Source organism: Phodopus roborovskii, unplaced genomic scaffold (genome assembly GCF_943737965.1).
Source record: "Phodopus roborovskii unplaced genomic scaffold, PHOROB, whole genome shotgun sequence".
Lineage (NCBI taxonomy): Eukaryota > Metazoa > Chordata > Mammalia > Rodentia > Cricetidae > Phodopus > Phodopus roborovskii.
Window position 1 is genome coordinate 5,607,534 of NW_026126415.1, and position 144,179 is coordinate 5,751,712.

The window sequence follows — 144,179 nt, forward strand, 5'->3', positions numbered from 1 at the left end:
TTTACAAGCGTCTTTCCAAGGGACTTGGAGGTGGAGGGTAGAGCCAAACAAAACACCAGCCGCCAGCCGCCAGCCGCCCCCCAAACAAGTGGCTTTCGGGAGGCTTCACATCAACAGGCACCACCAAAAGGAGAAAGGAAGAAGAAGAAGGAGAAGAAGAAAACAACTGGGCAGCTGCCTCCAGCCCTGACAACTCCAAAGAGAACTTTTTAAGTGGCCAGCAGGCTGGGACTCTGCAGAGAGGGACCAGAAGGTGCCAACCGCAGAGGGACGCAGATGTCTTCCCGCACCCCCACCCCACCCACTTTGGGTTTTGTTCATCGTGCTGTCATCTGTTTTTCAGACCTCTTTTGCATCTAACATGGTGAAGAAAGGAGTGAAGAAGAGAACAAAGTAACCCGTGGGGTGGGGTGGGGTGGGGGGGAGCGGAGCGGAGCGGAGCGCTGGTGACCCACACCACTAGTTCCTACTGCCGCGGCCACCCACGTCCACTGTTCACCCGGAGACTGGAGAGACACAGGCAGCGGATCTGAAAACGGAGCGAGGACAGGCAGCCGGCCCTTCCGAGGAGTTATGGATGTTGGTGCATTCGCTTCTGGCCAGATCCGTACCCGGAGGGAGCTAACCAGTAGCCACCACCTCCAGCTGTCTCTTTGCCTCGCACCAGGTCTTACCCTTCCAGTATGTTCCTTCTGATGAGACAATTTCCAGCGCCCAGAGTTTCAGTACAATGTGGAAATGGGTACTGACACATTGTGCCTCAGCCTTTCCCCACCTGCCGAGCTGCTGCTGCTGCTTCTTGTTGCTCTTCTTGGTGTCTTCAGTTCCTGTCACCTGCCAAGCTCCTGGTCAGGACATGGTGTCACCGGAGGCCACCAACTCCTCTTCCTCCTCCTCCTTGTCCTCTCCTTCCAGTGCAGGGAGGCATGTGCGGAGCTACAATCACCTCCAAGGAGATGTCCGCTGGAGAAAGCTGTTCTCCTTCACCAAGTACTTTCTCAAGATTGAGAAGAATGGAAAGGTCAGCGGTACCAAGAAGGAAAACTGTCCGTACAGTAAGTAACAAATGCGTGCTCCCCCACCCCACGCGAGGAGGGGGGGCAGAATCTGTTCCAGATGTGGCCAGCTAAATATTTATGTCCCCAACCCCTGTAAAATGATGAAGTGGAATACTTTCACACTAAATCAGCCCCCCCCCCCTCTCCCGGGTATACATTGTGCCACGGGATCCCCTCCACCATACAAGCTTTCTCTGCATCCCTTGCCTCCCTATTCTAGACCTCTCTAGTTTGTCACTCACAGGACCACTCCCGGTGCCCTAGAGTTGTTGCTGCTAGGAGAAGTCCCATTCTGCCTCCAATACCTTCCCCCCCATCTCATCCAAAGGTCTCCTTTCCCTCCCTTCTGGAAATGGCTCAAGTAAACACATTTTGTTTCCTTTTGCTGGCAATCTGAAGAGTTTTGGGACAGGCTCCTAAAGCTGAAAATAATTATCCACTGTCAATTATAGGGGCTTTATGGGACCTTTAAGGATGAAGACTCACTTCCACGGTCTCCTGGCCCCCCATCCTTTGCTCCACCACTTCTAGATAGAAGCCAAAAGAGTTTTTTTTTTTTTTTTCCCCTAGTTTTGGATATTTTTTTTTCTCTCCTTTTGGGTCCCTTGTTTTGGTTTGAGTGATTGCAGTCCATGAAGTTAGCTTCTCGGGAAGCACCACTGCTATTTTGTCTGTTGCCTGCCTTCTCTCTTGGTAACATGATGCCCATTGTCAATAGCATATGCACTGCTTTGTGGTGTCTTGTACTGTTTCTTCTGAAACCTCTCATATTGCAGAGGCATAGTACTACAGCATTGTAAACATCTGGGACTGGATTCACACAGACCTCACACAAATTTCATTGTCATTCTTTTATTTTCAAAGTAAAAGCCTAAGTCTGTTTCCAAGACTGTATCCCATAGGGCGAGGTTTGTCTCCCCAGCACACATTCTGCAGGGGATCCCTGGAGCTCTTTCTTTCCTCTTCACCGGTCTTTCTTTCCATAGGTCTGTCTTGCATGTGTTTGTGTATGGGGGGGGGCAGGAGGGGTGGATAAGGGGAGGAAAAATGAGGAGGAAAGGGGTGGACACCACCTCTCATCTTGAACCAACCCAAGCAAGCCAGATTATTCTGTTGACTTCCCTTCCTGGTTACTTTCAAGTGCTGAGACTTCTTCATCCTCCATTGATTGTTATTTGAAGGGATTCCTAGGGCTATGTAATGGCACACTGAAGACAGCAGACAATGACATTTAAGGTCTTTAATGACTACTTGGCTTTATCTATTTGGTAAATTCCAAGTCACCTTTGAATGGGGAACATTTTGTGTTAGTTCTTTGGGAATTCCAAGCATACACTGGCCAGCATGATGAAACATGAGTCACACATTTCAGATTTTTTTTTGTTTTGTTTTGTTTTTTGACTCATAGTGTCTCAGGTACTGATGAAAATGACAACTGACCAGAATTCAGCATTTTATTTTTCAATAAAGAATACTTCAATTAAGACTTAGTTTTCTTCTTGGAGGATTTGCAAAATCCAACATTAACTTTTATTCATCTTCAGTTGCTTTCAACCTAGTTGCTCATTAAAATCAGCACTATGTTATAAGCAATTTCATTGCAGAAGCATTTGAGCTAATTGATGCTAGGTTAAGTATTGGAAATATTAAATACCTTATTACATATGCAAATATATTTATTTTGGTGCTTAAAAAGTAGCTGAAATAGTATCTTTAATGATCATATCTTTTCCTTGAAAGTCTCTTGCCATTTGAGTACTATACATATTGTACTATTGATAGCCTTTATGGTTTGCAGATCTTCATTTAATATTTTTGCCTACTTCTAAAACAAAACCCATCAGTGGTGGCCAGTTAAAGGAAGAACCTGCCTCCATACTGAGCTACAGTGTTTCCTCTTTTTAAATTCTCATAGGCTGAATGTCTTTAGTTCATAGAGAAAACATGAAGAAATTGAATCAAATATCTGAGTTTTAAACTTGAGCTTACTTTCCTTTTAACGTTTTGATAATAACTCAATCTTGCTGTTACTGTTGTGTTTTCTTTTTAAATGTGGTGTAATGATCAACCTGTGGATATTTTAGTTTATGATACTCAGATGACTTTTTCGTAAAATAATGATCCCTGTGCCATGAACCACTTAGGAAAATGACTCCCAGGGAACACATTGAGTTTTATTTTTACAATATGAACTATCCCAAATGAGAAAATTATGCAACTTTTATTACATAAACAAGTACAGCAAATTTCCATTCTAACATTAAAAAATAGACATTATCTCTTTTGTGTAATTAAATACGGTAATTATTAATAGTCATTTTTGAAATTAAAAGCTAAACGTATAATATAAGAAGACAGCCTTAATGGTTTAAAGGGGGGGAGGGTGGTTATATTGCTAAATATTGTCAAACCATAACTAATTTAAGCTTTCCAAGAACACGTGTATCAAAACATAGCAAGTGAAAAGTACAGTTTGAAAAGGCCTTAATTTCACATGGAGCCTAGTAATCAGAACACAGCTAACATTTCCAGCTGGACTTATTCACCTGAAATACATAGTATCATTTAGATCTTGCTTAAATGTTGCATAATTGCACTTAAGAAACATTTGCCACACCATAGGGTAGCCAGCCAGTCAGCATACCAAATAGTAGCCTGTTAAACATTAGGATATCTAACCTCTAAACAGTTTCAGTTCCTTGTCCAAAAGCCACATTTTGGGACTATTTTCCTAAACAAGATATTAGTTAGTTCCAGTACACGAGGATGTTCTGTTGAGATTTGATTATTTGAAGATTAATTTTCTTTGTTACCTTTGACCCTGGTATTATTGCTTCTAGAATACCATTACAGCTTACCTAAGGGGTTATATGTTTGTGATGCCTTGGGTAATTAAACAGCTGTTTCTCTGGCTCATTGCCAGCAAAATGCTAACAAAAGGGAAGAAAGGAACTCACTCATAAGTATTGCAAAATGTTTTTTTGTTTTGTTTTGTTTTGTGTTTTTAAACTTCATCCTCCAAAGCTAACACCTTGTTTTGAATAGATCTGAAAGTTCCACATGTGTTAAAGAAACTCTTCTTAACTTGAGTGATTACTAAAGCCCTTTTTCTTTAGAAGGGGGGTGGGGTGGGGTGGGGAAGGGGTGTGTGTTTTCTTTGCTCTTTGCTATTATATGGGGGTAGAATAAAGAGAGTAGGGGTGAATTATGTTTCTCCAGCTAGAAGACTAAGGAAGCTTGAATAATTGAGACTAGCTATGGTATATCTGTCACTAGATATGTGCAGGCTCATTTAGGTTTTGTTTTATCATGCCTTACATCTAGAGCTTTGCCCTTGAAACATTACCACTCAGCTTTGGTTCTGACCTCCTAGAAAGGCTGGATACAGCTGTTAGGTCCCCTTGCAAATGGGACTACTTGACTTATTTCTGGACATGAGTAAAACAGCTGTGAGCTTCTCCTGTGGTTGTCACTTGAAGAAAAGAAGAATCTATTGAAAGCAAAATGCATCACCAAACTACAGACAACTAAATAGATGTTCTCAATACAGGCTCCCAGAGCTTATGGGCTTTTCTAAGAAAAGCACATGAGAGACAAGAAATATATATTGCACGAAATTCCTCTCTTTAAATATGTGTCCCACTTGATACTCATAATAGTCACATGGGTTTGATAACTCTATATACGTTTTAAAGTATGGAAATTAAGGTTGGAGGAAGTAAAGTTTCCAATCACTCAACTGGAAACTGACAAAGGATTATCTGGGTATCTCTCCTTGTAGGCTACAGCTCTCTGCTAATCAGATCACGAATACCAGTTCATTAGACCAAGCCACTCCCAACCTCCTAAAAATGAATCTAAAACTCATGTTGCCTTTTGCTGTGAACACTAATAGGTTTCAATCTTAATCAGGAGATAAGTAAAATGACTGTGGGAAGAAAACAAAAAATGTCAGAGATAATGACTGCAGGTGGCCACATGGTACCAGACAATGTCAGTGTATCATCCAGGTCAGGCCTCTCTCTTGATATTCTGTTTGGGAATATAATTGCTCATGGACACACACAAAGTACACATGCATCAATCTCACTTATGTGAACAGGGGTTGTTAGGAATACATGACTATTTAAGAAAATCCATGAATGTCATTATATATAGTAATTGTTTACAGCTGAGGGCCAAATGCTTAATTGTTCCCACGTGCAATAAAATAATTTGATTGTAAATACCTGTGGGGAGCTTAGGCTGTTGCAGGAACTTCTAGCACGTGACTCTACAAAAAGTGACATTATGGAGACCTTAAAGCCAGAGATAGAAATGCTGTAAAATGAATGGGTGAATCAAAGAAGGTATTCGGCACAAAAATAATAGATTGTAATGCTAGACTTAGCACTAAGGGTTTGCATCATTATTTTAACCAGGAATTCAGTTTATTATTGAAGGAAAGTTTTAAAAATTTGTCGAGGAAAGAAGTACAGCATTGCCTCACAATAAATACTCAAAAGTTTTCTGGAGTGTGGTGAGACTCCTATGGGCAATTTATGGCTTCTGCTGGTGTCTTATTTACAATTGAGTTTCTTTCTAGAATTTGCTTGCAAAATTTATAACCAGAAGCATTTAATCATCAGGCTTGAGGATTTACGAAGGTGGAAAGCACTGTATTTAGTGTTTACGTGACACTGTCCTATTACCTTTACTATGTGGACCCTCCACTTTGATGGCTTTATCATAAATCCATTAAAATGCACAATTTGAGAGTTTCCTCTTCATAAACCTGATTTATAACCACCTCCTAGAAGAACACAACAAACCAGTTGGCTGGAATGGCATGCTGGTATTGGAGGAGGAGAATTCAGGCACCAAACTCTAGGTACTGGGAATGTCAGTAACCTGGTGCCTGAAGGTTCAGTCCATTCTTTAAAAGCACGCATCCCCAGAATGATGTCTAAACATATAATTTTTGAAAAAGGAGGTTCCTATGAAACCAAAGTCTATTGCAGATTTTCTTCTACACTGTCACTAACGGCTTATAACATAAACTCTTATTCTAGTGTGTTTCCTTAGAAATTAAATAGCTTGCAATGAACATGAATAGATACTTTAAATTCCTACACAATTGCTTTAATGTTCAGAGGCAAGCCCCATTTATTATCCAAATGTCTACCTTCCCACAAACCAAAATGCTGGGGAAAGGGTTGACAGCTCATTTAGAATAGAACTAATGTTGCTCACAATTATGAGCTGCCTATGGATATCTTTCTACACCTTTTCCAAGCCTTAATGTCCATATGCTTATCAAAAATTATAGTGCAAATGATATTTATTATCCCCCCAAAAGGAAGAGAATACATGCATAGTCAAAATGATTTTAATCCGTTTTAACATTAATTCTCTGAACTTTGCAATGAATAGTTGTACAGATGACAGCTTTACTATGACTGTTCCCAACATTTGTCAACATTAATAGTTGATGTTTGCTTAATATAAGTAAGTAAAATATTAGCATTTCCCTTGAAGAAGTTAAAAAACCTCTTGCCTTTTTACAGTGAAATGGAATATAGATCCCTGCTTGTGCAATATTCATACAGCTTTCTAACAGTTTAGAGATACAACAATCTTCATTTTGTCTCAAGTCCTTTATACAAATGTATCTTAACCTTACAAGGTATATCACAACTACTTAAGACCTATTTACCTAGAAACTATTTACCGCTTGACAATTTTTTAAACTTTTTTTTTTTTTTTTAGATTTAAGATGTTGACTTTCTAATATCAGCATATGTCCGTCCCCCAAGGTTACTTTTACCTGTAACAGTCAGTAGGCACAACAAAGAAAGATATAAATATGTGACTTCCAAGTTAGAAGAAAGACATTTGGGTGAATCTTAGGATCTACCAGTTGTGTTGGATACTGAATTGATGAATACAAACTTTTGATATTTCATAGGATTACTTTTTAAAAGTGAGACCTTAATTTTAACATTTTTTTTTTTTTATTAATAGGAGCATTCACAATACCTACCAGGTCACCCACAAAATAATGGCTGTCAAGGCTTCTTGCCTTTAAATCAGGCCACTAGTGTTCTTTCTTTGAACATTGTGTTCTAATTGGAACAATAAATCAAAGAAGACACTCAGAGTAGATTCCCATGTAAGGTGGATAACTGGACAGTGACTTTTTACTGCTTCTAACACGTGCATCCAATTACCATTTGATAGATTCATAGTGCTGGTGGTACAGCATTACCTCATTGCATAGTTCACCTAATAATTCTTCAGCCTAAAATCTGTCTACCTTTACCTATACCTAACCTGTCAGTATGTGTATTACCGATAATGAGAAACTTTCAGATGTTTGGCATGCTTCTTGCAATGAATGCTGTGATGAATATGTCAGTTCATTACTGGACTAAGCCTAATAGAAGAGGATGTCTTGATTCAGTTGACATGCCCTAAACTTTAAGTCATTAAATTAACTAGGCAAACCTAATAATTCCACTATAACTCTAACTTAATTCTGAAGTTTGTATTATCTAAAAGACAAAGTACTTGTTTTTAAACCTGTTACCATTCCTCAGATAAATTATTGTTCTCTTTCAGTTTCCTTTAGAATGTTCACTGTCTTGATAAGCATAATGTTGTTTTCATAATTTTTCTTAAGGTCTCACTCTTGTGTTGGGAATAACTTGACATCTATAGTATTTCAACTAAACCCAAGGCTCATTTACCTTCTAGACATTCTGCTTTGAGGCACCCTATTACAATTCTATTTTAAAAACACTATGAACCCTACTTGGTTTATCAACTCCCCTATTATTTTCTCTTCTGTTTTTGTTTGCTTTTAACTTATTTTTTCCATGTGTTTAAACCTACTGTATGTTTCTGAAGCCAAATAAATTATCACTTAGCACTTCAGGGCTAGAAGTACAGACAGACAGTTTGGGACAGTAGATAGCTTATATTGAACTCACAAGAACTTCATCAGTTTAAATTGGACACACTCTACCAGGAGCCTCATTCTATTGAATCACTAGTTAATTCTCCTGTATCCCAGCCTCCCAGGCCAATTTTTCTAAGCTCTGCTTATACTGAAGAGGGCAAAGCCCTAGAAGGACATCGTTCTCTATTTGATTTCCAGCTCAGACTCTGTACCCATACCCATTTCTGTAGTTTTGTTTTAGGGTTCTTTTAACTTTGTTTGCACTCTTCCAGTGCAAACAAAGTTCCATTCTCTAGGTAATTTGCCATTTTTCCTGCCTTTATTTCTTTCCCAAATCTTGTATAAGAGAAAGCAAAGGTAATATAGGAATAAATGTTTTTTTTCCTTTATGTTGTAGGTTCAGAGGTATTTGATAATCCCTACTTTCAGAATGTCACAAAGATTATCATACTCCTTTCTATAGCCTTGGTAAATGTATATGGCTTTTAAAAAACAAAATCCATGCCTTTGTTAATTCTGGTTATTGGGAAGGGGAACACACACACACTTGTACTTCTGCTTAACCAAATACGGACACGTAGATCTCTATTAGCAATATTTTAAGGCACAAACACTCTCTAGCAACATGTACATCTATTCATATTCTTCTTCCAAGAAAGCACCTTTGGTGACAACCTGCTAAATTAGAGTCATTTGCTTTATAAGGAGAATCTGGCTATTTATTTTTATTAAATTTATCTGTTACTAGAACAATGACTGAATGTTGAGCTTCTTTTTCCAAATGTTTCCAAATTTGGAGTTACCTACTTACCAATAGAATTAAAAACAAAAGAGTTAATAATCTATAAACTGGCAAATGTGGCAGTACATGACCATTTTACGTCTAAAGGCAGGTACTTTTGTAACACTATTAATAACAATACTTGTTAGACTTCCTGAGCACTTTCAGACTGTCTCTCTGGAAGGGTATGATTGCATAGGTGTGGAGGGAGCGATGAAGATGACAATCAGATTACAATACAAAAGCCCGATAAACAAAAATACAGGAGAGCTTTATATTTATAAAGCAAACATCCAAACAGCCACAATGCCAGTGTAAAATGTGTAATGGAAATTCTAGGAGATGGAAAAAATAGAGGTCCTAGAGCATGGAGATACATTTAGAAGGGAGTAGGGCATTTTGCTGAGTGATGGAGCCAAGAGTTTTAAATCCCAGATAGAGTTCAGACAAATGAGTAGCATTGAACTGCAAAAGCGCTGACCTGACAAGAAACTATAACCCAACTCCTGGCATCCAACTGGATGCTAAATGAACTGAAATGAGAACCTGCGACCTAAGAGGAATCCCACAGAGGCCATCAATAGTCTGTGTATCAGCAGAGAGAAAGCTTAGTCCTAAGTCTCGCTAAAGAAACTATGCCTTAACGATAGAACGAGGAAAGCATGGCCTTTGATTAAATATGGGTGTAGCGCGAAGGTGGACTTAGAAATCACAGGTTTGGGTGCAAATCACAAGAGTGTGTAGCTTTGTGTATAGTACCATCAGTAAAATAAGAATATTGTCCTTTCCCCCTACCTTATAAAGATGAAAAAAAACAAACAAAAATACCAATTTTTAACTCCATAGAAATATGAACTAATTATTTTGTGTCAGATACTTTGTCAAGTACCGGAAAGATTCCATATTTGAGAACATCGTAGAGAAACGTTTCTACTGTCATTGGAGCTGACACTGTACTACTGACAGAGTCAAGTAGACAACTAAATCAAAACACTAAGAATGCTAGAGTGAGAGCTAGTCTTCTGATCCTCATGGCTAGGGAAGGACCTGGAAAGGTTGGAGTAATGGACATGCAGGAAGCTCAAAGAAGGTAAACTGAGGCTGGGGTTGACCAAAGGTCATAGAAATGGGAGTTGATACATAGACAAAGCTTAATATTATGTGGTATATATTAAGTCTTCATCAAGCAGGTAGAGGTTTTTTTTTTTAATGAACATGATACTTCCACCTTTTTCAAGGAAAACAACTAATCATTATTTGTTAAAATGGAAATTAACCACACTAACATTGGAGAAAGATGCTTTGAAGCACCAAAGGAATTTCCTGAAATTTAACTGGAATTGTGATGTTCGTAGTATGATTAAAGAAAGGGCAGAGGCTTTTTCAAAAGACTGTTAACAGGTACTTTAATATAAAAGGATGGCTTAGGAGGAGAACTAAGAATACCGAATAGATGGCAATAAATGTCTTCAAGGACTGAAGCTATAGCAGATTTTACAAAAGAAGAAAAGCCATTGGCACAAAACAGGTAGCATGGGGCAATGAAGAAATAAGATGAAAGGTAGGAAGAAAAAAAAAAAAAGAAACAATGTCTTCCGAAATTACATATTTTAAGCCACATTGTATGTCATTGTGATCTGGTTTTGTGTAGGATTATCACAGATATTGTGCTCTGGCTTTCATTTGTTGCCCGTTGACTTTAACCTTTTGGGCTCCTCCCTTCCAAGTTTTCATTCTGGAGACAAGAGGTCATCACAGGAACCTGAAAGATGATAGAACACAATTTATACTCAGGGCTGAGAAGCAGTGAAGGATTACAAGGGTAGCAAATGCCAGTTCAAAGAGAGAGAGATGACGATGACGTCAGATCACAGTAAGAAGAGACTCTAGATGGACACGACAGAAGAACAGACAAGAGTAGACTCTCCTAAAGGTTGACACCGGAGAGTGAACATTCACAACCGAAAATAAGGTATTCAGGAAGCTGCATAGCAACAGAGTGCAATGGTACACAGGCTAGTTGGCATGGAAATCATTAGAACTTGCAACACACAAGAAGCCAGTGTGAAATATCCCTACATTTTAGGGTCTCCATTTTTTGGGTTTTGTTTGCTTGGTTTTTTTGTTTGTTTTGTTTTTTTGGTTTTTGTTGTTGTTGTTGTTGTTTTGTTTTATTTTTTGTCAAAATATCACCTGAATATGGTTTTCGTTTAAAGCTGACTCTCTTCATGTTTAACCTCATCCTTAGTTAATTTTAGGTTTATTTGATTTACAAGGGTGTCTTGCTTGCATGTAAGTATGTTGCCTGGTGTCTAAAGAGATCAGAAGAAGGTGTAGGATTTCTTGAAGCTAGAGTTATGGTGAGCCACCATGTGGGTGCTAGGAACTGAACCCAGGTCCACTGCAAGATCAACAAGTACTGTTAATCATTAAGACATCTCTCCAGGTCCTGCCCCCAGCCCCATTTACTTTATGAAGTAAGAAAAACACAGAAAGAAAATTTTGAAGAAAAAAAAACAAGCATCATACAGGATTATAAATGGCACAATGGAAATATAGTTAGTAGCAAAAAAAAAATCTAGCTAGATTTAAAAAGAAAAATAAAAAATCTCAACAATTTTTTTTTTAAAGTGGGGACACGAAGCAGATCCTGATATGTCAGGTGGTCGTTAGCTTAAAGTTTGAAATAGACCAGCTTTAAAAGTTCTTAATCTGTGGAACACTGGGAAGGGATTGAATGTTTAGGAGCAGATTCCACAGTAGAACAACTGGGATCTCACTCTGCCTGGCCAGGTTGTGCCTTTGCTCTCCCAAATTGTCTTAGACTTGGTAGATAGAGGCAACCAGAAAAAAGAAACAGAGTAGGCTGCAAATGAAATGTTTCAGTGTTTTTAAACAAACACAGAGACAGGCTATGATAGATATTTAGTGACATCATCCAGCAATGAACCTGTGTGCTCTGGAGTAAGACTTTTGGGTAAAGAATCTGAGTCCTGAAATTTCACAGCAGTGTGATCTTGGCCAAGTTACTACCCAGGATTTTATTTCTGCGTCTATGCGAAATATGTTACTAATAATCTACCTCATTATTGATACGAAGGTGTGTTCATAGATTTACAAAGGTGGCTGAAAATATATACTGTAAATATAGGACCCTGCACCCAGCTCAGAGGGGTTAGCTTTCATCAGTAGCTGAGGAGCTGACTGACTTGTATTCTTACTATCAACCCATTGTCCAGAAAGATCCCTGGATTATGTAATATTTTTAAAATAGGTGTAATATTGATATTACACTATCTAACTTCATTTTATAGTTTACAAAACATGTTAATGTTTTTCTCGGCTGATCATCAAAGTAGTAATAATAATGTAAGATAGTCTTTGTTATCCTGTACTACTGGATGAGAAAATTAAGCCTGAAAGTTATGTCCAGCATGAAGATACATGAGTTAGCATGAGTCAGTATCAAACTTCATCTGGTTTTGGGTAGAGTAGTCTACCTGAAAAAAATGATGGTTTTCCTGAAATAGTGTCAATATTTACCTTTCCTTCTGAACTACTTATCAACAGTACCTTATTCTATTTTAAACTATCTTATTACAAAGCCCTTGTCATCTTTGTCAGTTTTGGGCTATGGAAAGTGCGCCTCCTCAAAAGCCAGCTGTCTAATAGACATTTTGATTCCTTTCCAGTGTCATTTCATGTAGAATGCTCACACTTCTCCCCACTCATCCCTAGTCTTACATATTTCTATGCCCCATTACGGACATCTCAGGTTGATTTTGCTCCTTAAGATCCCACTCTCTTTGTTCACACTTTAAAATATTATGAGATGTCCCTGGAATGACGTCCTTTCTCTCATTACCAACTCTCCTTCCCGATTTCAGCCAGATGCCATCTCTAGGATGGCTTTCTGACCACTCTGATGCCTACAAAAACCTATTCCATGTGTCGTAATACAATTTTCCATCTGATTATTCACTGCTCACTTGTAGTTTCATTCAGATTGAGAAAGCTGTTATGGGTGCACAACTATGGCTCACTGACTCTTGATATAAGATCTTAATTCAGTACCTGGCACATATAATCAGTTTTCTTCACATTTATTATTAAACAAATTAATCATTCTAACTTTATAGCCTTGGTCAAGGCATTGAGACATTTCTGGGGTCAATCACATGTTATGGAAAGCATGATTAATATTCTTTGGACTTTGTAATTTACAAAGAAGGGGTTGATGTGAACAATCTCATGCACTTCCATTCAGCTCTTGTTTTCCAATTCTGAGAAATAGGAAAATACATTAGAAGGATCATTGTTAGCTATTTGACTCTGAAACACTTAAGTTCATTCAATCCTCTGGATAAAAATTGTGGTAGCATGAAATTAATCATTTTTCATATTTCTTCACTTTCATAAGATCTTTCGATTATGTTTTATGGATGTCAATAACGGATTTCCTCCCCTTTAAAATTCTCGCTGCTGATGAGAGTTGTTTCTGATTTCAAGTTATTTATTTTTACTCTTGGATAATATAGTGGCTATTAAGAAATGAGAGAATCTTAGTAATTCCTTTGGAGGAGAAGAACAATGTACTGTGAACAGTGGAAGTAAAGGGATGTGGCATGTAGTCTTGGTTGTGTCAAAACATTTACTGTGAGATCTGACACAGGTCATTTACGTTATCTTGGCCTCAGAGACTTATCTATAAAACGAGTGCCACCCAATTGAGCTAAATCATCATTAAACTGTTTTAGTTTGGTACTCTCATGGATCTCAGAAACATGCCTGTACTAGAAAATAATAGATTTTAAACATGTGAAATGATAGTCATTGGTGGACATCAGATCCAAATCCTTAAGTTCTATGGACAAAACTCTAGTGTAAAGTTGCAAGGTATTTTTTTTTTTTTTTTTTTTGCAGAATTTTTACAAAAGATGGGATATTACCTCTCTTGAGCCATGTGGACCCTATATGCTGTCACTAATGGGGAAGAGCAGAGGTCCCTGTAGTTGGTCCAGGGGAAGAGCAAATGCCCTTCTAGAAGCCACAAAAGAGCTTGATTCCTCTGACCCCTTGCTGTAGATCCCCTAAAACTTATGCTGATACCAAGATATCTGTTCTTCAGGGCAGTGAAATAATACATTTATGCTAAAACCACTATCTCTGTAGTCTTTTGTTGCAGAAACCGTAAGTTTTTGACATGCAAATTGGACACTAGGCATAAAACGTAAGAATTTTCAGACATGTATTTTGAAATGCCTGTATTTTTCTGAAAGAGGTGGTTAATAGAAACATGGGCATTAGAGGTATTCTTGTTGGAATGTGGAAGACAGGGACACAGTAAAGCCCAAGTCACCTAGGAATACCCATCCCTCAAACAACTCTCATTGTTGGTGAGAATAGTAGCTACAGTTGCTCCTGGGGACAGTCCGAAAGAAACAATGAGGGATGTGTTTTTGGAAACTGGTGGACAGGTGATTGTTGAGCGTGGGAGGCTCGATTTGTAAGTGGTAAACTTGATTATCCAGGAACATCTCCATGGCTAATGTTGAAGGACAGCCTGCTTTCTTGTTGCTATAATAAAATTCACTTGAGAAAGGGGATAAAGTGAAGAGAGGCCTCTAAGTAGAGAAAGCATTTGATGACTTGTAAAATATTTTAAACTAGGTGACTCACTTTTAGAAAGAGCAGGCCCAAGGAGCTGTTGAACAACCTTAGGGTATTCTTAGAGGTGACATGTGTGCCATTTCAATAGTCGATAGGGATAGTAATGAGACTGACCAAGTTATGTTAATGAGGATTCCCCATGATGCATGTGAAAGGCCCACACTGGTTTTGAGAATGTCAGATCACCACTTTGGAAGAAGATGGGAGAAAAATAGGCAAGATGAAATAAGACTGTCAAATGTCTCACAAATTCTATGGACCAGAAGGGGCACAAACTGAATAAAACTTTTCACATGCTATCTTAAAAACAAAAGGAAAGGTCACTGTGATCACAGTCTTTTGTACAAACTCAGCTCTCTGAGTACACAGGCAAAATCCTCTAACCATGGGGTGAGGAGATGGGCCTGCAAGTCAATGAGAATTTATTTCAAAACTGAAATAGATAGGTAGGTAGATAGATAGATAGATAGATAGATAGATAGATAGATAGAGAGATAGAGAGATTGTTCTGCTGGGTCTGAAATTGCTTGGGACTGTGAATGAAGGACCCCTTTCCTCCCTACATTGTCCTCTTTGGGAAATTGCACTGTTCCATGCCCATTTTACCAATGCATTTGAAAATGAATTACTTATATTCTGGTTTTATAGAAACACTGGTAGAGAATAAATTTGTCATGGGATGGATCATGCTACTTAAAGTATGAAGCTAGAGATATGTGAACTACTAGCACTTGTAGATATATTATAATTGTATAATTGATGGAAACTCTGGAGGGACTCTGAGGGGTTATTATCTCATCCACATGGAATACATGTACATTTTGAAGGGAACAGAGTCTTCAACAGGTTAGATGATGGGCACCCAGGTAAGAGGTGTAGTCTCTGGTAGGGTGAATGATATATATATATATATATATATATATATATATATATATATAGTAAAGTTTTGCTGACATGATTAAAAATATTAAGATGATGTTATTAAGATTATCCAGGTAGACCCCAAGTGGCATCAGAAATAACCGTAGGAGAGAAGAAAGCTAAATGTAGGTTCTATGATGACAATTAGGGTAGTCACTAATCTGATTAAAGGATAAAGTCTTTTCAGACACCCTCTCCACTATTGTTAGGAGTCTTAGCTGGGGTCATCCTTGTGGATTCCTGAGAGTTTCTGATGGAAGCAGATGCAGTGTCTCACAGCCAAGCACTGGGTTCAGCTCCTGGAGTTCAGTTCCTCTTAGAGAGGGAGGAAGGGTCATATGAACAAGGGCGTTTAAGACCATGATGGGAAAAACCACAGAGACAGCTGGTGGGAGCTCAAGGACTATGGACTGACAGCTGGGGAATCTGCATGGGACTGAACTAGACCCTCTGAATGTGGGTGACAGTTATGTGACTTGATCTGCTGTGGGGGCTGCTGGCAATGCCACCTATCATCCCAGGTGGATGAACTGGCTCTTTGGAGCCCACTCCCTTTGGTGGGATACCTTGCTCAGCCTTGATACCAGGGGGGCGGGGCTTGGTCCTGCCTCAACTTGGTATGCCAGACTTTGTTGACTCCCCCAAGGGAAGCTTTACTTCCTCTGAGAAGTGGATCGGAGTGGGAAGGGGGAGGTAGAGGGCGGAAGAAGGGGAGGGAAGGAGAGCTGGGGTTGGTATGTAAAATGAAAATTAATTTTTTTTTAAACAAAAAAAAATTTACAAAATTTTAAAAAAAGCAAGAATCGAAGGAGATTAGATAGATATACACATGTAAGGGGGAAATGCAGAGAGTTGAAGATTGTGCACTGTTGTTGGCTTTGAGTAATACAGCAGAGGTACCAGGAGGGAAAAGTAATTGCGGGTTCAGAAGCTGCAAAAGGCATTGAATAGAATCTCCTCTGGAGGGCTTGGAGCAGGAGTATAGCCTGCCAACACCTTTATTTCAGCCCAGGGAACCTGATACTCTGATACTGTATATACAATCCCCAAAATGTGAGATAACAAATTGCTGTTTTAAGCTACCAAGTGAATGGCAACTTGTTACAGTCTACTATGGCAGCCTTATATGGACCAAATTAAGAACAAACAAATAAAGAAAGCTGTATCTTATGGTAGATAGCACTAAGCCTGGGGTCAGATACACATGCATTACAATAGTTCATCTACTTCTTAAATGGATGAGTGAATGCCTGGATGTTTCTGCTTCTTCAGCACTTCTGTAAGGATTCAATGGAATAATAAATGTAAAAATACCTGGAAAATCACAGGGCTCGGAGTGGGGCCTCAGACCCGCCTACATATAAATGCATAAGTTTACATGCTTTTAAGGTATTCCTTAAAATACTGTTTTTGTGTTTGTTTGTCTTTTCATGCTCTTGGGGCCTTCATGTTACTACAATTTTAAAAAGCTTTGCTCGTTCAGTGAAGAGAACTCGCCTACCCAGGTGGTCTGCTTTTGCTGCAATGTAAACTAAGGTTGGCTGGGTTGAAGGGTTTCCCAGATCAGTTCTCTTGAGATGCTTGCTAACTCCACAGAAACCCTTACTATAGGAAAAGCCCCCTTTGTAACTGAAGGATGTAGGCAGAATAGTCTGTCCCACTGACAGCCTGCCAGCTCCCAAATAACCATGTGCATGCTTCTTATTAATTATAAAAGACCAGCCAATAGCTCAGGCTTGTTTTTAGCTATCTCTTATAACTTAAATTAACCCATTTCTATTCATTTGCTTCCTGCCCCGTGGCTTTATTACCTTTCCCCTGTGCTGCCCGCTCCCACCGCTTGCTACATGTCTGGCCCGCAATTTTCCGTGTCTCTCTCTCCCTTCTTCTTCCCAGAGTCCTCTCCGCCCCGCAAATCTTGCCTAGCTATTGGCCGTTCAGATTTTTATTAAAACGATTCGAATGAGAAATCTTCAGCGTGTACAAAAAGATTATATGGTGACAGGAGGTGAAAGAACAAATTATAGAAGTAGGTAAGTAATGGCCTAGTGGTTAAGAACCCTTGTTCCTCTGCTAAATGAGCTGGGTTCAACTTCCAGCACCATCTACAATGCCAGTTCCAGAGAACTTATGGTTTCCTGTGTACCAGGTATACACAGGTACAACACTTTTTCACATAAAATAAAAAAAAAAATGTTTTAAAGTAGGAAACTAATGCAATTAAAATACCAGTAAGTACTACTTTTTAAAAGAAGGTTCTCAATTTTATATATATAAAAAAAGAACAAATACATAGTTACTTCCACTAGTCAAAATGCATAAAACTCCAAGTGATGGATGACATTCAACCCTGCCCTGTCCCAAGGTGCTTTCATAATACTACAGTTCTTCTGAAACTTATCAGATACGTTCATAGTTTCAAAACTCTAGGGTCTAGGAAATCAGCATGGTTCAACAACATTCCTTCTTAAAGGGGTTAGTTTTTCTCATTACAGTGGAAGCTGTAGAACTTACAGACAGAAGATCATAGTTTTGTTATGCAGCCTTAAGACAGCAGGGCTTTCACCAAACTGCAGCTGACTGTTTTGCCTCTTTAACACTCCTTATTAAGTAGCGTTTCCTATAGGAATTTGAGGAAAGAGACGATGGTAGAGAGAGTTGGAAGGGTGGCTACAATTACAAATAACACTGTGGTACAAAAGAAAAAAAAAAAATCAGGTAAGAGATGCAACCCTGAATTACTTTTAACACAGCATTTCAGTTTTATGCTCTGAAACCAGTCATGCAGCATGAGGCAGTTCAAGTCTCTAGGACATTTTCTAAGTTTTCTCAGCAGTAAAATGGTTACAAGAGTCACTTGGGTAGTTTCATTTAGATCTAGTCCTTACTCATCACTATTAAAATGTGCATAAGATTCCTTCTGATAAGCATTTAACAGAAGAGTGTTGAAGCAGGAGAGGGAAGCCAGGTTGGAACTACATTATAATAATAATGGGTAATAATTGGCATTTCTCCAACTTATGTTCATAGAGTAGATCACATAACCAGAATGAATTAGTGGGAATATTCAAGTGCAATTTATGAATCTTAATCCCAAAATAATGTATGGGTGGGGTGGAGGACAGAACAGATTCACACACAGTAATCTACCTGGTTTGTGATCAACAGGTTCTCCTGATTGCGTTTTGCCAATCAACCTTTAAGAAAGGTAATACCAGGAGTGTGGCTAAGTTGTTTTGAGTTTAGGGTAACTCGAAAAATTGGCAGGAAAATCTTCATGCACACTTCCCATATTGGCCCACTTTCCATTTTTACGTATATTCTGGAGAGAAAGTGCCAGTATGTTCTATAAAAGGGAAGCAATTCCTAACGTAAGTTAAAACAGATGCTGGCGTTCCGCGGCTCCTAGCTTACTGAAGGAGGTTTTCTGATAGAGCTGAGATTAGGTCCATTTCCAGTTCACTCCAGTCTGAGTGCCTGCTTGTGTGCTAGAGCTCGAGCAGGGAGAAGAAAACTCGATCCTCCTCTTTGTGAACTGTCTGTGTACTTGCCATGTCAGTGCGCTCTGCCACGGATATTTATTAGTGAAAACTGGAGATGCTGCCGCAGATGACACAGTGTAAACAGACTTTAGAGGTTTGGGGCTTTTCCCTACTTGGACTTTGAAGCCACAGGAATTTCTGTGCATGTGCCTCTGACCCTGAAATGTCTTCCAGCACCTTAGCTCTCCAAGCGACCGCTTGAAACTGAAGTACAACTTCCAAAGCTACAAGTATTTAAGGAGGAGTACCAGGAGGAAGCTATGGCTTCTCCGTGTGCTATCTTTGAAACTTAGTCTTTCCTTAGCCTTGTAGACTGTTTGGAGAATGCCTCTGAGCTGTGCGGAAATTCTTCCTTTCATTGTGAGAATTTAAGTTAACTTCCTGTATACAACTTCTTCCTCAAATAAATAGGATTGGCACTGTGGTGTAAAAAAAAAAAAAAAAAAATTACTCTGTCCATCTGTCCATCTGGGGTGTTTCATGAGCATACAAATGAGAGCTTCACTTGTAATGTATATGACACTTCTTTATAATGACAGAGTCGGCCTCATACAAGACTAAATAAGATCCTATGTTCCTCATGGAAATACTTTGGCAAAGCCACAAAGAATATGAATTCAAGAATGCTAATAAAGAATTAACAATAGGCAGCACCCCTCAGCTTCATCTTTTTATTTTCCTTTGCATATTTACAAACATTTTTTTCTCTGTCTATAGGCTGTAAAGTAATTTAATAAGGATAATTAGAATTTATTCAGCTGAGCAATATAGCTACTGACATCGACCATAATTCATTAGTTGGGTTTTTCACAAAACCCATAGAGTCTTTTTTTTTTTTTTTTAATAGCTCCTTGAATCATCTTATAAGACACTTGGCCAATAACACTGGGACTATAGACACATATTACCAAGCTGAACATATATAGTGTTAGTGATCAAACCTAGGGCTTGCTGTTTGTTAGACAAGTATTCTACCAGTTGAACTACAGTGATAGTGATAGTGATATTTTGCCTTGAAGAGATGGCTCAACATATAAAAGCTGTTGGCACTAAAGCCCTAGGATTTCAGTTCTAAAGGAGAAAATCTACCTCTAAAAGTTGTCTTCTGTTTTCTGACCTCCACAGGTATATACACACTCACATAAGCATGCACGATAATACTAAGGTTAATTAAGTTAAATCTTTATTTAAAGGGGCAGCCGGTGAGATGGCTCATTGAGTAAAAGCAGAAGAGTACCTAGTGTGGTCTTAGAATGCAGCACATGAGAAAAAGATAGCGTTTGACAGAGCTTGTTGGAGGGTTGTTTTTGTTTTTAATTGGGAAAGCGAATGGGAAAAGAAGGGAGGGAAGAGGGGAGACTGGCTTCTGGGGACAGAAGCAGCAGAGGAGAGAGAGAGAGAGAGAGAGAGAGAGAGAGAGAGAGAGAGAGAGAGAGAGAGAGAGAGAAACAGTGATAGAAGCAGAGATGGAGAAAAAGAAAGATGGGAGGCGGGCAGGGCCCTTTTAAAAGGGAATGTAGAGAATGTGCACAGGTGGTGCTCTTAGTGGCTGCAGCTGAGGGTGTATCCTGTCAGAACCCCAGGGGCAGGCCAGCACAGATGTCTGAATGCTAACATTACCAACTCCACAATGCTGTCCTCTGACCTACATGCCTGTTCTGTGGCAATATGTCCCTCCCATCATTTGCACACCTGCACACACACAGTAATAGTAATAAGTAATAATAAACAAATATTTTATGAGACGGGGTTTCACTGTGTATCTCTGGCAGTCCTAGAACCCCTTCTGTAGACCAGGCTGACCTCAAACTAACAGAGATCTGCCTGCCTTTACCCCACGCCCACCCCTGCCCCCCTCGGGTGATGGGGAAAATATTGACTTTTTAATAAAGTGGAATAAGATAGACCTTGGAATAAATTACTAAATTCTTATTTTGTAGTCAAAACAAATGAAGAACTCAGCATTATACCTGTTTCACTTAGATTGGACAGACAATTGTGGCTTCCCTATGGCTGTCATGGAACAACGTGCAAGCTCTAATCCCTACTTCAGTTTTAATCAACACATGGATTCTTCATGTGTCATTTTAACCTTTTGTTTCATCTTTGTGGATATTTGTAGTATCAATTTGTCAAGCAGGTCAGTTTTGAGAACATGTTAGGTAGTACTGAATAGATGCAAACTGCCTGAAGGATTTTGAGTATTGATATCTATCTCCCAATTTTAAATATTCCTTCAGCTGTTTATAGACTTGGATAAAATAGTAATAATAGGTATTGGTATCTGATTCTTAGTTCCACGTATTTCACATTTGTACTCATTTAATTTTTTTCTTATTAACAAATGGTGTAGATATCAGGAAATCCCATTTTATAGATGGGAACATTCGTGATCACTGGTTAACGTCACTGAAGTTTTATAGTTAATCAGTGGAGGCCCTAGGATTTGAGCCTATTTAGTATGGTTCTTGTCCCTATGCACTCAATCTTAAATAGAATACAACTAGTATATTTTATACACTTTATCCATATATCAACCAAGTGTTCTATAGTACATCCATAAATTAAACACTATAGCTAATGGAACTTAGGCTGTACTCAATTTTCTTGATTAAATTTTTCCTACATAGAGACCCCAGAATATTTCTTCTTATTGTCTATTTATTTTTACCTGATGGTGTAAATTTTTTTTTCCTGTATCAGTCCTTTCAGCTTGTCCTTTCAGTTTGCTTTATTTAGTCATATATGAGGGAAATACTTATTTGGTATTTTCAATTTAAGAAATTTTTATCTTGATGACAGACTACCTGAAGACATATTCTTTTAAAGCAAATTTTTATGGTCAGGAATAGTGACACACACTTTTAATCAGCACTTGAGAGATAGAGGCAGACTGGTCTCTGTGTCTGGGGCCAGCCTTGTCAACAGTGAGTTCCAGCACAACAGCCAGAACTGCACAGTGATACCTAGTGTCAGAAAAAGAAAGAAGGAAGGAAGGAAGGAAGGAAGGAAAGGAAGGAAGGAAAAAAGAAAGAGAGAGAATGGAATCCTATCCTTTTGGTATTGCTCAATTGCTCATAGTCTCCCTCTAAGTTAAGTCTCCTACAGTTCTTAGTTCAATACACCAACCATTCTTCTTATATTAAAAAGTATTTATTCTTAGTTAATCCCCAAATCTACACATAACCATTTCTAAATCCAAAGGATAATTGAAAAATTATCAGAACACTGGATCAAATAAGAGATTTATTTCCCTATTTTAGGAAATGGATTTTCTAATGAATTTCAACCAAACCCAAAAACAGCTTTTGGCATACTTCATGATAATGATAGATTTGCTTTTTGCTTTTGAAGGAGAATTGATATTCACAAATCATATGTCACAAGCCACTAAAAGTGTCAGAATCCCACAGCGGGCCCTTGGTGGCTTGTTAATCTCCCCTGTTTAAAGGAAACAGACTAATTCACTTACATATAATGAAAGCCATGCCTGTTCAGCCCAGCCCCTTAAAAAGCAATAGCCCATGGAATACTGCCTTCTCTCTTCACCTCTTCCTTCCTGGCTCTGACAATTAAACATGGAATTAAGGCACAATGATCTCCTTAATGTTCTCATGCCTGAGTCCTTTCAGATGTCACATGTCAAAAGGAAAAAAAAAAAAAAAAAAAAAAAAAAAAGAATGTTTCATGCTTTTCTGGCATCAAAAGTGAATGGAAAGGTACCCTGCCCACCTTTCACCATTGTTCTTCACAAAGCATAAAAGATAAGCCAGGATGTTAAATACCGGGGCCAGATGGATGTATATATAACCTTCTGCCCTCATTATTCTAATTGGTTTCCATCAGAGAGAGGGTGGGCAAAATAAAATTCCACAAAATTAATGCAAAGCTGAGATAGTAAACTTAGCATAGCTAAAATCCAGGACTTTAAAAACCGTAATGATAAGAAGTTACAAGAGATTAAATGATAATATACATAATCCTAAAGGAGGAAGGGAAAAGACTTATATTTATTGTTGGCAGTCAGATATTATCTAACTTACATGTATTGTTCCCAGGTTGTATTATTTTTAATGATTCTCATATTTATATTTATTTTTATACTTCAAAAAGACACACCAAATGTCCTAACACTTGTAGTTGGATCTCTGCTTTCAACTTTGTGGGTTTTTTTTTTTCCTTTTTAGTAGCATAAGCTAATTTTGACAACTACATATAGTTGAGTTAGATCACTCTTGCAAGTGTCTTAATGACAAAAGGAGAAACCTGGGACTGAAATAAAAACAGATTTGTGCTTTCAATGTATGTCATCTTCAAAGCTTAGAGTCATAAGAATGAATATCTGCAGTTAGGACATTTAGGAGGGAAATTTTTTCATTGCAAGCATACTGTATATGTTAGTCATGGCTCAGAGTGGAGTAGGAATTTTATGGAGTAAGAAGGGGGAGGTGCAAGAAGGTTTTGAATTTCCTTCCAAATGTATTTTTTAAATAACATTATAGAATCAGAATCTATGAAAAGGGGAACAATAAAATAGAAAGATTTTTGTCGTTGTTTTCATCAAATGATCTGAGAATGGGGTTGACTATCTGGAATGAGGTATGAAGAGACCCGGAGAGACATTGGTTAAAGAACTCTTGAATGTAGCAATGTCTGGAATCCTACAAGTTACTCTGTAAAGCGTGTTGACAACTAATTTTGGAGTGAAAAGTGAGGATGGGGGTTCTTTGCTATGGAAGAAGATTTCAGAGGTCACTTAGGTCATACTAGTTGCTTTGAAAATCATACCCATCATTCTAGACATCTCCCTCCCACCCCTAACAATGATAATCTCAATGGGAGACTCTACATGTTCGTTAATAGCCAGGTCTAGTATTTGGTTAAATATCTGGATGTACATAGATACGCATTAATGAATACATTCATTATGCATACATACTGAATTACCTGTTTTCACTTTCCAGCATGCATGTCCACTGGGGTAAATAAGGCAGTTCATACCAGATTACACACACATACACATGCATATGATGAGTCTCAGTAAGAAATTATGCTTTTTAAATGTGAGTTGAGGACACAGGGATGATGACTCAATTTGTAAAGTACTCAAAGAGCTTGTCCACCACAAGGATGTAGACTGGACCTGAGTTCAGATTTCCAGGATTCATATTAAGAAGCATAGGTGTGGAGTGGGCAGAGTGGGACAGGCAGATCTCCTGAGGTCACTGGCCACCCATTCCAGAAGAATTGGTGAGCTCCAGGTTCAGGGACAGACACTATCTCAAAATTTAAAGTGGAGAGTAATCAATGAGGACTACCAAAGTCGATCAATGTCAATCTTTGCAACACATACACACCTTTGCACAACCACAGACACACACATGAACATATATGCATTAAATTATATATAAATGTATACACACACACACACACACACACATATATATATGATTTTGAAAGTCCCTTAGCCACCAAGCCTCAGTCTGTAGTTAGGATCTGAATCCAGAAGTCTCATTATACTTCCTGGACTTATAACTTTCTGAAATCCGTTTTGAAAATTCATGATGTACATTAAATATAAAAATCTCCTCAATATTTATTTTATTTCCTGGGGGGGTTAATATGGTAATTCATGTGAAATCACAAATTGTGACAAGTGCTTGGTTGAAAGAACTCACAGAAATCTTAGAGCAGTCAAGCATCATGTGAATACTCCAATTTATGTTTTTTACATTGCTATTGCCTCCAAGAATGTCCATCAGCTGAGTCTTGCTGATTCCCTGATGAAAAGATCATATTTTTTTATGAAGCTTTAAACTTTCCATTTCATTACTTTAGATTGTCAAAAATGTTCAGGTGTCAGTCACAGATAGTCATTAAGTGAGTATCACTTAAGGTTCACCTATTCCTTAACTGCAAATTTTCTCTTAAAGGGTTGTTTTCTGAAAGTTGAAAACTGTGTTCATAGTGCATTAAATAATGGAAGTTTAGAAGTCTCATGTAAGGAGACATTTTACATTGACATATAATTAAGGTCAATTAGATTCTTCTGCTGTTTATCCCAAGGTAAACTACAAATAAAAATAATGACATGATGCACAAAAGGACTTTGGGAGCACATTCCCCATGGAGGGATACTCCCCTAACCTAGAGGCAGGAGGGAAGACCTAGTCCCTACTCCAAATGACTTGCCAGATTTTTATGATCCCTCCTGGAAGGCATAACCCTCCCTGTGGAGTGTGTGGGGGAGGAGGGGTATGGGATGGAAGAGTGGAAAAAAAAATAATGACATGGGTTATTGGAAAAGACACAGTGCCTCTCATTCAGAAGCATGCTCATCATTCAGAAAATACACACTAAGTGCTGACTATTCTCCATCCATTGTGAAGTAGTTTAGGACCATAAGATGAGTAGTTGTTATCTCTTACTTGCTGCTCACAACCTGGAAGCAGAGAAGCAAATGTATTCATTCACACAAAACAGTGATTGTCAGAATAGATAAGCCACTAACAAAGAAAACTAAAATGTAACCCTAACAAGGTCAAACTATTTGGGTTAAAACCCCTCTGAGATGAATGACACCAGCTCAAGTTTCTCCAAGCAGCACTTCTCATAATCAGAAAATAAAGGATATAAAGGCTATCTTCAAGGCATTAGGGAGATGTGAATACAGAATAGTGGCACATATTATTGCAGAAATAACTAAAACAATTTGTCATGGTAGGGCAACATAAGAAATCTAAATTTGTTATTATTTAACAGATAATATCTACTTATGCTTATGAGATATCTGTATATAATACACTGGCAAAGTACATCTATGAACGTTATACACTATGAGGAATGTAAGTTCTGTCAAATGAGGGAAATGTAAAGAGATACTATGTGCCCCATGCTAGATTGTAGGAGATGTCTATATGCCCTAATGAAATCAATCAAGATTGTTATATGTTGAGGAATGGTATTTCCAAGTTTCAGGAAAATTAAAGCTTACTTAAGCTAGTTGGCGAGTACAGCAATTAGCAGAACAATGGTCCCAAGCTAGGTCTACTTTAATCTAATCATTATAGAATATGAGTTTGGTATGGCTTCTTAGAGTTCATGGTCTCTTCAAAAGACCTTCAGAGTTGAAGCAGAAATACAAAAGGTGGTGGATGTTGTTTGGAAAAAATACTTAAGGCCGTCTTTCCATGAAAAGTAGCAATGGGGGAGAGGTAAGAGTGGTTTTATGTAGGTATATGTTTAAGAGGCTTCACAAATGCAGACAAAAGGGAAAAGCAATGGTATCTAGGTGCTATGAAAATTGTGACTATAAAAGTGCTGAGCAGACAAAAAAATCCCAAGGCAACCTATACACAACATCAAATACAGATTTATTAAGTGTGATGTGATAATGAGTTTGTAAGGCACAAGGGGTCTGTAGAAGTCCAACGTGTCTAAGTCTTGCCAGACTATGCAAGGCAGATTTCTCTCGCCTCCCTGGCTCAGCTCCTAAATAGAGCTTTTATCTGGAGAGATAATTCCAGATGTTCTGACCCCTTCCAAATTCTTATTTGATGATCAGTCATCTGGAGTGGAGCTCTTACTCCTCACTGAGTTTTCGGAGTGACACACCAAGGCTTCCTCTCCTAATTAACACAGTGGGCCATCCCATGTGCCTGCCTAGTAGTTCTTACAGATCGAAATGTCAGATTTTCAACTCTGTGACATTGCCCCTGGGGAAGACAAGAGGACCCCTTAAGTGGCCTTCACATGCCTCTGCAGAGAAGGCTCCCATGAGTGTCTGAAAAATCTCAGCTGTTACTTCTCCAACTTAATTTTTTTTTTTATCACAGAGAGCAATAAACGAGCAACTAAGAACACTCAGGGAGCTTCTGTGGAATAGCAGAAGCTGCTTTCAGCAGAACTAGCAAACCCTCTGATTGTCACTATTCCAGTCAAGATGTCAACGCTGAAGAATGATTTTGACATAGAGTTGCTTCTGCAAGCTACTCTTTTCATTAAAAATTTATTATTGTTTCTAAGGATCCAGAGGCACTTTTAATATAGATATTTCTGAATACTTTTCACTTGTATTCTATACAGAGTCAAAGAGATAATTAAAATAACATTCCCTCACAAAGTTAAAAGTTTAAGTTAGGAAATATGAGGAAACCATCCATGGTTTTAGTCACCATAGGTCTTCTTAAAATATTCAAATCTTAAAATGTCATTGTTGCAGAATATATTATTGACAACATAATGATATTACTATTGTTGACTATAATTCAGTTGTCGATTGTATTGCTAAAATCGTCTTGCTTCTGTTAATAGGGGAATAATAATGGCTTTCGGCATATTATACAAATACATTGATTACCTTTGTCATAAGGTAAAGAAATGGGGGCCTGTGTGGTATAGTGCCTGAATCCCAATTCTTAATTTAGGATGATGAGGTAAGTGCTTACTGAGTTGCAGTCCAATTTAACCTACATAGAAAGACTTCAAATTCTTACAACCTCGTAATTTAGAATCTAAGGAAGTTAATATAATGGGATTTATAAATACCTATAATTTCTGAGTGCAAATGGAAGATTCAGTACAATTGTATAATACAGTTTTGGTTTGGTAAAAACACAAGAGATTATTTTTCAAGGAAGCACACATTTTAGAGTTGGACCAAAGGGAATTCAAAGCAATACCTTGTACTAATTTGGAATGTAGTTTGTATGTGGATTAAGCACTGGAAGCATGTGACTGAGGGAATAATGGGACCAGGGAAAATTGTGTTTGAGGTAGTTAGTGAACTCACATTTTGATAGACCTACAGAAAGCTATCATAAGACCTCAAACACAGGAAAAATAGGAGAGTTCAGCTGGCACATTGTCTTGCTCTTTAACTTTTCTTGGTGGAATAGATTTTAAACAATTAAATACTACCTGTTCTATTTAAATATGGCTGCTATAGGATTAGATCTCATTTGGCTGTCAAAATTATTCAAATGAATCTTGGCAAAAGTCAAGCATGAAGTCATGATATATCACAATGCACCAACGTATTAAAGGGATACTGGTTAATTAGCCAATTTGTTTTGTAATTTTTTTTTCAGGGTTGTACTGTGATGACTGCATTCATGTGAAGGGGAACTCTAAGGCTCATAAAAGAATATAGGTCTTCAATGAAAGGGTTTCAGTCATGGAAAAGGGGTATTTTCTAAGCAATCATGGTGATGGACCTACATCACATTTTTTTTTTTAGTAGAGAATTTAATATCTGAACTAAATTGTACCAACCACATAGCCAGCACAAAGCTACCTATCAGGGAAGGTAAGGAACTGTTAAAGGATGTTTCTTGTGCAAATGATTTGCAAATGCTATTGTATGTGTCCCTACAAGAAACCAGCGGAGGCAAGAGATGTCATCATCACCACTTTGTAATCAAAAAAATCTTACAACCTTAAGATGCTCCATCAGTTTGCTGAAGGCTCCAAACTAATAGATTTAAGCCATTAGCCCAGTCTCTTTGAAAAATCCAACACATAATGCTGTGTGTCTAATTCAGTCTGTGGAATTGACCTGAAAATGATGTATGTATCCCAGGTAAGTCTCAGGTAACATGGATGGTTTTATGATACACTAATTTCCCCTTGAAAAACTTCACAACATTAAATGGCTTGTAGAGAAATTAGCAACTGTATTTTTGGTGAGATATATATCACATCATTATTTGCCTAAGCATTATTTTTTGCTGTATCCAGTCCATGTGTATCAGCATTATTATTTCTTTTTTCTTACTAAACTCTTGTATACAAAAACTGAGGGTTCAGAGCATGCCTAAGAGCAGGAAGAAAGGTTTCAACCCTTCATTATCACATTCAGCCTGCTACAAAGGTTCTAAGTACAAAAGTCTTGTTAGGGGCATCTCAGAGGGACATAAGATTGTATATGATCTACTGTTGAAAGGCTTGAGACTTTGTATCCATGAGGGATTGAACATGCGTGTGTATGTGTGTGTGTGTGTGTGTGTGTGTGTGTGTGTGTGTACTGCATCATATGGAGACACAAACACAACATAGAAACAGAGCTGGTCTTAGATATTATTATACTGTGATTTTTACTTTGGGAGGCTAATCCTATTAATTATATAATTTCCATTTTTTTCTTGGCTTTTAAACTAGATATCTCAATTTAAGATATAACATACTGACTGTTAGTGTTGTCATGGGTAGAGCATGTACCATTAAAACTGATGTGTGGAGATAATACACACCACATGGTTCCTTACTGTCTATATGTCTGGATTTAATCACAGATTCTTCATGAAATGTCGCAATCCTAGGGTGAGTTAGCTGTTAGATTCTTCTGGGTTTGAACTGGCCTGAATATTATAGGTGAAACTGCATTATGAGGCTACTAAGGTTAATTATGTCTGAAAGTTTCCAGTACAATCTACATCAGTTGACACTCTGTGCATACTACATAAACAGTCTGGAGGGAGACCTTTATTAGCAGAGCAAGAAAGCAGCTAGCTGTCTGTACTCTATAATATCCTTTTGTTTTTCTGAAGCTCTGACTCAGTCACTGTTTTATTTATCGTATAGTTAAGTGCATGCATATAACAGCAAATAATTAATAGCAAATTAGATCAAATCTTCAATTTAAAAAATCTAAATGTAGGAATAGTTCTTAGTTGGAGTTGATATGTGCCAGTATAGCCGCCCCCCCCCCATTGCACCTCAAGGAAAGCATGGTATCATATGCTCCAAATTTCAAAGTACATGCTATAATTTTGGAGAACAGCCTAATCTGCAAAAAGAGCATGAAGAAATTATCCAATAAGCTTAAATTAAAGACCTAGTCTCTTGAATGCCCATTAGACTTTCTGCCATGTAAAATCTCCCTTATTCTCAACAAACCATAATCTCCTTTTCTGTAGTACCCTTTCTGTTTTTAAACAATTAAAGCAAAAGATTGAAGCTAGATAATCTAGGATGGTCTGGGAAGACCTTTCTTTCCATCAAGACTCCCAATCTGATGTCACTAATTCTAGGCCTGGCTTTCTTCATGGGAGTTCTGTTTCAGTCTTCAATGTGGTCCATGTTTGAGAGTTAGGAAGATACAATTCTTGCAGTATCCTATGACTTTCAGGGATAAAACACTTAGGAAGATTTTAGGATCCCAATACTCTTGCAATAAGGTACTTAACTAACCATACAGAAAAATCTATATTCATTGAAATGTTGAAGAAAAGACAACAAAAATTTTTGGCCTAAATTGTTATATTTGTTACAAAGGGAGAACACAAGGGTTCTAGAGCTGATGATTAATTTTCATCCCACTTGTAAGCATTCAGGCATCACGCCGGCCAGCCCCTGTCACCTGGCAGAATGCACTCAGGCAGTGCTCTGGTCAGCCCAGGGTTCCATGAGTACTAGTCTGTAGGCAGGTGTAAAGGACCCCTTTAAAAGACAGACCCCGGTCCACTTACTCTTTCTTCTGTTCCCAGTGTCTCTATGTCTCTTTATCTTCCCCCTCACTCCCCTTTCTAATAAACTTCTCACTCAAGCTCTGTCTGCTTGGCGAGTTATTCACACACACACACACACACACACACACACACACACACACACTCACTCACATACCCGTCACACTCCCTGCCATGGAACCTGGTATCATCTCGCCTGGCGGTCCCCCATGTGGGAGCCCTCCCCTCCTCCAGCTTTATCTTATAATTAAAACAAAAGAACAACACCACTTATATAAGTCACTGACTATCATATACCTGCTACATCACAATAAAATGGAAATACAGGTAGAATCCTGCTCAGGGTTCCTATAGTGACTGGATAAGGGGCACCTGGCAAGTAAAAAAAAACAACGTCCCAACTGGAAATTCACAGGTCCACCCAATTCTCCGCTAACGGCGTCACAGTCCGTCCATATGTGCAAAACAAGTTTTGTATCTGCAAAGTAATAAAATAAAAATGCAAACTGACAAGAGACAATTTGCCTTGATCCCAAACTAGAAAGATGTGGGATTTGCACAATTCCCTGAACTTGGAGGGTTCAAGTCTCCTCAGCTGTAAAATGAGATTGGAGATTACTTGAATGGAGTCTTTTGGGTACGGCATCCAATTCCTTTAACTTTAGAGTTTTGTTGTGGCTATAGCAAAATAGCTTGTCCTGATTCCAGAATTTTTTTTTTTTTTTTTTTTCAATCCCTGGAAACTTAAGGTAGTGTCAGGGACCTAAACATCATCTGTTACCTACAGAGGCATATAATATATTTTCTGTGGAACAATCTCTCTTTACTAACAGTTTTGGCATTTGAAACAGGAAGAAATGAAACATTCGATTTTTTTTCTTTTTAGAGCAGAATATATTGGGAGGAAAAGGGATACAAGGTCACCCGGTTAGACTGAAGTATATAATTCTTTTCTCTCTCACCTCATTCCTGCTCCTCCAAAATGGCAGTTGGGTAATACTACATTGGTTTGATAAGGGTTCCCTGCCCCTCCCAACAACTAAAACCATCCTAGACACCTTTTCATGGACACTCCTCCATTAAAGCGTCAGAGAACTTTAGAACTGCTTTTAAAAATAGCAGATAAATGGATGGCTTTCTTGAGTAACACTCTTCATAGGAAATGTCTCACTGCTGGAAACAGTTGATAGTGCAGGATAATATGATCCTTGCCCTGACTACAGACATGGAGTCTTTCCTACCTCCAGAAACATAGGGACGAATCTGAGCCATAGATATTAGAAAGGAACAGAAACAAAGTCCGCTGCATTTGGCTGCCAGTACAGAGCTCATTTTGTTTACATTATTACTCTCCAAAGCAGACAAGATGAGATTGTCATTATCCAAATGTTGTCCAGGGTTTTCCAAGTTAGTTCCCGAGCTAGAGTAACAGATTGCCAAAAAGCATGTTTACGACATCAAATTCATTGTGTAATAAAGTGTTAGGTAGATCAGCTAATAAAATTACTTATTTTGGACTTCAATCTAAGTTGAGTTTAGGTTTAATTCACCATCAGGGACAAAGAGAGTTGATGTTATGATAAACTGAAACATACCCAACATCTTGTTGTTAATAAGGAGTATGCTCTTTTATCTAGACTTTGCCCATGGGAACCACTCTTTCAGTGGAAGAAGTTGGCCAATATTAACTGTGTTGCTAATGGCATTCTAATTGATCTTGATTCCTAAATTTGTTAAAGCATAGTTGGCAAAGAATACCTTGTATTGTCCCTTTTGGCTGACTGTAGACTCATGAGATGGGATGGAGTTGGTTAACATTTAGGAATGAAACCGATGTCAAATCCTTCTACTCCCATCATTGATTTCCCAGGGGAAACTTTTAGCAATTTCGCCTCTCTCCTTTTCCTGACATGGGGAGTTTTCCGATCAGCGTTCTATTGTTCAAGCAACAATGAATTAAGTCTCCTGGGAAAGGCAGTGATGCGCTTCAAATATTTGGACCAAAGAACCACTTAAGATAATTTATCTCACTTTATGCTACTTATCAAACACAGAATAGGAAAAGTGAATCATGATGCTTGAAGTATAAATAATGCATCTTAGCCTCAAAATAGCTAGCAGCCTCACAGCTGAACTTTCTATTCTGTGATTTACTTTATCGTCATGATTTAGTTTTCCAAAAGCAATGTGTAAAGTGTGAGCCATTCATTCTGGTTTTTTTTTTTTTTTTTTTTTTTTTGATTCTATACCTTTTGTACACTAATACCTGATTTTCGGCCTGTGCTTTACATTAACAAATCTCTGGTGGTTGATTGTTCATTCTTGGTCTTCTTACTTAACACTATCACACTAAAAATAAATTGCATAGGCATATATGTATAATGAATGAATATACGTCCTCTCTAATGTTCCCTTTTGGTGGTTCTGGCTATCATTTATCATGTCTACAAAAAGCACATTATGCCATAAAAAGGAAGATAGTGTGCTTGGATTTCACACATCCTCTGTAGTGTTTGATGGGACCACATTTCTCAGAAGGTTTCTGTATGATGGAGGTTTTACACATTCTGTGTAATGGGCAGGGTATAATGGCCTTGATCAGTGAATTGTTTGGTGATTTCCTACTCAGTTTTCCTAACTGTAGATGCAAATAAAATAAATATGCTTTTATGTCCTCTTCCTCATCGATGCAGTTTAGATCACAGTTCAAAGTCTATGGACACATCATTTAGAGACTGGCTTTATGCAAGGAGAGTGAAAATGACTGATTTGCACAGGCCTGAACTTAACACCAACACCGCTCCGTCAGCTAGGAAGCCTAATGAGTTGAAAAGAAACTGGTGTTAGAATGGTAGTGAATCATGCATGCTAATAAAACCAACATCCCACCAAAGTAGCATCTGGGAGTGAGGTTTTAAGGAGAAGGCAGGAATGTGCACTAATTATCGGATTGTTAATATGTTGCATATGTTTTGGAGAGGAGATAGTGTGACTCAAGTCAGGCAGTAGCTAAACTGGTAGCCCTGGGTTTTATCCATCACAGATTTAGTATTAAAACTCCAGCCACATTACATCTTTTCTAATGGACCAGATTCCCACACATGACCTGCCACTTCAGCCTGACATCCCACTACATTCAGAGACTTTTAACATGTATGGGAGGCCTGATGACTGTGTGACATTTTCTCTCATAGGGTTGAAATTTTAACATCTGTAAAGATAACATTTGTAACTGTTCTGTAGCATACATATATATTTGAGAGTTCCAAGATCTTCATATGCAACTAATTTACTGTTATTTTTCTATTTCTTGAAGTTATAATAAAGTAACACCATCTTCCCTTTCCATCTCTTACGCCTTGTCGTGTATATGCTCTCCTTACTTCCTTTCAAATTCGTGGCCTCTATTTCATTACATTGTTGTCACGGGCACGTATGTATACACACATACATTTCTAAATATAACCTGTTCACTCAGTGTAATATTGCCCATTTTTGCAGGGCTGACCACTTGGTATTGGATAACCAGTTATTGTGTTTTTTTTTTTTTTTTTTTTTTTTTGCTAAGGAAGGCTGTTTCTCCACCTCTCAGCATTTCTTAGTTGTCTGTAGTTTTTCTCCCGTAGGGTCGAGTCCTCACAAGCCTCTCTCTACATTAGTGTTCCTGTTCAGGTCTTGTTTAGGAAGCCATATGAGTAATGAGGGTAGCTTCCGTGATATTTCTGCAAGAACTAATCTCAAAGCAAACTCCCTGTTCCTTTGGCTCTTACAGTCTTTGAACTTCCTATTCTCAAACGACACTTGAACCTTAGGTGGAGGGACTGTCTTGTACGTGTATCAGTTGGGACTGGGCTCTACATCAACTCTACATGCATTTAAATATAAGAGTTAATTATTTGTCTTAAGAATACATCAAAACTTTCCTTTGTTATGTAGTAGCTGAGGTCCCTGAACTCCTACTTGCTCAGGTCAGCTGTTTTGTGGATTTTCTACAACATGATCTTGACCCTTTGCTCATCACTCTTCCATCTCTACAACTTGATTCCAGGAGTTTGGCTCAAAGTTTAGCTGTGGGTGTCTGCTTTTGCTTCCATCAGCTACTGAATGAAGGCTCTAGGATGGCATTTAAGGTAGTCATCAATGTCGTTATAGGAGAAGGAGAAGGGTATTTAAGGTAGCCTCTCCACTATTGCTTAGATTCTTAATTGGGGTCATCCCTGTGGATTCCTGGGAAACTCAACCAAAAGTTATTAAAGATCACATTCTAAAACACAAAACAAATACAAACTGTAGTGCCATGAATTATATGGGAAAGAAATCAATAATGAACCACAGTAACTTGATGAGGTTATTGTTAACATCAACTAATTTTTTTTCATGAAATTAGAGCTGAAATAGAAATATCATTTCTAAACATTCCTAAATTAAATTTTATAGATGAATTACATAATCTATATAACTAAAGAGCATATATTGTATATTTACCCATAAGTTGTATGCTTGCCAGTTTCATGATTATGTACATACCTATAAGCATTATTTTCTTATTAATAATTTTAGTTCATGTCCATTATGAAAATGTGTAAGACAAAATAGGTTCTACTACTGAGATATCTGGTTTTATAGTTTGCTGAATCTCTCTCCCCCCGTATTTATGATTATATAATTAATAGTTTTTATTCCCACATATTAATTGCACAAAATGAAGAATTCATAATAAAATTTTATTCAAATATATGATGTATTTTGACCATATTAAAACCTCACACCCAATCTAGCTCCCCCATTCCATGCATCTGATAGTCTCCTTGCTCTTCCCAAATAGTCTCTTACCTGACTTCATGCCATATGTATATTATAGATATGATATATGTGTATGTGTGTGTGAGAGAGAGGGAGAGAGAGAGAAGGAGAGAAAGAATATATGCAATATTGTCTATTTGTATTTCTGGGTTTGACTTATTTTACTCAGTGCAATAATCTTATTTCCTCCACTTTTCTCCAAGTGACATAATTTTGTCCTTTTGTGGCTGAAAAAATATTGCCGATTCCATCACTAGCTATCATGACAGTAAACATGGATGAGCAGGATCTGTGTAGTGTGTTGACTTTTGGCCAGTACATAACTTACCTGGCCATTAATGTATACCATAGATTTATACTTAGGGGATTAATTTATCAATGGTTTAAATATTCACAGTAAAAGACTAAGGAGGGAAAGAACAATGGGTAGAACCAAAGTATCGTGGGGGGAAAAACACACAGCTTTTCATTCTTTCTTTCTTCCTTCCTCTCTCCTTCCCTCCTTCTCTCTCTCTCTCCTTCCTGTCATCCCTACTCACAGATGCTTGTCTAAGTCAGCTTCATATACAACTATCTTGAATGAGTTTGTGGGAAACTCTGCAGAAAATCAGCCCTGCTTCACAAGGCAACTGACACATTGCCTAACGAATGACTTAAACATGAAAACTGGGAATGAGGTTTAACTGGAGAGGATAAGATGACTAACACCCTGCCAGTACCTTTCCTGCACAAAATTACCAGATTTTCATCCGTTAGTACCTTTCCTTTAATAGGTGTTCTATTCCAAGATTTCTGTTAAAAGCAAACTTTTTTTTAAAATACTAAATAGACATGTGCAAAACATCACATGGAACATCTATACACTAAGATTCCCATGATGTTTACTTAAAGTTCAGCTTTAACTGGGTAGTCCACGTTTTGTTCACTGAACCCAGCAACTTGCTTCTGAGAAGAGATAATGAAAAGGGTCACAAGTTTCATCTTATCTGCGATGGGAGTGGTACAAAATTGCGCTGAACTTTTGCTGCAGCTCCAAGGGTTGAGTGAGTACAAATATGCACAATTAGTGTCAGGATGGTTATGAAGTCCAGATCCCAAGTCAAGTGCCCTTTCTTCTGTCCCTGGTTCTGCTTCCATTTATGGCAAGACGATTCCATTAGTAAGTTTTATTAGCGTTAACGTTGTTTAATACTTATAGATTATTTTATTCTATTATTGTCAGTGGTTTCAAAATGCATTTTTAATAATTCACCGCTGGCCCTCCTTGAAATGCGCAGCTCTTTCAAAAGAAATGTTGCCTTGACACTATTACCCACTTCATCTATAGTATAGCTGGAAGGCATACAGAGTCTTTGTGGGGCTTCTTTGGACCAGTTTCTTCTTTGTCGAAAATTTTCATTCAAACATTTCCTATTTATATTTATGCCAAATTATGACATTCTCAAGAAAACCATTACACTGCAGAATGATTTTCTGGAGTGACCATACGTTCGCCTTCTAAATTAAGTAAAAACATATCATCTTCCAAACATAAAATTATATTATCAAAACAAAAGTATTTTTCCTATATTACACATACTACAAAAACAAGAGAATGAGTCATACTGGTTCAGTCCTGAAATCTCCGTCTTTAAAAGGCCGAGGCAAGAGGATTGCTAAGAATTCCAGGCCAGCCTGGACTATGAAATGAAATGAGTAGTAGGCAAGCCTGCGCTACAATGTGAGATTCTATCTCAAAAGAATAAAAGAATTATTTTTCTATGATAACAATACAAACCTTGAGACAGAGTTACCAGGCGACAATCGCTACTACAGTAAACCACTGCTATATGAATGTGAGCTGTGTTTAATGAAAAGCTACCCATTCAGGATCTACCATGTTCTATATCCAGAACCTTTGCTCTGGGCTAGCATGTTGAAAGATGCTACAATCTCTCTATCAGATTTAATTTATTCATATAACAATCAGTATATGACCATGGCATGATAAATTTCTACGTACAAACACACAAATGATTCTTCTCAAGATACTGAAGTCTTGGCAAGAAAGAATACCATGTAAAGCAGACTTCTAAGTTTCTTTGTGAAGGATGAATATAACTTGCTCAAACATAAAAGGGAAAATTGTTAGTGCCATCCTACACAAGAATTGAGAGTTGATCTAGCGAAACCACCCAATGCATTGAGCTTTTTTGTTTTCAATATGCTATTTACTTATTTTGTGTGCAAGGATCACAGAGAAGTAACTCAGGTCATCAGAATCGCGGACTTGCATACCGAGCCCTCTCACGTATACCATACAGAAGTAAAAGCGGTCTTTCAAAAGTAGGTAAATAAATGTAAAGCGAATATGAATGATTTTCAAATTACTTTTAAAAAATGGAAGATGCTAATGAACTAGTTCTATGCTATTCAAAAGTGGTAGCCACTAGTCATATGTAACTATTAAATTTTAATTAATTAAATTAATGAAGAAGCTTAATAAAACTATCCACTTCCCTCAGTGTAACTAGATACAATTTAAGTGTTTAAAGGTCACTTATTAGATACCATTACTCATCAAAAATGTGTATGAGTGTAAGAAGTTTGAGGTAGAGTTACTGGAAAGTATTATTGATATCAGTTTCCATATATGAGGGAATAGTGTTTCCATTGAGATCTGGATGATGGAATAAAGAAAGCCTGAGCTGGTTACCTTTTCAGCTTGACACAAACTAGAGTCACCTGGGAAAAAAAGAACTTCAGTTAAAGAATTGCCTTTGGCTTTTTGGGTATTTTCTAGATTAATTCTGATGTGTCAGGTAGCCCTGGGCTGTACAAGGATGCAAGCTGAGCAAGCCATGGAAAACGTGCTAGCCAGCAAGCAGCATTCAGTCCTCCATAATCTCTGCTTGGGTTCCTGCCTCCAGTTTCTTGCCTTGGCTTCAATCAGTGATGGACCTTTACAGGATGGAAGTGTAAAATTAAATAAAACCTTCCAAGTTGTTTTGATCAGTGTCTTTATCGGAGTAACAGAGTAGCAAATACAGTGCCATGTCAATATCAGCGAAATGATTCTCAGAAGCCTTGAAAAATAAAATCATTGAGTTCGAGAAAAATCAAGACTAAAAATTGAGACTAATAATTTCTGAAAGTTAAAAAAAAAAAAAAAAAAAAAAAACTAAGAAGTTAAGGAGTAGATTGTGATTACAAAGCCCATTAAAGTATTTAACGTATGTCCTAAGAGATGGACGTAGGACGTTAGTGCGGGAATAAATAGAGGTGAATGATGCTACTTTGTAAATGAGAAACTAGAGGAGAAAAGTAAAAGCCTAATGCAAGTGGGACCACAGCCTTAGATGCTAACATTTGAGCTGTAAGAAAGTAATGGCATCTAGAAACGCACAGAAGGTAGAGCATATCAGTCTTCATTTTTTCTGCAAACGGGAGAGGGAGATATAGTTACGAGAAGAGTGAATTTGTGTTCCTTTGTACTGGGTCGAGGAACAACTTCAGGAGGACTGCTCGGTTAATTTCAGAGATATTAAGATCACCATTAAAATGTCAATGGCTGTTAATTAGAGGTTTATGAACTTACAAAAGTCGTCACAGTTAAAGATGTCTGTTGGAGCATCGCTGACATGTTGTCTGGGATCCCCGTGGAAACAACGTACAGCGTCTGGGGCTGATTCCAAAGTCAGCAGAGCATTTCCATGATGAGTAGAGAGCTGGAAAAGATAGAGAAAGAAAGAAGTGGTGTCAAAGACTCTGCCAGTAGTCAAGGTGTTATCACAGACAAGTGAGAAAACTGTTTCCATGGAAGGTTTGAGATAAGAGCTTTGGAGAATGTGGGCGCCACAGATGGTGATGAGAGCAAGTGGAGACCCAACTGAGCTGGAGAGGAGAGGGGAGGGGCGAGAAATGAAAAAAAAAAAAAAAAAAAAAAAAAAAAACAATGTTCTTCTTGTGAATGGGTGAATACAAATTAGATGGAATCTGATACATTCTAGAAAAAGCATTTTAGGTTTTTAAGCTTATACTTCCCTACATCAGGTCATGCCATTTTTCTCATCCTGTCATTCATTATTTTGCAATATAAAAATATTATCGTTAACCCCCAACTTCTAGCATTTGGCTATCTTTTCTGAGATGGAGTCAGGCCTGGGACTCACTATGGAGTGAAGCACAACCTTGAGCTCCTGGTGCCCCATCTCTACTTCCCAAGTACTGATTTTATAGGTATGTGCCACCGTGCTTAGCAAAGATACCTTTTAACGTTAAGGTGTTGTTGACGCCCTACTTAGAATATTTAAACTTGCATCATGATGAAGAGTTAGTTTTTGTGTTTTTAAATAACTTTATTATTTCATGCCTAAGAACATCAAATTAAATGAAAAAAAAAAAATGGTGCATACGCATAGAACGTGCCTGTTTTGAAACCAGACAATGCGTAGGGTAACTATGAACTAAATTAGCTGAAGCTTTTGGCACTCAAAACCGAAGCTCAATGGTCCATACAAAATAAGAAGAAAACAAAACCTGAAGAAATGCCTATTATATGTAGTCTAAATTGGAGATGTTACTAGGAATAGACAAATGAGTTTTTAATCCAAATTCAGAGTTATTTTTTCAAGTGAAATCCTTTGTAAGTCCAAAAACTTCCTTTCCTTTACTGACCCATAGAAGTCGCTGACCCAGTGCATACCATAAAATCAGAACAATGTTGAAACACTGTTATTATTAGCATTAGGCCACGGAAAATCCTCTTGAAGGGAACAGCACTCTGTCCATCTCGAGTGCTGGAAACACAAAGTATTTGTTCCTTAAATCAGAAGTGGGCCAGGCTGCTGGGGGGCAGAGGAGAAGCAAGAAAAACCTAATTTAAAATGTTTCCTGAATATGACTCAGCTAGAAGCTGACAATGTTACCGATTGAAATATAGAAAAAAACAAAACAAAACAAAAACAAAAAATAAGCATTCATGTAATATTTAAAACAATGTGCAAATTATATTTTGTATGGGTTCATAGTAGTCTACTGAGAGGTACAAGCAGGCAAATGCTGTCTACCTAATTGCTTGTCTCTAAGCAAACTTGGTTCCATCATATGCCCCTCTAGTATGATGGGATCCAGTATTCTCTACAACTGAACTATGGTGACGGGATTCCTTAATCCTTGGGTAGGGAACTCAGTGAGCCTCAGCCTTGAAGCTGAGTCTGTCCTGTCAGTCCAGTCTCAACTGATTCATTGTCACCGTGGATGCATTTTGTTCACAAGGATTGGAAAGCTATGTGTCACTTTATGACTCTGTACTATTTCATATCATCTCTGTGTCACCTCAGAAATATCTCAACTTTCCTCAACATGTTATGTGACTACTAGAAAGGTATGCATGTCACACCTTGATAGATTGTGTTTACATATGAAACTATCAGACAGCTTGTGCTAGACAATAATATAATTGACTACACTGCTGGCTAATTCATGATCTTTAACCACATTTTCCACTTTTGACATTAGTTCAAAACTTGAAAGACATTTAGACTTCAAGAATCCAGTAAAAGTTATCATGGTAATGATTCCTCCTGCCCTTGTCAATTGCTGAAACTGCTTCTATGCAGAATTAGTGCTTTTTGCTGAGTTTGGATATCAAGGACAGCTCTAAATGGAAAAGTCCATTGTAAATAGAATCATTAAATGAGAAAAAAAATCTTCCAGTAGTGAATAATCATACTATTGCATAAAATGATCAGATAAATTGTATTTGTTTGTGTGAATACACTCCTCACCATTTACACACATGCACACATATGTACATGAACACACACACACACACACACACACACACACACACACACACACAGACGAATCTGCACCAATCTTGGAGATATTTTGTCATTGCAATTCAGAAACTGGCAGTTGATGGTAGATTGTCTCAAGGATGCTGATAACTAATCAGTCTTCTCCAGGGATGTGTCCCCTAGCAAGTTATCCTATCTCTAATGGTCAGCCCTAAACACAGGTACATTAAATGGGGTCAGTATTTATGCCTGCCTGTGTGTAGCAGGGGCAGGTATGTATGAATAGCAATTATAGAGGAGAAGGTCATGAACTTGAGATGAGGTGGAGGTGCATGGGAGGAGGAGTTAGAGGTGGTACAAAGAGGTGTTGAAATGATTTTATATAGTACTCTTTTTTTTTAACCATCTTTTAATTTTTTATTTCATTTCCATTACAACTACAGTTCTCCCCCATACCCCGCCTCCCTCCCATCCCCCAAAGGTAGTGAGTTTTCTCAATTGATTATTTACAGTCAGTTACAGATAATTATAGTACTCTTAATGATATAGTACCCTTTTATGAAAATGATACAGTACTCTTGTATGAAATTCTTTAAAAAAATAATTGACAATAAAACCCAATGAGATCTTACTAAGTTTTGTAATGCAATTTGAAAGGAAGGATCACGCTGTGAAGTTAATACATAATGCATTAAATAAAGTCTTATGCAATCACCACCTTAGTGTTACAGATTCCATATAGTCATTTAAAAGAGAAATTGACATCCTTAAATTTGGAAGTGTTGTCATTCAAACCTTTTGCTTAAGTTACTGTTCCTAAGAGAGGGTAAGGCCTCCCCTACGAAGTCTACTAAGTCTGTCCCATCATCTCATTGAGGCAGGACCAAGGCACCTCTCCACCCCTACACCCTTGTGTCTAGGCTGAGCAAGGTGTCTCTCCATATAGAATGGGCTGAACTAAGTCAGCTTGAGCATTAGTTAGATCTTGGACCCACTTCTAGTGTGTTAATCTTTTAAAGAGTTGTGAAAAAAAACAAATAGTAGGTAGTAATGCATTTCAGACCTCATCATCCAACATTACCAAGTGTAATTTTGGTAGTGCTTTCTGTACATTAGTTTGTTCATTGTTTATATTCAATGAATTGGGGTCATTCAATATCATTAAACAGTATATAAATCAGGCCTGGGCTTTGATTTTAAGTTCCATCTATAATCTAGAATCACAGGTGCTTTCCCAGTCACCTCAGATCATATTCAAGGATGTGTCTGTTCTCTTAGTTCATCCTGAGAGCAGTGTTGAGTGGCTGTGACAGTTTTCTAGTTGATGTGGGTCTCCCAATATGGATGTGAAAGCTCTACCTTCCATATAACAGACTGGACTGAATGTGGACACTGTACACCTTTTTATTGCTTTCTCTAAAGAATAAGCCTCTTCTATTTGAAGAGTTTAAGTTTTGTGTTCTTCCCCACCCCCCGTAATGTAAAACAAGGTACAGAAAACTGTCTACACATTCATGTTTGTATCTATCCCCCTCAAGTACATAAAATAATGAAGTACATTGTTTTAATTCTTCACTGTATTCACTAAATCTAATCCTATGTCCCAACAAAGTAGAAATGGATAGTGTTGTTTTAAAATTAGCTTGTAGATCTTGCTTTATTTTTCTATGTCTTTCAAGGTTCAGTCTAACCACTTTTACTAAACTGAATATATATTTCATATATTCAATGTCCAAGAAGACATAGTTACTAAGTCTGTAAAACATAAATAGGAAAAAAAAATTCCACCACAGCATGTGATGGTAGGATAGCCACTTGATCAACGAGCATCTCTTGCTGTTTATCTTTCTTTGAACTCCCATGCAAACCTCCATTTTAGAGCCCAATATCAAATACACCCCAGAAACTTGGAAGAATAATAACAAACGAAGACCTGATTAGAATATTTTTTTCTGATTACCTAGAAAACGTATTTTAAGACAAAGTATAAACCAAAACTTAACATTAATTTCTCAGATAATACGTTTATTTTCTTCTTCGCCTGTCATCATTTTCCTTTTAAGGAAAGAGGAATCATTTTTCTTTTCTTCTCTATATGTCTGACTTTACCTGAGTTCGCAGATTCTAAATCCTAGAAAGGAATCTGTGAAAAATAAACAAATATATTACCCCAATGTAGCTTAAATCCTTTTTCTTTTCTGTGGAAAATATTTTTTCCATACAGTATATTCTGTTCATGGTTTCCCCTCCTCATCTCCGTCCAGATCCTCCCCATCGCCTCACCCTTCCAACTTCAAAGCTTCCTTCTCTCTTTCCTTAGAAAACAAACAGGCAAATAATAAAAAAACAAACAAACAAAAATGCCAGAATGAAAGAAAACAAACAAATAAAAACAAAGGCACAGAGAAACACATACATACACACAAAACCTTTAAGAACACAAAATCTTTAAGACACAAAGACCGATAAGGTAACAAATAACCCAAACAAAACAATGTGAGGGGAAAATAAATTCCAAAAATACCATTGAGTTTGTGTTGTACTCTAAAGTCTTTTTATTCTCTTTATTTACTTTACATACCAATCACTTTCCCCTCCCTCCTCTCCTCCAGTTACCAGCCCCACCTCCTTTCTAACCACACCCTCCCCAATGCCCAGCCAGCATCCCCTCTTCTGAAAGGGTAAGGCCTCCTGTGTGAGTCAACAAAGCATGCCATATCAAGTTGAGACAGGGCCAAGCTCTTCCTCCCTGCATCAAGGCTGAGCAAGGCATCCCACCATAAGGAATTGTTCCAAATGCACCAGAGACAGATCATGGTCCCTCCGCTAGGAGCCCCACAAACAGACCATACTACACGACTACCACCCACATGCAGGCACCCTAGCTGTCAGTCTAGGGTCTGTGAGCTCCAAAAGCTCAGGTCAGCTGTCTCTGTGGTTTTCAACATCTTGAACCCCCTTGCTCATATAATCCCTCCCTGCTCTCTTTAGCTGGACTCCCGGAGCCCTCGGTCTTTGCATCGGCTTCCATCAGTTAGTTACAGGATGAAGGTTCTATGATGGCAATTAGAGTAGCTACCAATCTGATTACAGGAAAAGGCATTTTCTTTTAGAAGTTTACGTCTAGTGTATGCTACGTAGTCCAAAATGAAAGATATGAACTACAACTTAATTATGCAAAAATACTAACAAAATAATTAAAAGTAATATTTCACTTTATGACAAGAGAGCCTGAAACTGTGCCTTGGTCTTGACTAGCCTTGGTTTAATGTTGAAATACATATGCTTATATCCTATTCTTAAACTTCCATACTTTTTTTCTCTTGTCAGTGTTGAGTGTTTTAAAAATTTCAAGGATAACGCCAAAGATCTGAGAGTTGTCACCTTACAGATACAGGGTAGACACAATAGGTTTTTGATTCTCACTTGAGTTTACAACTCTGTCATCCTTTGGTTTGTTTTATTTTTCCTGGAGACAAGAGACTTTGTAGCCCAGATTAGCTTTTTAATAACTATATAGCCCAGATGGACTTCTAAGTGACTGTGTAGGCCCTGAATTCATGGCTACTCTCCTGCCTTGTACTGAGGGAAACTGTGATTACAGACATGTGCCACCACATGTATCCTTGGAGACCGGGAAAGAAGCAAAGCCCGAAGAACATTGTTACTCCTGTTCCTTCCAAGTTCTGATAATTCTAATATTTGCATTTCTGTCTGCACTCACTACCTTTTTCTCACACGTTCATGTCTTTTTATATATGCCCCTCTCCTCTAACATCACCCTTCACTAACTGCCCACAGTTGTAGATACACACATGTATAAAACAGGACAGTAGTGACAATGTGAGAGCAAAAAAGACACAAATACACCCCCACATTCAGTGATAGAGTGAGGGCAAAAGACCCAAATACACCCCCGCATTCCTCCTTCTTGGTTTCCCATAGTTGCTGTCTTACAGGTTTTCCATACCACTAAATAGTAGAGAAAGTAATTGATAGGCAAGAGAAATTTGCAAGGCAGTACTTTATTTGGAAGCCGTGTGTAAGAATAGAGAACTAAGACTTCCAGTGTGAGAGACTGCTGTTGATAGGACAGAAAAAGAATGAAGGCAGATGGCCTAAAGTGATGACCCTTTGTTTGAGATAACAAGGAGCCTGAAGGGGAGGGAGAGAGACTATAACCCAAAGTGGCAAGGTGAGGAGCTGAAGAGCAAAGAGCAGGAAGCCTGACATTACAGATAGGGGTCAAATGTCCAGAGGAAATCTGTGAGATAAGGAGACACCATTCAAAGAATCTCCAAGTGGAGAAAGAAGGGAGTGGACAGTTCTCAGCATGGGCCTAATAGGTTACTGTTCTCACATACAGAGTGTTGGTGGGAGGTTGTCATTGTGGGTCAGATAATTTGCAAACACACAAGGAAATTATCTTCCGCATAACAGAACAAAGCTGACTCACACAAAGAAAATTTTCAAGATAGACTTACTATCAAGATTTTAAATATTGTGTTGTTTTCTTAAAATCTTCCTGGCCCTGAAACTGTTTAACAGGATATAAAGAAACACCACTGTCCACTTAACAATTAAGTTATAATATGGGTAATATCTTTGAGTGGTAGATTAATCTTGTATCAGTAGATTAAACATTAATATTACTTAGAAATAGTGTTACAAATTCTAAACTAATTAATTCTGATCATTTTATAACACCGAGAAGCAAAGATATACAAATAAAAATCTTTAAATCTATTTAAAAATGTTCTCTGGAGGGACTAGCTACTTTGAATATTTTCATAGCTTACTTTCTTTAAATCATATTCATTGTGTGCTTAGATCACTTTTAGAAAGAAAAATAATAAGAGGAAAGGGCTTGCTTTTAGATTAAGCAGAGTTCATTCTAAATAAGCAGGAAATTATATTCATTGTTTTGGCTTTGCAGGGACATCTACCCACGTTCTGACTAACATTTTTAACATGCTTCAAATTCATTACTGAGTACCTGGTTGAAGAATCTTCGCATGGCTATCACTTGATTTCCTACACTAATCCTTTCACGGAGTAACTGTGACTCTATTCTCTTTGATCCTAGAAGCAGAAGTTATTAGTCACAACAGCCAATGAAAATGGACAGAGTACTTTAGTAATTGGTGAATTTCTGATAAAGTTATGGAGAAACTTTACATCATAAATAAAAGCAAGGAGGAGGCCTTTGTTACAGTTTCACGCCTTCATATAAAAGTCTCTTTGCTGAGAGGGAAGAGCAGGGGAAAGCTCTGATGAGCTTTAAAACACATCAAAGCCCAAGAGCCTAGAAGGATGCTTTTATCAGCCTGAATGGGAGTGAGGAGGCATCCTTCAGTGTAGACAACCATTTATCTCTTATGAATAGGAGAAAGGAGCTGGGCTCACTAGAGGGACTCAGAACCAGAAGGTCCACACAGAGCATAACTTCTCTTTGGTTTGGTATTTGTCAACTTTGATTATCAAGTCATGTTTTCTCAGAATCAATTTTGCATTGTGGGAAAAAGGTTATGAGTGTCTGCCCTAGAAAATACTGAATATCACATACACACAAAATTAAAACAGAAATAATGTCATCTCTCACAGGAGCCACTATTATTTTGGGTCATCTTCCTCCTTGTATATCAAAACTACAAGTATAACATAAAGCAGATTATATTTTTTTTGTCTGTTTGCTTGTTTCAAGACAGGGTTTCTTTGAGGCTTTGGAAATATCTCTAAGTAGACCAGGGGATTATATCTTTTGTAGAATTACTGATATCTAGCAGTATACTTAAAGTTTACATTATTGAAATCATTACTGCCATTTACCATACCTTTTACCATTATTATGACCATAAATCAAAGTGCACTGATCATCACTTAGGATTACAGTTTATCCAACACATGCCCTTAGTTGGACACTTAGATTTTCTCAGTCTGTCATCATTATTCATAATGATTTCAGGTTTACTTAATAAATAATTCTATTGTTTTAACCACCCAACATCTAGTTTCCCGGTAGTATTTGGCACCTAGAATAAAACTCATGGCTTAAAATAACTTGTATACAGAACAAAACTCAAAAACTCTTAATGATTTGAGTAGGTAGGTTACTTAATCTGTGTTGTAGTTGAGTTGTCCTATCACCTCATGCTAATGGTAGCCTGGTTTCCTCTCCTGAGCCTCCACAATTTGCTGTTACATTGCTCAGGTCTGAACTTTTGCTTAATGTTGAAAACTCTATGTTCCAGTTGACATGGCATATCTAATTATAGACTATATTGTAATTTTTTTTAGTCTAAATCTTATGGCTGTCCTCTATACTTTTAAATTGGTTGAGATAACTGATAGAGCATAGAATTGCCAGTTTTAGAAATTTTAATAAAATTTATGAGAAAAATCATTAGGTAATTCTATCATTGGCGAAGTTTCAAAAAACTTTTGCAGTAATGTGGCGGTGAGGCTGTAACTATGGCTTATCTGTGACAGCCATTTTACTTGTTCGAGCTAAGTAGGGGAAGGAATTTGAGGGTCACCCTGCTTTGCCCTGTTCCCAACAGACAGGTTGGTGAGCACTTGTTTTCGTTGCTTTTTTGTTTGTTTTTTTCCCCTCTAGCACATTTTCTCTCTGGACTTCAGGTTAGATGAAACGTAAACTTTGTCTCCTGGAGTAAGTAAAATACATTAACAGCATTTTTTGGCCACATAATCATTACCATTGTCCCTACTGCTTTGAAGGTATCATGCCATTCAATTCTCAGCAGAGTTCTATTATCATCATCTCAGATAGCAGCAGAATGTCTTAGGTTTATCAAGATTACACAATCCACACAAAGTCACAGGGACAATATGTGGAGAAAGCAGGATTTAATCCAGCCAGCTGGAAACTTTCAAAGCCATTGCTCCACTGTCTTCCTCAACTCCACAACTCAGGAAGAAGTCCCCTGTCACCTCTCTTTAGAGGGAGAGGGCCTGGAGAGACAAAGTGATATGGTTAACAACAAACAGAAGAATCTGCTTCTCTGTGTTATTTTTATCTTATTAAGTATTTATGCTAATTATTTTCAATATTATTGAATCAAAATAAATGAAAGAAATTAAATCCCAAAAAGCAAAATACATACATATACTATAGATTATTGTAGTGTGGGATGACTTGCTTTCCACAATCAGCTTATTACAGTAAAAAAAAAATATATATATATAGATGGAAAAAATAATAACCTAAATAGATGGAAATTTTTATCTTCATGAACAACATTCCAGTCATAAATTAGCATTTACAATGACATAACTATATTTGGCATGGAGTTTGGTCATACAATTCCTGGAAGACAAACTTAAATTTTCTTTTCTCTTCATAAACTATCTATTAAAATGAGGGTTTTGAGAATGTAATTCTCAGATTATTGCTAAGTAGGACACTAGCTATAAAGAGGACTGAAAATACAACTAAAATTGAATCTTAACCTGGTAGAAAAATCTAAAGGGCGTTCCCAGTCTCCATCGACTTTTAGGAAAATAGGAGTAGCCCTCGCTTTCTATTGTTAAGACAGGATGTCTGAAGGCCTGATCTAACTGTTGGTGAATGATTTTTAGTTCATCTGGGAGTAAGAAATGTAGACATTGAGGCTTTATTTCAGATAATCTGTGAAATTTTTTGAGAGGCAATGCCCAACCAAGCTCATGAGTAATATAAGTAATACATGGTTTTTCCCACTAGAGGGCAGACACCCATATGTACCATCCAGGACTGGCTTTACTTCCCAAGTAGAGTTAAAAGTTCTTGTAAAAAAAAAAAAAAAGAAAGAAAGAAAGAAAGAAAGAAAGGAAGAAAGAAAGAAAGAAATGAAAAAGAAAAAAAAATCACCTATTGCTGGGTGTGATGGTACAAGTGGTAAAAGCCTTTAATTCCAGCACTCAGGAGGCAGAGGCCTACAGATCTCTGTGAATTAGAGGCCAGCCTGGTCTACAGAGAGAGTTACAAGATAGCCAAGGCTAAACAGGTGTCTTGGAAAACAAACAAACAAAAAAATCACTCGCTGTTGTCAACAGGTATAAGCATAGTTCCTTGGGGAGGGACAGCAAAGTCATACTAGGCTAACAAGGGAAAGTTTAACATGTGAGGTTAACTAAGTAAGCAGTACCATGACACTAGCAGTATAAAATCAGATGCCAAATCCTAAACTGTAACTTCAGCTCTTGGCCATAGATCACAGAACTATAAAGATGGGAAAAGCTTTGATACTCATCTCTGGGACAACCTCCCTATTTTAGAGATGAATGAGAAGGACCATGAAAAGTTAACCAGCTTTTCCAAACCTTTATTTTACAAAGGTGAAACTGTTGTCAATGGAAGTCCAATCAAGAGAAAAGGAAGGATTTAAAATATGTTAAACTTTGTTTTATTCCATTGGTAAAATGTGGTTCACACCTAGGGTTGACATCTGTCATGGGCATAATTCCACTAGCTGTTTTGGAGGAGTTGAAGCAGCAGAGGAATTTCTAATCTTTTTCTTTCTTTCTTGAGTTAATTTATTTTCATCTGCACTACATTCTGAACACAGCTTGGATGTGTCTACGTCAAGCCCAAAAGTGTCCACATGTAAGTATCAACCAAACACCAAGTATTGGGTAACCATAATATGGCACTCTGTTGCATTCCTTTTAGCATAATGCTTGCATGAATGTTGTTCTTGGTGGTCCTTGGTTCTGTGTAGCTTGGCTAGCAACTGCTCCTTATCCCGAGTTCCACATGGTTTATGCAAGCAAGTTGGGATCAATAACATTGTGTCAGACCCACAGATACAAAAGGTGTTGAAAACTGGAATAGTAGATGTTCATTCATCTGAGAAACTGGCAAGGCATCACAAAGAAAAGAGCACCAATTGCACATATAACACCCCCAGTACATCGTATGTGTCTTCAGTGACCTTTGAATGTTTTTTAAATGCCAGTGCCTTTTAGAAAAAAATAAATGAACTAGAAATAGAAATTGCTTGAGAAAAAAAACAATAACTCTAGATTAAAAACACATAGAACCATATTTTCATGTCCCTTTTCTCTTGTTTTTTTCTTCAATAAATGTTTATATTATATAAAATTTATAAGCATAGTCACTTGGGTGTTAGAAATTTTACATTTTCTAAGATCTAGACTTTTAAGTAAGGATACAAAAAACTATAGTAAAGTGATTGCAAAGTGAACCCAGTAACAGATAAACTCTTCAAAGAAGTTCCTGAAAATCCAGAAGTCTATCTGGTCTACCTGAATTTCTATCCTAATGAAGGGAAGAGGTCTGTCCAACAAGGCAAATTCAGATCCCAAATAAATCTTTAAGTTATTTCTTCAAATTAAACAAACAAACAGTATAACTACCGTTTGTCTGTTTCTCCTTTGACCATTGATACTAGTGTATGAAAAGTTATAGCTATCATAATTTAACCAAGAAGCAATTATGCAAGCTTACTTTTAATTGCCAACAGCAGGACTCAAAATGGTTGATTGGAGACTGAAGGAAACAGCCAAATAAAGATTTTAAAAAACTAACAAAAACCTTACAAAGAATCAAAACAGTCTGATCAATTGAGTTAGTAATTCCCATTTTGTAATTTTAACTGATTATAAAGTTTTGGGAGTTTAAAATATAATTTAGATATTTCCCCAGGAGTTAGATGAGATCTTATGCCATTCTATAATGCTTGTTTTTTTCTTTTAATAAAAGTACAATATCCTTGAAGCAAAACAGTAGCATTCACTGTGTGTTGCTTGCAGAATTCACAGACATACATTCTCAGATATTTTAAGAAAACCACCCAATTGGGCTGATTCTACAAGTTTCGTCTTAGAGTTTCTTTTCTCTGACCCTCTTATAATAAAGGAATGTGTCTTGCAACCATTACCAGTAATGTTAGTGGCACACTTGTGTTTATATTTCAAATATGCTTTTCATTTTCTGAAACAGAGGCAAATTCCTGGTGATATCTTAATGTTTTAAGGTAGTTAATGCCAAAAGGCTTGGACCTGTTCTAAAACTGAATACTTCCCAGATGTGCAGTAGGGTTAAAGGTGGAATAGCTAACAGAAACCAACTTCCTACCTATGCTAAACTTACTTAGATGAATTTTAAGTAAGGATTAATTAGACGGTAGGACCTATAAGCAGCTGAAGCCATGGAGGTAAAGAAGTAGACTCTCTTAGTTGTAGCATAAGCCCACTGCTGATAAAGGCAAGAATTGCCTGCCAGTTTCTTAATAACCTTGTTTATGATACTTCTCTAACTAACTTGCATTTGAAAATGCAGCACTTTTAGAAAATTTTAATGGTTATTTAGTGACATATTTAACAATTTATAGTTCTGGAACAACTACCAGATGAAGAGTGAAGTAGCAAAATTATATTTAAAATATTTAACTCATGCTTAAGTTCATACATCTAAAAGGCCAGTTTATGAATCGCAAGAGGAAGCTACTGTCAATAGGCCTTATTCTATGTGAGCATGACAGTGCAACATACTCTGTGATTTCGGAAAACTCTATGTCTTGGGGGAAGCCATGCTATCTATTGTAGGAAGAGAAACTATGTCAATTCATGGTTCAGTAGATCCAAAGACGAATTGGAACAAGGATCTTCTGTCTAGCAATTCTTAAGACTTGGGTACTGTCATCGGGTATGCCATTGAAAACAGCTGTTTTGTATTGGAGACTGGTAAATTTTACTGAATCACTTAAGTCTAATCCATAAATTTTAAATCAAATGTTTCTGGTATTGGAAGCATATTCATCTGGTAATATTTTCAATCAGATTATCATGTGAATATGAGTTCTGGTTGAGGTTAAAAAAAACAATGGTGCGAACTTAAAAGGCTAGCATCAAACATGTCAACCACATAAGAGATAAATCTACTTTGTTAGATATAATAAAAACCAGAGTGGACAAAGCCAAAAGAAATCAATGCCTTGCATCTTTTTGCTAATAGAAGACCAAAATCCACATCCATAAATTTTCAGAAATGTGAATCAGTTATTTCATATGGGAATCTACTTGGATAATTCTCCTTATGAGCATCTTGGTCTTCGATTTATGAGTGTTTTATGTAGATAGATGAGATTGTCAGTCTCTCACAGATGGGAGCATGGTAAGGGATGAGGGAAATATATAAAATCTGTCTGAGAAAGTTATGCTGTTAGATAATCACTGATTATATGTTTTTACTCCTACAAATATGACAACAAAATTTGCTAGCATGAGTCTTGGTGTCAGTGTGTCTCTCACTTTCCAGTGTGATTGCCTTATGTAGTAGTCAGCTAGCAAAGACAAGTGAAAAGAAAAACTATCAGATTCCACAAGCAGGATGCTAGCTCCTCATTCCCTGTGCAGGCCAGTATTTTTGGAAGAGGTTAGTTGAAGATGAAAACAAATCTAACAGTACAGCACACACACTACTTGGAGACTGAGTAGGAGGACCCTAAGAAAATGCCTCTCAAACTCTCTTTCTGTAAATTTAAGTGTGTCTAACTGGACAAGACATGTGGCAGAAGCCTGTGCAATTAGATCACAGACCTCAGGACCACAAATGTAATCATTAGCGGCTGTCTTTGTAGACTGGCAAGTTGAAGAAACAATAAAAAGAGGAAATGGTGATAAAGAAAGAAGCAGGGTGTTAAATGGTTCTATTTTTCCCTCCTGTCTTTTAAGTCTACCTAAAGGAAAGACTTTGTCAGAGTTAAAGTGTTGAATGACTGTGAAGGCAAAGAAGGATGAGGAGGCTGTTTGTTCACTAGAGGAAGAAAGATAGGATCTGCCACCATGTCAGAAAGCTGTTAAGCACTCAAGATGAAAACACTCATGGGGTTTAAGAGTCAACAAACAATTGTTTATATTTGGATATTTGCACCAGACTTTCTTACCTTCACATCTCTGGCCAGGCTTCTTAGACAAAGAGCATCAAGGGCTAGTGCTGGGACACTAGCCTTTTGTGCTTAGGTGACCTCTTTAAGAATTTCTTTTTATAAAGGTTCCCATGGCTACAAACTGTGTTACAGAAAAGAGAGAAGTGGTTCTTGGCTCCTGTGAGCGAAACAAGTGGATTTAGTAAGAAAAGCCTAACTACAATAATTCTCATTTAGATTTGAAGTTCTTTTTTATCTTTTTATTTTCCTAGAGCATGAAGCCGACAGTAGCTCTTTGGTTTCCTGTAAGGGTCCTAAGCACTAAACTTCAAAGATTATCAACACAGTTTTCTTAGAGTCGCATTGGGCCATCAGTTGTTTAGAGTACCAGATTGTGGGCTTTTGAGTAAAATACATATGCATAAACTCATGTGAGGATTTGGTCCATAGCTAGAGACTATGTTGGGTGAAGAAAACAGACACGGGTCTTCTGATTTCAGCCCCCACTGAGTACCACACTTAGAGTTGCTGAAAATTAAAGAAGTAAAATCTGGCTTCCGTTTTCACATAGTGTCACCATGGAACCTCAGAACTGAAAAATGGAGGACAGAAACCAAGAGTTCCCACTTCTTTCTTCTTTCCAAGGGAAACGAGTTTCACAGACATACATTGCCCATGAGTGTTTTTCCAATGAATGCATTTTTCCCATGGCTATATTTGGGCATCGGCTGTGAGCCTGCCCTGCCATTCCAGCATAAAGTGAGGGTGACAGATGTGGCCCAGAAGGAGACATGAAAGCTCCAGTTCTTTGAAGAGCGAGTTAGATCTCATTCTACCTTCAGCAAACAATCTTCTTGCTCCATTTCAGCTCTTACCTCTGCCGCATGGCCAAAGATCAGAGATTTGAAATAATAGCTTGAAACCCACATACTAAGCATTTCTCCATGGCAGTGTATGCCTAAAAGAAAGATGTTTAATTATACAATAGCTGTAATCTACCCATGGTAAAGATAGCTTTATTGTTCCTTCTATTTCTGCTTTCAGCCATGCTTTAAAGGTCTAAAGTTTTAGAGGGCATCTCTATTTTTAATTCATTCTGGTTTGGTTGGGTCATTTTTTCATTTTAATTTGAAGTTGTTGTTTTCTAGCTGTTCATTTGTGTAAGACAGATGTGCATGTATCTATTCATCAATATCTATCCATCTGTTGAATAACAGCAACTGTAGAAATAATGCCAGGCCACTGGTCCTAATTTTTAGCCTATTTTAATAAGGTATGAAAACACAGATATATCTCCTTTTAAGATGTAGATTAGGACCCTCACTTTTCATCCATCGAAATACCATTTGTAAGCTCTTTTGGGAAAACACAATTATTTTGACTCTTACGCAAGAACAGTGCCCACTGAGACCCTTCAGTGTTTGAGTAGGTGCTGGAGATTTATTCTGAATTAGCAAGAGAGGTAGAGACAATTGAAACAGAAACAGAGCATTATGGGACTGTTGGTGCCTGCATATTCTCTCTTTATATTTTCAAGGTTACAATATAATTACAGCATTTCTCCCTTCCCTTTTCTTACTCCAAATTTTCCCATATATTCCTCCTCATTCTCCTTCTAATTCTTGGCCTCTTTAAAAATACAATTGTTACTGCATTCCTATGCAAATACATATATATTCCCAAGTCTAACTTTTTCAGTCTGTGTAATGTTACATATATATATATATATATGTATATATATATGGTTATATGGTTGTTGGCACTCTGAACAACCCATTCTTCCTTATAGACATTTTCAATAATTTGTGTATATATATATATATATATATATATATATATATATATATGGTTGTTGGCACTCTGAACAACCCATTCTTCCTTTTCAATGATTTGTAACCTAGCCAAAAATCCTGCCACTTTAGCTAGAAATATGTGTTGGCATTTTATTGAAATTTGATGAGACTTTGCAAACATTTTTGGTCATCTCAGCTAGTGATGAAACTGTCAATCACACATATTTCAATAGACTGATGTTTCACATTGAATTTGTACTTCAGCCAGTCAAGCAAATCAACCATAATTCCTCACTGCAATGTACTATGAACTGTAAGTAGTATTAGTAAGTATTCTGAAAATAAAGGCATTAGAAAGTTTAAGGCTAAATGTAAATTGAAGCTATTTTTAATGATCTAATATTGTAATTCCTTACATGTATGCCTTTTGGGCATGTCCATACTAGTAACTGAACCCAGGACCTTGCACATGCTAGATGGGTGCTCAAGCATGGAGCTGTAATTCAGGCCAATGCTGTAGGCTATTAAACACACAGCTGAGTTAGATACACCTAAATGAAATTTAAGACAATTTCATCTTGTATACTTTTCTAATTGTTTTAACATTCTTGAATAAGGTACAAATTGAGTAAAATCAAGTGTTTAAATTTACCGTGTGTGTGTGTGTGTGTGTGTGTGTGTGTGTGTGTGTGTGTGTGTGTGTGTGTTTCTACTAACTTCCAGGATTGGATTTCCTGATTCTTCACCATACTGATAATTTATGTGTTTGAGAACTGAAATAGATTGTAACTCCAAGTTAAATATTCTAAACACTATTAAATATTTCTTTCAACTCATTTCATATATAAAGTTGCTCAAACTTCCTCTAAGATGAATCTCTGTCTCTCTCTGCCTTTGTGTCCCCCCTCCCCCATCTCGTGTGTATGTGTTTGTGTTTGTGCATGTGTATACAACATTTCTTTAAGCTACAATATAATGAATTTTGTGTGTAAGTAAAGCCAATGTACAGATATGACTTACCTCTTTGCACTTTGAAATCCTCCTTAAGAATTGCTACTGATCATTTGCAACCAACTAATCATGTCATAAACCCTTCCTGTTATCCATTAGTTTTCATTTGAAATCTTAGATTTTCTGAAAAGGCAGCTCTATTTATTGAGAATGTACAGTTGTCAACTAATGCCAGCATTGCTGTTCTAAGAAATGGTGATACTGATGTAATTTTATTTTCTTTGTCCACCCGAGGAGCTCATGATATGACAGGTAGCATTCACAATCTCTAGGAATTCCTCTACAGATTGTTAACCCAAGAGTTAATGACAACAAAGGTATGTTTGATTAGGACTTTAACACTTTTAGTCAACACTCTATCCCATTTATAATTGCAGGATTGAATAATAAATTTGTATTCTGCTACCAAGTCTTGTTGAAGGAGCAATTCTCTCTCCTGTGTTGTTAAAGGAACCATGTTTATTCCTAGAACTCTTCCCAGCTCAGTGCTATTCTCTTGCTCTGTCTAAACTAGAACATCTGACTCACAATGTTTTAACTTTTGTCTTTATATGATTTCAAACTACTGCACCAAATAAGCACTTTATATTAATTTACAAGAAAGTACACACTCCAGCCTAATTCACTGTCTACACTTTGACAGTGAGTGATCAGAAACAAATCCTTATTTTTGTCCAGAGTGCCCTGTTTTCTTCATTGTGCCTGTTGTGCAAATACAGAGCATTTTCATGGACTTTGGAAATACCATGTCTATCTTTGGTCAAACTCACTCCTACCAGTATCTAGTAGAGACATGAATTTCTAAGTGTTAGGAGCATAATTTCTCATGGCCAATATCCATGAATCACAAAAATACAATATTAATTATAAGACAAGTAAATACAGTTTGTTAATTTCTAGTTATAATCTGAAAAAATATGTTAACAAATTTCATAATCAAATCAAAATCCACACTTCTAGGTAGTCATAGAAAGAGTTTAGTGCTAACTTATATTATTGTGACAATTTGTCAAGTTTGAAAGCATATGTCTTTGAGCCATGAGCTTGTCCCATATTGTGTATCTTAGAGCCATCCATGCTTACCTGATTTATGAACTCTTCGACACATTGAATAAGACTTTCTTGTGGGGAAAAAAATTAACGTGCTTCAATGACTCATTTTCCTTTTAATTAAGTCAAGAAGAAGAAAAATACTACATTGTAATTAGGTACATTAGAAAATTTTACTTTAAAAATTGACAAATATGGTAGATATTTCATTGGACCATCTTTAAGATAAATACCTAAGTCAACATAATGATAATTTAATGGGATATTCCATGAAACAATTCATCTAGCCCTTTGTTTTAACTTTATTTTTTCCCCTCCATTTATAAATAGAAAGCAATGTTTGGAGTCAAATAGATTGAACTGTTTCTGGATAATGAACAAGACGAATTAGTCTATAAAACATGAAGTCGATATAACGTCTTTGCCTGGCTGCCAAATGTTTATAAATGTTTACAGGAGCTCAGGAAGAATATAGACTCAGGATTTACTTCTTGTCCTAAGTGACCTTTCTACAGGTGCTTGGATAAGCTTTTCAATCTCTCTCAATCCCCTGGTGTCATCCCTTGTAGAAGAGAAGGGATATGAAGCAGGCATTTTCTACATTTCTTCAGGTTCTTCTCTGAATTTACAATGAGTTAAACCATAGCTTTCCTTAGGTTTGAAACACTCAGCTTTTCTCACTTAAAAAAAAAAAAAAAAAAAAAAAAAAAAAAGAGAAAAAAAAAAAAAAAACTGGTCTTTTTTTATTTAGTGGTGTTATACTAATTTTGAGACCGTGCAGTTCATGCCTTAAATTAGACTGATCGCAGGCTCTGATTGCATTCAGATTTCTGCAATAATTTATAACTTAATTTTAGGACATGAAAAATACATGAGAATTAATGTTTGCCAACACCTCCTTTCTGCAGTAGATCTAACTTAAGGAGTTTTTTGGCTTCTACTAATGTACAACACAGCTTGAGATCATAAATCACTTATTGATTTCTCTGGAAGAAATAGCGTTATGGTGATTGCTGGTCAGGAAATTATTTCCTGCACAGAATAGCAGACTTTTTCTTCTTTCAATGTTCAGTACAGACCTGCGTTACATATGAATTTACTCAGGCCTTTTTCCACACTGTAAAATACAAGAATAGGAGGCAAGTCACTTATAAGAAGTATTTAGGATACCCTAGTTTGAAAAAAAATAAAAAAAAAAAAATCAAGATTTCTGACTGTAGAATTACTTGAGGGTTTATTTATCTAACAAAATGAAAGGATTAATAGATAGTTTTATTTAACTTTATATAAATATATCTTCTGGTATCGAAAGTAAAAATTATCTAGGAAAAACACTATTCATTTCCTTGTTCATAGTTTTGATTGACACCATATCAGTCGGCCCTTCTGGCAGTACCTACTGCTCTAAACGCCTGTGTTTTGTGTACCAGCCCCACCACATCCCACGTGATTCCATTTCAAACTGGGATCAACTGTCAATCATATACAATCATTTGTAGGCATGTACTTTACCCTAGCTAGCCATCAAATTCTCTCCTGGTTTGTGAGGCAAATTTTTATCAGAATTTACCTGGATAGTATGAAGAACCCACAGAAAATCCTGGGTCCAGAAATGTACCATTTATGTATTTCTGGTAATATATAGTAATAGAAGGTAATGTTTCAAAACATAATATCTGCAAAATCGATAAATTATGTTTCCTAACATTGAGATAAGGTTAGTTTTGGCTTTGTTTTCATCTTTACTGGGAAGAGAGACAATATTACGTAGATGATGCTGTCTTATGGACAAGTATATAGGGATTGTCTTGATTGATAATTGATATAGGAAGACTCAATCTACTGTGTTATTGTGAATGTCATCATTCCCTAGACAGAGCATCTTGAACAGTAAAAGAGAAGAGAGAGGAAGATGAGAACAGGCAAGGAAGGATGCATTTCTTTTCTTTCTTTGCTTCTGACTGTGGGCGTGATGTGACAATCTGCTTGAGTTCCTGCCTTGACTTCCCTTGGAATTATAAGCCAAATAAAACACTTTCCCCCATAGTTGTTTTCTAACAGTGTATTTATCACAGCCACAGAAGGGAAATTAGACCAACAGCCAGACAGTATCAAGCTGATATTGAAAAGGCATATTGGATTGCTAACTCTAGTATTTGTTGACTACTGATCAATATGAAAGACCTGGAGTCACATTTTTCTTTGTAATAAAATGCAGTAAGAAATGTTCTAAACAGAATTCAAGAAGTCAGTAAAAAATTTTTTTGAAAAATTTGTATTTGGATTCCATTATAAATTTCTGACATTTGAAAATATTAGGTTAGTGCCAATGGGTTAACTAATTAAAGCTGAGTGTGAGTGTGTGTGTGTGTGTGTGTGTGTGTGTGTGTGTGTGTGTGTATTTGATGCTTGGTATGGAACACAAGACCTTGGATATACTAGGTAAGCTCTCTACCACCGAACTATATCCCAAGACCAAATGCTTAACTTTTTAAAAAAATTATCAGTTAATTAAATGCAGTCTTAAATTTATAATTGTTTTAGGATTGGCCTTTATTCTCATCCACGAGACCAAGCTGATTGTGAGTTTATCTTGGATTACTAAGTGAGAATATGAAAGGTCATTTGGTCTTTATCAAATTAATAAATATATATCTCCTCATGGAACACTGACAATGATTTTATCATTTGGGATTAATATCTATATGTAATCCTAAGTGAATGTCAAGAGTCTCTGAAGGGACTGTAGCCGAAAAAGAAACTAATAGTTGTCCTGCATGATGCTGAACAGGAGATCTACACTTATAACTGTACCAGATATCCCAGACTTAGACAAATCATTAGCCCACTCTGCTATTTTTCTTTGAAAGACAAGATCATTCTAGGAAAAGCATATTCCTTCAATCCTGCATTGATAGACTTGTGATAAATGAATCCCCATTACACTAGGCCAGCTTTATAGCCATGAGCAAAGCTTTAAGGACAATATACAGGTAGGTCACTACACTCTAATGTCAATACAAATGATCACTTCAGAAAGTGAGTAAAAGTTGTTAAAGTCTCCTAAAATTTCTTTAACATTTCTACAATCATACTTAGGAGAAAAAAAATCTAGCAATAATATCTTTAATAAATATTTGCTTTTATTTTATGCATATGTATGTTTCATCTGCACATATGGCTTATGCATTATGTGTGTGTCTGGTGCCCACGGAGGCCAGAAGAAGGAATCTGCATTCTCTTGACCTCTGCAAGAGCAGCGCATGATTTTAAAACCACTGAGCTGTTTGCTAACCCCTCTGATAATAATATTACTTCAAATCTTTAAGAAGCTGGAAAAAGAAATGATACGTATATAGCACATAGATTCCAAATTCGTGTTTTGTCGGCTATGTGGATGTCAAGATTCCCACACCTGTCGCGCAGAAGAAAATTCTCTTCTATCCACATCCACCGGAAGCTTTTGCGGGGGATGTTAGCTGCTGCCTCTTCCTGTCCTGGCTCTGCTTCTCTGCACATGTTTCTGCCTTGGCTTCCCTGCATCAAAGCTGCCGCCCCCCCCCCCCCCCCCCCCGCCTCTGAGTTGTAATGTATAGAGCAGTGGGTGGTCCTTGAGCTAGCAGACCAACACTGACTGAAAAATTAACATGCTGTAAAATCTAATTCCGGGGCCCCAGCCTAGACCTACAGAGTAAAAAACAAACAAACAAAAAAACCAACCAACCTATGTTTCCATGTGTCTTTGGGTTTGGGAACCCACTGAGGTAGGTTAGTTAAGTTGGCACCCCTGTGACTGAGCTGACAGGACATGAAGTTAATGTCCTGTCTTCTCTGAAATGCCACACAACCCTGTGAGCTATGAGCAGCTTTTCCCAATTTACAAGTAACAACACTAAGATGCCCTGAGTGTAACTGACTTACCTGCACCAATTAGTCATCCAGTGTCAGAAATGGAAAACCTAGCTCTTCTGCATTTTCACAGCTATTACTAATTCACTCCCTGCACACTGAGCACCTTTGCAAATTTCATGATCAAAAACAAGACTTTGCAATTTCCTTTAAAACACATGATGAGTAGAAAAACAAAATGAGTGAAGGGAAGGAGAAGCTAACCAAAACTAAATAAAATTGATATTACACATACTATATTATTCTAGCTATACTCAATGTAGGGATTGCTTAGACATTATTTCAGAAGAATCCAAGCTAAATTGTCAAATTCACCAAATACAGTATCTCAGACAGGTCAAAACTGTGTTCTCATTGCAATTGTTGAAAGGTAAAATTTTGAGTACACGCACTCCAGTACTATAGGTATGACTCCAAGATAAATGATACTTTGTTTCCATTAAAATCCAGACAGGTTTAAACCAGTAATACACTAACAGACACTAACATGCCTAGCTCCTCTCCTTAAGTAGACTGCAATAATCCTTTTTGATCTTTTTTATTTTTGTAATCAAATATTTATGCACTATTTTGGTGACATATAACACCCATGTTTTTGGTAACAGTGTTTTACTCTATAGTCTCTGAATGATTTTTTAATGTCAAAGGATTATCACAGGGAAAATAAAAACAAGTAGAAAGAAACAGCAACACTAGATAGTGACTTTAGATGTTCTGACAGTCACGGGAAGGAGGGAAACGGAGCTCGACTCTTAACACAAAGGTAACTGAGGATTTTAAATGAAGAAGAGACAGGGAGTGCCTTAGCACCTTTTCCATTGCTATTAGAAAATACCTGTGACTGCAAACCATGCAAAGAATATGGCTATATTTGACTCACCATTCCAGCAAATCAATATCAAGATACAAACATCTGGCAAACCCTCCTTGTGTCATCAAATATCTTATAATTCACTAACATTTCCTTTGCATTCATTTTGACTTTCTCGTTTACTTTTATTTTCATTATATTTAGATACAAACTTATTAATTCATGATTTCACGAGTATAACTACTATCAAAATCAAACAAAAATTTTAGATTTCAGAAAAGCTCCAGTTTACCTTGCACATTGATTCTTTTCTGTCATTCCGTGACTATGTATGTATCACGCATGTATAATGAGCATTGTTGTGGTTATTATGATTCTTCAATGAAGATTAATTATGAAAGAGAAGAGCCAAAGAGGGAATTCTTAGATATGCATAGGAATGCAGAATGTCTCACACACAGTGAGGCTACCTAAGCCTTGATGTATATATGTTAAAAGTGATGGCTACCAAGATATTTTTCCATGTTACTTTGCAATAGATCAGTTTGGGACTCTACAACTCATGTGGAGGGAGAGATTTAACTCACGTTTGAACTTAAAAAGGTTAAAATCTAATTCCATTATATTAATCATGATATATTCTAACATATTGATTAAAATTATCAAAATACCTTGTATTATAACTGCCCTCAGACTTGGCAGTAGATGTCTTCACCACTGAGCCATCTCTTTGGGTCTCAAAAACTTCTGGCAGCTTTTAATGTTTGAAATAATAAGTTGCAAGAAATCCAGAGAGGTCCCATGTACCTTTTTCGCACTCTACATCACAAGATCGTTCAACTGGCATTTCACTGCTTGTCAAAGTGGACACATACAAATTTAATAGCTGGTGATTTAATAAACCTCAAAAAAAAATTCTGGAGTTTCTTTCTAAAAAATAATTGGAATAAGGCGAACTTGATAATTTTCACCAAATACATGAAACTATAGAAATTACATAAGAAAAGCAGAGATGCAGGCTCGGTTCTGCACAAAGAAGCCTCCACATCCACAGATGCTTGCAATCAATACAGTCGTTACCTGTGGCCTACAAAGCTTTCAAATTATGATTTAGTGACCTGTGGCACAACCAAATTTACTTTTATAACTAAAAAGGATATTAAATAACCTTAGTCTTTTTTTTTTTATTATTTGCAAAATATACCTCTTTTGAAGAGACAGGCAAACTTACTCTGATATGAACATCAAGCAATATATACATGGTAGAGCATCATGTAATGACCCTTAGATATGCACATTGTAATGTCTCAGTTTAAAATTGCTTAAAAGTAAATATTTTAAATGCTTACCCAAACTAGCTACAAAGTTAAAAAAAAAAAAAAAAAGTATGTTTGATCAATCCTTTAAATTCTGAGTTCCTATGTGAGGTAAAATGTAAGTTTTATGTGTATCTTAGCGAAACTGTTGTATGTCGCAAAGTCTCCAAAATAACTAGCCAAGGATTTGATAATATCCGTATGATATTGTTTCCTTTGTTCAGTTTAGCATCATTACTATAGCTCTACCCTACTGCTTCTCATTCAGAAATTCTGTTTATTGTTTGTGAGAATCATTCTTCATGCTTCTCTTTTCTATCAGTTTCCCGTCTCTGTAGAATACATGTGGAATTTCTCACAGTTTATTGACACTGAGCATTTCTCTTCTGCACGCACAGAACACCACTTCCTGTCTAGTTGGCATCTTCTTGTCACAAAGTTTATCACACACACATGTTTTCCCATGTGGCAGACCAACATCCTTGGGAGAGAGAATAACATGCTGGCATTAAGTGAGAGTTGTTAAAGAATCATATCGCGATTACAGAATCCCCTTGTAGGAAAGGGAAAGAGAGGGAAAATGAAAATATTCAGAGGGTAAGGGAAAGAAAGTGCGAAAGCCCCAGGACTAGGTGTATATAGCCATTAAGATTTACCTAAACACTTTGTGTGCTAGCTGTATAACTTTATCTTCTAGTTTCTAATCTCTAACTGACAATAACCCCTTGAGGAACAGCTATAGAAATTAAAGTAATGAACTGCAAGACAGTTTTTTTTAAATATATGCAAATAAATATGTGTAAGAAGTATGGTTTTTCCGCCCGCTGCCTCTGGTCTTGTCCTGCTGCCACGCCAGCCCCAAATAACACACATAGACTCTGTATTTGATATAATGCTGTTGGCCCATTATTTGTTTCTTATAGGCTAGCTCTGTCTTAAGTATTAACCCATTTCTATGTATTTCCACGTGGTCTCCTTACCAGGGAGTGAGGCAGGCGTCTGGTCTCCCTGGTCTCTCAATGCTGCCTCTCCCTACTACTTCCTCTTTCCTCCTTGTCTCCTAGTCCCTCCTATCTTCCTTTCCTATTGGCCAACAGTGCTTTATTTATTAACCAGTATGAGAAACATATACAGAATGACTCCCATCATCCAAGGGCAACAACCGGCATAGAGTTAGAGATACTGATGACATAAATGTTGTTCCCAATACACCTCACAATATGTCCTTGGCTTGGGTTTGCAAGCACAGTGAGATGCTGTGTTAATGATTACAGTGTGTGAACACACACTTCCTCAACACACGGGGGTTTTGCTTCATGTTATCTAAGACAAGTATTTTTTTTTTTTATGTTAACTTTGCTGTCAGAACATTCTAGCATTTCTACCAGCATCCAGTAGACTAACCTTGGAAAGGAAAGGAAAGGAGAAAAACTATCTATGTCCTGTTAACAAGTCACTTTTCCTTTAGGGAATATAAAACTCCGAGAACACAATTTTTATACTCCATTGAAGATGGTGCCTGTCATCTTAGGTGATACACAATTCATGGTAACTTATAATTTCCTTTCATATCAGCAGGCTAAGAAAATGGGGGTTGTCTGATCTATGGAAAACTTCTGTAGCCTCTTGAAGAAGTTTCACAATTCAGGGAAAAGTTGCCTCTCATAATAACTGAAGTCCTGATATCTAGGCAAATTCCAATCGTTTTGTGTATACAGTCTTGTGTGCACAGCACACAATATTTCTGAGAGAAATATTGTTATGCTACCCACTTTTCAAATAACCCCGAGACATGGAGCAGTTTGATGATTTCTGAGGTCATTTTCCAACAGATGCAGAGCCAGGAGCCCAAAACCCATATTCCCTAGCTCTCGATACCACACCTTTCTCACTGTGCTATTCACCCAGCCTGAGCAAGTGCTAGTAAAAATAAGGAAATAAGTCTTGGATTGAGGTAGTGGTTTTTTTTTTTTTTTTTTTTTTTTTTTTTTTTTTTTTGTTTTTGTTTTTGTTTTGTTTTGTTTTTTTTTTCCATGCCGCATCAAATGCCTTTTCCATGGTTGCTTACAAACTTTCCTGAGAACATCATCTTTACATACACCAAAATAAACACCTTTTACTGGACGAAAATGGTCTTATTTCTCAGTCACCACTTCTCTCCACTTTCTAGAAAAATAGAGAACCCTTTAACGTGGAGTATTGTATCTGCTATTGTAAGGCAGTGTGGATACTGACAAAAATCTCTCTGTGCCTCAGCATGTCAGCACATTGCTCAAAAATAAATTTATCAGTTAAATGCAGCCAGGGGATTTAGTTTATCTAAGTGTGCTACAAAGAAAAAATAGTTTACCATTGTTTTTACAGATTGAGGTAAATCTGACATATCATTGACATATGCTGTGGATTTAATTTAATACCACAGTACAGATGTGGGCTCTGATAATTTTTTTTTTTTTTTTTTGAAATCTAGGCTAAGATGAGTAGAGTAGTTTCAATATTTATAGGGTTGAAAATGCAGAGGTTGCATAGGAAGCATTTTAATTAAAACAACATTTGCCTGTACGTGGTCAGAGTAAGAATGGAGAGGAAACCTCCCAAAGCCTTACTACTGGTTTCTTATACTCAACTGGGGTTTTCAACATATTCACACAGTTTTGGCACAGTTTGGCTACCCCATTATTTGCCTTTTACTTTGAGATAATACAAAATGTACTTCATCATTTCTTTGGATTTTTTTTTTTTACCTTCTCCCAAATAAGCACAGATGACTCTTTACAGCTTGCTTTTGTAATTGTGTGTTTTAGGTATCCTGGAGATAACATCAGTGGAAATTGGAGTCGTTGCAGTCAAAGCCATTAACAGCAACTATTACTTAGCCATGAACAAGAAGGGGAAACTCTATGGCTCAGTAAGTAGCTGGCTTTTGTTTCTAAGACACATTGCAGTAAGTTAATATTCTGTTGTCATTTGATCACCACTAATAGGATTCACAGGGGGAGGGGGGCTGGTTACAAACATCTCCAAGGCCAGCAAAGCAGCTTGTTCAACTCTACATTCTACGGAATTGTTTGCCCTTGAGTCTACTACACAGGCCATTACTAGCATTTGTGAATGTTCAGAACAGTAAGACAATCAGACTCTGTCTCACCAAAACATCTGGATGAAGTAGCATCGGGGCTGGACACACAATTTAAACAAGAATTACTTAAAATAGACAACTTGGATGGAATAGAACTTCATATATTATGAGTATCTGCCACCGCTGAAGAGAATACTGTGATCAGATGTTACTTTTTTTTTTTAATCTTAAATGGAGAAACATATCAAGAGAATCATGATTGTTTCCCAAGTTATTCAATGAACCCTTGGATTGTACTATGCAATAGTTATTAATTATAATTATGCATGAACATTATAGATATTATGTAAAGACAGAGGAATATATTCACAGTAGGGTATACTATCTACAAAAGTACAGATACTTTTTCAGTATGGTCCTCTAGAAACCTTGGGTAGATTAATATCTACAAGTGTTAAGTATTTTAAATGTCACCTTTTCAAACTCAAGTCAAATTAATTTAGAACAGCTCTTAGACTAGAGTCTCATATAAAATAAAATAATAGTTGTTTATAATTAAGTGCAATAATAATTAAAACAGAATTATACACAGTATATCGATTATGCTACTTAGATTTTTAAAAGAAATGGTAGTTAAACATATGGCTGGCTGCTATGTGTCAGATATTTTTTTGGCCTACCTCCCAAAGATGTAAAAGGAAGAAGTATATAGTCGCACATGTTAATGTACACTTGTGATCACAGCACTTGGAAGGCTGAGGTTGGAAGATAACAAGGGCTAAACTAGCCTGGGACATGTAGGAGAACCTGCCCCAAACAAAGCAAACCACAACCCACGACAAAAAGAAACTTCTCTCATGAGTTCTAAAAGGCATGCTAATCTACCAGTAAAGAGAAAAAGATTTGAAGGACAGCTTGATATTCTCTATTTAGTAAACAATAGCAGTAGGTTCACTCCTGGGGCCTGTAAGCTCTCCAGCCATGAATTTTTGGCCAGTTTTATAGCACAAGGCATGTGTTTCCTCCTGTGGAATGGGTCTTATATCTAACCAGAAAATGGTAGTTATTCCAATAGTATTTATACCATTATTGCATTCATGGGCATCTCTTGCTACACCAGTCATTGCAATTCACAGGGTTCACAGACCAATTAGACCAATGATGGATTTTTCTAGCAGCCTACATAATACTTTTGAGTACCAAAACTAGCTAGCAGCAGGGAGGAATGTCCCCAGTTACTACAACCTAGATTTCTTAAACATTAGTTCTAATGTTTCACCTGTATCTCATGAATGTCTAAAGCCATCCTCCAGAGATTATAGCTATGGCGCATCCCAGTTGCATCCCAACTGTCAAAACACCTACGATGGGAAGACTGACTCAGGCATATTTCTTTTTAAAAATATATTAAAGCACACTTCTTTAAAAAAAATACTGACTTTTAAATTCATTTTGGGGAGGAAAAATTCGCACCCAGTGTGGAATCTCCAATATGAAATTACCCGAAACAGTCCCAATCTTCCTTTTGAAAGAATTGTTACATTTGTTTTGTCTCTATGTATATGTGTATGTGAGACGGTAGGCATATACCACAATGTACATGTAGAGGTCAAAATACAACTTGAAAGAATTCGTTCTCACTTTCCACCTTGTGGTTCCTGGGTATGGAACTCAGGTCATTTAGTCTTTGAGATAAGTGTCTTAGCCAATGAACTGTCTTACTGGCCCTTCCTTTCTTCTTCTTTAAACTGCATGCCCTCTTAATAAGTATGAAAAACAACTATATTGCTTGAAATACATATAGTTTTGGACAGAGAGATGAATAAGAATAAAAAAAATTAAGTAAGTTCGTAAAAGATTTAATTTTTTCCAATGAAAAAATTTTCAATTTATTATAAAAATCATCTTAGATAATCTATATTTTGTTCTTAATTTCAATCATATTACCATAGGAATTTGGCATCTAATTGTATTTTACAAATGAGAAACACACACTATTATTCAGTCCCAGGAATGTAAAAATAAACCTACACTCTTAATGAGTATATGTAGTTTCATTATTGTGTTCTGAATTATCTATACCACAGAAACCTGAAAATTTATAATCCAGAATTTAACCCTGGGGCCTGGATCACTGGTTCAGTGACTAGAAAGACTGCTTCTTGATTTTGCAGAGGACCCAGGTTCGGTTATCATCACCCACATGGTGATTCACAACAGCCTGCAACTCAAATTTCAAGAGGCCCGGATTCCCTCTTCTGATCTAAGTGGGTTCCTACTAGAATGCGGCACACACAAACTAATACAGGTTCACATGCCAATACATAAACATTAAAAGTAAATAAGTCCTTTGCAAATTGAAATTGGAAAATGCAAAGACTCGTGAGATGGAAAAAAATGTCCAATCAAAGCTTACATCAAAATGTGCCACCGTGCTTTTATGGGAGATGGAGAGCAGAACCTCTAGAGGCTGTGGGTCCTTACCTTCTGGACTACTTGAATTGTACCAAGAGCAGAGGGATATTTCTTTAGTTTCTTTACACCTGCTATTAATTTCAGGAGAAGACACTGAATTTGGAAAGCAGATAAGAGAAGATTCTTGACCCATCAAAACTCCCTAAGGCCACATGCTACTTAGGACAGTGACAGAATGTTGTGGGTATAGATGAACATCCAGTGAGACTCTCTGGATGCATTTTCAATTACTGTATTCATAATTAGTTTACATGATGATAGACAAAATAAGGCATCCCCCCCCCCCTTAAAACAGGGTCTTACAGAGCAAAGGCTGGCCTGGAACTCACTACGTGGCTTTACTTTGGATCTGCTTGCCTTCACATTCCAAGTGTTTATTTATAGGTGTATGCCTCCATGCCTAATATACAGAGTACTAGCAATAAAACACAGGGCCTCATCATGCATTCTGTGTAAGAACTCTCCTAGGTAAGCCACATTCCCAATTCCCAAAAAAAGGCATTTCTATATCTTAGTTTTAAAACATTCCTTGAGTTGATCTTTAGATAGATGATGTTTGTAAATGCGATGAGCCCACATTTCTGGTGATTCTCGCTCCTATAGGACCTATGGTTAACATTATGAAAGACAAGACTATATGCAATACTGTCCCCTATAACATATAAATATTGTTATTGTGATATCTACTTCATGACAATCATTCCAGGCTCTTAAACCATGTTATATTCAAAGCACATCAGCTTTTAAAGGGCCAGAATATGTGGCCGTGGTGATTAATCAAAGATGAGTCAATGTGTTTTCAAACACAGAATCCATTTTGTGGTTAGGAATTTTGTCTCTTCTGTTGTTGGCACTGTATATGAAGTGAGCAACTTATATAAAAAATGGAAGCTACAACACAATGGACTGAGGCCCATTAGATGCTTTATATAATATTGGAATCACGTATCATCACCATACAAATAAACGTGTTTTCCCTTTGCAGAAGGAATTTAACAATGACTGTAAGCTGAAAGAGAGGATAGAGGAAAACGGATACAACACCTACGCATCCTTTAACTGGCAACACAATGGAAGGCAAATGTACGTGGCATTGAACGGAAAAGGAGCTCCCAGGAGAGGACAAAAAACAAGAAGGAAAAACACCTCTGCTCACTTCCTCCCGATGGTGGTCCACTCATAAAAGGAGGCACTGTTGGTGGTGGATGTAGTACAACCAAAGACTCTTTGGCCAGGAAGAGTTGGAGTTGGTACCTTCACAGAACGCTGTGGTGGAAAAGGCAAAGACATACCAGAATTCAGCTTGCTTAAAGGAAAGAAGGCTTTGGAGGTTTTTGTACTCACTGCTGACATATGAAGTTCTTTTCATTAGCTCTATGTAATGCCTTATACCCAAGATATAGGCAAATCAAATGGGATGGAAGTTATACCCAAGTGAACAATGTTGTGACTGGGTTTTTTTTTTTTTTTTTTTTTTTTGTTCTTTCTTGTCTTTTTTTTGTTTTTTGTTTTTTTTTTTTTTTTTTTTTTTTGTTCTTGTTTGTTTTTTTAAGTTTTTGTTTTTGAACTTCTGAGATAGAACTTAAAGGACATGGAACAATCTGTTGATCTGTTGAATGATCTTTGGGAAAGTTATTTATGGAATATGAACACATATCAAAGACTTTGATTGCTCATTCAAGCCTGATGATTCAATGAGCAGGAAGACACGCAAGCATTTACTGATTTACTGGAAAGCTCTTGGGTCATATCATATGCACAACCAAAGGAGCTTTGGGTGTGGCACCATGGAAGAATTGGATCAGATTTACAAATATAAACATATTAGTGTGAAACTGTTCTAACAATACAAATAGTATGGTATGCTTGTGCATTCTGCCTTCATCCTTTATTATTCCTTTCTAAGTTATTTATTTAATAGGATGTTAAATATCTTTTGGGGTTTTAAAGAGTATCCTCAGCGCTGCCCTCTGATTTGCCTTCTAATTTTTTTTTTTTGGCACCCTATTCATGTTCATGACAAAGTGTTTTAAAAACTTGGCTAACACTTCAGAAATAAGAGATGAGATCAAGGGAGCCGTACAAGTGCCCCACCAGTTGACTTAATTTGCACTTCTGCAATAAGAACCATTAGTGATGACTATGGCAGAGTTCTACTATAGCTTAAAGAACAGATGCCTGCTATCATTTGCCAATACTTATCAGTCCTGAGGCTTCGTTACCTAAAGTCATTGAAGGCCAAATTCTCTTCCATTGCCTTATTTCATCTACATGACTATACCAAAAGAAGGAAAATGAGTTGTTATATTTTAGGCTAACTTTTTTTTTTTTTTTTAAACTGATGATGTCTCACTATAGGTCACTGTGGCAAATGATGGAAAGGTTATCTGCATATACAAGAGCCCTTTGTAAGTCCCACAGAATGCTTCTCCCCAAAAGGAACTAAAAGGAAACTTGGAATGAAGTGCAACTCTCCCAGGGGCTAAAACTGAGCAAATACATTCTGGTATATGTGTAACCACATACTGAAACCTGTTCAAGCTGTATGATCTAGTCTTTTACAAAACCAAATAAAGCTTGTTTTCTGTACATTTAAAGTGTTCTAGAAGGTTCCATAATATAACCACATCAAAATTCATTTTCTTAGAGCAGGTATAGAAAGCAATACATAAGTGTACTATTCACTGTCACTTTGTACTTCCCTAAATAAACACATAAGCCTTATTTGCAGTGTCTGTAGTGATTTTAAAAATGTAAAAATCATTATTTGTTCTAAATATTTTAAAGGATAATTACAAGAATATATTGATGCTGCAGTCTTATCTCCTTATTTCTTGTTTGGAAAATTGTTTATTGTGTTGTTTGTATGCAGTATTTTGGTATGAACAATTGACTCACCAAATGTCCTTTTTACTAAAAATTTAACCTATATAAAGGCTGGTGATTTGGGGACCTCTTCTAACATATTTGTGCTGATGCTTAGTCAGTGAAAATCAGTTACTTAAAATATTAAGTTAAACATTAATCAGTTTTTTGAGAACATTTCCATGAAGTAATCCAACAAAGGTCATATTTTATGATTTCTTCAAAAAGCTGTTATTTCAAGAGAAATGCACAGATGCACAGTGCTTTGGTTTATGGGTATAGTTGCATTTCATAGTATTTTTCTTTCAACTAGCTTTGTGACAAATGGGATTTTAAAAATGTATACTTTTTGTGGTTGAATTTTGTATGTTAAAATTTAATTGGTAAATGAGTCTGAGAGCTCTAATGTAATGCATCTCTAGAAAAACTAGTTATCTCTTTTTTCTTTATTTTAAAATAATAATTTTATTTGACACATGAACGTGGACCACCCACAACCAAAATTAAATGTTTGGGGAGACAAACTATAGTATTCAATGACCAAAGTTACAGCAAATAGGGCAGATGTTGGATTCTTATTTCACATTGCCATTTAGATTACTAAAGAGACTACGTGTAAACAGTCATCATTATAGTACTCAAGACATTAAACAGCTTCTAGCAAAATGTATCAAAGCTTGCAGAGTCCAAAAATAGGAAACATCTTTCCCCGTCCCCCACCCTCCATCTTTCCCTGTATACATCCTAACAGAGATAAATACAGAAACGATTCGATAAGGAGTGAGGATTCTTCCGCATTAAAAAAAAAATCATCTTTTTTTTGATGTTGATACTCACTTTTACAACTACTGAAAGAAAGGAAGTCCAGTCCTAAATGTTGTGTTCTTAGGGAAAAAAAAATAAACATCAAGACTTTGGGGGCTCTGCCTCTGTGGGGAAGGTGGGCGCTAGTCCACTGTGCTCAAATGTATCGTGTATCACTCACTGATACAAGGCCGTGTGAGCTGTAAGCGCTGGCACTGAGACTCCTGAAAGATATAGGCATTCTCTCCTTCTACTCCCAAAAGGCTGAACAGTGTATATTATGTTGCATTTAAATAAAGGCAATAAAAATGCTGGGAAAAGAAAATAAAAATATTGTCTTTGTTTTTGTTGTTTTGGCTTTTTTGTTTGTTTGTTTGCTTGTTTGTTTTATTGGCCTAAATCTCTACCTGGTAAGGAAAGTATCTCCAGAGTTGTGTGCATGGCAGGATGTGGCTAAATGCCCCACAGCCCCAAACAACAACAACAGAAAAAAAATTACTCAAACATTTGTAAGGTTTCTTTAATGCTTTACATGTGTGAGTCGGCTATCCTTACCCTAATAACAACCAAATGCTTTCGGTTTTCCTAACTACTCAGGTCCACCTAGTTTACACAGTGGATAAAGAAGAATGAATTGAAAACAAGGATGGCCTGTGCACCAATGAAAGGCTTTTGGAGGAAAGCCAGGAGCTGCAAAATCAGACTTCCAGGGGATGGAATACACCAATGAATTTGATTTGAAAAGTAGGCAGAAAAAAGAAAAAAACCCCAACATAATAATGAAACTTGATTCCAGGGTTCATGCAAGTTTGTGGACATATTTCCAGAGTGGATCAGTTTTATATGACACAGTTCTAGTCATTAGAAAGCTGTTAATTCTTGGTTTGAGTATTCAGTAATGTAGACAAAATTTTCATATGAGTAAGTTGCTATCCCTGAGTGTGTGTGTGTGTGTGTGTGTGTGTGTGTGTGTGTGTGTGTGTGTGCATGAGATAATGACCTGTAGTTTAGAATAGCATGTATGGATATAAAAAAAACCTGTGATAAGAGCTCTGTCTACATCGACAGATGAAACTTTAGGATTTAAGCTAAGGTATGAAAATGATTTACCTTGGAGGAATACTGGGGAAAAACATCAGAGTTCTTCTGGAATCGGAAAATCAAGCGCCAAACACTTGCCCTCTCCTTCTTTTCCTCTCAGCCGATTGACTATAGACAGCTAGGGGCTGCTTGCTTCCAGATTGTTTCTTTCCAACTCCAGAATCCCAAATTTTCTCTTGTCAAGATGAAAAATTGAAGCATCTTAGGCATGGCTCTTACTGATGTGTTTTGGATGAGTTACTAATAAACTTCAGGAGAAGCCTATTAGCATGCCAAGGGATTTAGGCATTATGAAGAGCCAGTCTTCACTCATGGGACCACAAAGAGGCAGGGTACAGTATTTAGAAGTTCATACACAAGCGTAAAGAACTAACCACTAAACTGAGGAGAAAGAGAGGAAGGAGAAAAATAATAAATTTTTTGTACCTGGTAGGCAGGTAAAAAACTGGAGAATTATATGTGCTTATAATATAATATAATATAATATTATATTATATTATAATATAATTTTAGTCAATTCCAGTCATCTGCCATTTAGTTATCCAGATTAATTTGTATAGATGTAAAGATCTTCCTCTTTTGTGCAGTTTTAAAATGAAAGTAATATGTTTGCTTTGTGTCAAGCCAAGAATAGGGCCCTCTGTGGCTTTGCTTGCCTTGGAGAATAATTGATGGAATGAGACAAGCAGCTGATCCTCTAGTAAGCATCAGCTTGTATCATAATGATGCTGTAAAAACTTCTTTAAAATGCCTCCCGTGAACATGTGCTCATGTTCTTGAGAAATCAGAGTACAAAAAAGTTGAATACCCAATATCATTTATTGTTTTAATTGTAGAAAAAAATGGAAAAAAATGTTACCTGTTTTAATGTATTGTGTATACATTCAACAGGAGACAAAAGAAAACATTACAACCTACATTCCTCTTCCCTTTTGTAGATTAGGAGGAAACATCAGAAATTTCCTTGGTAAGTAAACAATCTACTGAAACACATTTATAAACACCATGCATTAGTTAAAACGGAATAATCATGATCAAACTAGCAGGATCAAAGGAGCTGGTTCTATTTCTAAGTGGATAATAACGAACATTTCCATGAGTCTGCATCATGATAGCAGCTAAAGGCAACAATTCCAAACTCTGAAAGAAGCCATATGCCTACTGAACATGCATGTGACGTGTATTATTGGCATGATTTTATTACCCTCCACAGAAGAGCCTATATGCATTTTTTTTAACTCAACCAATTGCATCCTCTAGAGATGAGCACAGCAAATGAAGAATCAAAACACCCCATGTTCCTCATTACAACTGTAAATTGAACATATGCCTTTGTACAACGTAGGCAATGACCCCAGCTGCAGGATAACCAACTGCAGGGCGGCCTTAACCCTCCTAAGGTTTGGTTTTAATTACCTTATACACATCTTAAATGCCTAAATCATCTTACAATTTTCTAAATTATTTAGTTATCATTTCTGTGGTCAATTTAAGCTGCTGACAATGCAAATACCCTCAAAGAGGTCTTTCAAGGAGAAGTAAATTAAAACCAGTTTCCCACGAGGTATTATACATTTTGGAAGGATTGTGTTTTATGGTTATGGGAAGCTTTAGGGTTAGAGGGTCAATTATTAATTCAATTCAACATTAAAATATTTTAACATATGGCATTTAAACCAGAATCCTTAACAGACATTTCTTTTTCTGTGACACAAATCAATATTTTCAGACATCAATGGTATTTAAGTCAACATGTGTGTAATTTGTAGACAGCTCTATGTGTAATTATGGACTTTTCCAGTGAGAAACACTGAAGGAATGATGGCACTGGACGTCAGTAAAGGTGCTATCTCATGGACTTTTCCAGATAATTTGAGTTCTGGATGCAAAATGCATTTTACATCTCTAGTTTATGCTCAGATAGAAATCAAATGAAACTAAAGTGAAGTTTTAAAAATGATGTTTGCAGTCATTCCTCTGCATCTCATCCAGAAAAGCTCTATGTTCTGCCCCCTACTTCCCCTAGGAAACAGTCAAGCCAGCCCATTTGCACAGGAACAGTGCATTTACCTTTCTCTTTCTCTTTTGTTATAATGCAACATGATATTAAATAGTATTTCCTCATGAAGCTCACAAGAAAATGATGTTTTTTTTATTGGAACCAAAAATGTACTCCAATTCCTCCCAATGAATAGTAATTCTATACTGCTGTTAGTAGAGATTGTTAATGGCAATTAGCACAAGGAACCTGAATTATTATTCTATTTTTCCTTATTGCTAAATTATTTACCTTATTAAAGTAATGGTTTTCTTTTTTTGTTTGTTTTTTTCTTTTTGTTTTGTTTTTTGAGACAGGTTTTCTCTGTGTATCTTTGGAGGCTAGCCTGGCTCTCACTCTCTAGCCCAGGCTGGCCTCAACCTCTGCCTGCCTCTGCCTCCTGAGTGCTGGGATTAAAGGTGTGTGCCACCACTTCCCAGCTAAAGTAATGGTTTTCAATCATTTACATAATTCAGTTCTAATTCAGTGCTAATGGGAAAACAAATCAAGTTTTAAACAGAGGGACTATAATACTGGTTAAATTCTTAACCCACAAGGTCATTTCATGGGTGTGAATGGGAGAAAATTAGACACAGACAAAATCACCTTCATCCCTTCAGGCTGCTGTAATAAGACCTCACAACCTGTGTGAATTCTATTGACAAGTGAAAAGAATACATCTTATAATAATCATTTTTTTTCATACAAAGATTTGAAAGCACATATTCAGAAGGATGTGGCTATAAAATAGAGTTGCCTAATATGATTTATATGTTCAAGTGGTTACTGCTCATTTCAAATACAACATCAGAAGATTGTGCTTATATTAACAGACTTCATCATAGGAATTAGAAGCTGTTGGGTAACTGCTTGGGGAGATGTGGAGAGAAGCATCCATTCACCCCAGATAGGAAACTAATGACAAGCCACAGAAGCCATTTTATCCAAGTCTATTTTTATGAACCTTTGAGTTTTTTTTTAAGAGTTGCCTATAAAAGATCTGATGTCTCAGAGGCTGTAATGACATAGAAAAGCCAACCTCAGTGTGAAAGCTGAACCCTAGAGCACCCTATCCAGCCTGCAAGAAATTCCACCAGAGAGTCTCCCGGCTCTCAGCAACCATTCACTGTTTATGTTACTTTAAGGACTGACCTTGTAAGTGCTGTCAATTTCAGATGCTTCTTGAGCCTTGTACATAACACGTTCCTGAGTCCCACAAACCCCACTACTTCCTTAGGGAGGGAATGATGATTCAGTTTCAAGGAAGCAATTATACAACACATGCTATCAGATTTTCAATCCTCAACGGTGACTCTTTGAACTAGGGATAAGCACCTTGGTTTAAATAATTCATCTTCTTATAATTAATTTCTTCCTCTGTTAGTCTTACAAAATAATAATGTTTTATAATTTTTTTTGTGAATCTGTCTTGAGACAACAATGTATGAAGCAAATACTGTGGTAATATGTCTCACACAGGGGCATTTGTACCTTCTGTAAAAATAATCTGCATATCTGCCTAGCATCTTCCCTAATTTACTCTTAACAATATTTTTATAAATTATTTGAGAATTTTATATAACTATAGAACTTTACATAATGAACATATTAATTCCCTCCCCAAACTCCTCCCATAACAGGCTCTTATACCTTCCCATCAAACTTTGAGGTTTTTGTTTGTTTGTTTGTTTGCCTTTTTCCTGTTGAATCAATTTTGAGTTTCCCAGCTAATCTCAGGAGTATGGTTAACCTACCAGGAATCACTTACTAAAGAAAACTAACTCTCTTCCACAGCAGATATCAATTGGTAACAGCTCCTCAGCTAGTGATAGATGTCTTTGGACCCATCGTCTTCTCCTCCCTATGTTGGGTATTTTGTGACTGGATTGTGCACAGGCCATTTGCCTGTTATCACAATTGATAGGAGTGCATGTGTGCAAATGCCCTAATGGGTCTGGAAAATATTGTGTCCTTGATGTTATCATCCACCTTTGGCTCTTACAGCCTCTTCCCCCCTCTTCCTTGAAGATTTCTGAGCCCTGTAGGAAGGCGTATGATATGTATGTCCCATTAAGAACTGAGAAGTGCACAGTCTTTTATTCTATGCATGCCTCTCTGTATTAGCTGACATCTACTACAAGGAGAATCTCATCTGAGAGATGTTCTTATCTATGAATATAGCAATAAGTCATTAGGCGTCCTTTTAATACTATGTCCATTTAGTTGAACAGTAGTATTGAGCCATCCGTTAGAGCTCATGACCTATCTAGCCACAGGTTCTCTGCCTCTTTAGCAGTGCATGTATACATTCCATATCATGGAGTGGATCTTAGATGTACTTGGAAAGTGGTTGGTTACTTCCATAACTTCTGAGCCAGTTACACCATGTCCTTTAAGGCTAGTTGTTGCAGGGCTCACAACTAAATAAGACTGAGAATTACTTTTCTCTCTAGCAGTGTACATAGCATCATCCAGCACCTCGAAAGCTGGGCAGTAGGGTTAACACTTCCAGGAATAGCAGATTAATTCCTCTATGTTTCATGACTCAGGTATATGGTATATTCAACAAACTGCTTTGCTATCTACTTCTTAAGGATAGTCATGAATATTGGTAATAACTTGCAATTCCTGGGCTCTATGTGACCTCATTGGCCAACAAGACAGTTGAAGTGGGGCAGGAGAATTATGAGTTAAGAGATCATCCCTAAATTTTTCTTTTATGTTATTGAAAATTTAGCAGCAACTTAGGTATGAAGATCACACCCATAGTTTTTAAATTGTTACTCAGGGTTTCACAGACATTTTTTTTTTTAAGTTTACTGTCCTCGTTGATAAACACTAAACTCTATAACCCTACTAAGTATTATATAGCATAAAGAATAAACATAGTTCCATCCATGTGCCAACAAATTTCATGAGGGCATTCCTCCCCCCTCCCTTTTTTTTTTTTACAGCTGAGTAGTACTTCATTATGTAAATGTATCACATTTTCCTTATTTATTCTTTGGTTGAGGGGCATTCTAGGTTGTTTCTAGGTTCTGGCTATTATGACTAATGCTACTATGTTCAGCAAGTGTCCTTGTGGTATGATTGAGTGAGGAGTGGACTGGGGGTGGGCTGCAGGGGAGCTGAAGGGAGGCAGGAGGCGGGGTGGGAAGGAGGAACTGTGGTTGGAAGGAAAATGAAATTTAAAAGAATGAATAAATTTTATATATATATATATATATATATATATATATATGTAATATATTGACTAAAAATCTTTTCCAAAGGTGATTCTTTTTTATTAGTGGCTTCTCTCTGTTGATTACTTTGTTCATGGAATACATTTTTAGTCTTTACACTTTCAAAATATTATGCTGAATTACTTTATGCATTATAGTGTTTGAATGATAGTAATGTCCCACCAATTGTGATAGCTCAAAACGCTTATAATAAAAAGGTTGATGTTTGTTTTCTCTCTTAATTCATTGTTGGGTACTAAAGAAGGTCTCACATCTCCAAAACCTCTCTCTGCTCCTTATATATGTATTCTATGGTAGAAAAAAAGTACTATGTCCTTTACAACCAAGTTTCAGAAGTACAATTTTAAGACAATCAAGGTATTCCACTTTAATAACATACCTCCTTGCTGACATTTGCAGGGAACGCCGTGTGCTTTCAAATTAGAGAAAAAAAATTATTTTAATTCTGACTGTTTACAGCAATATATATAGGAAAGGCACTCCGCATAAAGTAAACATGAATAAATATAAATGTAATAATTACTAGTACTTAAGTCAGTGATAGGATTAAATGATGTATTTGCTGAGAGTTTTGTATAAAGCTGGGCCACCGTAGGTGAGCAATACATGCTGACGTTCCCCATATTCTTGGTTTCTTAAGCCAGAGTCCCCAGTGACTGTGATACCACTGTATCTGAAGCAAGAACATCTGTGGACATTTCCCTGATGTGGTAAAATAATGAGTAATCCTCTCTCAAACTTTTCTTTAAGAGATGGGTATACAGAGAGAGTAGGAAGGGTTCTAGATAAGACACAAGTGTTTTCTTGCCAGAATGCTGACCATTCATCCAAATCTGCTCAAGACATCTTGTAAATTCACCCTGGTAGCCACATCCAATGAAGGCTCCCTGTGAAGGATGCAAAACTGAGAATAACTCAACTAGGTTATCACCTTTGGGATCAGCCAAGACAATTACTGACACTTGATAACATATCAACTGTTCCTAGTTCTCAACATTGCATCCTTTACCTAGTCACACACACAGTCTTTAAGGGTACTATCCTCAGAGCTCCTTCGTATTTCTCTCTATCACAATTGGTTTCCTGTGGACACAGCCCTAAGACATCATGTAAGAAAAGTTTATTTGCTTTTAAGGTGGAGAATGGGCCTGTTTCATGCATTTACAAGAACGTAACTAAAGCTAGGTAATTTATAAAGAAAAGAAAATAATTTATGTTATTTGGGAGAGTAGGAAGGTCAAGGTCAAATGCATGCACCAGCTGAGAGCCTTCTTATTCTGTCATTCTATGATGGAAGGCAGAAGGGAGGCTATCCATAGCGAGAGTTCTAACTCACAACCTCAAGACTAATTATAATTTGAATTAAGTTTCTCATGAAAGCAGACCCTCAAAACATAAATGTCATCTATTCATCTTAACCCCACAGTACGATTGCAATGGGGATTAAGTTTCTGACACATTAATTTTAGATGGGCAATTTCAAACTATACCAAGGACAGTTAGAATAAACTGTAGCAAAGAACTAAGGTACCTTCACATCTGAATGCTAGTCTCCATTTTCACTTATGTAGCATGTAAGTTTAATAATTGTACTGGAGCTAGTCAACACTTTCTTGGAGATAAATGACAAGGGGGATAGTTTCTAGGATTAACTTGGAAATAGGTGGCAATATAAGAATAAGGAGTAAAAGGACTTGCCTGTCCAGCTCCAGGAATGAACTGGAGACATATGGCTATTTAAGCTTACATGCTGACATTAGGAAAAGGGAAAAATAAGAGTCCTCCAAGTTACTTCCCTCTTTATTTTATTGAGGAACTGTCAGAGAGGCTCTGTCATAAACTCAGTTGAGTTTCAGAAGCCTCAAGTTTCCAAATGTATGCTCAGTCTTAAAAAAACACATTTACCAGCACAGCCTAACAGAACACGTATGTACGTGCTAAAAAAGGAAAATGAGAGGCGTGGAGGAAATACATGAGCTTTAACGTGAGGGAAACAAAACACAAAATCACCAAAACTGACAAAAGTTTCCCCCAAGAGAGTTGCTGAGACTTGTCCACATACTCACATTTTTGTAAAGGAAGTCACTGATAACAATTTCCTATTATTGTTTTCCAATGTGCTATGTTGAAATGTCTTACCAAGAACCCCAAACATCATTATTGAAGACAATTCCCTATTATTAAACTAGGAATGGAACTTAGTTTTAGGTTTCCAACTCCAAGTCCCAAGTGGGAACTAAATGTCTCAGGACAAAATGTCTTGCAATGAGATCGGATACTAAAATATGTGACAATAACCAGATGCCTCCCTAACAGTCACCACACAGCAAAACCCAGTCAAACAAATGAAGTGCCACACATCTCACAACTCAAGTGACACTCCATGTTGTCATTTTGTATGTTAATGTTTGCCAGTTTCTGTTCTAATGAACACAGCCTGGACGCCTCTGGAGAAACCAAGACTACATTGTTAAATATCATTGCTTCTTTAAAAGATAATGCTTTTTAGAGTTTGAGGATTGAACCCAAAATCTTGGACAAGCTAAGAGAATGTTTTGTCACTAAAATACAATAGGATACCCCAAAATGTATAACAAGTAAATTGTAAGAATATCTCACTAAGCAACTCACATCAACCATGAAATCCAGCTCCTCATTAAAACATGGACCAGAAAGAAGGAGGATGGCTTAGTCCACTTGCATCATAGCTCCATCCTCCTTCTAACTCTTTTCTAAATGTTGAATGTACAATTGGGTACCAAAGAGGAGAACTCGGAAATATGAAAGAGGTTCAGCTCAAAGGCATAAAAACCAAAGCCAAAACAGTTTAAAGACCTAGAGTACCAACCATCTTCCAACTATGCATACTATGCTTTGTTTTATGTTTGTTGGTTTTTAAACTGAATTTTAGTGTGGAGAACTTCATACATGAACACTGCATCTGTATCTTTCCCAATACACAGAAAAGGCTAGGAAGGACATTTGAAAATAATCACATAGCTCAGATCAAAATAAAGGTGAGCACCCAGGCTGATCCGATCCCTTCACCAGGAAGGTTTGCACAATAGCCTCCTTCTCCAACGCTTTTGCGTTGTTATCTGAGATACTACTATCTGTTCAACCCAGCCAAAATTTCACGAGGAGAAAACATACAGAAACATTTTGTCTCCCCTGCCCTCCGCCCCAAAATCAGGTCTAAATTACCCCAAGAGCAAGCTTTCCCTATAGGATTTCGGCATTTCCCCCTCCTGGCTCCAATCAGATCCCAAGGCCTAAAGGTGTTCCAAGCAAAAAAAAAAAACGAACAGGAAGGAAAAATTAACTGAACTCCTGAAGCTTCCAGAATGATTCGTTTCAAGTTGCATTTGCGTCTTGTTATGGATTAGTCAGAAGAGCCGAAGGGGGAGGGTTATTAGTCAAGTCAATCTAAGCCTCAAGGTTCGAGATATTTCTCTTTGTTTTACTTTCTTTGGGGGTTTCTTTCTTTGTTTAAATCTCTCCTGTTTCTTGCTGACAACTCATTTTTTAACAATCTCTCCTCCGTGTGTATTTAGAGAATTTTAACGGGAGCCAGGACACGTTTAACACAACCAGGATGGTTTCATTATAGAGGGGGACAGATGGCGATCTTTCCATAATACATGGGAATCGTGTAAGATTTCTTTTTAATTGAGCATGAAATATGTAACAGGTTTATTGCCACCTAGGTAGAATGACAGGCTTGAGAGTAAATATACATTATGGTATACACATACACACAGAGGTTTTTAAACACCCAGGGGAAAAAAAAATCAAAGACGTGTAAGAAATATTTTACGTGTTTCTTGTCACACGGCCCTGGCCAAGAGTCTGAGGGATCAATGAAAATCACAAGCATCTTTTACCTTTTAAAATTATTGTCCTGTACCTTAGTGAAAGTTAGACAGCACATTTCCATAATTTATTTCACAGGCCTGTTAGAAGCCAGCTTGTTGTGGAGAAAATTGGACATTGGAGTCATATAATTCTTCATTCACAACTGGCTCAGACATTTCATAATTAAATTGAAGTTCAGTTGACAGGATAAAATAATAATTAAAAATAATTATTATTATCATCATCATTATTATTTACGTTGTCTGGGACAAATTTTCTCTGTATAGATTTGAAGCCTATCCTGGAAATCACTCTGTAGACCAGCTGGACTGGAACTCACAGAGACCTGCCTGTTTCTCCCTCCTGACTGCTGGGATTAAAGTTATGTACCACCACTGCCTGGCTTGAATGGTAAAATTCTATGATTGCAATTATTATTTGTTCTTAAAAGGTACTGTAAACATTTGAAACATTGTATATTAGGTTCCTATCACAGTTCTAGGCATATAGAAATTACCTAATAAATGCAAAGCCAGTTGTACTAAGAATACATATCTGAAAGGTTGCTAAACAATAATTCTATTTCAAGCAAAAAATGTTATTTGTTCCTAAAATCTCCAGAAATGTATGCATTGCATGGTAATTAAGTTGGAAGGGGTCCCAGAGGTCAACTAGATCAGAAGACTTGCTTTAGGAACAATACAACAGATTGCCTCATATAAATTCCAGTTTAGGTTGACACATTAGTTATGGTTTGCTGATAGTCTCAGAAATCCATCAACAACTGTGGATTCTAAAACACTACTTCATGCCTTCAGAAGTGGAGGAAGGATAAACGAAGTTAAATGATTACCCTATATGGGGAAATCCTGTTGTTTGACAGTCTGAAGTTCTGGACCCTCAATTATCTTTCCACTGATGCCCATTCATATGCATTTTGTTATTAGTTACAGCAGAGTAAAATATTACTATTACATGAATATTGGGAAATTGGGAAATACTTCTCATTCAAACCAGTATATTATATACCTCACATTATAAGCTCATGGCCATCTCATGATAGAAGACACATTTAGTAAACTTTAAAGGTCACCACAGTAATAATTAGTCTCAAAGGTGTTCAAAATCCATTATTTGAAAACCCAAGGCCATTTCTTAACTGTGACTTCATGTAAAACCAATAAACAAATCATATTTCCTTATCATACAATGACACAGAGTATATACTTTTATTTTTCCAAAAAGGAAGACTCAAAGGTATAGTGAAGAAGTATTGGACCAAAGCCCAGCAGGCAACCACCAAATCCTGTAACTTGATGTCTACCGCCTGGGGATTCAGTTTCAAGGGGCCACAACGACTCCACACCTCCACCATTGCTGACTACAGTGTACATCTGTCTTTTAGGTTTATTCTGCCCAGTTTATGCAGAGCTCACTGGCAGATGTCTCGCAGCTCTGGATTCTCTAACATCTTATAGTCCCCAAACAATCCAAGATTCACCGTCATGGCTCTCCACAAGGGCTTCCCAGGCCCCCTTGCAAGGGCTCCCATCCTGTCATATATTTCCCAGCCTTGATGGCTCTCTGAAAACAAAGAGGACAAAATCATGACCGTCTCAGTCTTACACATTTCCTGTCTCTAAAACCAGTATTCTGTGGATTAACAGCGCATAGTTTAACTGCCAGCTTGGAATGACGCTTGTCTCCAGGAACTATAGTTACAGTAGCTTCTGTACTCTGCTACCAGTGAAAATACCCCCTATTCTCTAGGGGCCGAGTACCTCTTAGGTCTTTTTCAAATTGGAGAGTCAGGACTGTAAGCCTTTGCCCCCAGGACACATTTCCTATTGCCCCAGTGGCAATAGAAGCATTTCTCTAATGATCCGATTGTCTTTAGCAACTATAGATTCCTTTCGGTATATGCCTTAACTACAATATTGAGCTTCTTAAGTGCCCTTTTCTTTTTCAGACTTCACATTTTAAATTTTCAACCTGTCCTATTTGTTGCTATTTTTCATTTGCATTTGAGTAATCAACAATAAGCATCTCACTAATTAAATGTTTTGCTGTCTTGAAATTTTCTCCATCAAAGAAATTATTCATTACTTTCAAATTTAGTTTCATTTAAATTCCCAGGACAACATCAGAATACAGCCAAATTCTTTACCAAAATATTTCCCGAATAGCCTCTAGCCTAGTTGCAGTTTGAGTTCTTATTCCCTTCTGACGCTTTGTGAGCTGGGCCTCTACTGTTTGCATTTCTGTCAAAATTCTTATCTTCCAAGTTCCCACTAGAGAAGCCCATTAATGTGTTTCCAACATTCAATGGCTTTTCCACTCACACTTCCAAATTCTTCCACAAAAATACTCCAAGGACATAGAAGACACATGGTAGCTCTGTCTCATGAGTACCTCACTCCTGGTACCAATTTATTGTCCAGTCTATTTTTTGTTGTTGTGATAAATGCCCGGACAAAAACCACTTAGGGAGGAAAGAGTTCTTTTTGTCTTATGGTTTTAGGAAGATAGAATGCCTGATAGTGAGAATATGTAGAAATAGCTGGTCATGTTTTCATCCACATACAGGAGGTAGAGACAGAGAATGTGAAGAGGACCTACTCCATAAAACCTCAAAACCTACTAAGGTACTTCCTCTAGCCAGCAAGGTGCTGCCTAATAAAGATTCCATAATCTCTCCAGATAGCACCAACTGATGACTAGATGTTCAAACACATGGGCCTGAGGTGATCATTTCTCATAAAATCACCATAGAATACAAAATATTGTAAACCAAACTTATGAGGAAAAAATGATGCTAAAAAATGTGGCAATTATTTTAGTTTAAACTACTTGCATGTTATTTTTTTATATCTTCCTCTTATCAGTTGAACTGAATTTATAAAAATATTTGCTTTCAGTTAGGTTATTCTAAAATTATTATTGACTTGCTTGCTTTAAAAATTTTAAAAACTATTCAGTAACAATCTAGATTAAAGTTACTGATCATTAAAATGCATATATATATATACATATATATATATGCATGAATATTCACAATGACAGCATGTACACTGTTATTGCCTACTCTATATCTATGCTAGAATATGATGAATGCTTTATTAAGTCAAATCTGCATTCCAACCATATTTTATTTATTCTTGGTTTCTTAAAGTGACTTCGTTGTCTGCAATTCTTTAAATATGCAAATTTCCTGATAGTTTGGACTTGTAATTTTTGTGAACTCTACACGTTAAAAACGTCAATGTACATATTAAAAAACTGAGGTAGACAGTTACAATTATTTCCCCTTCCCCTTTCCCACAAATCATATTTTATTTTGCCACCTAATTCTAATTACTGTATGAGTAGAAAAAATTCATGCAAAACTACAGTTTGAAACTAAGATTTTAAACATGATCTTCATATTTTAATATTATCACAGAGTTCAAGACACTAGTGGCTAGTTTTCTAATTAAAAACACTATAATCATGTCAATAGTGGAGTCATCCAAGTCTTTTGTTTGTTCTTGACACCTTTAACATTTGGAAAGAGTTATATTATTTCCAGTGCAGCTTTTATATTTTAAAGAAAGCCTACTTTCATGAAATTTTATATAATACTAAATGTGATTATTTTATATCGAAGAGAATAGGTTTCACCATGCTATTTCAATGCAGGTAGTATAAACAAACAGTAAGTCCCAGAAAAGAACTTAAAAATAAAGTCAATTCAATTATACAGAACAAAATTAAAACTTTTTACTAGTCCAAGTATGACCACATCAGTCTTTACAAACAAATGAATCGTTCCTTTGAGGCCAAAGAAATCTTCTCGGGAAATAAGCCCTCCCTCTCCATAAAACTCAGTATAAATACAACTCTTTAATCTGGGATACAATGATAGATGCTGTAAGGCAATCAATCATGCTCCTAGTCTCTGAAAAAAAAATGCTACTCAGAAATTGTCTTCAGGTTTATTTTAGTAAATCAATTGTTTCGATCTAGTTTTAGCATTCCTCATTAAAAGATAATTTCTACAATTTCTAAAGTTTAGTGTTTTGCCTATAATTACATAACACTACTAACTAGTACTGGATGCATAATTATTTACTGATTTGAAAAATTTTTTAAAATAGCATGAAAGTAGTAAAAAAAAGTATTCCTTATCATTTTATTCTAATTATATTAGTAGATGATACTAGAAAATGTTTTATTTCACCATTTGATCTTTAAATATATAAATCACTCTTCATTAATACTGTTGTTTAGAAAAAAATCCCTAATCTTTATGTTAAACAATATAATTTCTGAATGCGGGTTTCAGTTAGGAGGCCTGGGCAGTCTATAGGGCCTCTGATAGTGGAACCAGTGTTTATCCCCAGTGCACAATAGACTTTGGGAGCCCATTCCCTATGGAGGGATACTTTCCCTGCCTAGATACAAGCCTTCCCCCAAATGATGTGACAGACTTTGATGATTCCCCATGGAAGGCCTCTCCCTCCCTGGGGTGGAATGGGCATGGGAGTGTGGAAGGGGGAGGGAATTGGGATTGGTATGTAAAATAAGATTGTTTCTAAATTAAATAAAAAAAGAAGAGAAATTATATAATTTTCTTTTTAAATACTTTTACTAATAAAGGGTTTTAATTATTTCTTGCAGTTTATTATTTTGTCGTATTTTATTTTTTGTATACTGTTAAGGAACTTTATAAATTTATTGTGTTAAGTCACCAACTAACTTTTCCAATTATCAAATATATGTTGGATCACTTATTGTGCACCGATAGCCTGGTAAGTGGATCTGAAATATCTCAACTATAAATTAACCAATCATAACATTAACCAGTGGATCGTGGGTGAAGAATTCAGCTGCATCTCACTAGCTAGAGATGTAATAAGGGATACCCGAGCATTCAAATCTCACGGGGTCCATCCCATTGTGTAGTAAAAGTTCAGTGGTGCTGTTTTTTTTTTCCCTCACATTATGTGGGGACAACTATGACCAAAAATTAAGTAAACCCAATATTCCTGTGGGTATAAAAATGAAGTAAGCTCTTGGTACCTGATACTGTATTTTATTCTTATTATTAGACAAATTCTCCCTTGAGAGTTTCCCCAACCATTCCTGTTGATGAGTATGTCTATCTGAACCACTTCTGCTTTGTGAACAGTGTGAGTAGCCCAACAGTAATGTGTTAAGTCTGAAATAATGAACAGAAAAGCTGTGTTTTCATCCAAGGCACCAGTTTTCTATTTGGGTTTCATTCTTTTTGTTTAATATCAGCAATGGCTAATTGTATGGAAGAAATGAATGATAATTTTCTCTCTGTGTATCTCTGTCTCTGTCTCTTTCTCTGTGTGTGTGTATGTGTGTATGTGTCTGTGTGTGGTTCTTGAACACATCAGGAGGCTCCCTTCATCACCTTTCATATCATACACATGCACACACACCCACACACACATACATATACATACATACATACATACATACATACATACATACATACATAGCCTCTCACTGACCATAAATCCTAACTTTTTGGTTAGGCTAGAATGTGAGAGAGATGACAAGGATGTCTTCATCAGTCTTCCCAATGATACAGACATGAGCACAAATGACCACGTCCAGAGTTCTCAATGATGCTGGAGATTTTATCTCAGATCTTTCTATTTTCACTGCAAATCCCTCACCCACTGAGCCATCTCCCTAACCCCATTTCCCTTATTTCAGTGTAACCAAGATTTATGCATGAGAGCTACAAAATTATCAACAAGATCTCAGGGTAGAATAGAAAGCCAACTGCAATCTAAGCTCTATAGATACTAAGACCCATTTTGTCCTGTTCTGCTCTCTCCCACTAGGCATAAGAGAGAGCTTCCAAAAATATCTGTTTCTACAGGGCATTCACTTACCACAATCATCACATGTGCTGCATGTGACAGGAAATTAAAATAGGACCACTTATTTGGCCTCAAGAGATAAGGAGGACTTTTAGGAACAAGCAGGAACTTTTGGCTCACTCAGAGCTTCTGAAACAAATACATATATATTAGTCCATTCATCCATATTGTTCTTCCCAACAATACTGCTGGCTCTCAGATCTCCATTCCATCCTAAATTCTGATCCCTTTTCAAGTAACATTGCCATAATAACAATGCTATTAATGTTTAAATAGTGGTCAACATACTCATTAATATGAAGTATTTCTCATCACAATCTTCCTATACAATCATTTACTAATTTCAACTCCATTACCTTGTGCCATATGGTAGTAGCTGAAAACATAAATATGAATGATTCCTAGTTCTATAAGCACTTTAAACCTAAGCATTCTGTATTTATAGAAGCAGTATATAATCGTAAAGCAAGAGCATGTGCTGTTGTAATCCACACTTCATTGTTTGATGACCTTATATTACAACATGTATTTCCATAACTCAAACCTCATTAGTCTTACTGTGCCACAAGGTCCTACCTAGCCTGTCTGTTCCAGCTTTGGTTCCCTTCTGCCTCCATGTTCTGGGAATCAGAAATGCATAATCCCCCAAACTTCAATATGAATGTTTTTACTTTTCTAATATCCCCAAATTTTCTTATATTCAACCAAATCTCCAATTTGATATTGTGACCTCATGTGTTTTAACAAAGAAAGAATGCCTTTCACATTGTGAAAGGTTTAGGACACAACTCAAGTTAATTCAAATGGTCTTTTTTTTTTACTGGGTGTGAAAGACTTCTTGGAGCTTAAGTATATCTCTGTTGGTCACATAAGAGCCTTCACTATTGAGCAACAACATCTTCTATTCTTCACATGTACCAGGACAGTTTAAATATCTAAATTCAACTCTAAAGTATTATTAATGATTCACATGATTTCTATTGACTTTATGTAGACTGAGATCACTGGATTTTTAACAATGTCCTTTAAGAATGTCCTCTGCAAACTAGATCCCAAAACTTAAACTGTGAGTTCAAAACAACCTTGTAAAACCTAATAGATGCCGTTTATGTGTACTGTCCTACCCCTAATTTTGTAAAAATCTTTTTCCAATGGCATCATTCATTTAAAAGAAATATGTTTGTTTTGTTTCTTTTTCTTCTCGTTTCCACAATTGTGGTAACTATTCACTCATTATTTATTAATATTATAAAACCAAGAGTATACTACTCTGAACAATAGTGTGGCTACTGTGGCTGGAAAAACATGAGATTTTACTTAAAAAGAGTAGCCACCAGAGCAAATAAACTGGTTTTGAACTACACAAGCTGCCCAAGAAATGTTTCTGGGTTATTTGACCTTGTATTTCCTTTGGGTAAACAGAATTCCAGGACATGAATACCAACCATTGCTGACAACTGCTTCAGAGTTTGCCTACTGACTCCTCTTTCTCCTTGTTTCTGAGCTGAAACTTCTCAAAGGAACAAATCAATATCTCATGAAATGTTCAAGGCCAAGCTCTTCCACTTCAGCTACATTTTCAAGCTATTTTGACAGAATCAACATGAGGATACAGTTCCTTTTATCTACTTAACCTTATTTTATCTTTCTTTAACTTGATTTGTCATTTTTCTCTAGAACCAAGAAGAAATAAAATTGGACAAGAAATTCAAAGCCATAGAATACAACTACAATAGCCTTGGGCCATGTGACAGCTAGTTTTCTACTGTGTCTCAAGTGGATAGTAGAGAGAGATGAAGTTCAGTCTTCACTGGAGATTCAAGGAATGAGCTGAGAATTCTAAGTACTTCATCACCTATGGTTTTGATCTGTTGGTTCTTCTACATGGACTACTTTTTAGAAGAGATTTCTATGCAATATTAAAGTATTTTCCTTCATAAGTATTTATTGATCTTGGTTCACTGCTTGAATTATGAAAAAACATCATGTATTTAAGATTAATAATAATTTATATAGAAAAATTTATAAGAAAAAATCAAGGTATGTCACTGTAAAATATATAATGGTCATATAAACTGACTATTTTTTTAAACAGCAACTAGACAGTTTTTTTTTTAATGGATGGTGTTCTACTATAATAGTGGGTATAGAAGTAGAGGATATTTTACTTAGCTCATTCTGGTGATTTGAATTGCTTCCTTGTTTTGAGAAGCTTGTGTACTTGTGTGTGCCCAGAAATGACTTCAATGTCTCAAAGCTCTAACAAGGATGATATATGATATATAGAGATATACTTATCATGAAGTATAGGAGTGAAAAATACACTCCTATGTTTCAAGTTGATAGTTTAAAATATATATTTTTAGTTAAAACTAAAAATTGTTGAATTACACCAGCCCACTGAATTCTTGGCTTGCAAGTTATTATCTATTCATAAGTGTGCTTCACTAATAATCTAGAAAGACAGGTAGTTTTGTCAAATGAATGCTAACATGTTAGGTGCTAAGAAATCTGAAGGTTTTCTTAACTGTCACACTCAATAGTGTGAACATCTTTAATTTTCTTTGACTTCCCTATAACTCATTAGCCATGTGTCATTGAGTCATGAGATGCCATGTCCATAATCTGTGGTTGCTTTTTGATCTTTGAATTGAGATTAAAAGAGGATGAACAAACTCAATTAAAACCCTACTCCTTTATACACCATTGAAAATCCAAATGACACTCTAGCAAGTTTCTTTTTTCCACCACAATATCTTAATTTATTTTAGATGAATCTTTTTTTATTTACATTAGAAACACATTTTACATATCAATCCCAGCTCCTTCCCATCCTCCCATGCACCCCCACCAATCCCCCCAACCCATCCCTCTTCTGCTCACCAGGGAGGGTGAGGTCTTCCATGGGAGATCATCAAAATCTGTCACATCATTTGTTTAGGCTGACAGAGTATCCCTCTATGGGAAATGGGTTCCCAAAGTCTATTCGCATACTAGGGATAAATACTGTTCCACTACCAGAGGCCCCATAGACTATCTAGTCCTCCTAACTGACACCCACATTCAGGGGACCTAGTTCTGTCCTATGCTGATTTCTCAGCTGTCAGTCTTGGGCCCATGAGCTCCTCTTTGTTCAGGTCAGATGTTTCTGTGGGTTTCCCCTTTGTTTATCACTCCTTCCTCTCTATAACTGGATCCCAAGAGTTCAGCTCAGTATTTAGCTGTAGGTGTCTGCTTCTGCTTCCATCAGCTGCTGGATGAAGGCTCTAGGATGACATATAAGGTAGTCATCAACCTCATTATAGGGGAAGAGCATATAAGGTAGCCTATCCAGTATCACTTAGATTCTTAATTGGGGTCATCCTTGTAGATCTCTGGACATTCCCCTAGTCCCAGTTTTTTCTTTAAACCTACAGTGGGTCCCTTTCTTAAGGTATCTCTTTTCTTGCTCTCGCCTAGTCTTCCTCCTCCCTCATGTCCTCCTCTTCCCTCCTCTTCTCCTCTTTGCTTTCTCCTAACTCCCTCTTACCTCCCACTGTGCTCCCAATTTCTGAGCACGTTTCTTAACCATATCCCATCTAGTAAAAACTAAGTTAATTGAATTAATGAGTAGACAGACTTATGTTCTTTTGTAGATTTTCATGATACAACAATACAATTGCTTTGATATTTTATATAATTTCTGTGATTTTGCAAAATTCAATTCCATGTTCCAATATCTTTCTTTGTAGACACCTCATAATCAATTAGGAGTTACACTTATTGTTAGAGACTACTGACTCCCTTTATCTCAAATCTGTGTTAATTAATAAATTTACTACCTTTTTATTTGGCTGATTGTTCTGAATAGGATCCTTTAGTTTAATGTTAAGGGCAGTAGTAAGAGAGATCCTTCTTCTTTCCCACTCTTAGGAGATAATTCAGATTTTTCACAATTGTGTATTATGCTAATTATTTTTAAAATGCTAGCTAGTTTTTATTTTTTTGTGTTGTTTTTTTCTAGTATTCCACATCCAAATGTTTTCTTGTTTCTTGTCAAGATTTACTTTTTAAAATTATTACTTTTACATTCATGAATCAATATTGAATTCTTTCAAATAAATACTTGACTCTGTAAGTTATGGAATATAGTTTTTTCTCCTTTATTGACTTCTTGAATTACACTGATTTTTGAACAATTGAAGCCTCTCTCATATTAAATTTTCCCGATTGTCACCATAACATTTTAAATTCTGCTTAATTTGTTTTAATGATGATTTACTAAAGGGTTTTGCAACTATGTTCATAAAATATGCCATGACCATAAAATGCATTGTTTATTTTCTTGCAATATTTCTGGTTCATTGAAGGGATAATGCTGACTTCAATATATTAAATCAAGAAATACTCACTCTACTTCCACATTCTTAATAAGTCCATGTCTTTAAAATCTCCTCACATTTGTGTTTGACTGTTTATGCATCTATGCATGACATGTATCTATTGCCTGTAGAGGCATGAAGATGACATTGGTTCCCCTGGAACTAGAGTTACAGACAACTATGAGCTACCACGTGAGTGCTGGACATCAAACCTTGGTCTTCTTTCAAGAACAGCCAGTGTTCTTAACTTCTGAACCATTTTGCAAGGACCGGTACATGTAATTAAGTAAACTGACAAAAATTAAGCCTGATGTTATCAAATACCAGACTTTAATGTGGCAATTATGCACTGCTGTGGGAAAATAAATCCATGTGTCCTTTTGGATAGGAACCAATATTACATTATATAAATTGATCAATTATACCCACAGAGAATATTTTCATATATTTCACCAGAACTGATACACCAAAAGATACTTACAAGAATTTTCAAAACATCTAGCATCATTGATATTTTTTTAATATTAACAAAAAATGACTTACAGAAATGCATATTTGTAAAGTAAGCATGGTCCAGAAGACTACATATACTATTCTAATTTTAAAAATTTCAATTACTTAATGATTCACATGTAGTAGAAAACTATTTTTATAACAAAGTAATGATATACAACATGCAGTCCATTGATTACAGAGAGAATAAGGGATGGAGAGTAGACAAGAGAAGTATAGATGGGCCCAGAGTGAATTTGGGTGAAGTACTGACATTTTGTTATTTTGCAATACATATACATGTTTCATGTATTTTTCCTTTGCCTTCACGATTTCACATGTTTTAGAGATAGAATGAGTGCCATCTTCTACATAGTGATGTTCCAGTCAATAGTGAATCTCACATAGAGTTGGAAATGTTCACATACAAGTAAAGTTAAAATTTTTCTATCACCCAGTGATATTGTAACCATCATAGTATCATAACAGAATGAGTCTGAGGTAATATTGGTATGATGTTATATAAAACACTATTATGTAGAGTACATCATATACTTTTTAAATATTATTTTTACTTTCTGAGATTATCATATTAATTATATGATTTTCTCCTTCCAAACTTTCCCATGTACCTTATCTGCTCTCTTACAAATTCATGACCTGTTTTTCTTTAATTGTTTTTTATATATAATATAATATATTATAATATATAATTATATATTATATATATTCCCCAATATACATTATATATGTACATAAATATTGGTACATACATAAATAGAACTTTTTCAGTCTGTAGCTACCTAAACATGACCAGAACAGGGGTGATACCTATAGACATGCTAGCACTGGTGATAGAAAGTTCCAAGGATTCAACCCTACAGAGAAAACTACAAGAAAGTAAGGAATGTTGAGAGTTGGAGAAACAGTCTTCCGCAGGGAAGAGAACACTGCTGGTTATCTAGTACCAGCCCTATAAGCATACCTACATAATATAAATTTTAAAGATATATTTTTATCTATCCAAGTGTATCTTTGTCTTCTTGAGTGTATGGGCATGTGTGTGGGAGTGCCTAAATGAGGGTTGGATCCATTGGAGCTAGAATTACAGATATTTATGAGATGCCCAATACTGGTACTAGAATCCAAACTCAATCAGCAAGTGCTTTTAACCAGCAATCCATCTCTCTAGCCCTGATAAAACATTTTTAATTTTTCCAATTGTTGCAAAAGCAGCTTCAGGGTTTTTGTTTGCTTGCTTGTTTGTGTGTTTGTTTTTGTTTGTTCTGGAGGAAGTTATCATAAAGTGGTGAAACACCTACATGAAATATCGAAGTCTTACCTTATTGTGGGGAGTGAGATGGCTAATCTTCCTACCCAAATTTTATTAACTTTCTGAACAAAGATACAATAGCAATAACTGATGACAAATTATAACAAGGTCTAATATTCTAGCCCAGATATCTTCATTTACAAGTTGCCTAGAGATTCTTGTAAAGATCTTGTATTTAAATCTCTCTCTCTTCCTCTCTCTCTTTCTCTCTTTGCGTGTGTGTGTGCATGCATGCGTGTGTGTGTGCGTGTGTGTGTGTGTGTGTGTGTGTAAAGAAAATAATAAATGAAAAAGAGGTTACCAATTTGAGAGTACAGAGACATGGGAGGGAGTAATTAAAGGGTATGTGAGAAGAGCCACATTGGAGGAAAGAGAAGGGATAAAGTGGTGTTGGTGTCATTCTGTTTTGATTGTAATTGTATTTAAGCTGGACATGGTGGCCCACAACTTTAAGCCCAGCACTCCAAACAAGAAGCAGGTAGATCTCTGTGAGTTCCAGGACAACAGGGACTGTTACACAGAGAAAACCTGTCTCAAACAAACAAACACAATATATTTTTTAAAATCAGATATAAAGTGAAGTTAATTCAACTCATTGATAAAACTGGAAACTAAGAAAATCTTTCACTGTTAAATGCCCCATGGTGTTGATAGCCACTTATGAATTGATTAGATTTTTCCTTTCCAAACCACCTAGACATTTTACTTCAAAATCAATGCACATACAAAGGTGATGATTTTCAATAGGTGATGGAATTCTCTTTTAAAAGTTCTTTAAGAGTTTCATGAACTTATTTAATACATTCTAGTTAACACACACCTCTTACCCCTTTTTTTAATCCCCTTGTCGTCTGCCCCCCTCTTCCCTTTACAAGGTACTTTCATCTATCTTTGCTCTGTTATTGTTTTAACTTTGTGATTATTGGTCTTAATCAGGGACATTCAAGCTGACTTGGGTAATTCAACATAGTAATTTTCAAATGCCATTAGCTCCCTTGGTTGGGTTATGGCCCCTTGAATCCTTCCAAGATCTATGACTGGATGTTTAGGGACTCTGTACTGTGAAGATTCCATGTGAAGAATTGCACCTTCTGTGAATTCATGAGTGTTATGTCCTTGCCATGCGCATAAACAATATATTGTGAATTTTCTCTCCACCATCCAATTTTTCTTTATTACTATTTCTGTGTTTTGCAATGTTCTCTGCACCTTGAAGGGTATGAGATAGGTGTCCTATAACACGATTCTTAAAAGACCCAGAGACAGATATTGAGGCTCAAGGTTCAAGCTGAAGATCAGAAAAGCAAACCAGCTGAGCACTAGCTTTCTCTACCTCAGACTGAAAGGTGATCCTGGTTCCACCAAACCTCAGGCTGTAACCTCTCCTTGGCATAGATGGGGAATCCTGAGACTTCAACGTCCTCCTATCCTCAGTATGTCTGGAGAAAGAATGGGTGATACTGAATACTGAAGACCTTTCTCCTATCCTTTATATCCCTCTAGTAAAGGGATTAAAGGTGTGTGATCCCAGGTTCTGAGATCTTTGTATGAGCTGTTTGTCTTTAGGACTGCTTCAGTCTTGTGTAGATCTGAATGGTTTTGGACTCACAGAGATCCGTATACCTCTTAATCCTGAGTTGTAGGATTAAAGGTATATACCACCACCTCCTAGTTTCTGGCTGATGGGATTAAAGGTGTGCATTACCACTGCCAGATCTTTGTAGCTGGAGGCTGACTTTGCTTCCTGAATCCTCAGGCAAGATTTAATAAATCATAAATAATATATCTCCACAGTGTCATGTCTAAGGCTGAACCTTCAACCTTCACTTTTTCTCATCGCAATGACCAGCCATGAGTCTCTGCCTTAATTGTCTGCAGAGAAAAGCTCCCTTCATGGATGCTGAGAGCAGCTCTAGTTTGTGGGTATTAAAAAATATTTAGAAGGCCTCCTAACTTCTCTTTCTCTCCTCTATTCTTCCCCCGACCCAATAACTAGTGCAGGAATGGACATTGGGAGGCCATTCCCCATAGAGGGATATTCTCTCAGCCTAGACACACAGGCTAGACCCTTTGCCAAATGATGTGACAGACTTTGATGATCCCCATATAAGGCATCACCCTTCCTATGGAGGAGATGAGGGATGAGATGGGTGTCGGTGGGGGGGAGGCATGTGAGAATCGGAGTGAGAGGGAACTGGGATTGATAAATAAGATTGTTTCTAATTTAAATTAAACAAATATTTAGAAGGCAGATTGACAATGGGTCCATTTAGCAGAGTAAAGCAGTAGGTTCACTTCTATGGTCTATGACCTCCCCAAGTCACAGACATGGACCAGGTCCATGATCAAAGAGCATGAACTGATCATGAACTTCCTACTGTGTAGCAGACCTCAGATCCAGTCACAACCCATAACATCTTTACCACTGCTACCCAAAGACACATTTTATCTGGAAAGTCAATATCATAGCATAAAACATCTAAATCAGGGAAAGGCTGATGTTTTGTTTTTCTCTAATTTCTTGCTTAGTAATAATTTGAGTTTTTTCATACAGGATATGCTGTATGAAAAGAAATCTATATTCAGCAAAAAATTATTTGAGTTGAGAACTAATTTGAATAAATTGAATTATTGATATTATCCTTCAACATTGATTATAACAAAGGTTTATATACAAGTATACAGTCAACAAGTTTTAAAACCATGACTGGTTTTTAATAAATTCACATTTTATGACAGTAAAATGACTTAGACATAGTAATTCAACTTATGTACCAGGTAATCTATAATCACTGGTTCAAGAACTTCTTTCCATTTTTTTTTATTTTTTGCCAAATAAGTGCTCATATATCCATCATCATTAAATGTGATTCAATGATAGTTGTATTAGACAAAATTATTTTAAATACGTCAAAGCAGAAAATATAAATTCAACCACCAATCACATTTAAGCTGAATTTATTCAGAGGACATATGTCAAGTGAGTAAGGATGTGATGTGGCCTTAGTTTTAATCTTAGTTTAAGCACGGGAAGATGTTTAGTGGGTCATTATTCTCACAGCTCATCAGCATGGCTAGTTTGGCCTTGTTTTCTTTATAAGGAACATTTTATCCACTCTGTAAAAATTGTTTCCCTCCTCATTTCTTTAAGTAGGGGTTGATGGTTAGATGTTGAGGTTTAATGAGTGTAAATACCCTTGTTCACTGGAATTACAAGCTTTCCTTTGCAAGTCCTTGATTTAGCTTCAGGAAACCTTGGCTAACACTCTCCAGGAGAATATATTGCCACTGCTTTGACTTTCATTCACTAAACAACCCCATTAATTATTGGTAACCAGACTTTACTTCCTTGCAACTTTGTATGCACCTGGCTTGCAGACGGGATGTAGTAATGGAGGCTGAGGAAGCACACCCAGACCTCACTACAGGCTAGAATATTGGCTATTCTTGGCTAATTTTATGTGTCTGTGGAAAACAGAGCTTTGCACTTGAACCAATTGAAGTTACTGTTCATCAGTTTTCTGTTTAATATCAATGCTCTTATACTAAAATCCCAAATAAGAAACCATATTTTCAAAAGACTGTACACGTCAGCATTTAGTTGCTGTCCCACCCAAATAACTAAGAATTCATATGTTGGCGTCAGCATAAATTAATGTCTTCTATCAGTTTTGAGACTTGTCGTTGAATTTTGCTGTTAATAGAATCATATCCTTGTAGATATAATTTGGCAATAAAATATAAAGTCTCCTTCATAAAAATAAACAAATCCCTTAACACATTCTGCTTTCTTATTCAACACACACAACACACACACACACACACACACACACACACACACACATATATATATATATATATATATATACATATATATATTCCACAATACCCCCATAAAAACTGATGTGGAGGTATACACATATGATCCCAGCCAGCACTCAGGAGGTAGAATTAATGAGATCGTAAATCCAAAGTCATTCTCATCCTCATAGATGGCTCAAGACAATGACCCTGTAATACACGAGGCACTGTTGCAAAAGCACTATAAAAAATAAAAGGTGGAATAAATCTGGGCACTATCTCTTCCCTGAATGTGGATGAGTTGTATGCCTATGCTACAATAAATATTTGGGAGAAGTCAAAGTCTTCATGTCCATGTTTTCTTTTCCCCTATCAGTAAGTTTCACTTCATCCAGGAGAAATCCTGACATGAGACTGGCTACTACTGCAGCCTTTTCTGTGTCTGAGTTGCCGGAGATCCCTTCACTAACATCTCCAGGTATAGGTACCTATGGTGATGTGAACAGTTGCAAAGCCAGGTTTAACATACGATGAGAAGCAAGCTTTCAGAAACAGTGAAGACAAAGTACGTCTCCCCACCTTAATTCAGGATTAGCTCTGGGGCAAAGATGCAGAGATGGGACAAGAGGTGAGCATATTGAAGTTGATGACCACACACTGCCTTTGAGTACCGTTTTTAAAATCACAGCAATATTTTAAGGATTCCAATTTACAACACAAAGGGTGAGATAAACCATCTCAAACATACTTCCAGAGTCTCCATATGGTACCCAAGGGAACTGCTCGACTATTTCCACAATAATAAACCGTATAATTTGACCCCCAATTTTATTTTATTTTTTATAATATCATAAATAAAAATGGAGTGGTGGTTCCTAAAATGATTGATATTGTGGGTGGGGGATAGGGAACAGGATAGAGATAGTTGAAGCCAAAGCAAAGTAGATTTAAAAAAAAAAAAAATCTCTATTATAGATAGAACTACTTTGTTCTTAAGCCAAATAATTTACCTCAGATAAAAGATCTAAAACTATTTTAATTTTTTTTTCACCTAAAGTGGACATAGAAACAATGGTAAGAACTCTGCTTGCTTACAAAAAAAATGAAATCCAGAGCATTCCCTCCAATTATTGCTGAAGAAATAATTAAAAATTTTTCTTACAGAGGACAGACTTTAATAGGAATGTCACAAGGTTTTTGCTAACTTTATCTTTCAATCGTAGTCCTTGTGGTAATTATCCCAGACCAAACTGTGGTTTCCTGCACAAAATTACAGCCTTAAGCACTACAGCCTCATGTTTACTGCAGCTCAGAACAATAAAAAATCAACAGCGGGAGAAAATATGTTTTATGCATTTAGTTAAGTTTACACAGAACTGGAAAAAATATCAACACGCAGCATTTAAAATTGTGTTAGTTTCTTTCCTGCAACTCGGACATTGACAACCTAATTAGAGATTACTATTGGGCATAGTTGCTGAGAAGTAAAAATAGCAATTTCTGTAAATATTAAAGGTCTTTAAATAATAATTTAGTACTAAAATCGAAATCCTTCCTTCTGTTTACATGACCAACTTTGAAAATATTTAACTTGAGCTGTTTTCAAGTGCAAAATAAAGGAAAAGTGATTTTATCCGAGACAAGTACAAAATAACTTAAACATGGGCAAACCTAATTTTCTTAGTAGTTTGATTTAGGACTTCTATTTGTTTAATATGTTTCAGATCCAAGAGCTGCCCGTGGGTTCAGAGTACCACCAGTGCATTAGCTATACATAAATAGTCTTACTTGGCTGCTTAAGAAAACAAGTTATTGTCTCTGCTTTCTGTGGGGCAGGAGCCTTGCTAAATGGTTCTAGCTGAGATTCTCTCACAGGATGAACTTCAAGAAGGCAGCCATAGATGCATATTTTTGTTTGTTTGTTTTTGTTTTGGTCTAGGTCACCAGCTCCCCCTCCCCCAGAATTGTTCAGCCTCTCTCCTCACCTCAAGACCCTAGTCCCTACCTGTGAGGAAGCCCTTGCCATACACATTTCTCCCCAGTTTTTGATTATCTTCACAGTCTAACAACTGATTTTCCTAAGTCCAGAGATCTAAGAAAGTGAAAGAAAGCTGTGATGATTTCGATCACCCAGTTCCTGAAGCCACATTCCCTGATTTCCACAATACTACAGGTCACACAAGTTAGCATGCTTCTGAATGGAGGGAAATATGCCAAGGTAATTATATAATTGTGAAGAGATGATCTACACCGAGATGATCTACCACAATCCAGTCTAAGAATGAAAAGGAAAACTCATGAGGACAAAAGGAATTCACATGACCATGAATGAAACTGCATGGTCATATACAATAAGAATTACAGAATATAACAAGTCAGCACACCTCCTTTACTATTGAAATGTTCTGGGGGAATGCAGCACAGAGTACTCAAACACAATTTTTCATCTTGAGTGTGTCAAAGAATGCCAAAGAGATTGAAGAAAAAAAAAAAAACACCTTGCTGGTATCTGTGATCACAGTCTAGGAACTCTAGGATGGATCAGTACTTTAATGGCTCGAGAACAATAGTATTATGAAGAAGAAAGACCCAGTTGGAAGAAATGGATCACTCTGGGAAGGTCTTTGGGGACAATACATAGCAGTAGCTTATTCTTGTAGCTTGCTTTGTCCAGACCTCATAACTATCATGGAATGGCCCCTTATCTATCAAGTCCCTCTTCCCTAATGAACTGACACTTCTAAAATCAAGTCAGAGCAAACATTTTTTTTTTCTCCTAAAACCACAGCTGATAAAAAATAACACACTGCCCAACCACACAACTGTCACTCACATCTGTGAGGCCACCGTCACTGAGACCATGATTTATCCCTAGTGCTTGGACTGGCTTTTTGGAGACCATTCCCTTTGCAGAGATACCTTGCTCAGCCTAGATACAGTGGAGAGGGCCTTGCCCCTACTTCAAAGAGATGTGCCCAGGTCTTTGTTGTCTCCCCATGGAAAGCCTCACCCTCTCTGAGGGGTAAATTAGGCGAGGGTAGGGGCCGGCCGGGAAGGTGAGGAGAGCAGGAAGAAGGCCACCAAGTTCACAAAAATGTACAACAAATAAGAGACTGAAAAGACAATGAGCTGAAGGTGAGAGAAAATGCAGCATGGATATAATAAGCAATAAATAAAAGTATTACGTTGTAGGTGAGAGGAAAGCAAAAGGGAAGAAGAAACAAAACAAACACAAGAGTTAGGTTCAAATTTCACTCAGGGTAGCCGGATACTGAGAAGCACACAACAGTCTTCAGACACTGGACATCACTGAAGAGGCAAGAGAAAAACCCTTGAGGTTACAGCTGGCCTACGAGTCAGACGTGGGAAACGGAGCCGACAGTGAGTCCAGAATTTTATCAGGAGAGATGAGCCTTCTCCAGAAGGGCATTTGGCAAGCACTGGGGGTAGGTCCTAAATGGAGCAGGAGATAATAGGTAACACAGACCAGGAAGTAAAAATAACATGAGGTGTTAGCAATGGAGTTAAGACCCAGGGTGGAAGGAATCAATGCTGATGAGCTATGAAGATCACAACCTTGTAAATTTGCTTGCTTTTCACATATTAGTGGCAAAGCTCTGTTACTAAATTCACCTTAGCTAACATGAACTTGGAATTAACAAGCCAATATGGGAACCATGAGGTCATGATTGTCGGTACCCTAAAAGATCCAAATATGAAGTTATGTTTGTATGTGTAGCATATTACTAGGTTTCTTTAGATTCTAAGTTGCCAGTTTACTTGTATTTCTGACTACTTTCCCAAAACTTAAAAGTTACAAGGAAAAAACAAAAAACAAAAAAACAAAAACAAAAAAATAGTTTAGTACTACCTCTGGGCTATGTAGTAGAAGGTAAGTGATTGTGAGTGTATGAGGGAGTTAATAGGCAGCAATCAAGGATGTGGTTCAAATGTAGAGGTAAAATAATCTGAGATCCAAGCAGCTCTTCAAATCTGTGGTCATGCTGACCACATTAGAAGGGCAGCTTACATAAACAGGGCACTTTTAATCTTTCAAAACACTTCCACATATTCCCCACAGTCCATCTTCAGCCCTTGAAGCAAGTGTCCTGGGATAAGTTGGATGGGTATTGCATCGATCTCTGCATAGAAACAGACTCAAAGAAGACGCAACACTTGTGGGAGTAACAGGTAGATAACATAGACATGGCCAGTCTTCAGGTAGGCATCTGTCTCTCCTAGACCAGTCAGTGTTCAGTGTGCTCTGGAAAGCTGAGCTCCAGTCACTCATTATACTGATGACGCACGTGTGTGTGTGTGTGTGTGTGTGTGTGTGTGTGTGTGTGTGTTTGTGTGTGTGTGTGTGTGTGTGTGTGTGCTGTGAAACATCAAGGGTTATGATGGTCTGCCTTTCCATCAACCTTAGTGTTCCTTGTTTACGACTTATTAAGCAGATTACATGTAAATCTTACTTTTTTCATTTTTATGTGTGATATACGCATAGGCATGTTGTTGTATGTACATATGGAGGTCAGAGGTTGTATCCGGATGTTATCCTCTGTCATTCTACACTTTATTTTTGTTGAGGCAATACCTGGAATCCAGAGACTGACTAGACTGGCTGGCCAGAAATCCCTCAAAATCCTCCTGTCTCACCACCCTCTTTCCTCTTAGTGTTGGTATTACAAAGGCACATAATATGCTTAGTGTTAACATGGCAAGTAGATGCACATGTGCCCATGCCCAGCTTTTAAAAACAAATAATACACGGGAAAGTTTTCAAGATTACACACAAGTGATATTCTCGGGGAACTATTCCTTCGGGTCCTGAGACTGTGGCTAATTCTATAATAAATTAAGTCAATGACTCTATACTGGTTGTGTACATAGATTTATACATAGATTCAAGAGCCCAGGAAGACAGGGTCCTTTACAATTGAAATTTTAACTTTAAAATTCTATGAATGGCTTAGTTTGAAAAGAATTGGATTATAATTTTAGCTTGAGGTTTTAATTTTAAAGCTACAGCCATGCATTTTTGCCCATTAAGAAGCTATTGCACCTACAACGCACATCTTTCAAAAGTTAGGGTGAGTTTTTCCATTGAAGTTGCATAGATTATAACTCCACCCTAACTCATGTTTAAACAATGCTGAAAATCTTTTCAGACTTCTGTTCTTCATCTTTTGATCTTCAGTCATTTTCTTCCCTGGTTCCTGAAGTATCTATCATAACACTCCATAATGTCACAGGATGTCAGCTGCACCCATATTTGTTTAAAGTAACATCACTTACAAATTTCAGTCCCTATTGTCTTTGATCTTTCTAGATATCTATGTTTCTTAAAGAATTTATTGTCAGGTGTAGTTTTCCTTAACAGACACCTTTTAGACGTCTATACAGAGATAAGGGGAAGTGTTCAAGATATAAAAATTATTTTGAGAATCGGTCTTTGAAAGAAGGAAAAAACTCAGAACACCAGAATGACAGTTGACTAGACAGGAACTCCATCGCAGAGGTAAGCTCCCCAGTGAGCACATGAAGAGGCTGAGATAACATCACTGACAGAAGGTGTTGGGGATGGTGGGCCATGCTGATCTATGGGAATTTGTTAATCCAGCAAACTATCTACTGGATTTTCTCCTTCCTGACCTGAAAGGCAGATTAAGAACAGTAATGATGCACACACTCCCCCCCCCAGCACAAGCTATACTTTTAATAACTATAAATGTGGCCATAATCAACACTGGAATAAATAAACTAACTTTGGCATACCCTGAATCCTACTCAGCAAAATTCTTCCTTTTTTTTTTTTTTTTTTTTTTTTTTTGCTTTAATAAGGAAGACCCTGGCTTCCACATTTGCTAAACTAGATATCATTTCATCACCATGGTAGCCCACATGTGCTCCTCAAATAAAAGCAAACAAAGTTGGTGGCTACAGGGTGAAGAATTCTAAGGGACTCTGAGTTCACTATCAACCTCATCCAAATATGTTTTTCTCTTGTCAGTGCCTTTAATATGAACAAGACAATATCCTCACAACAGAAATCTGTTTCCCATTTACAGTGTTCTGAGAGTCATAGTAACTTCTTTCAAAATACCTCCTGGACAAAATAGAGTTACCTAACAGCTGTATTCATTACGTGTGTTGTTCTTTTGCTACAGTTATAGGAATAAAGCTGGAGAAGGCAGGGGGTGTGGTTCCAAGTGAGTGGGGGGTCCCAAGGTAAGGGACCATGTGAGAGAGCATAGCAGGTTCCATAGCAGGTGAGGGTGACTGAGCGAAGGCGGAGGGACTAACACGCCAGGCAGTTAGAGCTTAGAATGAGGAGTTCATTTAGAAAGGGGAGTGAGGGGGAAGGGAAGAGACAGAGGCACCAGGAACAGAAGAGGAGAGAGAGAGAGAGAGAGAGAGAGAGAGAGAGAGAGAGAGAGAGAGAGAGAGAGAGAGAGAGAGAGAGAGAGAGAGAGAGAAGAGCTGGACGGCAAAAGAGAAAGTAAAAGAGAGCATAAATGGGCAGGGGCCTGTCTTTTAAAGGGGTCCTTCACACCTGCCTGCAGACTAGTACTCATGGAACCCTGGGCAGACCAGAGCACTGCCTGAGTGCATTCTGCCAGGTGATAGGGGCAGGCCGGCATGATGCCTGAATGCTTACAACATGCCTATTTCCAGCTACTTGTATATACTCATAGTCCCACAATTTACTGCCTGTTGAGAATAGCATTGGTCTATGTTGTAAATGAATTAGACTCTTTTATCTTTACATATATATATATATATATATATATATATTCAAATTAGCTTGTTTTTACATGTCAATCCCAGTTCCCTCACCCTCCCATCCTCCCCTGTTCCCCCCCTACACACACACCTCAATCCCATTCCCTTTCTGCTCCTCAGAGAGGGTGAGGCCTTCCATGGGGAGTCTTCAAGGTCTGTTATATCATTTGGAGCGGGCCCTCCCACACGTGTGGAGATTGAGGGAGTATCCCTCTATGTGGAATGGGCTCCCAAAGTCCATTTGTATACTAGGGATAAATACTGATCCACTACCAAGGCCCCATAGACTGCCCAGTCCTCCCAACTAACACCACAATCAGGGTATCTGGGTTGGTCCTATGCTGGTTTCCCAGCTGTCAGACTGGAGTCCATGAGCTCCCCCTTGTTCAGATCAGCAGTTTCTATGAGTTTCTCCAACCTGGTCTTGATCTCTTTGCTCATCACTCCTCCCTGTCTGCAACTGGATTCCAGGAGTTTAGCTCAGTGTTTAGCTGTGGGTCTCTGTTTCTACTTCCATCAGCTACTAGATGAAGGCTCTAGGATGGCATATAAGGTAGTCATCACTCTCATTATAGGGGAAGGGCATTTAAGGTAGCCTCTCCACTATTGCTCAGATTGTTAGTTGGGGTCATCCCTGTGGATCTTTGAACATTTTCCTAGTGCCAGATTTCTCTTCAAATCTATAATGGCTCCCTCTATTATAGTATCTCTTTTCTTGTTCTCCACTATTTTTCCTGCTTCCTCATGCCCACTTCTCCCCTCCTCTTCCTCCTAACTCCTGTCCTTAAATACCTTTGGTCTTCACTGATGGGAGATGCCATTATGTATATATGTTTCTCATACTGGTTAATAAATAAAGCACTGTTGGCCAATAGAAAAGGAAATAGGAGGGACTAGGAGACAAGGAGGAAAAAGGAAGTAGAAAAGAGACAAGATGGAGAGTCGGGAGAAAGCAGTATGTCGGCCAGCTCCCCGGTAAGAGAAGTACATAGATCAACAAAAATGGGTTAATAATTAAGACAGAGCTAGCCGATAAGAAACAAGTAACCAGGCCAACAGATTATATCAAATACAGAGTCTCTGTGTGTTATTTGGGGCTGGCTGGCGCGGCTGCGGGACAAGAGTGGCGGTGGGCAGAAAAACCCGTACTCCTTACACTTCACCATAAAAACCATACTCCATAGATATGCATGATGCAATTGGGCTTTAGGATATAGCTTTGTGGCAAAGTGTTCAGCTATCATGAATGAGGCCCTATGTTCAATTCCCAGCACCTGGGAAAAAAGTGAAAATAAAAAATAAATAAAAATAAAAAAGATACAATGTGATCCAGTGGAAAGTAGGATGGTAGGCTGAAACATTTAGTAGGCATAGTTCTTAACCAAATATATTGGTCCTCTGTATCAATTTTTGAACCATGATTCTAACTCCAAAATTTGAAGCCCAATACTCAAATTTCTAGACCTTGATGATAAACACTGGAGCTATTTATTATTGAAAAAAGTCTTAATTATTATGACATTTGATTTCTTCATTTTAAAAACAAAAATGATCAGTTGGCATTCTCCTCTCCAGGAAAGACTAGATTCCACACTCTCAGCATCCTTAGAGTATTCATCACGGCTTCCCTGTCCACTTGGACATGTCTATTATTGTTTTTGTTTAGCTTATGCTTAGGAGTCATGGGTGAGGTTTCTGCCATTACTAAAAGATGCAATCTCTCAGCAGACTCTCTGATTCCTCAGTTCTCACAGTATGTTTAACTACCTCTTCTGCAATGTCTACCAAACTTTAGGTTCAAGAGATGGTTTGTAGATGTACCCATTGAGACTTGGCTATCATGTGTCATTATGAGAGCTGAGCAGGTTTTGTTTATAAATATATATGCATGTACTACACATATGTGTATAACAATAATTAATGTAGAAGAGGTCATGAAGTTTAAAGAGAGCAAGGAACAGTTATATGAGAGAGTTTGGAGAGAGAAAAGAAAGGAAGAAAATTATGTAACTATATAAATAATCTCAATGATTAAAAAGAAAAAATACAAATTATTGATGAATTTTAGTCTTAAAAAGTGGAGCACAGTACCCCACTCATAGAAAAATACTATGAAGGTCTATTAAGATATAACTGAAAGTATGATTTTTCTACTATGGTGAATTTCAAAGCTTGGTTGAGTTATACAATTTCTTCTGTATGTGAAATGTCACAAAGAAACAAACAGAGATTAAACAGGGGAATTACAGTCAAAGCCTTAGGTTGACCTCAGGCTTTTATTTGTTCTATTTCCTGCTTTTTCTAGGAGCTATAGGCTCTCTGTGCTTTTTTAGGGTGGCTTGCAAGGTGGCTTCCCACAGGGCTTATCCTGCAGTTATTACATGGAAAATCCACCTTATTCTGCCAACTCTGCCTCCTGGACACGTCTGAAGGTCTCTTTTGAGCCCACATGAAGACCATCCTCCAAGGGTTTCATCTCATCACAGAACACTCTGCTTCTCCTCCATCCCACTCTGGCCATGTGGGTACCGTGACCTCTTCTGATTTCAGGTTTGAGAGCTGCTGCAGCCATCCTAGAGCGTTCTTTCGAGCCTGGTCTACTCTAGATGATCTTCTATAATAAATTTCCCCACATTGAACTTCGTGCATTCGTTTTATTTTATTGGTTTTGCCCTGGCCCTGGTTGACAGTAACGTGAGGGTGACCTACAGACCTGCCTCTGGTCCCCGATTCCCTGACATGACTATCAGTAGAAAGACCTTCGAAACCAGGAAAGCACACTCCTTGCCGTGTGTCTACCTACACAGCCGTGTGACAAAGGCAAGTCACATAATGCCTCTCCTCATTCCCAGAGAGACAGACTTGCCTCTGGTTTTTCACAACTAGCGAAAAGCATAGTGGGCAACCTAAAGCTTCCAGCTGTCCTTTCTATTACTATCTTGAAATCTTTATGCATTTTGATGAAGCAGAAAGAAGATGGACATAGAAATAGCTACAGGATCAGGTAAGAAGCCTTCCAGAGATTAAACATAACGTGTCTCTTCTATTCTCCATTGCCTAAGCCTAGCTTTAAAGATAGAAACTTCAAACTATCCTTTTGAAACAATAAAAGTAAACGGGAATGAACAGACTTGACTGTGAGAAAGTTACAGCAAATCTCGGATATAGCTACCGATTCTTACTGTTTCTGTTTGGACCTGGATATTTATGCTAAAGCAGCCCACACTGTTGCTCTACTCATTTCTTCTTGTCTTGTGGTTTCAGCACTTCCACGGTGGTTTTAGACCATCGTAATCCAAATTTTAGGTTCATGTACTCAGGGGTAATTATCTTTGGTTGCAAGGAGGATGCATATATATATATATATATATATATATATATATATATATATATGACAGGAGAGAATTAGACAATTATGGTTTGAGATTTGCAATTTGAAACAGCAGAGCAAAAATCTTACAAGTTTATAAGTATACATATATATATTATAAATATATATTGTATAACATATATGTCAGATTTGGGTATTCTAAATTTAAACATTTAGACTTTCTGAGCTGCTGAAAAAATTGAATTTATCTGGTGGAAAACAGTCAATGTCGTTTCTGCATATAATTTGACTCACGATGTAGAGTATTAATTAAATAAATTACCATAATATGTAATACATTGCATCATGATTGCCTTTTTATTTTCCTAGTCTGACCTATTGACTATTATATGTTTGGAGAGGGGCAAGATTGAAGCCCTTTCATCAAGCATCCCCAGAGTTGGCACCGTGCCTGGCATATGGGGAATCTCAAAACACATGAGATGAATTAATGAATATGCTAGACAGGATGCAAAACAACTGATGTCCTCAGCACAGTCCAACAATGTTGCCTTCTGAGATGTGTGGTGTGGTATGGAGTGTGTGCGTGTGCTTCTATTATGTACACACACACTCATGTCTCAGAAGGCAACATTGTTGGACTGTGCTGAGGACATCAGTTGTAGGTAAAAGCACAGGTATCCTGTAGTCCTGTTTTATAACTCTCCAACTTACTCGCTTGAGACAGGGTCCCTTACAGTACCTAGAGTTAGGCTGATGGCCAGTAAACCCAGTAACCCTACTGGAACATTTTTTCATTCAAACCAGCACATTCACTGAGCCATATCTCCTCCAACCCTGAGACTTTGTGTTTCTTTTCTTTTCTTTTTCTTTTTTCTTTTTTTTTTTTTTTTGTTGCTTAATACATTTCACTATTTCTTTTATTTTTATGTTTTAGTTAAAATATAATTACATAATTACATGATTTCCCCTTCCCTTTCATCCCTCCAGCCAGCCCAAGTTCCCTCTCTCTAATTTCGCCTGTGTTCTCACCCCCCACACTCTCAAACCGATAGTATCTTTTTCATTCATTATGATTGATACAACGCACGCATGCATATATGTGTATATGCATGTATAAACAGGTACACATGTATAAACATGATCTGTGGGGGGTCTGCTTCTGTTATTTTGTGTACACGGTCTCAGAGCTGACCACTGTGTGTTAGATAATTAAGGGGATCGTCCACGGAAGCAGCTAATTTTCTGTCTTTCAGTAGTGATTAGTTGCCTGTCGTTCTTAATCTAGGAGTGTGACCTTTTGTATTTCTCCCTGCCAGAGTATCATGTCTACTAATATTGTCATTGGTCAGGTCTTGTTTAGGCTCCGTTTCTAGGAGGGACTGCCTCGAAGCAGATTTCCTGGTCTTCTGTCTGTTACCATCATTTCACTCCTCTTGAGTGATGTTTCCTCCATGGATATAGGGACGGTGATGTAGATGTATGTCCTGTGACTGGGGTCCATTGATTTTTGTATTTTGTCTAGTTATGGCTTTCTGTGATGATCTCTGTCTTCTGTAAAGCGGGGTTTCTTCGGTGGGGTGTGGCAGCTACACTTCTTTCTGGTTGTAAGGATACGATTTAGAATGTAGCGAGGAATTATGCTGGTCTAGGAAAATGACGGTACTAGATTATCTCCTAAGACCGATGACTGTAACGAGTAAGGTTTTTCTACCGCTGCCTAGTCTTGTCCAGCCGCCACGCCAGCCCCAATTAGCACACAGAGACTCTGTATTTGATATAATTCTGTTGGCCAGGTACTAGTTTCTTATCGGCTAGCTCTGTCTTAAGTATTAACCCATTTCTATGTATTTCCACTTGGTCTCCTTACCGGGGAGTGCGACAGGCGTCTGGTCTCCCTGGTCCTCCATGCTGACCCCTACTTACTACTTCCTCTTCCTCCTTGTCTCCTAGTCCCTCCTATCTTCCTTTCCTATTGGCCAACAGTGCTTTATTTATTAACCAGTGTGAGAAACATATATACATAATGGCATCTCCCATCATCTCCTCTTTTCTGTCTAAATAAAAAGAAGGGTTTTAACCTTAATATAGCAAAACATGACCTCACTAGTTCTAGTAAGTTAGCTAGATTTCTAGTGCCAGAAATGATTTTCCTCATGTCCCATGGACCTTAATTGAACAACTGTTGGCCACCAACCACTTGTGAGGAGCATTTATAACACTGTTACACAGATCTCCTCATGCTGGTCATTGCGCGATCCACAGATATTGCACTATTAAATGCTTCCTTGCCCTGTCTGTCACCTTACATAGTATTTTCTGGTTGCCATGGAAGTCGGACCACAGGAAGGAGATTTTCAGGTTAGATCCAGCTTGAGTAGAATGATTAGAGTCACATGTCCTAAATGTGCAGTGCCTTCAGCTGTAGAGGTTCATTTACTTTCAACCACTGACAGGCAATCAAGGGCAGCTGCAATAGTCTGTTTTTTAGGGAGTCACCTGGGCTACGATGACCACTGCAAAGCACAGTAATTGTGACTACTTCTGGGGTTTTTGTCAGCCTATTCTTGGAGAACTCTCAGCAAAAGTGCCATATCATAAAGCTCTTTAAGGTGTGCGCGCGCGCACGCACGCACGCACGCACACACGCGCGCGCGCTCACACACACACACACACACACACACACACACACACACACACACAGGCAGGAGAACTGAGTGCTTCAGATGGTAAGGGGGAGGGTCAGCTCCCTCCTCTGCCCCATGTGGCCAGGGGCAAGGGTGGGGGTCATGAGAATGGGAGAGCTGGCCCTACCTCCTCATCTGCCCTGTGGAATTAAAGATTAATGAAAGATGTCCCCTCCCCAACTTCTCTCTGCCACCGGAGGTGAGCAAGGGAGATAAAGCCCCCTCCAGTTACCAGCCATAGTGCTCTTGGTCCCTGCACCTCACATGGGTCGCACATAGAGCCGATGCTGTAGACAGGAGTACAGGTGAGCCAGTCCCCAGATTATGAGCGTGGGAGATCCGGTCCTGACCTTCATCTGCCATGTGATGGTGTGGGCAAGGGAGAGATGCCTTCTCTCCTGCCCCTCGCTGCTTTTAGCAGTTGGGGGAGCTGGCCCTGAGGTCCTAAGAGCAGGAGAGCTGTCTTTGCTCCTCACCAAAGGCAGCAGCACTCAGGAAAGTGGCGCCTGTTCCTTACTGCGCAGGGTGAGCTACTCCAAGCAGTACTTGAATAGCTCACCCTGGTGGTGAGGATGAAGAGCTGGTGGGTTGACCAACCTTTCAACTACCCAGGCCCAGAACCAGGGTTGTGAGTTGGTCCACCTCAACATCCACACTGTCTATGATCTCCTGGACCATGTGAAGGGGCCGGTCCTACAAACCTATGACACAGGGGAACAACAGGGCAGCCACGAGGAGCCGCAGTGAGGGCCCAGTAATGATGGAGTAGCAGAAACCAGAGCCATCAACAAAAGCAATGTGGAGGGGAAGGGGCTTACTTCACATTCCAGCTTATAGTACACCATTCAGGGGAAATCTGGGGAGGAACTCCAGGTAGAAACGTGAAGGCAGGAGTTGAGAGCTATACTGCTTACTGGCTGCTCAGCCTGCTTCTTTAGCACCCAGGACTACCAGCCCATGGGAGGGCACCACCCACAGTGACCTCTAGGCCCTTCTGTGTCAATCTTAAACCAAGAAAATTTTACCCACAGGCCAATCTAGTGGGGGCATTTTCTCAGTTTGTTTCCTTTTCCAAAATGACTCTAGTTTGTATCAAGCTGACATAAAACTAGCCAGCAATTCCGTGTCAACCTGACACAAAAATGAATCAATGTTAAACCATAACCTTTCGTTTCTTGTTCATCCCCCAAGATCTCATATTAATACTACCATATACCACGATATAAGATATTCCAAGTTTTGAACAACCACAGTCTTTAAAAACGTCAGCAGTTTAAGAGTTCGTTCTCTTTAAAACACCCAGCCTTCCTCAGAGTTCAAAGCCTCTCCAAAATATCCGAAGGCTCTCTAAAATATGTAATAAATATGATGAGTGATGCTAAATTAACAGAGATAACACATTCTCTGCTAACTGAGCAGAAAGGCCCACATAATTGCTTTAAAAATCAGAATCCAGGTAAGGAAACACATATGAAAGCATCCATCATGCCTCACTTCAGCGCTCTGGTAATTTTGAAAGAATTTAATAGATTTTTATTTGCAAGACCTGGAAAAACAAAAGTCCTCTTAAGCTGAGAGCAAATGCTTCTAGTGTTTGCCCGAAGCCATTCTTTTTTATTGGGGGCAGTTACAGCTTCTCGAGTAGAAGGGATTTATAATGGAAATAATGAGACGGCATCAACCATAATGCAGCCCGGAAAATAAATAATAAAATGCCAGCTAATGTCTGAAATTTTATTTCTTAAGAAAACACCACCTTTTATCTAAAATAAAACATTTGTTTAATAAGTCGGTAAAGACCAGTGTGTCATGCTCACAGTGGCTCATTCACTGTTTTAAAGAGTTTCTCAGACAAAAGAACAATCATATCATGATAATTATACTTCTGAGGAAATAGTCCCTTGACATATGTTAACTTTCTTTTAATTTCAATCTCCTTGTAAATGCAACAGAAACCCTTCACCACAGACTCTGCTGTGAATATAACTGCTTTCTCCACAGAATTCAAAGAGGAAGGAGGAAGAGACATGATTGGCAGGACCCAATCTCCTGAAGTTCTGTGTGGATTTCTTCCACAAGCACCATATGATTTCTTGAAGCAAAACCAAATAGAAATGTGTATCCAGCTCATACCCAGAGAGAAGAGTACCAAGGACATAGCAACACCTGGTCCCTGTCCTCAAAAAGCTCCTATTCAAACAAGACAAAGTCAATAATTAGGCAATTATGGACATTTTCAAGCACTGATGTGTACTTTTCTCTAGGCTTAACTCCTCATAAACATCATGTCCTATAAACTACAGTTCTTAAATCAAGTGAGGTAGAGTCTAGAATTTTCACCATTTAACAAAACATTGAACTAGATTTTGAGGGCTGAAATGACCTTTTGGAGGTGCCTGGTAAGAACCACGGCCGTAGATGCTGTATGATTTACACAGTACACCCAAGTAATTTATTTCTTTGAGAGTACACTGTGGTGTGTGTGCGTGCGTGTAAAGACAAACCTCCAATACCACGCAGAAATAATGAAGTAAAATAAAACACCAATTATAAAAAATAGTCTGTTTTCTGACCTGATTGTGGTACAATTTCACATGAATATGTATTTCACTTCATAACATTGTACATTCCAGTATGTAGGACTTTGTAAATAATACCTTCATTAATTTGGACAAATATTACTTTGGGCTTGTTATTAAACCTTTCATTGTTAAGAATAACATCTACAACAATATCACATCACTGAAAATAAATACCTTGCAAGCTTTTGTTTTCAAAGTACATTCAACTAGATATGTGCAGTGAGGTATATTTTAATTATTAATTAATCATTCTGGTCTACAAGTTTGATATAAAAAGTCAATTATACTATGCTTTCAAGAATGAAATTTTATTTCATAACTATGTTAACTAACCCCAAACACCCTACAAAACATGACATATTCAGGGAAGTATTTCATGTGTATTTGTCTCTCAGTGCTATTTTATTTAACACCTATAGATTACTATTATTTTAGATTTGACTTATCCTGAAGGTCCTCTGCCACTGAGGCACACACATCCCCAACTGCTATTCTGAAAAAATAATATAACAATAAATAGTTTCAAATATACACCTGATAATCCCTCTAATACTAAGTAGTAGGATGCTCATATTGACATAGTCTATGTCTGTGTTCAACACAAGAGTAGTATTATCTAGCTATGTTTCTTGGCAATAATATTTTTTTAGACTATCATGGCAAACTGAGTCAGATATCCTTATTACAATATTAAAGAAACTGACTTTCAAACAGCATAAGAAATTGCTCTAGATTACCCAAATGACTAATTACAGAAATAACTGTAGCATGCATATATATATATATATATATATATATATATATATATATATATATATATAAAATCTCCCACATGGAGTTTTGTTATATCCTAACACTGTCTACATAGTTTCTACTGGCAGATTAATCAGAAAGATTGAAGGAAATCATCTCAAATGTTCTTTCTAGCTTGGAATTTCTACGAGTGGACAATAGTCCATGCTTTGTATCAAAAACAAAATGATAGAGATAATTGACTGTGAATATTTTACTTTTAACATATACACATTATATAATGTAGGGCATTTATAGCTATGTCATAAATAAGCCTAACAAGCAACATATTGGATTTTGTAAACACAATACAAACATTTTAGAATTATGAAGTGCTGCAATTTTTTTACTCAAGGGACAGAAACTTAACTCTAAGTGAATTAAAGCAAATGAACACTGAAAAGGAAGGATTTTAATTAAAAATGTCAAGACTTGTTATGTTGAGTATAGTTGGATCAAAGTACTCAAACAGTGTTATCAGCATTGGGCTCTCCATCTGTCATATTGCTTATTTCTTCCAGGTTACCCTCATTTTCAGGTCATTTCATTGAGAGCTTAACAAATCAAATGTAAACAACTGTTCTAAAAAAACCCAATGCTTCTAACTTAGTGGCTCCAGTATCACTACCTGAATAGGACAGAACTATGACTGTAAGAGTGCAATGTATTCACCAGTAAACTTAACCGGTGTAGTCAGTCAACCATTGCTCCAAGTGGGGACAGCCACCTAACTAACTCACATGGACTGAAAATAGAGAAAACCGGTTTCTCATACAAAAATATTCCCAGGAGAAAAGCAGCTACATGATACAGAGGGAAATATCAATGATGTACACCACACAAAAAGATAAAGAATACATGTGTTTCAATAAAAATCCTAGATTGCAACGATCTCAATTCTCTATTAAAAGTGGAGCAGACTAACAGAATGGATTCAGCTGTCATCTATTTACTGCCTGCAAGAAATTCACCCCCTGGTAAAGTTAACACTGCCTTAGAGTAAAAGGACATTTCCAGTAAATGCAGATAGGAGGAGTTAAAAAAAAAAAAGCATATGTAGTTGAACTAATATACAAAAAATTAGACTTAAATACAAAATTAGTAAGAAGAGACAAAAAGATTCCTTATTGATAAAGGAAATAATCTATAAAGAGGATATTTAACATTTCTAAATGTATATGCACCAAAAAACAATGTGAAATAGACACCACAAAATGTAAGAGCATAAGTTGAACTCAACACCAAAATAGCACCACTAGGCAGATTATTCAGACAAATAAAATCAAGAAAGGAAGAGCTAAGTGGAGTATTTTATATCAAATAGATTTAGCAGTTACATACAGAATATTCTAATCAAATATTGCAAAATATGTATTATCAGCAGTTACTTATGACATTATATAATATAAACCATAAGTTAGGGCAAAAGGCCAGTCTTAAAAATACAAAAAAAATGAAATTATGCTTTACATTTTATCAGATCACATTGATTAAAGCTATAGATATCACCATCAAGATAAACTACACAAAGTGTACATATCCATGGAGGCTCAACATTGCATTATTGAATGGTGGATGACTTATTAGTAAAATCAGAAGGGAAATGTTATAATTATTAGAAATTAATTGAAATGAACTCACAATATAATAGAAAATATGAAACACAATAAAGCTATTCTAAGAGAAAGGTTTATACCTGCAAATGATTACATTAAAAAACTTGAAAGAGCTCAATTAAACTTAACAATGAACTTTAGTATCTTAGCAAAATAGGAATAAGTTAAACATAAAGTCAGTCGATGTAAAGAGATACCAAAGATCAAGGAAGAAATGAAGAGGAAGTGAAAACAACCAATGAAACAGAGAATTAATTCTTTGAGAAGCTATGCAAGTTTCATAAACTCAGACTTAAACTAAACAAAAAGAAAAGAGAGGAGACTCAAATTGGTAAAACTAGGGAGGATAAATTAAATGATATCGATGAAATTCAGATGATTTTTAGGACATACTTTGAAAATTTATATTTCTGGAAAATCTAAAAGAAATGAAGAAACATCTGGACACATATGGCTTTCTAAATTGAATTCAGAGCATGTAAACAACTGAAATATCTATAGAAATCAATGAGATTGAAACAGTAATAAAATGCCTCCAAAATTTAAAAAGCTGAGAACCTGATGGGTTCGCTGATACATTATACCCACCATTTTTTTTCAAGATTTAAAAATAACAATTTGGGGGAGGGAGAGGGAGGGAGGAGAAAGATGAGGGGAGAAGAGGAGGGGGAAGAGAGCATGAGGGATCAGGAAGATTGAGTGGGGAGATGATTAGAGGAGATCAAGAAAAGAGACACATCAATAGAGGGATCCATTATAGGTTTAAAGAGAAATCTGGCACTAGGGAATTGTACAAAGATGAACAAGGATGGCCCCAACTAGGAATCTAAGCAATAGTGGAAAGGGTACCTTAAATTCTCTTCCGCTACAATGAGATTGAGGGCTACCTTAAATGCCATCCTGGAGCCTTCATCCAGTAGCTGACGAAAACAGAAGCAGATATCCACAGCTATGCACTGAGCCAAACTCCTGGAATCCAACTTCAGAGAGGGAAGAGTAACAAACAAAGGGTCAAGACCACAATGGGAAAACTCACAGAAACAGATATCCTGAGCAAGCAAGAACTCATGGACCCCTGTCTGACAGCTGGGGAACCAACATAGAACCAAACCAGGCCCCCTGAACGTGGGTATTAGCAAGGAGGATTGGGCAGTCTATGGGCCCTCGGGTAGTGAAGCAGGATGTATCCCTAGTGCACAAACAGACTTCGGAAGCCCAATCCCTATGGAGGGTTACTCTTTCAGCCTAGATACACAGGGGAGGGTCTAGGTCTTGCCACTAATAATGACAGATTTTCATGATCCATCTTGGAAGGCCTCACCCTCATTGAGGAGTGGAAGAGGAATGGGATGGGGGGGTTTAGGGGCATGGGAGGATGGGAGGTAGAGGGAACTAGGATTGACATGTAGAATGAGATGATTTATAATAAAATATATATATATTGAAGGTGAGTGTCTTCACCTATGTATTCAGATGCTATGGAAAGCAGTGTGGATTATCTTCGCATAAATGAAAAGAGAATTACTAGAAGATCCAGATAACAAATTTCTGGATAAATAGCTAAATGACTCTAAGTCATTATGCATATCCATAAATTCTGCATCACTCTTCACAACATATTACAGAGTCAGGCCCGGTGTCCCTCAACAGAGGAGTGGAGAAAGAAAACAAAGCATTTTCAGAGATGAAGAAGAACAAAACTGTGTTGTTCATAGGAAAACCAGAACATGAGGTGAAATAAGTCACACCCCAAAAGACAAATGTCACATGTCTTCTGTCATTTGTAGGTCATATGGATGTATAAAAGCATACATATGCATGGCATAAAAGTAGAAGAGAGGATGTCTGTGGGAATGAAAGGAAATAGTGATGTGAGAAAGAGAGCATTAAATATGGCCAAAGTACATGTTTTACTTGTAATAAATCTTTATGAAGCCACTGCTATGTATAATGAATATACCACAAAATCTGTTTTAAACACTAGAAGACAGACTACAGTAATCATGAAATTATCTAGTTAGGCTAACAATCACCCCCATGTGCTTAGTCCCCCTCAAAGTTCAGGAAGTACCATTGGCTTAATTAGGGTTTCTATTGCTGTGATAAAACACCATGACCAAAAGCAACTTGTGAAGGAAAGGGTCTATTTCAGATTACAATTCTCATGTAACACTCCCTTACTAAGAGGAATTAGGGCAGAGACTCGGAGGCAAAAACTGAAGTCATGGAGAAACTTTACATATTAGCTTGTTCCTCATAGTTTGTTCAGTATTTTCTTCTACATCTCAGGGCCATCTGCCCAAGTGTGGCACCACCCACAGAGGTGGACCCTCCTTCATCAACCACTAATCAAGAAAACACCCTACGGAATTACCCATAGGCAATCTGATATAGGCATTTTGTCAATAGAGGTTCCCTGTTCCAAAATGACTCCATGTTTAGTACGGGTGACAAAACAAAACAGAAGAATCATTGAACCACCAGATATAAACAGAAGAAACTATTTGAATTCAATGGAGGGAAAGAAATCATTGATTGAAAGAGAAGCAACATGGCATTCTAACTCTCAAACAAATACACACACACACACACACACACACACACATATATATGTATATATATATATATATATATATATATATATATATATATATATAGTCCCTATTCACTGCTACCATTGGGGAAAAATAAAAATGAACATAAGTTTCTGGTCTTAAAAAAACATTTTTCCATACATGAAAAGGACTCCTTTGGCTCAATTCCTTTTCTATGTCTCTCTTGAAATCATCGATTCAATATTCTTGATTAGATGCTAATCAAATAGTTTTGATTTTCTAGCAAATATTTCCGTGACAATAAGCAATGTTCACAATGTTACAAGTAAAAACACTAAGGTGTTTGTTTAGGAAGAATTCACTAAAGAATTAAATTTTTGCAATAATATTTAACACGTTAAATCTGTTATTCCTAAAATATCATCAGCTTCTTTGTGAATGACATTTCATATCATTAAAAATCAGTTCTATTTTATACACTCCGTATTGTATATGCTTCAAACATACCAAATATTAACTTCAAAGATATCCACAGAACCTTTTTCTGAAAAAAAAAATCTAAGGAGGCATGCTTTGAAGTCTTTTACGAAATTATCTTGATGTTCCACCAAAGCCTTGAGTAGGAATTTAAGCACCTTGCTTTCGTCTGTTTCTCATAGTCTAGCTTATGCCCAGGTCTACGTCATCGAGTTAACATCTCAAAGTTCGCCTTCTCTGTAATTTCATGAGCAGTCTTGGGAATCACATAAAAGACAAACACTTTGGATTCCTCAGCTTTTCTTCCATTTAAAGCCTGAAAGTCAGTATCACTGAAGGTGGTTTCCAATGAGCAAACTTATTTACTAAACTTGAGAGGAGACTTTTGGAAAAATTATAGGCTGCAGTGATGATAGATGGCCCCAAGGAAACAATGTCTTCCAGACATAACAGGACTGATATACATAGGGACTCACAGAGACAGTGACATACCCAAGGTCTGCATCTGTCCATGCCAGGTAGGGTTTCAGCACTTAGAAGTGGGAGGGGAAATAGGCCTTCCACACCTAAGCAAGGAACTATCTGTGACTGATACCCACTAGGCAAAAAAATAAAATAATAAGATAAAAAGTCAGTTTTCTCAATGGAGTCTCACTGGGTATACCAAGCATATTTCAAGGCAGCCCCCCAAGCCTGCGAGTAGTTGGCCAAGGTAAAACAAAATCAATGATATTTTTGTAGACCGTTTCTCTGATTTTTTGTTGTTGTTGTTTCAGTGGTCATTGTTTATTTGATTTCTGTTTCTGCGAGTTGTGAGTCTGTGCACCCATGGATGTACATGGATGCATTCAGGTGCCTGTGTGCACATCCACATGCAATTTATGTTTTTTGGTTTGTTTGTTTTTTAAGAGAGAAAGAGAGGGTGAGTAGGGAGGTGAGGAGGATCTGAAAGCATCTGGAGTAGGGGAAAACGTGATCAAAACATATTGTATGGGAAATTTTTTAAATAAAAACAAGCAAGAAAAAAGAAACACACTTTATTTGCTAGTAATACAGTTTACTTGTTTCCAAAATTTTAAAGAGAAGGAAAGAGGCCTTTGAATATCATCAATTCGTCTCTTGGAACCTTTCAGCACCAAGGTTAGCTCATTAATCCATCATTCCCCAATTTCTCTATTGCTATAATTTTCTCATCCTTTAATTACGCTTATATCACAATGTTATGCAGGATCTGAACTTTATGCCAGATGAAGACATAACCAATTACATAGTGCTCTAACTGATAAAAGCTCACACATCCATATCCCTATTTGAGTTGAGCAGCTTCACTTTCAGATACTGGAATGGCAAGGTCAATGGTCAAGGTCAGTAGGCAGTAAGTGAATCCATCACTGTGCAGGTACTGGTCTCTTGAGGTTAAGAACTGTTTGCTATAAATCAGCCAAAATATATTACTTGAAAGATCCTGGAAATATATCTGATGGTTCTCTATATAGATATTACAATGCATGTAGGAGAGCAATATATGTGAAGAAGGTTTGTATGAATAAGATGAATCAATTTAAATGTGAAGATTATTTGTTTTGGTTAGAGTTTATAACATGCATACAAAACTTGTAGAACATCCATACAAAACTTGTACAGTGAAAAATATAATCCAACTGTTCCATATGAGATGTGAACAACTGTCACATAAGTTGTTCTAAAATATACCTACAGTCAGGTATGGTGGCTCATGCCTTTAATGACAGCACTCAGGAGGCAGAAGGTGAATCTCTGAGTTCAAAGCCAGCCTAGTCTATAGAGCAAGTTCCAGGACAGCCAGGGTTACATAGAGAAAGCCTGTCTCTAAACAAACAAATATTTAAGGAGTAGACATACTAATATAATTAGTATGATATTAAATAATGCAATTCAATATAATATACCTTCTGCAATCATTCATCCAGTCTCTTTTCCAAAATGTTCGATGAATTGGTTACTTCCACCAGATATATTCTCAGTAGTCTAAATTTAGGATTCCCTAATCCTCCCACCACAAGATCTTCGACTTCTGCCCACTGCATTCTTGGTCTTCTCAGGGCAAACCTCTTCTGGACTGCAGTTATGTTACATCTTACACTATTGAACGTTACTTCATTTCTCAAGACACCCAGGGCCAAATTCTCCCACAGATGTTCTCACATAAAGTCAAGAGCTCTGTGTAGGCAGCAGAGGAAATCACAGCTAGGACTTTCATCTCTCTTCCGAAGAAAATGGCTCCAGGCCTTCTAATTCTAATTTTCTCTCTCTGAAATTCCTAGGGTTTTTGTTTTGTTTTTGTTTTTTTGTTTTGTTTTGTTTTGTTTTGTTTTTTCCACTCAAAGGCCAAGCTGCTGCTCCTTTAGCCAATGTCAAATGCAGGAGCACCAAAGCTGCCAAAACACAAATCAGAAGACTGGCTGAGAGAGAATTCTCAACAGTACCCATCAGCTTTCAGATTCAGATTCGCATGTTTCTTATTCCTACTTTAAAATACAAAAAAAAAAAAAAAAAAAGTTACGCAATAGAAAACCACAGCGCATTTAACCTGAAGCTTTGAAATGTGTACTGATGATAGCCGTACATGGAGTCAACACAGGAAATATAAGTTTAGAGCTACAGCAAGCTCTGGGGTTTTCTGGAACCACAGGTCTGACTTTGATGTTCATAGCTGTTTCAATCAGCCGGGTAGCCACTAGAAAGCAGAGAAAGCAATCAGACAACTTAGACGTTTCTCAAGAGGGGTTTTCTTTCCTTTGAGGAATTCTCTTCCATTTATTAAATTATCTATCTCTTTAGTATAAAGTGTTTTAGAATTCAAGGATTTACCGAAGTGACAAGTAATCTACTGGGAATTAAACCAAAATGCAAACTTAGCTGCTGACTGAAAAACCACATGTCTTTAAATCTCTGATGGTTAACATTTATCCTCCCCGCCCCCACTATCAAAAGAAGCCTTAACTTCCACTAGGGGATAAGTACACTCTTCGGTTATATTTTCTTCTACCTTGAAACCTAATTGACCTGTTAAAAGCTTAGATTATCATTGAAAAATCGTAACATCTTCCACCAGCATTGACGGCACGGCACATTAAAAAAAAAAAAAAATCACAACAGTGCACATATAATAAGAGAAGAGGATCAAAATTAGATAAAAATAGTTTTGAAGAACGCAGATGTCGTGTCATCATGCTCTAATTTCTTCTGAGGAAAAAAAAAATCCATCCTGAAGCCTTAATGTAGTTGTCTACCTCATGTAAGCCACACATGCACACGGCAACTTTCTTTGGACTTAAACTCTGGATTACTTGTTTACACAAGAAAACTCATCTCAGATGCAGCATCTGTTTCTCACTAAGGCTTAGCTTTCACCTTATTCTCCAAACGGGTTGACTGAGGTTCAAGAATGTGAGGTGACTTGCTCAAGAGCACACAGTGAATCCAGGGCAAGCGGCCACTCTGCCTCTGCTAGGAGATGGCTTATCTCAGTACAAAACGCCTCTGATGCTGAGAACAGGGAATGCTTAGATCCACTTGGAAAGTGGAGTTCATTGAATGCTTCGCTTGGTATCTTTCCACTTAACAGCATGTCAGAAAGCAGACTCTAGCAAACTGCCATGAAATGTAAATATGCTTAACGTGGCTTCTTTATTAAAAAAAAAATCTGTATTTGACTACAGTATATTTTATGTCATTACCTCAAATATTATAGTATTAAAACAACAGATAAGACTGTGTGTGTACTTTAGTACACGTGTTTAAAAATTCTAAAGATGCTACACCAATAATACAATATGTAATAAAGGGGAAGATTACACACAAAATGAAAAAATTTAACAGACTTATATACCCCTATTATTTACTGCACAAAACATATTCTGCTCTTTTCATACTATAAATATTTAAGTTACTGATTCTTGTTTTTTTTAATTTATACATTTTACTAAATGAAACGGCACTTGCTAACAACTCAGAACAATTATTTAGTTTACAATAGACATCAACAATTACATTAAAAAAAATAACTCTTCTATACTATAAGTATAAATTTAGGTAGTCGAATATGCATGTATTTGGGATGGAATGGGGTTGGTGGGGGGGGAACAGGGGAGGATGGGAGGGTGAGGGAACTGGAATTGACATGTAAAACAAACTTGTTTCAAATTTAAATAATATATATTTACACACACACACATATACATATAAAAGAAACATGTGTATTTCAAAATTGTTTCATTTTAAACATCACTTGTCTCTTTAGATCATCGTATATGCAAAAAAAAATCTGCTTCAACCCTTTGTTAATGTAAGATGAATACAATTATTGAGTTTTTTCACATTTACACAATACGTTTCCTTTGTGATTTTTACTATAATACCACACTTTGTAGTCTCAGAGATTGCTCAGAGACACACACTCACTTTTGTACAAAGCTCTTTCAAGGTTCAGACACCCCCACGTGACTACCTACCACTGACTCAGCGCTTTCTAATCTTGGCATTGTAACTAAAACATTCTTCTCTGTTCCAACTGGTGCCATATAACCCCTTCAGACATCCCCACCATAGTGATGCTCAAATTACCTTTTATTTCACTTTAAATGGAAATGAGTGGGTCATTTGATAGTTTAGCAGTTGGAAGCACAGGGTAGCTTAAGAAATATATGGAAAACCTGATACATACTCTCACAACTTTTAGATAACTATAATTCCTTATTCTAAATATGAAGCATAATAAGCTAAGGCAATCTCTACAATGTTTTAGAAGTAATAAAGTGATATCAAAGTAAAAACAAGATTGGAAAATTAAAGGAAGATAGATAGTCCTTTAGAGTGATGGGCATATTTTTCTTAAACTTTGTTCAGTATGTCCCATCAAGTGCCAATTGTTTCTTCAGTATTATGATTTTTTTAAATCAATTTCTAAGACTCATAGTAATTTTGAAAAGTATGCCCAAGACCCTTTGTAAATCTGGCTTGATCACCACGCTCCTTACAGTAAGCGCTTTAGACCTACACTCTTCTGATATATCAGTAAGTTACACAAATGAAACCTGTCTAGTCCATATATTATATTGAGCACTGGAGTGCAGAGTGGTAAATCATGATAGCACTGTTTGGAGAGCTAAGTACTGCTGCTCCCTGAGCAGGAATAATAAAATCCAGAGGCAGATATTGGGGTTCAAGCTTGAGTCCATGGTGTAATACATGTGGGAAGAGAGCTGAGTTAAGACATTGAAACATATGTGTTAGTGCTGTGTTGGCTTCCATAAAGAAATTTCAACAGCATGAATACTTCGATAACTGTCATACTGGGGTTTCTTTGTCATTAAAAGCTCAGTTGTTATAGAAAAGTCCAGAACAAAGTTTTTCAATCGCACTATTTTTCTCTATATAATTATCACAATGTCATCTTTTCTGCATTTTATCATCTACCCTATGTACTTTTTCCCTAAGATCAAAAAATAGATGTGGAAAATAAAAGATATATATATATATATATATATATATATATATATATATATATATGCACAACCCAGCACTTGTACATTATCATCTTTCAAGGATACTCCAATATTTTCTTGACTGAAGTGTGAACTGCAAACTGGTAACATTTTCTAATAGTGATTTGGAAACTGCTGAGGAAAGAAAGCACTTAGCATTCCATTATTGGCTTAGTGACTACCTACCCTCGTCAGTGTGAAAGTGGAAGGAGAATTCAGCCCTTGAAGGCTGGATGTTCTTAGCAATCGCCTCCCTGTACCTCAAACCACTGAGTACAGAATTAATGACATCTCCAGTTTTGAAAGTTCTCTGAGACGTCACAGTTTCCCCACCTCTGACTCAATTCTATGGTAAGTCTTGATGGGAGATGTCATTCTGTAAATATGGTTAATGAATAAAGCACTGTTGGCCAATAGGAAAGCAAGATAGGCGGGACTAGGAGACAGGGAGGATTCGAGGAAGTAGTAGGGAGGAGTCAAGATGGAAGACAGAGAGAGCAGAACACCAGCCGATCTCTCCGATAAGATGGGACCACGTGGAAATACTTAGATTAATAGAAATGGGTTAATACTTAAGACAGAGCTAGCCCATAAGAAACATGTAACTGGCCAACAGCGTTATATCAAATACAGAGTCTCGGTGTGTTAATTGGGACTGGCGCCATGGTGGGTCCAGGCCGGCAGGAAAAACCTTACTCTGTATGTTATTTGGGGCTGGCATGGTGGTGAGACCAGACCAGAGGGGAAAAACCTACTCGTAACAAAGTCTCTTCTATGATTTCACATATTTAAATGCACATGTATACTTACATTATGATTTATTAAGATTTAGTTTTTAAATCTGGGTCAAGATGCTCTAAGATTACTTTCAACATTCAATATGTAAATGAAACTATTAATTATATTGGAGCAAATACAAGACAAAACATTTTATTTTCACCCTCTGTATATGCTGAAATTAGAGTAATTGAGAAAGGGATGACATTTGAAACTTTAATTATCAGGATACTATGTATAATAATATATAATATAATAATATTATATATTGCTGCTAATTTCTTCTTAAAAAAAAAAAAAAAGCGATGACAGCCCAAAAAGCTTATCTGGATTTAACAACTCCACATTAAAATCTTTACCAAGATAGAACATCCTTCCATCTTCCTTGTGAGCTCATCCATACAAATTACTTTCGATCCTTATTCCTACTGAAGGTCACAGGGGTAGGGGTAGGTTTGGGGATTGGGAACATGGTGGCTTTTATTTTATTTCTATTTTTTCCATTCTGCATGCTCTTTCTTTTATTTCCCCTCCCAACCCCCACCCCATCCCCCTTTCTGCTCTCCAGGGAGGGTGAGGCCTTCCATGGGGAGTCTTCAAAGTCTGTCATATCATTTGGAGCAGGGACTAGGCCCTCCCCCATGTGTCTAGGCTGAGGGAGTATCCCTCTATGTGGGATGGGCTCCCAAAGTCCCTTTGTATACTAGAAATAAATACTGATCCACTACCAGAGGCCCCATAGACTGCTCAGTTCTCTGTACTAACACCCACATTCAGATGATCTGAGTGGGTCCTATGCTGGTTCCCAGCTATCAGACTGGAATCCATGAGCTCCCCCTTGTTCAGGACAGCTGTTTCTGTGTGTTTCTCCAGTCTTGTCTTGACCCCTTTGTTCATCATACCTCCCTATCTGCTACTGGATTCCAGGAGTTCAGCTCAGTGCTTAGCTGTAGGTGTCTGCTTCTGCTTCCATCAGCTACTGGACGAAGGTTCTAGGATGACATATAAGGTAGTTATCAATCTCATTATTGGGGAAGGGCATTTAAGGTGTGGATTTTATTTTAACCATCTCTTACATTCTTGAAAGTCTGAGTGCAATGCTATCAGAACTTTTCAACTGTAGAGTGTAACATTTTGAAACAGGACAAATATTTGGGTCATTCTATTAAATTTATTAGTTTATTTTCAGTGGAGTTGTCTTTGTTAAAAGTATGGATATGAAACATAGTTCTAAACACTATCCAAATGGGAGTTAGAAAACAAAATCAGGTTTTAAATGAGACGAACTCTAGCAAAGTATAATAAAAGTTTCAGACTTAATGTACTGAAAGGTAAATGCTGTTTTGTAAGATCTTGTTTCTCAAATAGTATACAGCTGTGTGTGTGTGTGTGTGTGTGTGTGTGTGTGTGTGTGTGTGTGTGTTGCAGTCAAGTGTTTAAAAGTAAGCCACAGCATTAAGGAAGTATGTGTTACAGGATACGTAAACTAGAAAAGATCTAATTCTTCTCTGGAAATAATTCATTTTCTCCAGTTCTTAACACTCATCTTGCTTTCAAAATGTAAGTCAAAAAAAATCTTGAAAAATATTAATTTCTTTCATTCTAATATAGCGGTGTTACATTTCACATACTAACAACAACAATGAAAATAGCAACTTTAATTTTACTTATGCTATTTTTTTTCCAAGAGGTTTCCAGGTCTGTTATTTAATGTATCACACGTACTTCCCAGAGTGTAAAATTAACAGAAAAGGGGTGATAGTAGTCCATTTCACATCACAGCACAGAGACGCTCATTCACTGACTTCAAGTAACTCAGCAGCAGTACTTCTTACATCAACCTCATAGATCAGCTTCTTGTTCTATACAGCTGTGCTTAGTTTGTCACTGTTGTCTCTCAAGTGACTCTCTGTCCATTTGGGAGAGAGGACAAGAAGGGAACCCTGCATGAGCTGGTGAGGTGGGATTTGTAAGTTGTCAAACTTATCTTCACCTCTGCAGAAGCAAGAAATGCCCTTCACTAGGAACCTGTCCATTCTTGCTTTCCACGGATGACATATGACCTGGACTTTACTAAGCATCAGTGAAGTGAAATAAAAATTTGCAAATTTCGAAGTCTATTGCGGTTAAATAAGGATCAGGATAAACAAATAGGCTGAATAGATGTTTATTCAGTGAGAAATAACTTACAACCTAGACAGATGAACACCAGCAAGTTCCACCGGAACCTCTCCTCTCTGAAACCTGCCAGCAAGAGAGCATTCCAGGCTCCTCCTCAGACCTCCTTCCACAGGTCACTCCCACCCCTGGCTCCACCCCCCAATGGGCGTGGTCAGTGTCACAGAAGGAGACAAAGTAAATATCCCTCTACAGAATTCACCTTGATATATAGAATGTATAGGCAGCAGTCAATCCCAGGCAGGAAAACAAGTAGGTCAACTGAAGATTTTCACTTCTCTTCCAAATCTAGGTCTCCAGTCTCACCCCTTGCTCTGTAGTAGTCTACCTACTTCAGCCTCCCCTCTTTCCTCTCCCATCCCCAGTGCATCACACAGATCTTCCGCTCCAACATCCCCTCAGCCCTTGATCTCTGCATCATAGCTCCCAACTCTAGCAGGCATTCTTGGGAAACCCTCCAATCATGTCTGAGCCTAGTTAGCCAGGGACCTAGAGGAAAACCAAATGTTACTGTTCTACTAATAGAACATAGTGATAAAAGTGATTCCTAATGGTATTCTGTGACACTCACAGGTCAGTGCCTTATTCAGTCCTCATCAGAGAAGTTTCATCCTGCAGCAGATGGAAACAAGAACAGATACCCACAGACAGACAATGTGCACAGAGTGAAAGAGAGGCCTTGGAACACTGAGCTCTAACAGGGCATCACCTTCAAAACCCTTCCCCCGGGGCTTAGGAAACCCTTTGAAAGATGAAACAGAAAGAGCGTAAGAACCAAGGGGATGGAGAACATCAAGGAAATGAGGCCCTCTAAGTCAGCCCCATGAAAGCTCATGTGAACTCATAGAGGCTGAGGCCGAGTGCACAGGACCTGCACAGCTTCCAGTGTAGTATTTTTACGGGATTTCTGAGTGTGCAAATGCACAGGTCTCGGTGTCTGTATCTACTTCTCTTGACTTTTCTTGGACTCTTTTCCTCCTCTTGTTTTGTCCTCTCCACCGGATGTGCTACTCTTAGCTTAACTTGCTATTACTATTGTCCTTTAGAAGCCTGTTTGTTTTCTAATGAGGGACAAAAGGCGGTGGATCAGGATAGAAAGGTAGGTTGGTAGGAACTGGAAGGAGCGGAGGGAGGGTAAACTGTAATAAGTCTGTATTCTGAGAAGGGAAAATCTATTGTCAATACAAGAACAAATAACCGGTAGGCATATGAGAGGGGAAAGGACAGGAGCTCTGGAGGACGAGTAGCCAGTGTGGCCCCAAACCCCGCTTACGACGTCCTCACACGAAGTGGGCTGACTGTCTTCTGCTCTAAGTCTCCGGACCATCTGAGGGAAGTAGGAGGCATCTGGCCCACATGTGTCCCTACTGCTCTCTGGTAATGACACTTTTAAGATTTTATTCATTTTTATTTTATGTGTGTGGTTGTTTTGTTTGCATATATGTCTGTGTACCACATGCTTACAGTGTCTGTGGAGCCCAGAAGAGGACATGGGATCCTGTGGGGCTGGAGTCAGTGATGGTTGCCAGCCACCACGTGGATGCTGGAAACTGAATCCAAGTCCTGTGGAAGAGCAAGTGCTCTCAGCCACTGAGACCATCTCTCAAGCTCCTGAGCATGGCACTTTTTGCTTTTACTTTTCATGATAAAACTCATCTATTTTTAGTATAATCTCTACTTTAAATTTTAGTTGCTTAAAAAAACTGTACGATGTATTTTGATCATATTCCTTCCCTCTTCCAAGTCCTCCCAGATTTCCCCCCTCCCTATCCAACCCAATTCTATGTTCCTTTTCTTAATAAATAAATAAAATAAACAGCAACAACAAAAAAGTCAAACTAGAACACCAACTAAACATACAAAATATATACACACACAAAGGTACAACACAAAACACTTTTGTTCAGTTACTCCTGAGCATGAGGTCTTCCCTGTAGGCTGATTGACAGACACAGTGTCAGTCCATTGGGGAATACCGATTGTCCCTTCCCAGGTTAGGGATGTTGTGCCCACTTCTCCTCTAGTGTTGAGATTTTATGACTTGAACCTGAGCAGGCCTTGCACTAATGTGTCTTTAAACTACTGATTTTATTCCCTCGGTGAGGCTGTAGATAACATTGGTAAAGAGAAGTCTTTACAGTAAAACACATGCCAAATCTTTAATGTAATTAATTATTCAGTCTCTTTTGGATCTGTGGAAAGTTACCTATTTTATTTCTAGCAACGTTTGTTGATTTGATTTGAGACAGGGTTGCTTTCTGTAGCCCAACCTATCTAGAATTCACTATGTAGCCTATGCTGGTGTCAAACTCATTGAAGTCCCCCCGCCGCAGGCTCCCAAGTAATGGGATTATGAGTGTGGGACATCACACAAGATGGTTATCTTTCTTCATTCTTTCTGTAGCAAATGTGCTTGTCCACCTGTCTTCGATAGATCTGACATACTCTCTTTTCTAGTGAACGAATTCTAAATAGTTGACTTCTCTCATTTCACAAAGACTATAGTTTTCTATATCCTGCTTTATCTATAGTTACACTACTTGAACTTTCGTTAGTTGTTGGGTTTACAAAGAGTTATTAAATTTTAAAGATGTTTTTGGCATATTCCTTTTTAAGAGTCTAAATTACTTTCTCAACACTCATTCAAATCTTGTATGACTTGATACCGTTATTTGCTTCTAGGTATCTCTTATAACCTATTCCTAAAATACTAATTTTATCCCTATATCATGTGTGTATGTGTAGATTTATGACATTGGTTCGTTTTACACAGAACTCACCTGAAGCATGATTTATAGAATGCTTATCTGTGTTTATCCAATCTGCTTTAAATCATAGAAAAGGTCAAATTCCATAATATGTCCATATGCATTAAAATGTTAATAAATGTGAAAATTCTAATGTCTATAAATGGTCATTATTTAAGTCTAATCAACTGTGTAGTTCAAATCATCCTATAATTATGTATTTCTGTCATTTTCATCTACCAGATACTGAAAACTCTATTTGAAAATATGTCACTATAATTAAAGAATTATAAACTCTTGGCAATAATTCTGTTATCTTGAGACTGTCGGTATTGTCCAATGTTGAAAGAACTCGCTAAGCATGCACAGGGCTGTAAATATGATTCCCATTACTACAAGAATAAAAAGATAAATTAAATACTGTCATTTTATAGTTAATAGTTTTATTTAGTCATGTATATCTATAAAATTTCTGTAAATTGCTTGTGAATATTACCATTAGCTATTACATTATGATATTCCTTAACCTAACAAAAAATTTCCCATAAATTCCATGCTATATGATGTAATTATGCCTACATCTTATTGTTTATGTACATGTGTACTTTTCTGTGTAGACATATACCACAGGTATATACTCTTGACAAGGGAGAACAAAAGTTGGTGTCAGATTCCTTGAAGCTGGAGTTATAGGCCGTTTCAAGCCACCAACATGGTTGCTGGAACCAAACCCAGGTCGTCTGAAATAGCAGGAAACCCTCTCAAGTAGTGAGATATCTTTATGGCCCCTCCACATGTTTTTATTTACTAGTAACCTCCCATACAATGAAAATCACTAACCATAGTCCAACCCATTGCATACAGCCCTTTTTTGCTTTATTTAAGTTTCCTGGAGACACCACAGGGTCAGACTTTCAAGAAATTTTTTAATTTAAGTTTTTTTTTTTATTGTTTGAGAATTTCATATAGGCAAATATTGTGTTTTGATCAAATTCATCCCTTAGCCCAGCCCCCTTCAATTCACCCCCTATTAGCTCTACAAATTTCCCTTCCATCTTCATGGGTTCTTGGTTTTTGTTTGTTCGTTTGTTTGTTTTTTAAGACATGGAGTAGAGTTAGTGCTGCCTGTAAGTACATGGGCATCTATTGGAGCATGGGTAGCCTCTTGGGTATCACATCCCTAAAGAAAACAAACTCTCCCTACCCCAGAAACCATCACTTGACTCAACTAAATTGGAACTTCAAGAGTCCCTTCCATCCATACTAGTATTTTGGCTGATTTTCTGTGTTTCTTATTAGTGTAGTCATAGCCACTGTGAATTCATGTGTGCAACAGCCATGTGTATTCAGCAAATACTGCTATACTATAGCTGTACACTGCCTCTAGCTCTTACAAGGTACCTGCCCTCTCTTCCGGGATGATCCCTGAGTCTTATTGGAGAGAGAATATGATATAGATGCTCCATGTAGAGCTGAGCACTCCACAATCTATCATTCTCTGTATGTTGACTAGTTATGGATCCTCTAGGGACACCTTTGGGCTACATTTTAAGTTAGAGGCAGAGCTAGGGAAGAAACCACTACCTTGGAAAGGAACAGGTCACAAAATACCTGACACTAGAGTGCTATACTCTATGTTTCTATTACTTTATGAATAGCAATTTTATTTTTCCCAGTATAGGAACCAAATGTTCAAAAGAAGAAAAGAGTAAAAACTGAAGTACTATTGGTAGAAAAATTGTAGACAGGCAGGATAAACAGGCAATGTGAGAGAGATCGTAATTTAAGCTCTTAAAGCTGCTTCCAGGGGCCTGTGCATAAATTCAGAAGCTAGGAATGATGACATATGAGACCAGATGGTTAGGGTAGGTTATCTGTCCTTGAAGTTTTTTGGTCTGGTATTATGGGCACTAGGAATCAATCTCCCAGGCCAGTGTTTTCAAACTGAGACTTCTCTTTCTGCATAAGAATTAATCATGCTCTCTCTGACTCTTATGAAGACAGAACAGACTCCAGTTGAAATGCAGCCCGATGGTAGCTCTATGGGCCCCAGAGAAGAAGAGGCACATGAGCTGGCTTGGATTTCTTCCCCACAGAAAATGCAAGAGAGAAAATGTTATCGGTTTGATCCACCAAATGTGTGTAAATTGTCACACAGGAATGAGAATGCAATAAACCATCTTAACACATTTACTTCAGAATTCATTTTAAGATAATTCTCACTTCTCCAACACTGAGTTCTATCTGTGGGCTTTTTCTTTCCTAATGGCGTTGCCTTATACCTATGAAGTACTTTCTGTTCTATGAACTTATTTAAATTACTTCCCCTTCATGAACTTTAAAATTATTTGTTTTCATTTCTTTTTTGTGTCATAAAGGACAAAATATCTTCCCAATGGGTAGCTCTTAAACTAAAGACTTTGTTCTGGTTTTTTATTCTATCTCCACTAAGATACTTCTCCCCAGAAAATACCACTCCTCCATTGGAAACACTGCCTCCCACCTCTGTCCCCTCTATTCATAAATATTGTCATACCTAAAAGTTCTGATTTTTATCCTCAATTTTGCTATCCTTTCAAGCAATTATCACACCTCCCTCCTCGCTTTTATTTTTTTCCAGCCAGTTTTTTTTCCAAGTAAATGATATTTGTGGTGTTTGGTTTCCACCCCCAAACCATTGTTAATCCCTTAAAATATGACTTCAGTCTTCATCACTCAGCACAAACCCTTCTTTCAACAGTCATTAAAGTGAAGACAAACTGCCAAGTCTAACATTGTTTTATTTTTCCATTTTCTCAGATTCTCAGTGGCATCAAAGATTTCCCGATTCTTTGCTGGTTCCTTTGAATGCTAGCTTCTAGTTCCAGCTGGAATACTGTTTCCAGTGTCTCTGTTTATCTAGCCCATGTCGTCATGTAAATGTAGGTTTTTGAGTAGATGTGTCCTCTTAAACACCCATTAGAAAGGTAAGGATGGTCCCTGTCATACCTAGTAAAGTCATATGCTTAATTCTTCCAAAGCCCTCCATCTGTTGTACCCATTCTATCCCCTCATCCCCAAGGTCTAGCCTCATTTCGTACCTGGTCCTAATACTCCACCATCTATGTAAAAGTAGTAGATATTTTGTCCCTGAACTGCACACATTAATTTAGTTCACCTATTTTACAGTAAGGCTTTTAGGCCAGAATCTTTTTTTTTTTTTTTTTTTTTTTTCAATTTCTGGACACTCAAATATCTCTATTTTTACCTCTGGTCAAAAGTTTGCAATCAGTATCGAACAGACTTCTAACTTAAGAACTGTATTGCTTATTCTTCACAGAAGACCTGTCAATACTTTGCATGCTTTGTCACTTCTTTCCCATGCATATTGCAATTGTCTGTCTGTCTACATCCCGCTGGACACTGTTCTGTTGAAACAACCAGGGCATGTCTATTTCCTTTCTTTGTCCAGGGCAATACATCCTCAATAAAGGTTTGTGGATAAATAAATGTTTACCTCTTAAAAAATATATCATGGTCCTTCCTCCAACCCCAACTATATCCACATGCTCTCAAGTTGTTAGTCTCTTTGAGTTATTATATATTTACATATACAAATATGCATTCATATCTATATATGAAGAGGAAGTATGCACACATATATAAATATAACCTGCTGAATCTGTGTTAGTTGTTTGTATATATGTGGTTTCAGGGCTGGTCACTCCATACTGGACAACAAATAAGGGTCATCTGTAAGGGAAACTAACTCTTCTTCTCCCAGCAGTCAATAGTTATCTCTAGTTCTTTATCCAAAGCCAGGATGCCACAAAACTTTCTCCCTTCCACGTGAATATGTACACTGATACTGCCATTCCTCAGGTTTTCTTTAAGCAGCCATTTCTAGGAAAGAGTGTTTTGCTGAAGACTCTTTGCTTTTTACATCCCTTTCTCATGGTATTTCCAGAGCCACAAACATGGGAAGTCTGTTATAGACACATCTGTTGAAGCTGGGCTCCCCACAATCTGTTGATCTCTGCATTATGTCCAGTTGTAATTTCCTGTGGTGGTATCCGTTTTCTGTTAAGAGAGGATTCTCTAATGGGTGGTGGTAACCCCACTTATCACTGGATATAAGGATAAGGTTTAGAATGTAGTAAGGGATTATGCTGATATAGCTGACCTCACTGGTCCCAGAAATCTGGCTAGGCATTCAGTACCAGGAATGATTTTCTTCCTGTTGAGTGGGCCTTTAGTCTGGGTAGATAGCTGTTGGTCACTACTAATTAGTGGTGTCATTTATGGCACCTTTACAGGTGTCTTGCCATACTGGTCATTGTCATGGTTTATAGGTGATGTAGCTGGGTGGGATGGTTTCATTGATTCCATCCTATGGCAGCTCATGTAGTGTTTTCTGGTGGCATGGAGGTCAGATTTGGCTTGAAATCATCCATGGCTTGTGTGTAGTGTTGTCAGCAATATGAGTAGACCCTCTGGTCCTGAGACACCATCATAGGCCACATTAATAGACTATATTGTTCTGGGGGGTCACATGGACTGCCCTCACCAAGAATTTGAAAGGTTTCTTATGTCTGGTTTTGGAGATTTTGTTATTTTACATTATATTGGAGATGCATTGCTAACCCAGTCAATGTAGGCATAACTTCTTTTAAAACACACACACACACACACACACACACACACACACACACACGTACACGCACACACACACACACACAGAAAGAGAGAGGGAGAGAGAGAGTTTTAATGCTGAGTACTGGTCACAAGTGCTTAAGACTCATAAACTGAAAGGTGGTAATTAATGTTCAAGATACACATTGTATCATTAAGACATAATAAACATGGAAGCATGATGTAGAAAACCATAAACTCATAATTTTAGAGAGTTCAGTCCATGGTGACCGAACCCCAGGTGTCTGGGTAGAACATCATGCCTGTTCAAAAGCAATCTTCTGATGACCTAATTCTTCCATTTAGGTTCCATTGGGTTCTAAAATAACATCACCAGCAGAGGACCTAGCCCCGAGAAAAATGAACTCTTCTGAAGCACGTTTCATACCTAAACCACAATGTTCCAGATGATGCTAAGAATTGGGTCCTGTAAAAGATGCTTAGGCCACAAGGGCTCCGCTTTCATTAGCTAAATCAGTGCTCTTATAAAAGAACCCTAAGTAGTATTGAAGGAGAATGATTTTCATGTCTGTATAAGAACAGAACAAAGTGCCATTTTGAAGCCTAGAGCAAGCTAGACACACAAACTCTTAGTGCCCTGATCTTGCGTATTCTAGTTGTCCCAGCTTTAAAATTTTTATAGCTTACAAGTGATTCATTTTAAGGAATTTTGTTATAATAGCAAGAATGAACCAAAGCAGTCAAGAAGAGTTCACATCTTTAGTGAGTTTTTCTATTAAAGGATAGAACAGGTTTTAAATTTGTACAAATCTACCTTTCTATGCTCATCTCTTTCATTTTAAAAAACTTTTTATTCATACATAGCACATAGAAAAGAGTACAATGACAAAATTTCCACACTTAAACATACTCATGTAACTTCTACTAAATTCTACTAAATTCTAGAACATCTGTAATATGATCTCCCAATTAATACTGCTCACCTTCTTAAAGTGAACTTGGTGTTTGTGAGATTCAAGATATTGTGGATAATTAATTTTGTTTTTATATTGTATCACATATAACATATACACGTAAGAGAGGACATTCTAAATAAGTCCATTTCTCATGAAATTTTAGAATGGAAAACTGTAATCCCAGAATATAGCCATGATCATGTCTAAGAGGATATGAGTAAAGGCAAGCTAAACAGTCACAGGGAAACTTTCTGGCCACTTGGTGTTCTCTGAGCCTGGAGAGGACTTGGAATTAAACAGGTATGTGCATTTGTTGAATACAGACCAAATATATACTTTGACAAGTCAGAAGGAATTTGGAAAACACTATCAAAATCTAATTACAAAGCCCAAAATAGTTAGGGAAAAGTACATAGTTATACCTATCATTTACCTTCAAATATATAAAAATTTTAATGAATATGCTCAGAGAATGTAGGGAGATGTTTAAATCCATAACTATGATAGTGTAATGAAATGTTAATGGTGTATGTATTATAATGAGGTAAGAACATATGTGCTTAATATAAAATTAATTCAATGTGCATATCTGGAGAGATGATAAAGTACTAAGTGATTGAATATAGGAAGTCTTTATAATATACATCCTTGGAAAGTCTGCCATAGTAATAAATATTACTAAATTTATACTCAGATAGATACCAAGATATCATATTGTCCATTAAAGCAAACTTGATACACTTTTACAAACTGGACTTCACATTGTTCAACATTCAAGGCCACAGATTAAGAGAAAAGCAACATTACCAAATTCTAAACTGCTTTTTTTTTTTCCCCAACAGAATGAGATACCCTTCCATACGTTATAATTTAAGATTTTTCTATTTTAAGGTTTACTTAATATTAGAGGACAAATACACGCCTCCAGGTAAGAGTGGTTGGTGACTTTCTAGGATTCTTCCCTTTACATCTGTCTCCACACCTACTATTTCTTACCCTTTCCCTGTAGCCGACTCAGTTTCCCCTTGTCTCTTGAAATACTTTCTTTTGGTAAAGACTAAGCCCGCATTTCCTCTTTCTGATTTCTGTCTAATCCTGACTGCAAATCTAACTGGATTATGGTCAATAGTACTTAGTTCAGTCCTCCACCCACTCACCTTCATGAGACCAGTCACACTAAGTTTTAATTATGGTTCATTTCCCATGATTGCTTTATTATAGATTTTGTTTATTTGTTTATATTAATACCCATGCTCCTAGAGTTGGTTAAGAGAGTAAATTCTGGGGCCCACACACACACACAAAAAAAAAATTAGTAGTATGATTAAATCTGTGAATCACTCCCAAATATTTAATCGGAAATTCTGAGACAAATTTAAAAAAAAAATACCTTTGAAACCTGATGAACTAATATTCCAGTTGCTCTGTGGTTTACATCTCCTTCTGTCATTTGATGCAACGTCAATGAGCATCTTTACTGTTTAGAAACCAGAGCTAGATGTATGGAAGGGCCTTGACCCCTCCTGTAGTGAGATAGTCATTCTGTGGCACTGACCACGCCCATTGGGGGTGGAGCCATGGGCAGATGCGACCATTGCCCCTTTGCCCCCTTCAGTTTGGCTACATTACACACAGTAAATAGATAAATACTTGTTCTGAGTGACTAAGTCTAAAGGTGAGCTTGCTGACGAACATTTATAAATGCAGAGATCAGGTGAAGTAAGTCTTAACAGACCCGCCTCGGTGATACAGTAAGTTCAAAGCTAGGCTGTGCTGTGTGTGTGATGGGGCTCTTAAAGTATAGGGTCATACTACACAGCCCAAGTTGATCCTGAACTTGCAATTCTCTCACTTCTGCTTCTGAACGCCAGAGCTGTTGTCATTTACTTCCACCACCAGTTTAAGATTTTTACACTTGACACACACACCACTGCCTGAATAAATAAATCAAATTCACATAGTGATTTAGAGTTAAGCTTCCAGAACAAACCATTTGTGAAAGGTAACAGCTCATCCAAGTTGCGTTTGTGCAACAGACACCATATACAACTTTAGCAAAGCAGCTATTTATTTTTCTTTTTTTTTTTTAACTAAGCACCCACAAAAGGCTATATTTCACCATGTCTCTCAGAAAAATTAAAAAAAAATTAAAACATGACATTATCAAGCTGGTAAAGGTTACTCCTAAAGAGACCTCAATGCTAACACTGAGGTCTCTAGAAAGACTATTAAGAATAGAAAAAGTAATCACACACAGGGGAGTAACTCTGTTAAACACTGTCTGCTCCATACCTTCTCATTGCAAATTGCATATTTTTGTTCAAATTTATTTTACTTCAATAAGATGTTTTTTTAATAATTTACACTATCATGTTAAGCCTCTTGAAAATAAACATGATCAGAAAAATATCATTTCTCCAAAGACAGCAGACAATCTCAGAGGGCTGTCTCTAATACTTAAGGCCCTAAATTCCAAAGACAGAATTCCCCCAGTTTTTTTTTTTCTTCTTCTTTTTTATTCTACAATGAGACATGACTCAAAGGGCCTATCCACACCACACTATCCTAAAGCTGGTGCCGTGGCTGTCACCATGATTTGCGTCAAAAAAGGACTTTTTGTGTGCATGCTTACAAAGCCATTTTAAAGACAGAAGAGGAAATATGTATATTTCCCTGTTATGCCTTTAAAAAAATATCATGTTCAAGTCCACATTAACTCTTGTGTTATGGTCTTCCTGGTAACTGACTGAAACTGGCTTTTTACTCAATCAACCAGGCTAATTAAGGCTTCTGTCCTGGTCTTTGGATGACAAGGCAGAGTGTGGCTTCAATCAAATTGCTAGTTGACTCTTCTATGGGCCTAAATCATACCCAGTAATGTAATCAAACCAGTTTGGCTAAATTACACACCATATATCAGTAAATGACTTTTCTGGGTCACTAGTCTACACACAATCTGGCATTAAAGTATGGCGGATAAAAAGAAATGTTTTTAACATTTCCAAGAAACTCGCATGCATTACTTAAGGTTTTAACTAATGAGAAAGTATTAGGAGAAAAAAAGAGCAAAACATGAAAGCACAACAGCATCGTGTCCATCCCAAACGTCATTAGCTGCGATCTTTAATCAAGCACTCACTCCAGTTACTGGGCGGTATTGCCAGCCTCCCAGAGGGGAGCCAGCCACAGACTAAGAATGGGAAAACCAACTTGGGGGGGGGGGAGAAAAAACGAACTTGAATGATAACTGAGCCCAGATGGGGACGAGAAAGGTTAACTGTGGAACCAGTCTTACTTAACTAAGGCCACCAGTAATTTAAGCCACAGAGAAACCTGCCCAAATGGGGAAAATACTCTGTGCAACCCCCCCACCCCCACAGTAAAAAAGGAAAGAGACCCTCCAGCAGGGGCTTCCCCCAAGCTTTAGTATGGAACAAAAAGTTCCCAAGCTGGAGTTACGGGCTAAACACGGCGCTGGGTCAGTATTGGAAAGTAGCAGCTGGCCTTTATTATTTGCATAGATTTTTATTATGGGTAAAAAACATGGGCCAAGTGCCATGATGCACTGCTGAACAGACCTCCCAAAATTACCATGGTAAAAGCAATGGCTTTCTTCAGCCACCACTGGGTATGGGATCAAATCAGAGCTGTCAATCCCCGGAGAACTGCAGCGGAAACGGGATCGGCACACAGCTATGGTCATACAAGAGGGGAAAACTGTAAATGAGTTGAGGGACAGCTTTTTAACAGCGTATGTTGATTAAATGATAGCCCTGGGAACTGAACCTGAATAAAAGCAAACATCATTAAGTCTTTAGAAATATGTGTAAGTTGCTTAAAATTTTAAATGGCATGGATAGGGTTGAGACTACAGATATTGCCAAACCAGCCTTTGGCAGAAAAGAGAAGAGAAATACCTCCAAATTTTCTTCTATCTGCCTCGTACTACAATTGCCAGCCACTTCACAAATCAATCCATTTCCGGGCAGGAGACAAGGCAGCAACAGCTATGCAGACCAGGTATGAACTAGGCAGAGCAAGGAAGACATTTCCTTGACAGGCGAAGGGAAAATGCCCTTCTCTCTCTCTCTCTCTCTCTCTCTCTCTCTCTCTCTCTCTCTCTCTCTCTCTCTCTCTCTCTCTCTCCCTCCCTCCCTCCCTCCCTCCCTCCCTCCCTCTCTCTCTCTCTCTCTCTCTCTCTCTCTCTCTCTCTCTGAATCCACTATCAGTGCGGTGGCAAGAAGGCATGCTGTCAGTCACTCTTCTGCTCAAGGCTGCCAGTGACTTTCCATCCCATCAAGGAAGAAACTACATCTTCTCGGAGGTCTGCAAAGCCCTGCAGGGTGCACCTTCTCTAACTTCTCTTATTCCTCTCTCGGAGTCAGTTACTGGTTACCTTCTGTCTCAAGAGCACCTGCTGGGCTCCTGCTTGTCCTTGCTGTACTGGGGTAGTATCATCCACATACCAAAGCCCGGCTGCCCTCCTTCTCAAAGCTTCTCTTTAAATGCCACGGAACATGTTGCTTTAATGCTGCAACCGCCCTCCACAACACCATAGCCTGACTTCCATGACTTTCTTCATATCATCTTCACCATTAGCTCAACTTGATTTTTACCTTTTGTTTACTGTCTCTCTTTCACGGCTAGAATATAAATTCCAAAAGTACATGCTGACTGTTTTGTTCTCAGACGGATCCTCAGAACCTCCACAATAATGGCCAGCACAAGCAAGACTCACAAGATTCACTACACAAACAGGAGAATGTACTGTTGAACTATTTAAAGTATTTAATCTTACTTGGCTTTTTAGTTAGTTGTTCCTTACTTGTTGCCTCATCATGACTTGTTCTAACTTTTCCTTCCAAATTCGGTTAGATGCTCACTGTGGTCCCTGTAGGCAGAGGGACTAAAACAATTCCTACCACCCTTCCTTCAGATTATCAAGCAATGTAAGAATTGAACAAATTGCTTTAGACAGAGGAAACTGATCTCCTTTGATTTTGGAAACAAAACAATCTTTCCTCATTCTAACTGTGGAGTTGGAGGGTCACAAGAGTGACCTCCTAATTACCAAACCCCACAAACACTCCTCAGTACTTATCTTCCCTGACTTCTCTGGGTTATCTGACGCTCCTGCACACTCCTTCCTTTAAAAAAAGAATTGCACAGGGATTTGATTTACTGATTAAGTGATTGGCTTGGAAAGAGGCAGGGGACTGGATCCTTCTTGAAATCAAATCCATTTTGGTAAACCTAGTTGTTACTTTTCAAAGCGATAGGGTTTTCAACTTAAAAATAAAATGTGAAAGTCAACATACAAGTTTAAAACTCATTACGCAAATCATTTACCAAAAATTTTCAAAATTACATGAAGAGTAAATAAGGAGGGAAAAAATTAAATCCCACCATAGAGGGAGTATATTTAAAAGTTTTAGACAGTTCTCATATATACATGCACTTTAAGAAAACAGAAGTGGGTTTATACTACAATGGTTTTTTGGAAAACAGAGTTTGTAATTTAAAATATACTGTATTCTTGTTAAATCATATACAGGCATATCAATACACTGTTACAAATGTAGTATGAATATCTCATAAGATTTACTAAATGTAAATATCATAATTTGACTATCTACATTTTTCTAGTTTAAAATAACCAGATTAATATCTTTGGATATGTATGTTGTGATCTTAACCTACTATCAAACAGTAACACAATTTTCAGTTGCTACAACCTCTGTAAATAGTGTACTAAAACTTACTTTCCTATATTTAGTGTTCCTCTGTTTCTGTAAACACACAGTTGTTGTTTCTTTTGTGGATGTAGTTTTATCTAGAATCTTCAGAATGACTGTGGAATAAGCTAGACACGCTTACCTTATTCCTAATATCAGGAGATATTGCTTATAGAACTGCTACTTGGGACCTGCTTTTCAGACTTTTGAGGTCATAGCAGATACAGTGACCATACAACTACAGGAACTGATTGCTTCCCTAAAACGGAAATAGCAAACTGAGTTGCTCTGAAAGATTCATCATTCGGACTTTTTAGTATAGTTTTTAAGTAGCTAAGAACAGGGGCTCACAGAGGGTACGGAAGGATGGGAAGGAGAAGGAACTGGGATTGATATATAAAATGAGATTGTTTCTAATTTAAATATAAATAGAACAACAATAACAAAAGAACTTGAACTCAGGGACTTTCACGTTCAAACTAATTATTGTATCTTGATCAGGCAATAATAGGCCTGCATCCTTGGGGTACAAAAATTGCCAGAACAGACTAGCTTATCCTTGGATATAATATGTATGTTCTAGGTAACCCCAATTCATGTATTAAACACCTCATTTCTGATTTTCAAATTATTCCACTCACAGGTATTTGCTGCCTGATTCATACAAGAGTTAGATTTTGGACCTGTATTATTTTCTATTAGAGTTTCTACTGCTGTGATTAAACAATGATCAAAAGCAACGTGGAGAGAAAAAGATTTATTCCTACTCAAAACTCTCAGATGATACTCAATCGCCACGGGAAGTCATGACAGGAGCTCAAGGCAGGAACCTGGAGGCAGGAACTGAAGCTGAGACCATGAAGAAAAGCTATTCACTGGCTCTGTCTATCGCCATGGTTTGCTCAACCTGCTTTCTTGGGTAACCTAGGGATCATCTACCCAGTGGTGGCACATTCACATTAGGGCTTCACACATCAAACATCATTCAATAAAATGGTCTATGAACTTGACTGAAGAGGTAATTTGATAGAGGCATTTTCTCAGTTAAGATTCTCTCATCCCAGATAGGTTTGCATCGAGCAGACAAAAAAAAAAAAAAACATGAAAGTCTCCATAAAATTCTACAACTATTTCAAAATTCCTTGGGTTAATTTCTCTATGACGTATACCTGAATTATATTTTAAAACTATTCTCGTGTATGATTTTCATTAATTCAGGAAAAAAAAAAACATTGTTTATCCCTTAACCATAAGACCGTTAGCATCATCCAGTGATTTCATCACCTTCTTAGCATTACGGGGTGCACATATACAAAGGTGGATGCTGTAAGTCATTCACTCAACGTGGCATCTTAATGTAATCAAGAGCCAGAATAACCAGCGATGTGTGAGGTTGTTTACAGGCCTAATGGTACACGGCCTCTCACAGTACTTCTTAATAAACTGTACTCTCTCAAAGAACAAGGCAAACTACCTGGGTAAGTATACAGGGTAAGTATACCCTGGGTAATACAACAGCGTGGTCATTAATTATCACTATGGAGAGTTGTGGCGAGTACAGCGCTGTATATGCAGTACTTGTATACGGGGGTTGGTACTGTGGATGCGTTTACATTGCATCACCACAAACGCGTGCTGTGCTATGCTACTAAGTTATGGTGGATATGTCATTACCAGATAGTGGTAACATTTTGGGTACGTTATAATCTTATGAGACCTCCATCATATTTGCAGTCTAGAATTCTCTGAAATATCATCGTATAGCACATGAGTGTTCAAGAATATCCACTGTGAAAACTGTAGGAAAATAAAACCAAATGCCTCTTTTGGAATATTCTTGGATTTCAGTGGAAGCAGTAGAGCCCATGTCCCATTGTCTTCTAAACACGGTTATTATTAAAAGAGATCATCCAAATACTCACACGGAGGACGCCATGTTAAAATATTTTTATATTTGTATCTAAATTTATTTTAGCAGTTTCTCTGGTTTTACTCATTTGTCTTACTGCTGGTGAGGTGCGTTACTCGCCACTCTAGCTGTAGGTAATAGAATGCCACCGTAGCTTGCTTGACCTCTGGAAGGGCAATAGCTACCCAGTGGTTATCAGACAGTCCAGCACAAGAGGCATCCCTCTGTGACTCTCGATTTACAAGAACAACTGAAGCATTTCCTTGATTGTGACATCTGCTCACCGTGGTTTGAGATGAAGATCTTTACTTGTAATGGAAACTTTATTCTAGCATTTTCTACCACTTGGTTCACATTTCATGAAACCAGAACACTGCATTATACCAAATGTCCTTTTGGGTGGAGCTCACAAGTCCTGTGGTTACTCTGAGCTTTGTTTTGCCAACTTCTTTCTGATTTGTGGATGTGGCTGTTGTCACTCACCATTTTTATTTTAAAATGGTAATAAACCAAACTATGTAGTTTTGTGTCTACTACTTTTAAGACTGATTATTATTGTTAGTGTTTATGTGTGGACGTGTGAGTGAATGTCTCATGGGTGCTGTTGCTCACAGAGGCTTGAAGGGGGCTTCACGTCTCTTGGAGCTGGAGTTACGGGTGGTTGTGAGTTGCCTAACATGGGTTCTGAGAGCCGAATGCAGCCAGTTTGGAAGAAGAGAGAGTTCTCTTAACCGCTAAGCCATCTCTCCAGCCCTGAGTTCACCATCTTTACAGATGCACTCATCTCAAAGATGAAAGAAAGTTTCA

The 144,179-nt window shown here is 37.4% G+C and overlaps 1 protein-coding gene across 1 annotated transcript; it reads left to right on the forward strand.

Annotated features, from left to right (window-relative positions):
* The first annotated feature begins 507 nt into the window (after nucleotides 1-507).
* Fgf10 (fibroblast growth factor 10) lies at nucleotides 508-69,532 on the forward strand. The gene is made up of 3 exons (XM_051183092.1): nucleotides 508-1,055; nucleotides 65,546-65,649; nucleotides 69,281-69,532. Exons 1-3 carry the CDS (start codon nucleotides 731-733, stop codon nucleotides 69,476-69,478), a joined length of 627 nt encoding a protein of 208 aa, XP_051039049.1. The 5' UTR covers nucleotides 508-730; the 3' UTR covers nucleotides 69,479-69,532.
* Nucleotides 69,533-144,179: the final 74,647 nt, after the last annotated feature.

Excerpts from the sequence above, each read along its gene's own strand:
- Fgf10 (XM_051183092.1), top strand. The coding sequence starts at position 731 with ATGTGGAAATGGGTACTGACACATTGTGCCTCAGCCTTTCCCCACCTG. Across the intron at positions 1,056-65,545 it reads GAAGGAAAACTGTCCGTACA|GTATCCTGGAGATAACATCA; the intron begins GTAAGTAACAAA and ends TGTGTGTTTTAG. Across the intron at positions 65,650-69,280 it reads AGGGGAAACTCTATGGCTCA|AAGGAATTTAACAATGACTG; the intron begins GTAAGTAGCTGG and ends TTCCCTTTGCAG.